Source organism: Lemur catta, chromosome 5 (assembly GCF_020740605.2).
Source record: "Lemur catta isolate mLemCat1 chromosome 5, mLemCat1.pri, whole genome shotgun sequence".
NCBI classification, from domain to species: Eukaryota; Metazoa; Chordata; class Mammalia; order Primates; family Lemuridae; genus Lemur; species Lemur catta.
The window spans coordinates 56,311,674-56,413,831 of NC_059132.1; the positions used below are offsets into that span (position 1 = coordinate 56,311,674).

Consider the following 102,158-nt stretch of genomic DNA (forward strand, 5'->3'; position numbering starts at 1 on the left):
AAAACATCGAATAAGAATATTAAAAAAGAAAATATTTTTGTACAGCTTTATAATGTGTTTGTGTTTTAAGCCAAGTGTTATCACAAGAGTCAAAAAGTTTTTAAAAATTCAGGTGTCGGGGGGAGAAGGGGGATGGGTGAAATCATACCTAATGGGTATAAGGTGATGGGTACACATAACTTTGTCTTAAGCAGTACAAAAGCAATCCCTGTAACCAAAACATATGTACCCCCGTAATATTCTGAAATAAAATTTTTAAAAAATTAAAGTTTATAAAGTAAAAAAGTTACAGTAGAAAAAAGTTTTTAATAAATTTAGTATAACCTGTGTACAGTGTTTATAAAATCTACTGTAGTGTATAGTAATTTAGGCCTTCACATTCATTCGCCACTCACTGACTCACCCAGAGCAACTTTCACTCCTGCAAACTTCACTTATAGTAAGTGTCCTATAAGGTGTATCATTTTTTATTTTTTATCCTGTATCTTTACCATACCTTTTCCATGTTTAGATATGTTTAAATGCACAAATACTTACCATTGTGTTATAATCGCCTACAGTATTCAGTACAGTAACATGCTGTACAGGTTTGTAGCCTAGGTCTACCATATAAGCCCTGTGTGTAGCAGGCTACCATCTAGGTTTCTGTAACCTATGTTGTACACCGTATGTTGTCTGCATGATGAAATTGCGTAACGATGCATTTCTCAGAATGTATCCTCATTGTTAAGTGACTCTGGTGTGTGTGTGTGTGTGTGTTTATACATATAAAAAAATGTGAGGAGATATATATGTAATTCAGAAAAAAAATTCTTTTTTTTTTTTTTTTGAGACAGAGTCTCGCTGTGTTGCCCAGGCTAGAGTGAGTGTCGTGGCGGCAGCCTAGCTCACAGCAACCTCAAACTCCTGGGCTTAAGCGATCCTCCTGCCTCAGCCTCCTGAGTAGCTGGGACTACAGGCATGTGCCACCATGCCCGGCTAATTTTTTCTATATATATTTTTAGTTGGCCAGATAATTTCTTTCTATTTTTAGTAGAGACGGGGTCTCGCTCTTGCTCAGGCTGGTCTCGAACTCCCAACCTCGAGCAATCCACCGGCCTCAGCCTCCCAGAGTGCTAGGATTACAGGCGTGAGCCACAGCGCCCGGCCCAGAAAAAAAAAATTTCTTGAATTAAAATGTGTTGTATTTACCCTGTTACCTGACTTTGATTTCCTTTATCAGGGACTTTTAATCTATTAAAGATTAAAGATCCAAGATATGTTGGATCTTCTTTGCATATCTTCAATATTTATCATTTCTCTCAAATTATTTCTCTTTCTACATTTCTTTTTGATTTAAAAAAAAATCTTATTTTCAACTTCCAGTTCTCTTTAGGCACTATCGTATTTTCTTACTCTTTTGTTCCTTCTATTTTAGTTCTCTTTCCTGAAGTCATTTTTTCTTTTATTTCTAATTCTTTCCCAAGTTCTGTTACTTCATTTCTGAGTTTTTCTTTCTCTGACTTATTTTGCTCTTTCATGTCTTATAATAGCAGTCCCCAACCTTTTTAGTACCAGGGACTGGTTTCACAGAAGACAATTTTTCCGTGGATGAGAGTGAGAGGGGGATGGTTTCAAAATGATTCTAGCTCATTACATTTGCAGCTGCTCCCCAGAACTAGCATCACCGCCTCAGCTCCACCTCAGATCATCAGACATTAAATTCTCATAAGGAATGTGCAACCTAGATCCCTCGCATACACAGTTTACAGTAAGGTTCTTACTCCTATGAGAATGTAACGCCGCTACTGATCTGACAGGAGGCAGAGCTCAAGCGGTGATGCGAGCTATGGGGAGTGGCTGTAAATACAGATGAAGCTTCCCCTTGCTGGCCCACTGCTCACCTCCTGCCATGCGGCCCAGTTCCTAACAGACCACAGACTTGTACTGATCTGCAGCCCAGGGGTTGGGGACCACAGTCTTATAACATTTTATTTATGTCTTTACAGTGACGCTGTGCAGGTGCAACATAAACAGTGGTATTCAAAGCAAAGTCCGTGTCTCCAGTAATCACAATATTTCACTCATTCCAAGCCGTTTTCATTTTTTTGTTCCTGTTTCTCCTGTCTCCCCACCCCAACTTGGAATACTTGTTTGTTTGAACATTAAAACTTTCTCATAGTTGATTTTAAAACCAAATTTGTAAGGATAAACCTTTCTAGCTACAGGCCACCATAATCTTTCCCTTATTTTGAATTCTTAAATAGATTTTCAAGTGCTTCATGAAAGTCTTTCCCCACCAGATCATTAGCTTCTTACGGGCAAAAGTTATGGCTTTTATTATCTTTCAGAGCAAAATAAAAAACGATTCTGGACATTGTTGGTACTCAGAAAGCAATACCCCAAAATGAAGGGCTCAGAAGTGTAAGTTTTTCTTTGACCTTCTCCTGCCCTCCTGTCTCTCCAATCCCCTTCTCCCCCAAGGCTAGCCATAGAAATTAGAATCCCTCTCCCCCAAGATGGGCCAAGGAAGCTGAAACCCTTTCCCCTAAAGCCAGCATGAAGCTTAAAAATATTACCCTAACTTTCCCTTTGCTTTTCTGTGTTAAAACTGGCCACAAAGAAATTGTCTGACCTACCTTGTTTAACTGTAGGTAATAAGACCTCCATTCCAGAGACGGTCATGCCCCACACCCAAGGGAAGGAAGGAAGGAAGGAATGCACACTTAGGCCAAGAGAATCTAGACAGGCAGGGCTTGCTGGGTTTCCTCACTTGGTCTATTAACATCAGATCACACCCCTTTTGTCCTATCATATTTCTACATGGCTGTCCATACTTTGTTGAACCTAAGCATAAAAATGGACAATTTGCCCTGTTATCTTTGGGTCTTCATTCTGAAGGCTTCTGTGTTACGTAAAACTATGATCAAATAAATTTGTATGCCTTTTCTCCTATTAATTTGCCTCTTGTCAGTGATTTTCAGCAAACCTTCAGAGGGTGAAGGTGAAGTTTTCCCTTGGTCCCAACAGCATCATCATTAATAAATATTTCCACAGTATTTGGCCCCTGTAGGTCCTCTTTCCACCGCTGTAGACACAAGCCTTCTGCTCCAGCAGAACCGTGCCTTTCTTCAAACCCACTGTCTCAACCACAGGGGTCTTTTCCTTTCTGTTACGCGAGGCCCGGGTCATAGCCCAGGGCTTTGGAGTGCTCATGATTCCCCATTCCTCTGAATTATATTTAGCGCCTCACATATTTATATTTTGATATACTTTCCTATACCCTTAAGTTGATTATAAGCCTCTCGGTGGTAGCAATATGTTAATATATGTCCCAGTTTAGTCTGACTTTTAATTCCTTATCTTCTAAGGGGACAGATGCGTCCTGTGTCGCCTGCTCAAGTACAGACGGTTACCCGGGACGAAAGCGGGCAGACGGCAACCAGCCCTGCCCGGGGCCGCCGCGGAAAAGGCTGCGCCGACCCTGGGACCTCTCGGAAATCCTGCCCATCCGCAGGTTCTCCCCGACAGCCCAGCTCCGACCCCACGGGCCATCTAGACAGGCCTTGGGCGTTAGACTTCATCAAAACCTTACAGGGAAAGAGGGACACTCTGGACCCAACAAGCCGCAAGCCAGTGACCCTCTGGGACGGGACGTGGCCGGGCCAGACCGGAGCCCGACGCCGCACCGCCCAGCGCTCCGTCCCCGGCGGTCCCTGCCTGGCTCCGCCCGGCGGCCGGCGTCGCTCCCACGGCGGCGTTTCCGCTTCCGGTGGCGGATTGTTGACGCCTGCGGCTGCTGCGGTGGCGACCGGGCCGTTGGGGAGGAGCCACAGGGGGAGGGAGACGGCGCAGTGACAGGTACCGCGGAGGGTGCTGCCGAGGCGACATGTCAGAGGGGCCCGAGAAAGCCCGAGGCCGCCCTCCCGGGCAGGACGACGGCGGAGGGGACCACGAGCCCGTCCCTCCCCTGAGGAGCCCTCCCGCCGCCCCGTGCCCCCGGGCCGGGCCCCAGGTTGAACCCCAGTCCCCGGGTCGGCCCCCAGCGTCCGGCCTCGCGACCGCCGCCGAGGAGTCGGAGCCGGGGCGCGAGCTGAGGAAGCGCGGGGAGGCGGCCCCCGGGCCTCGGGCGGAGCCGCAGGAGCCGCCGGGCTGCGAGGCGCCCGAGGCCGCGGCAGCGCGGGAGAGGCCGGCGCGGCTGAGCGCTCGCGAGTACTCCCGGCAGGTGCACGAGTGGCTGTGGCAGTCCTACTGCGGCTACCTCACCTGGCACAGCGGCCTGGCCGCCTTCCCCGCCTACTGCAGCCCCCACCCGCCCCCACCGACCTACCCCTCGGGCGGCGCTGCGGTTCCCCAGGCTGCGGCGCCGCCGCCCCCCCAGCTGGTCTATTACAACCCCTTCTACTTCCTGAGCGCCGGGGCCGCGGGGCCTGGCCCCGCGGCGGCCACGGGCATCACCACTCCTGCTCCCGTCGCTGGCCTGGGACCCCGGGCCCCTCACGTGCAAGGATCAGCCCGCACCACTCCCGTGACGAGGGTGGGATCCGCGGCCCCTTCGCGAACCCCGAGCGAGACCGGGCGGCAGGCAGGTGAGAAGCGCGAGGTAGGGCTTGGGCGGAGCATAAGGGTCTCCGGTGAACTGCTTGGGGGATAGAGTGGGCACGCTTTTGAAATCTGTAGTTGTCACTCTGGTTAGTGAGTCTCCGCCTGCATCAGCTATCGTTTGTCCAGGCCTTAAATTCCTAAAATGTACGGGGCAATACAGTTTCTTCTTCCTTTAGAACTTGGCACTCCGAATTGATTCCCGTACTCACGGGACTAGTTGTTTCCACATGGAAAGAAATGTTTGCTCTTCAAGCCATCCTCTTACCTTGATCTTCATCTCCACTCTCTGGAGAGAAAGATCCAAAGCTAAACTCCCAGATGGCAAATCCACTTTTGGAAGGGTTTGACTGGTAGTCTGGAAGTAATCCAGACATTGGCTGTTTAGGGACAGTGGGACTGAAGGGATATAAAAGATTTACATTGACTACAAATGGAGTCAGGAAGCTTTAATTGGGCCATGACTTACAGATCTTGTATATTATCTAGTTGTTTACTTCTGTATGGAAACTAAAATATTTTATTTAGTTACATCCTTTGGTTTACTGACTTTTTATTAGTTAAACTTTTTGTTTAATTTATTCAGCCACGGATATATGGGACGAAAACTAGCTGATGCCTGAGTATAATCCCAGTCAGAATTGATAATTAGTGGGTTTATTTTATAGAAAGCAAAGCAAACTAAAAGAATAGGGGAGAAATACAGGGATTTACTTTATAATAATTGTCTATACTTAACCTTGATTTTTACTAAAACATTTAATTTTATGTCATCTAGATGTGACCACCTGGATTCTCCTCATTAGAGTTTCTAGTGACATGTATTGGGTACCCTAATCAAATTTATCTGTGAAATCAATTTTAAGCATTAAGGTATTGAAAGCAAGCTTTAAGCAGTTCAGTAAATAGTGGAGTAGTGTTGCTGTGTTTAATAACATGTACTCTTGGTAGAATCAATATCAATGATTGCTGTAAGATTATAAATTATTTATTATCGAGTTGTACCTTGATTTTCCCCATTCATTACGTGGCTTGTATTGTAAGGTCTATGTGAAATGATTAGTTTTCCTAACTCCCCTTTCTTTTTTAACAGGCAGAGAGTATGTTATTCCATCCTTGGCCCACAGATTTATGGCAGAGATGGTGGATTTCTTTATTCTCTTCTTTATAAAAGCAACCATTGTCTTAAGTATTATGCACCTCAGTGGAATAAAGTAAGTTAAGGACATTTACAGAAATGTTTTAATTCTACTGCTTAGAGATCTTGTTTTGTTAAATTCTGATCATGCCTGCAAATGATTGTATGTACAATCAGTGTGCCACTGTCATGCTTTCTTTGTAAGAGCTTTGTCAGATTTATTGTTTTGTTGGTTTCAAGAAATAACTACAAAGGAGAAAAAGACTCTTAATAAATTATATAAGATGTGTGCTAATCTCACCTATCAAAAGCAGAGCCTATAAGTCTGGTTTGATTTTATTCAACAATTCTCTAGACCAGGAACTAATTTTCCTTTTACTATCTTGTAGAGTCCTTAAACACAAAGGCATAAAGAGCTTTTGATAGGTGAGTCATTAATAATCAACTAGAAGGCATTTCCAAATGGGATTGCTTATACTGTCAAGCAAGTCTCAAGTGAACTGCAAAGTGAGACATCGATTTGAATAATCCTTTCAGATTAATAATAATCCTAATAGCAGTCAGTTATCACTTCCTAAGCACTTTCTATATGCTAGGCATTGTGCTTACCTCTTTATATGGATTCTTATTTAATTCTTAATACCACCATGAGGTGGAGGTTAATACTTCCATTTTATAGGATTTGAAATTTGGGTTTATGGGAAGTTAAGCCCAGAACTTAAAAAGTTACAAAGATAGTAAGTGACAGAGTCAAGATACAAACTCATGTAGTCAAATTTCAGGGCTCTTGCCAGGAACCTGAGTGTTACTGTGATTCCTCCCTGCTCCTTCCACCCACCCTCTCTCTCACCACTGCTTCTCCCTAGTCCAGTAACTGTCATCTTTTGCTTGGATTATAGCAAAAGTCTTCTGCGTGGTAATTCAGTCTCTTTTCTCCTGTTTTATCTCAATCAAGTCTCTGATATAAAGCCAAAGTGATCCATAAATTCTGATTCTGCCCCTCTCCTGCCTTAAAACCCTTCAATCGTTTCTCATTGCCAACAGGATAAAGTCTGAATTTCATCATGTGGTTTAACAGATGCCCTTATTTCTTAATTACTGTAACTTCTCACACTTAATATTTGAGCCATACCAAACTGCTTTCAGCTTCCATTACATACTCTCTTGCTTTAAGGCTTTCTCTCCTGTTGTTCCCTTTCTCTGGAGCTTTCTTCCCCTTCTTAGTGTGGCTAACTTTTCTTCATCCTTCAGGTCCTAGTTTAAATGTCATTTCTGGGAAGCTTTTATCTGGTATATGTTTCCATAGTATCCTGTGGTTTCCTATCACAGTTCCCATCTTACTTTATTATTGCTACTTATTTATTGTTCTGTTTTCTTGCTAGGTTAGAATCTCCATGAAAGCAGAAACCATGTTGAATTCATTCACCATTATGTCCCCAGGGCTAGCACAATGCCTGCTTATGATAATGCTGCTTATTTGTTGAATTTGCTAATGAATGTTTTGTGAAATTAGATGGTTAGGAACCTAAAGATTAGTTTAGAATTTAAGTTATACTTTATGACTTACACTAATGAAAAAAAAAACTGTAACTGTTCTGATAACTAATTCTTTATAACCACAAACTATTATTTTGTGTAGGGATATATCTAAGTTTGCTATGCATTATATAATAGAAGAAATAGATGAAGACACATCAATGGAAGACTTGCAGAAAATGATGGTTGTGGCTCTTATATACAGATTATTAGTTTGTTTCTATGAGGTAAGCTACTGACTTAGCAAATATTAATTATTTAACAATTTAATTTTAGATTATCAGCCCAAGACCAAAAAGTAGTGGAAATTTATAATTATTCATGCATTTTTTACATATCTCTTTCTACTTTTCTATTTTTTCCAAATTTTCTTTAATAACAGATTAACTAAAAAAACAACTTTTGGAAGTGAGACATTTTATAATTTCTTTGTAATATTTTTCAGTCTTGGGAATTCAAATACAATTCCACTCATAAACAGATTGTGGTCCAAAAATATACTTGTAAGTTGGTTAAGGAACTTGAAATATATTTTTCCATAGAAACAACTTGCTGAAAAGTATAATAGGTCATAGAGAAATATTACAGTCGATGTTTGTGGTATTGAACATGTTAAAGACCTATAGAAACACATTAAACAGTTAATATTTGCGTATTCTATGTAATTCTTTCAACTTAAAATTTTAAAACATGAAATAATATGGTAGGACAACTTATCTTTAAAATTGGTGTAGTTGAGCTAGTAAATTGTTTTAAGTTATCCTTCTTTCCTTAGATAATTTGCATCTGGGGAGCAGGTGGAGCTACCCCAGGGAAGTTCCTCCTAGGACTTCGAGTTGTGACATGTGACACATCAGTACTTATTGCACCGAGTCGGGTTTTAGTGATTCCTTCCTCAAATGTTAGCATTACAACGTAAGTCCTTTTCTTAGCTTAATCTACTATATACTTATGAAAATAATATATTTTATGTATAGTAGTCACTGTAATTAGTAAGTTATAGCATTGGATACAGTGTTTTAGAATATTGGTATGTTTTTTTCTTCTTAATGGTATGTTATTAGACAGGCTTTCATTTATTAAGTTTACGATGGAAAGTTTGAGTATTTATTTCAGTTGTTATATGATTGTAGACCCCTGTTCAGTATACATTTTCAAGATGTTCATTTTATGAAATGTAAGTCATAATAATGAGAGGATGATTTGGGTATTAATGCTGTGTTGGTGTTCCATGCCCAGCTTTCTTATCCTCTAGATCTGTGGACATTGGTCCGTTATTAACCTGACTTGAGCCTCCATTTGGTAATACCTGTCATAATTCCATTTTGAACAGGTGGTAAGAGTTTTGACAGCTATGCATTCATGCATTCTGCTCTTGCTCTTGAGCAGTAGAGCTTGTATTACTTCCAGTGCTCATGGCTAGCTGTTGCTGGGGAAAGTCCAACTAGTGATAATGGAAGTTGTGGAGGTTGAATGGGTGGTAATCAGTTGAGCTAAACAAGATATTGGCTGGAATTGTTGCCAGAATGATTCAGAGCTAGGTTGTTATATCAAAAAATATGAACAAGTGACTCTAGAAGAAGCCTCGGTTTTGCTGCGAATTTTGTGGTTATAATCCTAGCTACTTCTTTTAATAAAAGAGTGGCTAATGTTTATTGAGCCTTTCTCATATACCATCACTGTTAATAACACTGCATATCTATTAACTAATTTAATCCTAACAACCTTATAAGATAGATACTGTTTATCCACTTTGTGCACATATGGAACACAACTAGTAATTAGAAGATGGATTTGCATTCAAACTGGTCTGGATTCTTAGCCCATACTCTCAGCCACTGCACTTTTCTGTGGCCTTTCAATGCACTAAAAGGCAGAAATCTAACATTATAGGATAATTTTCCATTCTGAGGAACTGCTGAAAGCTTTTTAAAGCTTTCCTTAATCACTGGATCCCACAAAGGAGAGAGCTGATAAAAGAACACACGGCAATTTAAAATGTTATTGCTTCATATAAGGTAGAAAATGGGAATACAGTAGGCATACTTAGCTTAGAAGATACTAGAAATTCACAGAAGTAATAAGTGACTATAGAAAAGTTAAGCAAGGGGGACAGTTTTTCCATTCTTCTGGCAAAATACTAGAAAATACTGTATAAACTCTTAGTTCATATTCTAAGACATGTTTATTACTACTTTTCATGTTCAAGTTCTAAGGTCTTTAACGTTGATGAAATCTTTAGAAATAGTCCAGGTGATTTGATCATGATACAGTGCTACTTGAAAGTAACTCAAATATCAGAGGTAAAAATTCTCTCAACTACACTTTGAATATGTGTTTTAAATACGTATTTTGAACTTGGTGGGATACCATTAATCTATATGTGGTTGATATACAACTTACCTGATATTTTTGCTTTAATTTTTTAGGTCCACTATACGAGCTTTGATCAAGAATTTTTCTATTGCTTCTTTTTTCCCTGCATTCATCACACTGCTGTTTTTTCAGCATAATCGAACAGCCTATGACATCGTAGCAGGAACCATTGTGGTAAAAAGAAATGGGGTCAGATGATGCTGAAAAAAGCCCTGAATTCCACACATTATGGAATAATGACAAGACTAAATTATGTATCAAGGCCATCAGTATCCCTGGGTTACATTAATTGATGATTTAGAAATTAAAGCAGTCACTGTAGTGTGATGCAGCTGACTATTCTGAAAGTATTGCTTTTACTTGAATGCCAAAGAACTTTTCCAGAAGAAAAACCTGTTAAATTCAAGTGTTAAAATTTTTAGATCAAAAAGAAGGCAAGTGGTTTTATAATCGACAATGGACAATATATACTTTCTTAAGATCTAAGGCATTAGAATTTGTTGAAAGCATTTTCAAGCTTTGAAATCTCCAAATGAAACTTTAAAAATTTACTTTGGTTTATCCCAAAAGGATGGAAAAATGTCCAGTTGTGTTTTGTAAACACCTACATAATTCATCTTTTAGTTTACACTTCCTGGGGAAATTGTCTTTGTTTTTGGAGGGGAGGAATTGGGGACACAAATTGGATAACTGAATTATCTCCCATCCCAGGAGGTAGTGAGTTAGCTGCAAGAGAAAGGGACAAGTGAGACAGGCCTAGCAGTTCCCTTACCTGAAGTTTTCCAATCTGTAACTTTACAACTATTCTTAATGATTAAACATGTATTTGGGGGCAGGTTTCTAATGATGAAAAAGTATTAAGTCATATTGCTATATTATCATTGACTCTTTTAAAGAAAAGGTAAGTTAGTGATTGCTTTTAATGGGGGGGGAAGTAAATTTTCACTGTAAATTTAAGTTATAATTCATGTGCAAGTGCTTTCAGCACCCTAAATCAAACTATAAATATGTGGAGAAAAATTACTTCCGTCACATTGTTGCATATTTACTGTAAAACAATATTCCCAGTATGTGTGCAGCATGAAGAAAGTATTAGTGCTTTTCAGTGTTCTGAATATAACTTCTATTTATATACAGCATATTCACATACTACTTTTTTATATACTTCCATAACTGTTGAAACATCAAGGAGTTAAATAAAAAATCTTAATATCTCATGATTAACTCTAAATACTAGTAGCTTGTGAAATACTAGCAATTTTCCCATTGTGGACTGTTCTCTCTAAAGAAGGGAAAGTACCATTTCCAGACATTATTCTAGGTTCTTTAAGCTCATTCTGGGCCTGTTAGGGATGAAGTTTTGGGGGAAATGTTAAGCAAAGTAATACTTTGTGTATTACCACCTTTATTCTTCTGTTGAAACAAAATATTCTTCTGTTGAACATTCTGGGTTTTATGTGTTTGTGTGTTTTTGTTAGATGTCCCAGTTATATGTGTTGAGATATACCTGCACTATTTATAGTTTAGGTTTTATTGGGTTCTAGGTATTTTCTCCATCTCTGATATTATTTTCAGAACAAACACTAAACTCTGTTGCAGTTCAAAATTAGATTGCTTAAGGGATCGATCTAGGCATTGTTCTTGATCTTAAATTTAATAGGAAACGCAAGACATCTATTATCACTGTATCAATTTTTAAAGTGGTTTTTCTTTGACATTTAAAACTGTGAAAATAGATAATCACATTTAATGTTTACAGAAACTTTAACAATGTTCTTATTAATACTTTTTAAATTATAAAATTTCATAAACCATGTTTTTCAAAATAATTTTATATTAAATCCAACTTCTCAGAAACCCTTTTAGTTAAGTATGTCAGTGTACTAAGCAGATCATTCACTTGTTTGTGCTGGGAAGATTTAGTATTATAGCCCCTTACAGTTTTTAAGAAAAAAGGAAAGAAAAATCTTTCATTTTTTAAATTAGACTAGAAATTAGAAGTGTTACATAAAGTTAGCACTTTAGTAGTATATGGACACTAACACTGGTGTACACTATTGCCACAACTTGGGGAATTCAAGTTGAAATGTCCTTCAGTCATGTAGTTCCGGAATACATCTTTGGTTTATAATTATTTCTGGTCAGATAATTCAATGGTTTGCCATCTAAGCTATATTCATGTATATAGTAAAACAAAAGCAAACAAGTGGTCCAGTTTAGTTTGTTATACTTAAAATATTACACATTTGCTATACATGAATCATTCAGATTAGTATCTATGTAGGTTCATTCAGATCCAACCATGGATTCAAGTTACATAGTCCTAATAGGATACATAGAAGTATTACTTTGTCTTTACAGCAAAACCCAAGTGTTTCTATTTATGAATTCCGTTTGGAAAAGAGATTTTGATTCCCAGAGTTGAAAAAAAAAAAAAAATGACAGAACAATGGGGGAAGAGGGAACTAGGCCTTAGTACCACATATTTTTCTCTTGGGGTGGCTGGGTGGAGTCTCCTTTTCAGAACTTTTTTCTATTTAGCATATTTCACTTATACTGATTTTCTGTATCTTAAGTATAATTTTCATGCTGAAGCTCTAGCCTGAAAAGGCAAAAGAAAGTTGTCTTTAGTGCAAACATTATTCATCACTTTAACAAGATAATACGGGAACAAAAATTAGGATTGAAGGGGAATAAGAATACTATTTCAGTGAGCATGCCCTAAGTTAAACTACAGCACTGGCAGTTAATTTAGGCATCCAGAAAAATCTCAGTACCCATCACCTATAAGCGTAGGGAATGGCCAGTTGCACCTTGAGGAAAGTCTGGCATACTAATGTTCAAGTTGCAGCCAGAAGCTAGGCCCTAGGTAGGTAAGTGTCAGTGATAGCAAACCCTGCTTTTAAACTACTTTTTGATTACAGAAATAAAACCAACACTTTTGGATAGTAAACCTTCACTTGTCAGTATCATAAAAAGTATTGCCCAACTGATACTTCTCTACTACTGGTTCAGTAGTTACTTGTTTCTAGCTAAATATTTACCTCCCGATTTCATGCAAGTATTTAGGATTGAAAAAAAAATGCATTATAGTTGAGGGCTACTTTTTCCAAATTACCAAATGAGTTAGTGTTTATTGTTTCAAGTGATAGTAAAAAGAAAGGATTTGTTCCCTTCGATGACGTGTTTATAAATATTTCCAGCAAAGGAAAGGTAGAAAGTTGAAAATTATACTATTTGTGAATAAAGGGTTTTTTGAGGTGGATAATGGTATTAATGTTTTCATTCTACACTTGTCCCTATTTAAACAGGCTGTTTCTTTGACGAATATGCTTACATAACAGTATTTCTAAAGATCCGTAATGAGTACCATTTCAATTACTTGCCGTTCTCCCCACCCCCAATACCAAAGGCCAAAGTCTTTATAACATGTGCTCGCCTGGGTAAAGTTCATTTCAAACTATGTGTGTATATATTTCCTTGTGGTTCATTACAGTAGGGTTTGACCTGCAAACTATCTGATGGCCCATGCATAAATAAAATTCAGCATTCTATTTTTAATAATTTGTAAGCCACCAATTTGTATTCTTTGTCTCAATAAATACTTAGTCACCTATGCATCTGTGTTTTATCTATTTCTTTAAGAAGGTTTGTTCTGGAATCTCCTGCTCAGACCCTGGTTCCAAATACAGCTTTTCCAGTTGGCTACAGCAGTAAACAAGGATACTTTCAGAAAAAGGTCTATGACAAATCATCCACTTTTAGGGATATGTTTATTTTATATTTATATTCATTCATTAAGTACACTCAAAAATTACCTGTGCATGAACTACGCTTAATTGTAAACTAAGCCAATCCTTTAAGAATTGTTAAGCATCACAACCACCACGCAAGATGTTAAGTCTCAGCTAGTAAATGACTGAACTGGGCAATTTAAACCCAGTTCTACCTTTAAAAGCCTTTCCTATTTATTCTAACCTTCATGAACAAGTCCAGAGGGGAAGGGCAGGACACAAAACAACAGGTTCTGCAAGAAGGGCACAGATAAAGGATAAACTTGAGTGTAGCTAAAATACAGCCTTGTGGACAATGTGCTATTAATGAGCCTAGTCACAAATTACACATTTTGGAACTAAAGTGGACTTTTTAAGGAAGTTTATGAAAATTGCCTCATATTACAGGGAAATGACAGTTCTGATTGACATGGTCATACAGCTGGTGTGTGTAGCTAGACCCAGTACCCCTATTTTCTCAATTTTAGTGTATCAAATTCACCAGTTTCCATTAAACACACAGACTGACCTTTATAAAATTTCCATTGAATTTCAAACTTTAAACAGGCCCAGAAAATGACATGCTAATAAAATTAAAGCAAACACAAGTTCCCTGGTTTAACAAGGAAGTCTATGGCCTGGTTACAAATTGTTAAAATTAATTCAACAATTTCAAATAATAAAATGCTAATTACGTGAATAAGCAATTTAGGATTCCCAACATAGTAATAAGCAGCTTAAAGACATTTTTTCAACTGAATTGTACTTTGTCTTAATGTGTCTTAATGCCTGGAATTGTAGTTACTCAAAACCAACTAGCACTTTCCTTAAAAGTGATATCCCTGGACCTCAGTGCATCAGAAATCTAGGTGCTTCTTTAATGGTGCAGATTTGTGGACCCTATCCAGACCCAGTGTGTGAATCTCTATCAGTGATGTCCTGGACCATATATTTGACACATCTCGCAAGATTAATGCTGACAATACATTCAGTAAGGACCACTGATCTGCTGGTCAACCAACCAAATTATGAAAACATACCTGATTATTCAATTAAACTTTCTGCACAACTTTCCTTCCTTCAAAAAGTTTTTTCCATTAAAAATAATTCCTTACTGGCCCACCATGAGAAGTGGACTTTTATTATTTTCTTTCCAACATCTGTTTCCCTTTCTTGCACAGACAGCCCTCAAATTTCAGTTGTGTGTGAAGCATAGTTATATACCATTACAAAGGAGCAGTTATAGTCCTGAGGAGTGGATAAACGGTGAGTCTATAGCCTGAAGCAGTGCAATAAGAAGATACCCTCTGCTGAGCCTGAGGAAGGACAGGTTTAAGGTTGGTATCCCAAGAAAGTAGATTGAAAAAATCCCAAATTCTGAATATAGTCCTATAGATTTCTCAGTTTTGGGGACAAAAAGATTCCATTTTTAACATAAGCCAGCTTAAGTATGGTTTTCAGTAACTTGTTTTTTAAAAAGAGTACTAAAGTAAACATTTCTAGCACATTTTTAGAGAGAAGTAGAGAAAGTAGCAAAGTTCCCAATCATATGCACCTAAGGGAATGGCTAAGAACTAACCTGCAAGGTAGTTAGGCATTAACTTCTCAGCAGTAAGACACAGATACTCGGTTACCTCTTCCAGCTTAACCACCACCATTTGCCTCCCAAACAGGTGTCAAATGTGTATTATTAATAAAGTAACTACTATAAATATAAATTTCTACCCCTAACCATTTGATGATGGCCTAAGATAACTCAGATAGAAAAAATATATATATATATCTTTTTATTGGAAGCATAAAAAAGCTCCTAAACATTTTAAAGATTTGAATTTAAACTTAAAACCAACCAGAAGATAAGTGAATTAAAAGCAAGCATAAAATACCTGTGCATTCAAACTGAAAAATAAAATTATCAAATGCTGCTCCAAGAGCTTTTTAATGAACCACAGGAAAAAAAAAAAAAGCAGTAAAATAATTCAGAAGAAATCACAGCTGACCATTGAACACCACAGACTTGAACTGCATGGGTAGCCCACTTACACGCACATTTTTTTCAACCAAACACGGATCGAAAACAGTATTCACAGAATACAAAACCTGCATACAAAGAGGGCTGACATTTTGCATACTCAAGTTCTGCACAGATTCTGGTATTGGCATACAGGGATGTCCTGGGAAGGATTCCTGGTGTATACACCAAGGGATACCTGTATACTAAAGGGCCACTGCAGTTTTTGTGAACTGCTTTAGGCATGCATCTCCAAGAACTTGGTCAATGAACACTGTCCTAGTCATCTACCAAGGAAGATACAAGTACAAACAGAAATGGCTGTGTGTGTTTATTTTCAACTTTTAAAAAAGGTATGTAAATATATGTGCAAATTAGACATGAGATCACTTAAATTTATTCCTTGGAATTTATCTTCTAATTGTCCACTGTTAACCCTTTATTTTAAAAAAGTCCCCTCCCATTAATACTGTGTACCTTCATAATGAGTTAAAACTAGAACAAAAAGTATGTCATAATTTTTTTATTGATGGCATTTATCCCATAGTTTAACATGTTAATTATACTGTAATAAACATGGCTTTAATATTAAACTTTTCCTTATTATCCAAAGTCACCACAGTCCATTTCAGTAAATATAAAAATATATGCTTAATACTTTGTACAATACTGGTTTTTGGTCCAAACAAAACTGGATCAGAAAAGCCAATAAATTCAACTTTAAGAATTCCCAATTTTTTTTTAAGATTTCTAAATGGATTTAGGCAACTTTGAATAATGGGATTTACATAATAAAATCTGAGACAAGACTAAACAACAAAAAAATTTCTAACATAAAATTCAAATTTCAAGTTCACAGATTTATGTTATGCCAAAAAAGTACAGAAACAAAATTGTATTTACACAAGTTTTATAATAAAATAATGAAAAAGGCAAGACAGGTGATAGAAGAATGAAAATATAGAAATAGCATATAATTATTAAATGGAGAATGAACTAGATCTAACAAGTCCTTAGCATGGACCATTCTTTAATCAGGCTTCCTCTATCAGAAAATTTTAGTGCACAATACACCCAACTCACTCATTTCACACATACACCAGCACAAACTTGGCATAGAAATCATTCATTTCAACATCCTCTAATCTATACAGAATTCTAATCTATACAGAATTCCTCAGATATAATTACAATTTCAATGCATTCCACAAATGCTTATCAACGCATATAGTGGTGCAGACAAAGAAGTTCTATACAAAGCCATTTGCCGTGCAGGCTCCATTCCTGGGTACAGCCAGACTATGTCAAATCAGTGAATAATCTGGTGGAACATAAAATATTTTTGCTGAAGAATCAGTCACCAGTCTAGCTATTATTTTTTTAAAAGAGGGTGGGTGAGGTGGGGACGGGGCTTCCATAAAGAAAGAGAAAGTAGGAAAATTCCAAAAACTAAAGAAGTCCTTAGGCAGATCTGACTTCAGAAAACCCCATCACATAGCACAATCCAGTATCTGAAAGCAGGGCACCAGCTGTTGTTAAAATCCTTGTGTATAACACCAATGTGACCTTTATTTCCTGCGTCTAACAGCAGTCTTAATCTTGCGACCAGAAACCGAAGTTCCAGAAGAAGAGAACATGTTTTTCCCATTTGACCTGTGAAAATAAAAACTTTATAATGTGACACGATGCCCAGAGCAAAATTTCAGAATCAAAACATTTAATATGACCAATAACAAAGGGGGGGAAAAAAGACACTGTTAAACACATTTGATGCTACACCTAGCACACACACTGTACTGCTATTTTTCTCAGCCTATAATGTCGTCCACCAAATTGTAATGTGGTAAATTGATGTTGGAAAACATATTTTATCAAAACTATATTGCATCTTGGTGACTTTTAAAAACAAAACACACATATGCACACACTCTTACCAATGTAAATTCTCCATTGCAACAAAAAGTTCGCTTACCCCAATGTAAACGCTGCTGGAGACTGGTTAAAAGGAAAGCCCCCCGAACCTGAAGGCTGGGCTGAGGCTGCAGGTGTGCTAGGATTTGCACCAAATGTGAACACTCCTGATGGATTATTGTTTGTGAAGTTGAAATTTGTTGTGCTGCTGCCAAATTGGAAAAACGAACCTACAATAGTTAAAGCAAAAGTACTTCGTTAGGGCAAAATGATAGTTTTTTAGTAATGACACTGACCTCTACATATAAAAACATGTAAATGGTTAAGATCCCTTATGGTCTCTTAATCTAAAGAAAAACAAAACTATTTTCTCCACTGACATACAACAGTACATACTTGACACCTCCAACAAATCACACAACTTACCTGTGATCAAGGAAAAAAGGACAGAGTAGATTCTTTGTTAAAGATAGCAGAATCAACATATTAAGCTCTATCTTCTTTGAAAAGTGCATTAAAATAACAGTAAGGGGATTTTTACAAAGATGGGGAAAGAGGAGACAACAGCAACAGAAGTTTCGAAGCCGGAAGGCTGACTGGAGCTGATACTACACTAGCAGCAGGGAAAGCACAGAAGCAATTCCATTTACACTAAACATACCCAAAAGATTTAGGTTCCAGGTACCTCTGGAAGTGAGAATGAAGGTGGGACTAAAAAAAGAAAAAGAAAGGAAGGATGGTAGAATATCTGTATCAGAAGTAGATACCAAGACCTATCCCTCCCCAACACCAAACAAGATGCTAACTCTCTTTCATCCCAGCAGAACAATAATTTAGTCTTTGGAGAAGTCTCTGGACTGGGGCACAACATGCATAGTGTTCTTGCCCCTTCAGGCAAGAACAGCATATTGAAAACAGGAATTAAGAGTAGGTTGATAAAATGAATACAGAGAGCTCTAGCCATCCTCCCTAACTTGGCTCACAGAACACTGGTAAGCAGAAGTTCTCTGATACCAAGCAGGAGATTGGAAGCATATTCTCTGGGGAATCTGACAGACTAAGAAGAAAGATCTAATAATGATACTAAACATCCTAATTTTCCCAAGTAAAATAAAGCTAGATAAACCTTCAATGAAATGTGACATCTGTAAGCCCTATCAATGTACAAAGGATTCAAGTGGTATTTAGGTAACCTATACTCATAAAACTATGACTAGATACCAAGGAGTATCAGACATTTGAAGATAGTATTTAGTAAGAAACACCATCTCTTGTCTGGCCGCTACCCGGGACATAGCTTCTGTTCCTAAGTCCCTATTAAATATTTCCTTCTAAGAGACAAATGAAGAAACACTGAGACCAAAACAATAATAGAGAAAAACAACTTGGAGAACACTAAGCAAGGAAACAAAACTTTCAAAAAAAAAAAAAAACCTCACCATTAATGTCCTCAAGAGATCAGTAAACACTACATCCATGAAAACCAGAGGAATAAAAAAAGGAAACATCCAGAAAACAAGAACACTTAGAAATTAAAGTCATAATGGTGGGAGTAAAATCTCAATAGAAGTAGTAGTATTAATAAAAAGACAAATCTCTTCAAAATACAAAAGGTAGAGAAAAGGAGAGAATAGAAGCTTAAAAAAAAAAAAAACCCAAAAGAATGAATGAATGAATGAGGGGCAAAATCTTCAAAGAAATAATTAAAGAAAATTCCCAAGAATTGAAGTTCACAAAAGAGCATGCTGCATTCTCTACACAATCAATAGATAAAAATGGACCCATACAGGCTGGGTGCCTATAATCCCAGCACTCTAGGAGGCCAAGGCGGGAGGATTGCTTGAGCTCAGGAGTTCAAGATCACCCTGAGCAAGAGTAAGACACCCTTCTCTACTAAAAATAGGAAAAATTAGCTGGGTGTGGTGGTGCGTGTGCCTGTAGTCCCAGATACTTGGGAGGCTGAGGCAGGAAGATTGCTTGAGCCCAGGAGTTTGAGATTGCTATGAGCTAGGCTGATGCCACAGCACTCTAGCCTGGGCAACAGAGAGAGACTCTGTCTCAAAAAAAAAAAAAAAAGAAAAGACCCACACTAAGGCATGCCCCTGATGTGTCAGAACAATGGAGTTAAAAGAAAGATTCTAACTAGATTTCAGAAAGGAGAAATAGGTCAAAAAGCAAAGATCAGGACAGACTTCACAAGCAATCCTAGAAACCAGGAAGTCTACAATGGAGAACTATCTTCAAAATTATGAAAATTATTTCTAATCTAAATCTATATTCAACCAAAATCTTATCAAACATAAGGACAGAGTAAAGATCCCTCCAGAAATGCACAGCCTCAAATTTTTCTTCCCCAAACCCTCAAGAAATCACTGAAGATGTGGCTGGCTCTATCAAAAACAAGGGAGTGATAAAGACATAACATGCAGGAAACAGAAGTTCCTGTAAGAAGCTAAAAGGAGTCTCCAAGATAATGGTAAAAAGAGTGTCCCCAAGAGCCAGTTAAACAGTAGGCCTAGAAAGCCTGGTGGGAGGAACAGGTGAAAAGATCCCATGAGAAAAGTTCGTCCAATGCCCATTTCCGCAGCACATATACCAAAATTCAAATGATATGGAGAAGATTAGCATGTCCCTGCATGAGGATGACATGCAAATTTGTGAAGCATTCTAAACTATAAAATACTGATGAAAGAAACTGAGGAGGACACAAACAAACGGAAAGAAATCCCATGCTCATGGATCAGAGGAGTCAATATTGTAAAAATGTCCACACTACCCAAAGGCAATTGTAGGGGCCAGGGAGGAAACTTACCCTTTGCCCTCTGAAGGTTCACTGAAAAAATCAACTCACAAAAGGTAGATTAATTGGAGAAAAGGCATACAAATTTATGAAATGTATATACACAGGAACCTTTGGAATGAAGACCCAATCTCCCAATGGAGTACAAAAGCTTATATACCATTTTGAGGTTACAGAGAGAATGCTGGCTCAGAGAGCATGGCCAAAAACAGGTTATGGGAGTAAATCAGGTTTTAGTGGTAAGACAGGTTATGGGCAGGAGGAGAAGACTTGGCTAGCAAAAGTGGTCTTGTTAGATGAAAACTCAGGGCTTCAACTGAGGGCTGCTCAGAGAGAATAGATGATAAACGTTTCTTTTCAGACTTTTTTAAAGATGTCAGACTCTCAGTTAATCTTTCCCAGATGTGGACAAGGGAAGGAAGGCCTGGCTGCATCAGTGCAGATTCTCTACAGAGCAAATTCCCCCACAAAAGGCAGCTTTGCAGGGCCACCTGTTTGCTAGCCCTTTGGCCATCATCTCAAAATATGTCAAAGAAATATATTCTGGGGTAAAAATACTTTGATTTCCTTCACAATCTACATACTCAATGCAATCCCTTTCAAAATACCAATGACGTTCTTCACAGAAACAGAAGAAACAATCCTAAAATTCATTGAGGACACAAAAGAGCCCAAATAGCCAAAGCAATCCTGAGCAAAAAGAACAAAGCTGAAGGCATCACATTATCTGACTTCAAAATGGCACTGGCATAAAAACAGACACACAGACCAATAGAATAAAATAAAGAACCCAGAAATAAATCCACATATTTACAACCAATTGATTTTCAACAAAGTGCCAAGAACATACACTGGGGAAAGGACATCTTCAATAAATGGTGCTGGGGAAATTTGATACTCATATGCTGAAGAATGAAACTAGATCTGTACATCTCGCCATATATAAAAATCAACTCAAAATGGATTGGAGACTTAAACATGAGACATGAGGCTATAAAACTAGAAGAAAATATAGGAGAAACACTCCAGGACACTGGTCTAGGGGCAAAGATTTTGTGGCTAAGACCTCAAAAACACAGGCAATGAAAACAAAAATAGACAAGTGGGACTATGTTAAACTAAAAAGCTTCTGCACAGCAAAGGAAACAATCGATGTAGTGAAGAACCTCTGTTGAACAGGAGAAAATATCTGCAAACTATTCATCCAACAAAGGACTAATATCCAGAATATACAACGAACTCAAACAACTCAACAGCAAAAACAAGATGAAAAACACCCACCACCCAAATAATGCCATTAAAAAGTGGGCAACAGAGCTAAAAAGACACTTCTCAAAAAAAGACACACAAATGGCCAATAAACACGTGAGAAAATGCTCAACACACTAATCATCAGGGAAACACATCAAAACCACAATGAGATATCATCTCACTCCGGTTAGAATGGCTATTATCAAGAGACCAAAAAAAAAAAGCTAACAAGGTAAAGGGAACTATTATACACTGTCGGTGTGGTGGCAATGCAAATTAGTACAGCCATTACGGAAAACAGTATGGACGTTTCTCAAACTAAAATCAACTACCGTATGATTTCAGCAATCCCACTACTGACTATTTAGCCAAAGGAAAGGAAAGGAAATCAATATTATCAAAGGGATACCTGCACCCCCATGCCTACTGCAGCACTACTAACAATAGCCAAAGGGAACCTGCACCCCCATGCCTACTGCAGCACTACTAACAATAGCCAAGATATAGACGCAACCTAAGTGTCCATCACTAGATAAATGGATTAAAAAATGTGGTGTAGGCCAGGCACGGTGGGTCATGCCTGTAATCCTAGCGCTCTGGGAGGCCGAGGCGGGTGGATCGCTCGAGGTCAGGAGTTCGAGACCAGCCTGAGCAAGAGCGAGACTCCATCTCTACTAAAAATAGAAAGAAATTATCTGGCCAACTAAAAATATATATAGAAAAAATTAGCCAGGCATGGTGGTGCATGCCTGTAGTCCCAGCTACTCGGGAGGCTGAGGCAGGAGGATCGTTTAAGCCCAGGAGGTTTGAGGTTGCTGTGAGCTAGGCTGACGCCACGGCACTCACTCTAGCCCGGGCAACAAAGCGAGACTCTGTCTCAAAAAAAAAAAAAATGTGGTGTATATATACACAATGGAATACCATTTGGCCATAAAAAAAAATTCACATAAAATCCTGTTGTTTTCAGCAATATAGTTTGAACTAGAGGTCACTATGTTAAGTGAAATAAGCCAAGCACAGAAAGACAAATATTGAATGTTCTCACACACATATGGGAGCTTTTTAAAAAATTTTTTTATCTCATGGAGTTAAAGAATAGAATGATGATTGCCAGAGGCTGGAAAGGGTGTGTGTACGGGTGGTGGTGGAAGGGTGAACAGAGGTTGGTTATTGGGCACCAAAATAGATAGAAGGAATAACTTCTAGTGCACAAGAGTGACTATAGTTAACAACATGTATTTCAAAATAGCTAGAAGATCTGAAATGTTCCCAACACAAAGAAATGATAAATGTTTGAGGTGATAGATATCCTAAGTACCCTGATTCGATCATTACACACTGTACTCACATAACAAAATATCACATGCACTCCATAAATATATACAAATATAATGTATCAACTGAAAATGTAAAGTTTTAATCTTTATCAAAAATGTTTTTTGATTATTACTAAAAGTATGCTTCTATTCCTAGTAAAATAAATGCTTTGTGTTTTCTGTGGGAATGAATTTCACTGGACTTTGACGTATGGCCTTTCTTGGTAGCTATGCTGCTACATCAGAGCCTACAACTTTCTAACATATTCTACCTTGTTACAGAAGAACTGAGGACCACAACTCTGAAATGCTGTTTTCCCAAGTTTTAGCAACAGTGTGACTACAATTTTTGGTGCCTTTTTAGCTTTTTCTCAATTCTTTAACTGGAAAGAACATTTCTGAAAGTTGACTTTTTTTTTTTTTAAGTTTATACAACTGATTGTTCTTTACCTTCTTTGCATAAAGTGGCACGTTTTAATCTGTGGTTGGATAAAAGTATTTTTCTTTAAGGAAAAAATCATTCAGATACTGAAAAACAGTTAATGTGTTTGAAAATTCTGAATAGAGACTTATAGAAATGATAAAACGGGAGTTAAGATTTTAACTAGTGACGGGTATAGAGAAAATGTTAACAAAGAGAAGGAATCATTGATGTCAGAGAAACAAATTCTGTGTAGGAAAGAAAGTCATAGTAAACCATATGGCTCAGCAATAACCAGTATCTGCATAATGAGAATACTGATCTAACCATACAGTGTCTCTACATTAGGAAGATAGAGGGAAATGGTACCTGTGTGAAAAAAATCTAAATGTTCTTAAATGTTTCCATTCAGTATTGGGGGGAGGGGGGCAGACAGGAATTCTGATTAAGATGGTTAATATGTATCATAAAACAGAGACATTTTGCTACCTCTATTAACTGACAAAGCACCAATATCCAGAATACATAAAGAACTCTTACAAACCCATAAGCAAAAGCCAAGCAACCAAACCAAAAACTGACCCAAAAAAGGTTAAAAAGAATTCACAAAAACAAAAGAAAGCAAGAAATAAAATAGAATCCAAATATGAGAACTCTCATACAATGGTGGTAGGATGTAAACTGGCACAATCCATAAGGAAAAGTTTTGTTACCTTCTAAAGTATAAGATATACAATCCTTTTAATTTGGCAATCCCACTCCAGGGTATATACACTAGAAAAACATGCAAATGTGCTCCAAGGTATATATATAAGAATGTGCAGAACAGCATTTCCTAATAGCTAAAATTAACTCAAACATCCATTAAAAGTAAACAGGTAAGTTGTGGTATATTCATACAATGATTTACTCTACAGCAATGACAATAAACAAGCTATATGCAATAACATGGATGAACCTTATAAACCTAACAGAGTGAAAGGGGCAAGAATCAAAAGATTGTATACAGTAAGATTCCATTTACAGAGACAAAAATCAGGGAAAATTATATTTCCTAGAAATGCATACGTCAGTAAACTTTAAATAAAACCAAGAGGTGATTACCATAAAAGACAAGACAGTGGTCATCATTAGAGTGGAAGAAAAATGAGAGGAATGCGATCAAAAGAGAGGGGCTACCAGGTGGCTGTTACAAGCATTTGCTTCAACATTATGCTGTTCATTTATGTTTTATGCCCTTTTCCACATTAGGTTATATTTCATAATTAGAAAAATATCAACTAGTACAATTTTGAGAAAATACAACATTTTAATATAGTATGATTAGTCATATTTAAAAGGTCATGGAAACTTTTGTTTGTACATGCAAGTGCAAAGGCTAGTATCATTATTAAATAGAAAGTATCATGGGACAACTCAGAGGGACTATCCAAGAAGAGAGTATTAGAACTGGGGTATAACTTCCTGAAGTTAATCCATTCATAAAAATCAGAAAATACAGTTCAAATCTAGCTTTATAGCCTCAAAATTCAGAGTTGAGGACAAATGAGAATGAGTGAATGCTACACCTAAGTCAAAGTGTAAGAAACACTTTAAAATATACTTTAATATCCTTAAAAAGTTATGATTGTGTGAAACTTGGGAATATTGTGTATAGGTAAATTAGACATATACCTCTCTAATCTGCCAAGTACAAGAGACAATAAGAAAAAAAGACATGGGCATGGTTTCAAGGTTCAAAGAAAATATTTTTAAGACACACAAAACCTAAGTACAGAGACAAACTACATCACCGTACACACTTACTGGAATTAGGAGCTGTTCCAGAGCCAAATGCAGACTGACTAGGTTGTTGGCCAAACACAGGGGGCTGGCTACTGCTTGACACTGTCCCAAAAGCAGGTGGTGCAGGCTGAGAACCAGCAGAAAATAATGCTGTTGAAGATGATATAGATCCAAAGCCTGGGGGATTAGACTGGCTGGCACCTTGACTTTGTCCAAATGTTGGGGTCTGGTTAGCACCAAATGCTGGACTGGCAGATGGTGCTGAAGGTCCAGTTCCAAATACAAAGGAGGATCCTGGAGGCCGAAGGAAATGCTTAAATCACCACAGTGGCTAAAGTGAGATTATCCTCAGGAAATTTCTGTAAGCCCACAAACAAATTTCAAGCTTCTTTTCACACTCTTACCTTGCTAACCAAATTCCATCAACGTAACTCTTAAATAATGATTAAAAATATAACTCTCTCTACCATATGAAACACACAGAATTCACATAAACAAAAACTTCAATTAACAACCACTCCCCACCTCCACAGCCAACAATTTTTGGTAAAGGGATATATCTAAGATAATCTCCACCAAAAATTTAATATGTACAGAAACTGCCTCATATTGTGTACATGTATATACTGTATACTAAAGACTGATATCTAATAAAACAACGTCCAGTGTCTGGTTACTTACAACTTAATATTTCAAAAACTTAAAAAAAATAAATATTACACTTTCTAAGATTAGAAAAATTGTTTCCAAGAGTTAAATATATTAAACGTGAACACAAAGTGTACATTATTCCACATAATGAATAATTAAAACCTCCCTGGTATATAGATGACCTAAAGGCATTCATGTAGTTTTGTGATAACCTGCTATATTATTCACTAAAAACTGACACACTTATAATTAAAGCCCATTTCATTACAACATATATATATATATTTTTTTTTCTTCCTTTTATATAAAAGAAACGTACCTGCAGAGCTAGATGTGGTTGTAGCTCCAAAACTGAAACTAGCGGTTGCAGTATTATTACTGCTGGCTCCTGGACCAAAGACAAATGGGGTGACAGCTGTACCTGTGCTGGATGTAGTTGCTGGTTTGCTATCTTGAGAAAATAGCAAAGACTGAGATGTGCTGGATTCAGCAGAGTTACCAAAGGCAGAGCTGCTCACAGGATTGCTGGCCTGTCCAAACACAAAGGCAGCCACAGGTGGATTGGAGGAAGAGGTGGAACTACCAAATATGCCACCGCCAGCAGAAGTGGCTGGTGTACTTGAACTGGAGGAATTATTGTTCAAGAAACTAAAACCTGGCTTTGCTGCACCTTGATCTGTAAGACAGAAATTAAGAAACAAATGCTTAAGAACAAATTGTCTCAAAAAGCTCTTTTTCCTACCCTACAATCAATTCACTAGAAAAAAGAATATTAACTTTTTTATATAGATTTATTCATTGAACAGACATCTGTTAATACTAAATTTTGACAAAGCCAAATATATCCATCTTTTCTTTTACAACTTACAGATTTCCTCTATTGCAGGAGGGCCTTCACCATTCAGGTTAATAAAAATAAAAATCCAAATTTATCTCTTAAATCCAAATTTAACGAGATACTGTCTGAATACCAAGTTCAGAAAGTGGAAGATAGCTATACTTTTATATATCTATATATTGATTTTACAACTTATGTTACAATATGTAGCAGAATCATAATTTCAGCATGTCTAAATGGATAGTCAATTTTCTCCAAAGCACATAGTACATTTTTTGTGACTGATCTGTAGAGTTCTACCTTTATGGTACACTAAATTCCCAAATACACGTACATTTGTTTCCTCTACTGTTATCGTCACTAGATTGTTTTAATTACTGTAACTTATAGTATAGTTTATTATTAGTAGGGCAAACCTGCCTGTGTGCCTGCCCTTCTCCCCAAAATTTCTTGCATATTTTTCCTTCCATCTGAAATGTATTTAATTAATTTATATATTTTAATTTCAGCACATTATAGGGGTACAAATGTTTAGGTTACATATATTATCTTTGCCCCACCCAAGTCAGAGCTTCAAGTGTGTCCATCCCCCAGACCGTGTGCACCATACCTATTAGGTGTGAATATACCCATACCCTGCACCCCACTCCTACCTGCCCACACCTGATGAATGTTACTACTGTATGTGCACATATGTGTTGATCAGTTAACACCAACTTGATGTTGAGTACATGTGGTGCTTGTTTTTCCATTCTTGTCACACTTCACTTAGTAGAATGGGCTCCAGCTCTACCCAGGATAATACAAGAGGTGCTAGATCACCATTGTTTTTTATGGCTGAGTAGAACCCCATGGTATACATATATCACATTTTATTAATCCACTCATGTACTGATGGGCAACCTGCGTTGTTTCCACATCTTTACAGTTGTGAATTGTGCTGCTATAAACATTCTAGTGCAGATGTCTTTTTTATGGATGTCTTTTTCCTTTGGGTACAGGCCCAGTAATAGGATTGCTGGATTAAATGGTAGTTCTACTTGTAGCTCTGTGAGGTATCTCCATATTATTTTCCACAGAGATTGTACCAGTTTGCAGTCCCGTGTGAATTTTGCAATTGCTTTAGCTTGTCAAGCTCCACAATAATTGCTCTAAGAACTTAAATTATAAGAAGGGACGGGAGATCTCTCACCCAGAAACAAGTACGCCTTTTATGTCTTTTAATTATTCAGCATGTTACAAGTTCTGTTGTTGTTATAAAATGCAAATTAAAAATGTTATTGGAACTAACCAATGGGCACACATGTGTACAGAAGAAAATAAAAGCCAATGGAAATCAAACAGAAGGGAAGGAGGGGTACAACCTACCTAACGGGTACAATGAACACTATGAACACCATTCAGGTGATGGGCACACTTATAGTCCGGACTCAAGCATTACAAAAGCTATCCATGTAGTGCTCACTTTGGCAGCACATATATTAAAATTGGAATGATATAGAGAAGATTAGCATGGCCCCTGTGCAAGAATGACACGCAAATTGGGGAAGCATCCAATATTTTAAAAAAATAAAAATTAAAAAACATTTGTGCTCCCTTAATATTTTGAAAAAAATTTTTTTTTAATTTTTAAAAAAAGAAAAAATTTAAAATGTTAGACAAACGAGATATGCCATTTTATTGCTGATTTGAAGGAAAGCTTTTGATTTTTATATGGTGATCCTAAATCCAGCCACCTAGCTGAACAGTTTTTTCCCCCACTATTCCAGTAATTTTTTGGTTCCATTACTATACACAAGCCAGGGCTGGTCACAGTGTGCTATAGGCATTAGTATGACTTACACAAAATGGAGCTCACTGGCTGGCTCACTTTCAAGTTGGCTAAGGTGAGGTTGGGTGAGAAGGTCTACCACAGTCTAGTGATTTCATGATCAAATTTGATTAGACCCTATCTCATTCTGTTCCTTTCCAAATGAGAGGTAATTTTAGTTTTGATTTTCTTTGTAGGATGTTTTTACATGTCCAAGTAAATATCTGATAGACAAAAAATGCTCATGGCTATTTGTCAAATTCCATACTTTTTCTTAGATTAATTTTGAGTGTTTCCAATTTATTATTCAGAAGTGTTCATAGGCATTCGACTTTTGATCCTTTGTATGTCTGAAATCAACTATATTTTGCCTTCAAGTTTAACAAATTTGGCTAGTAATAGAAATCTAGGTTCAAGACCATTTTCACTTGGAGGCACGGCTCTACTGTTTTTAGCATTTGTTGTTGCAAATTAGAAGTCTGATGCTAATCTGACACCTATTTGTATTCAGGGTTTTGGCTTTGGTGTCCTAAAATTTCACTGGTCTTTGTCAATGAGGGGATCATTCCATTTTTAAGACTGATGTCTTTATATCTATAAAATTTTCTTCAATCTGAGTTTTTGTTTTTGGTTAAAAAAAAAAAAGGAAAGAAAGAAAAAAAGAGAAAATTTTCTTCTGTCACTTCTTTGGTATTCCTCCATACTGTTCTCATCTTCTAAGCACTCCTATACAAAAGGAACTTGTGGATCTAGCTTGGATCAATCTCTTTGTACTTCTGCAATGTTTGGGGAAATTCCAGTTCATTAATCTGATTCTCAGCTATGTTATTCCTGCATCTCAGTACACAGAATAATTTTATTTCACCAACCATGTTTTTTAGCTTGTAAGGATGCTACTTCGTTTTTTTCTTTAGGATTTTAGCTTTCAAAATCACCTGTTTTCTCAGGGATTAATTATGTTTGTTGTCTGTGTTTCTTAAATGTCTGATCATAAGTTTGTATTTTAACTATTTGTACATAAAGTCTTCTACATAAAAATTACATTAGTTAGAAAACACTTCATGAGCTTAAGAATCCCTATTTTCTCAGGTAGTATACGCCAATCCTGATTATAAAAGCCCAAACAAAAGGGAGAAAGATATATATAATTGTGCACTATTCTAGGCTTTCCATTAGAGCTGTATTCCTCAAAATTATATCTGAAGATAACTTCATGAGAATCACAAGGGTTTACAGCAGTTAAAACTGAAAATCCTAGGCCACCTTCCCAAAGAGTTCTGTACTCTATCAGTTATGTTCTATGTTCAACTGTGTAAACATTCCTTGACTTGCTTCATTTGTTGGGATATCAAAGATATCTTATAAAAAAAACTTTAATACTTACCAGCTGTAGTATTAGTTTGAGACCCAAAAGCAAAAGTGGCCTTTGCTGGCTGTTCCGATTCCTTCTCAGATGGTTTTGCCACACTAAAACTAAACGTTGATTTTGAAGAACTCTCATCTTTGGTTTGCTCTGAATTCCCAAAGGAAAACATTGGTTGACACTTTGGCTCTTCGTTGTCAGCTTTCTTCCCAAAAACTAGAGAAGTAGAAGTGACAGGCTCTTGCTGTTTCTCTTCTGTCCTTCTCAAAACAAACATTGAGGCAGATGGCACAGAGGCAGGTTCCACATTGCCAAAAGTAAATCCTCCTTTGGTGGCAGGCATTTCTTCTTTTTTTGCTTCTGATGTCTTACATGTGAAAGGAGGCACTGAAACACTCTTGGTTTCTATGGTTCCAAAGCTGAAGCTGCTCTTGTTCTCAGAGGTCACTGTGGTGTTAGTAGCAGCAGGGGTGGTGTTAATAACACTTGTACCAAAGCTAAAGCTTGCAGATGAAGATTTAGGCAGTTCCTCTTTCTTTTCTTGCTGTCCAAGATTAGACACCCCAAATTGAAATGGAGTTAAAGAAACTGGGCTGCTTAAACCAGAAGAAAGTCCAAACTTAAAATTATTATCATTCTTACTGTCTTTTTTAACTTCTTCAGGTTTAGAATCAGATGAAACTCCAAATTTAAAATCTCCTACTGGTTTAGAAAATTTAAAGCCTTCACTCATGGTGCTTACAGATCCAGAATCTGATGACATACCTATTTTTAATCCTCCCTGATCTCCAAATTTAAAGTTTCCAGTGTTTGTTAAAGTCTGAGAAGGTCCAGAAGAGGATGATGGGATACCAAATTTGAAGGATGAAGCTGGTGGGTTTGAAAATGAGGAAGATGTGCCAAAGCCTGCAAAAATATGACACCACATAGACACTGAATTAATATACTCATCCTCTCAAATAAAATGTAAACCTTGAAAGCCAAAGTGACATAGGAATAACTTTGAAAAGGCCTACTTTGGAGAGTATTACCAGTGGCAGTAAACATGAACCATGTTGACCAACATACAATATGAGAATTACCACTATACCAACATGCCACTTTTCATTTATTGACAGGCAGAGATCAAAAAAGTCTCATAAAGTTTGTACTGGCCGGTGGATTGTTTTGAGCTCAGGAGTTCGAGATCAACCTGAGCAAGAGCGAGACCTTGTCTCTACTAAAAACAGAAAGAAAATACATGAACAACTAAAAATATATATAGAAAAAATTAGCCGGGCATGCAAGCACATGCCTGTAGTCTCAGCTACTCGGGAGACTGAGGCAGGAGGATTGCTTGAGCCCAGGAGTTTGAGGTTGCTGTGAGCTAGGCTGACGCCACGGCACTCTAGCCTGGGCAACAGAGTGAGACACTGTCTCAAAAAAAAAGTTTGTACTGGCGATGAAACTGGAAATAATAGGCATTATACATTGCAGGTGGACATGTAAATTAGCACAAAACTTGTAGGAGGGCAATTTGTTAATTTTTACCAAAAATTACAAACACATATGCCCTCTGACTCAGCAATTCTACAGCTGGGACTTTGTTTTAAAGATAAACTTAGAGGCCTGCAAAATGCCATATACAATTCAGGCAACTGTAAACGACAAAGAAGAACAAAGATATCGCCAAGATAATACATGATAAAATCAAGAGGGCAGAAAGGGAGTGTAGCATACAATCTTTTCTAATAGGGCAAAAGGAAATAAGAATACATAGAATAAAGAGTGTTTTATTAGGATGGGCATAAAAAAACTGAAAGATTTACAAGAGGCTGGGTGTGGTGGTTCATGCCTGTCATCCCAGCAGTTTGGGAGGCCAAGGCGAGAGGGTCACTTGAGGCCAGGAGTTTGAGACTAGCCTGGGCAATGTAGTGAAACCTCATCCCTACAAAGAATTAAAAAAATTAGCCGGATGTGGTGGCATGCGCCTATAGTCCTAGCTACTTGGAGGCTGAGGCAAGAGATCACTTGAGCCCCAGGAGTTCGAGGCTCCAGTGAGCTAAGATCATGCCCCTGCACTCCAGCCTGGGCAACAAAGCAAGATTATGTTTCAAAAAACAAGAACACCAAAAGATTTACAATGAATTAGCCATAGCTATTATGTTTGGAGGGGGGAAGCTGGAATACAGAAAAGAGACAGACTTTTCACTGTGAATCTTGTTCTTGATTTTTAAATCTTGTAAATAAATGTACTATTAACTCAAGCATTTAAAAATAATTTAGCATCAAAAAATAAGAATTACATGAGTTGAAGCAAAATTTATAAAATTAAACAGTATTATACTGACAATATCAAACTCTTGGTTTCATGTTTCTGTGCAGCTGAAGAAACTAGTAAAATGAAGTGCTTACTGATCAGCTCAAAACAAGAATCATTTAAAGGTGGTAAGATACTTATGCATTAATCTACTTACCCATAAGTAAATAGACAAATGATACCCAAGATTTACAAGCCCATCCTCAGATTTCCCCCTTAAATGATTACCCACTCCACGTTCTTTCCCTGAGAGGCTTAGTTGAAAAATTACATCGCAATCTCAGAAAGATGTGGCTATCCATATGGTCTAAAATACATTAAATGATATTAGACAGAAAGCTAAAATTAAAGGTGCCAAAGACAAGAATTAACAAGTTATCACCTCTGCCTCAAAGGGATCTACTGGACAGAGAACAGTATTAGAAAGGGACCATGAATTAACAGCTACAGAACGAGATAAAATGGACTGGAAAGCAGTACCTTCTAAAACACATGAATGCAATGTTTTTCAAACTGCCAGTTGTATCCCATTTGTCACTCAATTAATTTAGCGGGCTGCAGCAACCAGTTATTTTTCTTTTAAAATGAAATAAAATAGAAAATACCAGGGTACCTCACACACATCACAGCTAAGTATTAGTTTGTAAAACTTTTATTTCAATCATACAGATGAGTACACTGTGCGTGTGATGGTTCACAAAATAAAAGGCTTATTTCTGATTTTTGGTTTGCAGTCAAAAAAGTCTGAAAGCTACTAGAGTCCAAGGCAAATTACAAAGTAGATAAAGCTTGGTATTCTTTTATAATCCCCACACATTTCTACCTTGTAGGCTCACTTTCTTACAGATTAAAATCTTTCTCACCTCTCCCTGACAGGTCCTTCAGATCTAAAATCTCTTCTCCTTCCCAGCTTTTACCAAAATTTTGACTGAAATGTGTAAGTGATTAAAATGATTCATACAGGGCCGGGCGTAGTGGCTCACGCCTGTAATCCTAGCACTCTGGAAGGCCGAGGCGGGTGGATTGTTTGAGCTCAGGAGTTCGAGACCAGCCTGAGCAAGAGCGAGACCCCGTCTCTACTAAAAAAATAGAAAGAAATTATCTAGACAACTAAAATATATATACAGAAAAAAATCAGCCGGAAATGGTGGCGCATGCCTGTAGTCCCAGCTACTCGGGAAGCTGAGGCAGAAGGATCGCCTGAGCCCAGGAGTTTGAGGTTGCTGTGAGCTAGGCTGACGCCACGGCATTCTAGCCTGGGCAACAGAGCAAGACTCTGTCTCAAAAAATAATAATAATGATAATAATTCATACAGGGATATAAAAATTTGAAAAATTTGGCCTCCAGATAGTTCAGCATTAATTACTTTGAGAAGTTCTTCCTGGATATTTACATACTAAAATATTAAAAGAGTTCTTTTTCTGAGACGTATTCTGAGAAACCAAAGTTCAAGCCAGGATTAATTATAATAGGTTTCAGAGGTATAAATTCCCAGTCAAATAAGAGTCAGTAAATTCATATAGGGTGTTAACAGTTTAAAACAAAAAACCAAAAACTTTGAGACTCAATAACACAAGAAATTTCTTTACTCAGCTGTAGAAAAGATATCTCACTGTTGACAACTAATTCAAGTTTACAACAATGCAGAAATAGATATAACTAAAAGATCTCAGGACAGTATTTCATTTTATATGAATTTTCAATAGAAAATGAATAACTTAAACATTAAAGCTGTTTGCAAGTACTTCATTTTAAAATGGCCTTACAAAGAGGCCCTTTACCATTGCCTTACCTTTAAACTCAGATTTTGTGCCTGGCTTTGCACTTTCACATGCTGCACATTTGGTGGAGTCTGGTTTATTCTGCACTAGGCACACTCCACAGTCCCAGCTTCCCTCAAGTTTCTTGAACTTGTCCAATCCTAAACAGCCTCCAGAAGACAGAGAGACAGGTACAGTGCTGCTACTTGAAGTAGGTACTGAAGTTCCTAGAAAACTGCCACTTAAAGTAGGTACTGAACTTCCTAAAAAACAATGGGGAAACACATGAAAATTTTAATTTACATGCCAGGATTTTAATGACACCACAAAGTTTAAATGCTCAATTTCTAGTAACATTTCCTATTAAGACAAAATGCCAAAAATATGAACAGTAGATTGTTAAAAACAGGACAAACCTCTCAGATTTCTTTTAATCTTATAAATGAGCAGCTCACACTAACCTTGCTCAGAGGTGAGCTCCCCTTAACCCCAAGTTTGAAATTCTAGGTTTTTTTTATAAATCATACTCACAAATTAGGAGCTAAAAGACTAAACTGTCCTCAACAATCTTTGTCAAATTTCTTCAAACAGCCCAACATTCTAAGACATAAGATGTAAAATTGTAGGCAATATCTTAACATATGAAATACATAGCCATGGACCACATTAATTTCAAGATTTCAAAGCCTAGGTCTCTCTGCCTTTGAAACAATCATCTTTGCACAGAAGGAAGTGTTCTATCATTTACTTTGCAATTCAACTTGACACCTACTATGCTCACGCTTCTTTTATATGCTAGCCATTTAGCAGGCATTTATTATTAAGCACCATAACATACTTGGCTTCTGGAGACACTAAAGATGAACAAAATGTTGCTTATCTTCTAAGGTGCTCATGGTGTAAAAGGGGATAAAAAAAACAAAAGCATAGAAGCACCATCACCAAGTGATAAATGATCTAAAACAAATGTGCGAAGAAGGAAGAAATGACTAAAAGGCGGAAGGATACACAGAGGTGACAAATCTTTAAGCAGAATTGGCATGTTTGTGGGAGAAGTTGCATGGGGATAGTGTTGCAAGGGGAACCATTCATTCTGGTATTCCTACTTCTCTGAATGGTCTCCAACTATTGTCACTTTGCCCATAGTTAACCTGAACAATCGCTGCATTTTATAGGTATGTTCTCTTCTATCTTACCAATAAAATTGCTCCCTGGGGTTCAATCTTTGGTCCATTGCCCTTCTCACAAGCTCATCTACTCTGATAGTTTTAAACACCAACAAAACATTTCCTAATCTGATCTGCAACCCACATTCTGAGCTTCATCACTATAGTCTCTTAGTTGATGACTCCACTGTCCACTTGGTTATTACCTTAGCTGGATGGTTCCTGCTCCCTTATATGTTTCTCAAATTTATTCCAATCTTGTTCTGATTCTTCCATTACTATTCTAGTTTAAGCCCTCCTTCATCTCTTACATGAATAATAGCCTTCTTATTGAGACCACTGACTGGTCTTATTCCTTTGAAATCCATCCTCCTCAGAGGCAACCAGTGCCATGTAGTTTTGTTGTAGTTCTCGGGCTGTTCCTTTAAAAGATTAACTGTTCAAAGGTTTTATTTCTGCCACTCCCTTTAAGCTAGTGACTTCTGTTTTAGGCCATCTTTTCTATTCACTCAACTCACTCACCTCTACTCCCAAGACTTCAAATATCAAAACTATGAACTAATGATTGGTATCTCTAGCCCAGAGGGTCCGTATCAGTATATCCAAAGACCTCACATAGTTATCTGAATGTCAACTTCAGCAGCTTGAAATCAACTGCTTTTACATTATTCCCCATCCCCCATTCCCTATTTAATTCCATTAGTACATATCACCAGTATCTATCACCTATATATATTATTGCTATAACTTTCTAACTAGTCCTCTGGTCTCCAAATTTTGTTGCCTTCAAATCTGTTCATCATTTAAAGAATACAGTTCTTTAATACACAGATGAGCTTCCTTTGTTCATGTGTAACAAATTACTTCCCAACTCAAAGTTTTATTTCTCTTCCACCAACTCAAAATTAATTTTGGTTTCCTACATACATCAAGGGCCTTTGTTTTTTACGTAGAACACAGAAAAAGAAAAAATTCAAACCTAACTCCATTTTTCTGGCTAAGTTACAATTTTTTCATTAATGACTCAGTAATTTACTATCATTGCAACATCTCTGGCAGACAACAAAAGGTACTGTCATTAATATTCAGCTACAGCTTTTCATTAAGGACTACTGTCTAATCCTTAAAGAAGCCATCCCTGGTAATAACCACTAGCTATCCTCATTTCTACTTAGAGAGGAGACAAAGATTGTATTCTCTACAAATGTTTGAGAAACATTGCCCCACTTTAAGATCTTTCTACATCTTTATTAGCCAACTTTGAAAATGATCATGAAGAAGTTTCTGAGAAAACCGCACAGAAAGGTCAGCACATATACTGGACTGGTTAACACACAACCCATCCAAATTGAACATGGGGATCTAGCCCCAAGCAAGTCATTTTAACCACAAGATAGTTTAGAAAAATTAATGTGTATGAGGAAATGCTCATCCTGAAACATTTAAAATACTGCAGGTGTTCTGAACTGTTTTGCAAAGAATAAATTACAATGTTGTACTACAGTACTTAGCAAAATTATTCCATAAAGCCAATAAACATACCTGGTTTCTCAGACATACAGGACACACATTTATTGTCTTCTGCATTATTAAAAACACAGCATACTGGACACTCCCAAGAGCCCATGGGCCTTTTGAATTTATCTCCAAATCCTAAGGTATTGGCGGTCACAGTGCAGCTGGAGGATGAAGCAGTCACAGTCTCAGCACTTTCTGAAACCACTGTCATTGCAAGGACTCGCTTCACACCAGTTCCAGGTTTCGGTGTTTCACAGGCTACACATTTTATCACTTCAGGTTTATTTTGCACTAAACAGGTATCACAATCCCAAATTCCTACTGCTGGTTTAAATTTGTCTCCAAAGCTTGTCCCTGATGTAGAAAGAGTTGCTTTGCCACTTTTACTTGGTATCCCAACTCCGGTCTGTTTAGCAGTATCTCTTGGTGGCAATTTTGCTGCCTGACAGGCTATGCACTTGTTGTCTGTAACTTTGTTCTGGAGTAGACATGTATCGCACTGCCATGATGATCCAGCTTTTAAACTTTCTCCAAACCCAATTCCACTAGAAGAAAAGCTACTTATTGCTGGTCTCGTATAAACTACTGGGCTTGTCGTGGTAGGCTGAGCAGCAAGAGAATCTACCTTCGGTGATGTGAAACCTGTAACAGGAACGGGAGAGTGCAACAACAACAACAACAAAAAATTAGAGAAGCTTTCTAAATCAAAGCATTAACTGGAATATTATTACTGGGAGAAGACATATTTACCTTATTGCACAGTTACTACAATCCAAGATGGACAACCTTAAGAGTTGTTATTCACCTAAGCAACCACATTTATTAATCACATAATTAATAAGTGACACTTAGACCAGTTAAAATTCTACAAAGGATATTTTTATTTACAGGATAGCATCTTCTCCTTCTAGGAATTTCTAGTTTGACGCTTTCATTTGTACTAATTTACTGATACATACTATTGTCATCCACATTTTGCCATGTTCTGCCTTCCTGCAAATACAGTATACTCATAGCTTTCCTTCCTCATCTGTCTCTTCTTTCAGTGTTCCCTTGGCTATGCCAAATGACTTCAGTTGAATTTTGTTCAGTCATAATCCACTGTTGTGGTATCTGCTACCTTTAATAAAACCAGATGAGTTATGCAGGCATAATTATTTGACAAATGTCCCTCCAAAGTACAACTGGGTGGCAAGGATTAGTTTTAATTATACTAAACTCATATAGGCTTTAAAATGGTAATGGTTCAATGACAAATCCCAACAAAAATGTGCCAAATCCTCTGGTAAGGCCTACAAATATAAAAATGATTAAGACCTAATCTATCCTCATGGACCAAGAGCTCGTGCAACTCAAATACATGCTTACACAAAATTACTGAACAGTTATTCAAACAAAACTGCCTCAGATATCTCTTCAATATAATCTCAGAGAGTCTTTCAAATTCCAAGTATACCATTTTGGTAAACACTGAAGGTGTTTAATTTAGACAAGGTGTTCACACAAAACCATGGCATGGGGCTGGGGGCCAGAGGTCTTTGTGCTACCCAAACTGTTGTCATTGAATTGTTCACTTAAGCTACACTTTATTCATGGGAATGACTTTCTAATCCTTTGCTTAGAACCAGTTAACTTTTATTTTACAAACACTGACACCATCAGTGATCTGTTTCTCCAGCCTTTACCACCAAAGGAAAAGAAAATTAGAAAGGAAGAAAATATAGAGGGTTGTTGTAGGTTTCCTAGTGGTACCAATAAGTAATCCAGCCTAAAGCTACTTTAGAAAGGGCAAAATGATCCCAAATACTTCAGTTATTCCCAGTGGTCAACAATATACTATTTTGCTAATGATTAATTTAAATCACTAAGGTTGGCAAAATTTTAACAGTAACCATCTCAAGGCACCACAGATCTCCTTCCAACTTTTCATATTTTCCTAATTTTGCTCAAATGACGATTCCCCATAAATTTTTCCTATTTAAAAAGCCAAAAAAGGACAAGGGCAAGTTAGTATCATGAGTGCAAAATGTAACCCTAAATATATAAGATAAACTGTACACACTTGATGCTTGCTAACTACCTGGTTAATTCTAGTACACGATTCCGGAGTTCTGCCATAACTGCACAAAACTGTCCAAAATACTGGATTCCTGTAGGTAGTAAACTCATCTATAAAATCAGAGATCTGGGCCAGAAAAACCCAATCCTTCTCATTTCTGTTGTAAAAGCCAACCTTATTTTGAAAAACCTATCCCATTTAAATGAACACATCTGCTGAGTAAGTTTAAATTCTTTCTGAGCTATTAGATTATCTTATAAATGGTTTTATTTTCTTACACTACACAGCAAATGAAGTTGTGAACACTCTTTGATTTCAAACCAAAAATTTAATCCTATTTGAGAGCTTCTATTTATCCTCTTCAAATGGTTACCTAATAGCTTGCAAATCTTTCGTTTCAAGTGAGTACTGTCCTATATATATAGGTTACAACTCAGCAAATGCTTTCCACCTGGCCTTGTTCCATATATACCAAACTGGGCAATACTTTGAGATGAAAAGGAGTTCAGAGCTCTCAGAGAAAGACATGCCTAGATAGTCTTGATTTAATCTTGATACCATATTGTCCCATCTCTATTGACAGGCAATTCATTTTCTCCTTCTATACTTGCCTCTTAGAGATTTCATTTTATTACAGAGTCCTTAAATTCCAAAGAAATAAGTAAGGTTTTCCAAGATATTTCCCACAAAAGGATTACACCTGACTACATCTATGTTCAAAAGTCGATCTCCGATCAAACTAGTCATAATTTTTTAAAGCCTAAAGTATAACACAAATGACATTAAAATGAGATCATGAGTTTGTATTAAATAATTAAGATTTTTTATTCTCAAAAGTAGCTGTTTTCTTACCAGGGCTTTTCAGAACATCTAGAACACTTCCTTCTTTCAGGGTTTTTGCAGGTCTAAAAGGGTCCACATAATTTTCATCTGATGTCTTCTTACAGCTTGTACTATTCACTGTAGTGATATCTTGAGCTGTAATTTTTTTAATTGTAAAAGATATTATGCCGAGAAAAAGCACTGGACTCTAAATTAAATGCATTAAAAAAATATTTCAAAGTCAACTCTTTTCCCATACTATACCACCCCACCCACATATACACAAAAAGGCAAAAAATACAAACTATAACTGCCACCCAGTGAATTTACTAATTATCAAGAAAATCAAACTGAAACACTGGAGAAAATATGGCAACTGAGGCAAACCCATCCACTGCATGAAATATGTATTTGATTACACAAAAATTTATAATACTGATCAAGAAAACCTTAAAAGTAATTTTCAACTGAGCAGTTATTTCATTTCTAGAAATTCATACTAACTGAACATGTCTCCAGTTATTATATTGAGACCCATATTACAACATGCTCTATAAGGGTCTGGTTATACAAATTATAGAATAGTGACATCATGAAATGCCTACAAAGCCAAAGAAGTCATTCTTAAAAGCAGTCATAGGTAAAAGCAGGTTGGAAAGTTCAGAAGATTTAGAATGTTTACATCTAAAGATTAATAATGGCTGCTAGTGGCTAGGTGAGTGATTTTTATCGTTTTTACATTTTATGCTTTCCAAACTTATATCCTTATATTTAAAAGAAGAGATCTCAATTTTGAGTGTGATAATGGCTTTATGGTTATATGTTTAAGGAGAGGTCTGATGAAATAACATGTTTGGGATTGTTTCAAAACAACCTTATGTGTGTGTTTCTATGTAGGGGAGTGGGGAGGGAAGAAACAAAGGAGACAAGAAGAAATAAGTTGGTAATAAAATAGTGAATGTTGTAGCTGGTAAAGAGTATATGGAATTCAGTCTACTAGTCTCCTTTTAAGAATGCTTGAAGATAAGTAACCAGGTTTTTCTTTTAAAATGTTTGCCAATTTAAAAAATAGTGGGTAAAGTAGTTTCAAAAAATCTACTTATCTCTACCTCACACTACAAACAAAAATTACTTCAAAATGAATCAATGACCTCAATAATAACAAAAACCATAAAACTCTTAGAAGAAAACCTAGGGGGTATAGCTTCATGATCATGGATTTGGCAATGTATTCTTACATATGACACCAAAAGAACAAGCAGCATAAGAAAAAACTGGACTTCATCAAAATTAAAAACCTTTGTACATCTAAGGACATTATCAAGAAAGGGAAAAGAAAGTCTACACAAAATGGGAGGAAATATGTGCAAATCATTTATCTGATAAGGGTCTAGTATCCAGACCACATATATAAAGAACTCTTACCACTCAGTAACAAAAAGACAAACCGATTTAATGGGCAAAGTACTTCAATATACATTTCTCTCTAAGAAGATACATAAACAGTGAACAAGCACATGAAAAAATGTTCAACATCATTTGTGTTAGGAAAATGCAAGTCAAAAACACAATAAAGTATTACTTTACACCCACTAGAATGGCCATAGGTGGGGAGTGGAAGGGAAAAAAAAATAGAATGGCTATAATCCAAAAAAAGGGAAAAAATAAGTGTCGGTGACGTTGTGGGTAAAACTGGAACACCTGTACACTGCTAGTGAGAACGTGAAACATTGCAACTACTTTGAAAAAGTTGAGTGATTCCTCAAAAAGTTAAAACAGAGAACTACCACTTGACCCATCAATTCCCTTCCAAGATATATGTCCCAAAGCATTGAAACCAGTACTCAAATAGATATACATGTATATGTTCAAAGCCACCCATTCACAATAGTCAAAAGGCGGAAATAGCCCAAATGTCTATCAATGAATGAATTATTGTATATTTATACAATGAAATATTATTTAGCCATAAAAGGAATGAAGTATTGATACATACTCTCAAAGTGGAAGGACTCTGAAACCATTATAAGTGAAAACAACCCAGACATAGAAAGTCACATTGTATCATTCCACTTATATGAAATATCCAGAATAAGTCAATCCATAGAGACAGAACACAAGTTGCCAGTAGCTAGGGGAAAGGTAGAATGGGGAGCAACTTAATGGACAGGGGGTTTCCTTTTGCAGGGTGATAAAAATGTTTTGAAACTAGATAAAAGCAGTGGTTACACAACACTGTGAATGTACTAAAAGCCACTGAATCACTCCCTTTAAAATGGCCGTGTCATGTCAACTTCATCTCAATAACAAAAATATCATCTCTGCCCAAAATACACCCATAATACCTAAAACTGTGTCAAAACAAAGAAAATTCACACTTTGATCACTTTATCATATTCTATCTTCCTTTATAATCAAAAATTGAATTGCTTTTAGTAATTTAAGGTAAATTTTGGCCATGGTGTGGTGGCTCACATCTGTAATCCTAGCACTCTAAGAGGCCAAGGTGGGAGAAGCACTTGAGCTCAGGAGTTCGAGACCAACCTGAGCAAGAGCAAGACCCCGTTCTCTACAAAAATAGAAAAATTAGCCGGGTGTGGTGACACACACCTGTACTCCCAGCTACTCAGGAGGCTGAGGCAGGAGGATCGCTGGAGCCCAGGAGTTTGAGGTTGCTGTGAGCTAGGCTGATACCACAGCACTCTAGTCCAGGCAACAACAACCACCAAAAAAAGGTAAATTTTTAGGACTCCTTGAAGTATACACAAAGAAATGGAAAAAGAAAATAATGGAAAAACTAGTTCCTGTCACAAAGTCACAATTAATCATGACTTTTACATTTTTGATTAGCTTTTTTAAATGATGTAAGTGGTGAGAACCAGAGGCATCAAAATGAGAATAACTCTATATATGTTGCTCATAATCAACTCCTTAAAAATCTGGTTAATTTCCTGAGATGAAATGATACAAAGCTGTTATAACAAATTGTTACTCATTCTGTTACCACTAGAGTAAAGCACTAGTTAAAAAGTAGGAAGGATTTTAATGCCTTTCCTCATAACAAGTCATGAAACTGGTAATCTGAAGAGGCTTATTCCTCTTGAACCCATAACATTAAAGAAAAAACTTTTTTGGTACGAAGTATACCTGCAAAATCCTAGCCCTCTGGGAGGCCGAGGCAGGAGGATCACTCAAGGTCAGGAGTTCAAGCCCAGCCTGAGCAAGAGCGAAACCCCTTCTTTACTAAAAATAGAAAGAAATCAGCTAGACAACTAAGAATATATAGAAAAAATTAGCCGGGCATGGTGGCACATGGCTGTAGTCCCAGCTACTCAGGAGGCTGAGGCAGGAGGATCACTGGAGCCCAAGAGTTTGAGGATGCTGTGAGCTAGGCTGACGCCACACAGCCTGGGCAACAAAGCAAGACACTGTCTCAAAAAAAAAAAAAAGATACAAGCAGTGTACCTGAAATTGCTTGTTACTTTCTGTTACACGAGGCTATTTTACCCAATAAAAAAACAGGATTGCAAACATACTGGTCAAATTCTTACTATCTTCCAGATTATCCAAAGCCAAAACACCTCTCTAGCTTCTATGTCTGACTCTTTGTGGTTTTTTTTTTAATCTATCTTTTGAGGGAGGATCCAAAACTCAGCAGATACTTGAAGAAACACTTTTGGATAGAGCAATAGCTCCCAACCATGTCTCTGCCTATAACACTCCACTCCCACCCACCACACTCAACATACCACTGTCACTATGCTCACACCCATTTCACTCCCATATAAAAAATCACACAATGTCTCCCTACTATAGTCAAGATGCAATTCATTGGCATGGCACTCAATAATTTTTAGAATTTAAAGCTATCTCTCTAACTTCAAGACAAATTATTTGGGCCGGGCACGGTGGCTCATGCCTGTAATCCTAGCACTCTGGGAGGCCGAGGCGGGTGGATTGCTCGAGGTCAGGAGTTCAAGACCAGTCTGAGCAAGAGCGAGACCCCGTCTCTACTAAAAATAGAAAGAAATTATCTGGCCAACTAAAATATATATAGAAAAAATTAGCCGGGCATGGTGGCGCATGCCTGTCGTCCCAGCTACTTGGGAGGCTGAGGCAGTAGGATCGCTTAAGCCCAGGAGTTTGAGGTTGCTGTGAGCTAGGCTGACGCCATGGCACTCACTCTAGCTCGGGCAACAAAGCGAGACTCTGTCTCCAAAAAAAAAAAAAAAAACAAGACAAATTATTTGGAATTCTCAAGTCTGTCGTGCTTTTTTTCTTGTTCCTATACCCTTGCACTTGATAATCCACTACAATTATAATACAGACAATCTTTAAATTTCTTAAAATGAGACTTCATTTATAACAAACTTGTCACCTTATTTTGACTAAACCAAGAGAACAGACAGATAAACTACGATAGATAGATATCCCTCTCAAAACCAAATTTTAACACTTACATAAGGAGCTAGTACCACCGAAGATAACTTATAAAAAATATTGTATAAATATTAAGCTTAAGGTTGATGGTAGCTCCTGCTTGCCTTTCAGGCTAATTTCATTCAAATGAAGGCATTTGTAAGAATTACCAAACGTGACAGAGACTCTGAAATACTAACCTAACGTATGCAACTTTTTACATAAAAATGTGTGAGAACTTTTCACTTACCTGAACTACTTATCATTGGTTCTAAAGTACTACTGGAGCCAGAAAGTTCTGCTGTTTTAGCAACAGGCACACTAAAAGTAAATCCAATCTGTAAAGAGAAAAGGTATACTTTAAGTGTCAATTTGGTTTTAAACAAATATCAAATACGGAGCTTATTTTTATTCCAAGTCAAAATATGTACTAAATTTCACCTATTTTAAGATATTTAGTTTATATTTTACAATCTCTGAAATTGAGATTCTTCTTATATTGAATGTTACTGTCATAGTTTAAGCGAAAACATTTTTAATTTCTTAGGCATTTTTTTCTTTCAAATCAGTACATAAAATGGGGTGTTCCTAATGCCTAGTTCTGGGCTTCTGAATGTCATTTTTTAATAAAAAGTACAAGACTGTGGGGGCAACTGATGGATTTCAGACATGTGGCAGGGAAATTATATCTGATCTACAACATTTAGTTGTGCCAGAAAGTAAGGGTATAGTTAAAAACAGAAGGTGGTGTGTCAAAATGATAAATATGCCAAATGTGGAGCAACTTGAACATTAAACTTATATATTATTCTTACCCAAAATATTACTTCATTTTTTTTTCTTTTTCTTTCTTTTTTTTTTTTTGATGCAGTGGCATCATCATAGCTCAGTGGACTTTCGAACTCCTAGGCTCAAGTGATCTTGCCTCAGCCTCCCAAAGTGCTAGGATTATAGGTGTGAGCCACCATACCCAGCGCAAAATGTTTAATTCTTGATCATGAAGAAACAAATACATATTGTGGGACATAAAAACAGCCCAGAACTTTTCCAGATTAAAGACAAATCAAAAGGCATGTTTTAACGAAATGCAATATAATTTAGTTTGATTATGTCCTTGTCTTTAACTGGATCTAGGACCACCAGAAAGAAAACAGCAATTAAAGGACAGTCTGGGGATGAAAGGGAAATCTGAATATGGATTATGTTGTTGTTATTACATAATGTTTAATTTCTTGGGTATGATAACTGTACTGCAGAGATGCAAAGGAATGTCCTTTTCCTTAGGGGATATACAGACAAGCATTAAGGAAATCAAGATGCCTGCATTTTAACTTTCAAATGGTATGGGAGAAAATACATCTGCATATATGTATATACATGTAGTGAAGAATATACAATTTTCAGAAGTTTTCTAAACACTGAATATTTTTTAAGTTGGAAGAAAAAGAATAATGTTTCTTAACACCAGTGCCATCTTAGATTTGATAAAAACACAGCATGGCTTTGAAATTAATAAATAAGAACTATTCTTTGCTTACTACTTACAGATGATGGAGGTAGTACATCTGCCTCAGTAGATTTTACAATTGGAGATGAAAATCTAAACATGGGACTGCCAGTGCTACTTGGAGAGGTCATCTGTACCTGTTTTTCCAAATTATTAAGAAATGACACAAAAAGAGCTACTTAGAAAAAAAAAACTGGCAATACAATATACCTTAAGCAAATTAATTATCCCAAAGAAGCTAAAAATATTTTTTCCTTTCAGATTTAAAAATAACTTTAACTTCTGAAAAACAGTGAACTATAAGTGCTATAAAATCCAGCTTCCTTTTACAAAAAGAGCATACACAATCTTGGAGGTGGATATTTGCCTACAGGAGAAACATACCATCTATAAGAATATATTCAGAAAAAGTGCAAGCCAAGAAGAAATCATAAAAATTTCAGGAGCAGATTAAAGATGTTAAGTCTACTTTAGAAGTAAAAACATAAGTCCTTTCTTGCCCAAAAAGTATCTTTTTGGAAACACTGTTCGGAAACAAATTTACAATAATCTCATTCTCTAATGCATTGCATAAGAGTTGAAGAACACTCCCTTATAAAGTATCCAAGATACTTGTACATTCTTTTCAAAAAGCAAAACACCACTCCCATTTCTCTCTGCTTGCTACGAGCTATTAATTTCCATAATGAAAATTAATCACTGCTCAGAGTATAGTATTAGATTTTTAAAAATAAGGAAGAATGAACAAAATTCACCTCTATTTATACAATGTTTTTTTTACCTTGTTTGTTAATGATTGAGACAGACTGATGGGTGATGGAGAGGAAGTTGTGATCACAGGGGAACTAAAATTGAAGGTAGGCAGTGAAGAACTGGTGATCGGTAGAGATATTTTCGGTAATACGGGTACTTCCATTTCCTAAAACATATATTTTATAATGATATATTTCATCATTCATGTCATTCTTTTATCTCTACTTACTTTCATGTAGAATCAAAGTCATAGGTAAATTTAGAATAGGAAGAAGGTGGCACCATGTAGCATTAACATTGTGGACTCTTGAATCAGGAAAACTAAATAAGATTTGAATCACAGCTGTGCCACTAGCCACGTAACTTTAAGAACCTAACTTCCCTCAGCACCAATTCGTAAAAATGAAAAAAAAAAAAAAAAATAGTAATCCTTACTCTATACCATAGTTGTAGTATTAATATGAAACAAAGTTATATACAATAGGGACCCCTTATCCACAGTTCCAATTTCCACAGTTTCAGTTACCTGCAGTAATCAATCATGATACAAAAATATTACATACAATAAGATACTGGGGTAGGGAGGGAGGGAATTGGGGAGGAAGAGACTACATTTACATAACTTACATTAGAGTATATTGTTATAGTTGTTCTATTTTATTATTGTTGTTAATCTCTTACTGTGCCTATCTTATAAATTAAACTTTATCATATGTATGTATGTAAAAACATCATAGATATAGGGCTCGGTACTATCCAGGGTTTCAGACAATCCCTAGGGGTCTTGAAACACATCCCCAAGGATAAGGAGAAACTACTATATGGTCTCGGTATGTAAAACAAGCATTTAACAACTGCCAGTACTGAGAAGTCTGGGGAACCACCCTGGTTTTTAACCCAACAGAGCAAAGAGCACCCCAAGTCTCCAATGGCCCAGATTAAATGCGAACAAAAAGAGTTCCACTTCTGCTAATGGTAGAGTAGCTTATATCTAACAAATACTCTAACAGATATTATAAATCCTGGAAAAAATTTAAGAAACAACCATCTGAGAACACTGGAGAGCAATCAAAATCAAGAAGAAACTGGATAGGAGAGGACACATTGAAGATGGGAAGGGCACTGGGTGAGCCTCCTGTTCTCTTCATGAGTTGGTGCCACTGAAAACTGCAAACCTGTTGAAGAATCAGCTAGAAAGTTACGGGAGATACAGGAATGAAGAATCACAGAAGGGGAGCCCCAAAGTCTGCATATAAACCACCAAAATCGGCCGGGCGCGGTGGCTCATGCCTGTAATCCTAGCACTCTGGGAGGCCGAGGCGGGTGGATTGCTAGAGGTCAGGAGTTCAAGACCAGCCTGAGCAAGAGCGAGACCCTGTCTCTACTAAAAATAGAAAGAAATTATATGGCCAACTAAAAATCTATATAGAAAAAATCAGCCAGGCATAGTGGCGCATGCCTGTAGTCCCAGCTACTCGGGAGGCTGAGGCAGTAGGATCGCTTAAACCGAGGAGTCTGAGGTTGCTGTGAGCTAGGCTGACGCCACGGCACTCATTCTAGCCTGAGCAACAAAGCGAGACTCTGTCTCAAAAAAAAAAAAAAAAAAACCCCAAATCTCTGGTAGATCTGAAACTACACAGGTGTCAAGCAGAAATCAAACAGCCAAATAAGACTAGAGTTTCAGCTGCTCCATAGAGGAGACTGAATCTGACTTCAGATAAGTTCACTACTAGCTAAAAGTACCTAAATACTTCAAATGGATGTAGTTTATTGTACATAAAGCACACCTGAATAAAGCTGATCCAAAAACCAAAGGCAAAATAAAGACCCTTTCAAATAAAATAAAAAGACTCTATTGCCACAAAACCGGCTCTACAAGTTCTTCAGGCTGAAGGGAAATGATACCAAATGGAAACTTGGATTTCAGAAAGAAATGGAGAGTGTGAGAGCAAACATAAAAACATTTTTCTCTTAATTTCTTTAAAACACATACAACTATACGAAGCAAAAAGTGAATTTATAGCCTAGCTAGATATAATACAAATAAGCATAGCATAAAATGCCAGGGAGGTAGAGTAGGAAATCTAACTACACAGTTGCAATCCTCTTAAATTTTACAGAAGTGGCACAAATTTTACAGGAAATAACATAGTCTGTAAAAAGTTAAGGACAGATATCATAATCTCATGAGGCACCACTAAATAACACAAATAATGCAAAGGTGTAGAGCTAAAAAGCCAACAAATAAGCCGGGCATGGTGGCTCATGCCTGTCTGTAATCCTAGCACTCTGGGAGGCTGAGGCAGGAGGATCGCTTGAGGTCAGGAGTTCGAGACCACCCTCAGCAAGAGCAAGACCCCATCTCTACTAAAAATAGAAAGAAATTAGCCGGGCAACTAAAAATAGAAAAAATTAGCAGGCCGTGATGTTGTGTGCCTGTAGTCCCAGCTACTCGGGAGGCTGAGGCAGGAGGATCGCTGGAGCCCAGGAGTTTGAGGTTGCTATGAGCTACGCTGATGCCACGGCACTCTAGCCCAGGCAACAGAGCAAGACTCTGTCTCAAAAAAATAAAAAATAAAAAGCCAACAAATAAATTAAAATGGAATTCTAATAAATATTCAGTTAGTCTCCAAAAAAGGCAGTTTTGAAAGGAACAAGAGAGAAACAAAAAGACAAATGCAAGAAATAGAAAATAATGGATAAAAGGAAGCCCTCTAACCATACGAATAATTACATTAACTATCAATGGATTAAGCATTCCAATTAAAAGATAGACAGTGGATAAAAAAGAATCAACTATATGCTATTTATATGAGATTTACTTTAAATATAAACACAGATAAACTAAAAAGATATACCCTCCAAATAGTAAGCACAAGTCTTGTTCTAGTAAGAATATAGTGGCTATATTAATACCAGATGATAGATTTCAAGACAAAGAGTATTTTCAAAGTTTTTTAAAAAGGACATTTAGTAATATTAAAAGAGAAATTCATTATGGAGCCACAGAACAACTGTAAGGTGTATACTCTCAAGAGGACCTCAAAATACATGAAACAAAAACTGATATAATTAAGGGGGGAAGAAAAATTCACCAAATAAAAGTTGGCAATTTTAACCCTCAACTCTCAATAGTTTAACAGACTAACTATACCTGACCCTCCCCTAAAAAAGAACAAAAATCTAATAAATACTATCAGTTACATTATTAATTGACTTCTATAGAACACTATGCCCAACAAGTGCAGAATATGTATTCTTCAAGAATTACCAAGCAGACCATATGCTAAGCTGTAAGTCAAGTCTCAGTACATTTCAAAACATTAATATCATGATCTCAGTATTTCTCTAATCACAATGAAACTAAAGTAGAAATCACTAACCACCCTCCCCCCAAATATATGAAGATTAAAAACATTTCTAAATCATCCATGGGTCAAATATAAAATCAAAAGGGAAATTAGAAAACAAAATAAAAGCACAGCCATAAATCTTTTAGAAGCAAAACAGGAGAGTATCTTTGTAGCCTGGGGATAGACAACAGTTTCTTATGACACAAAGAATGGTAAAAATAATAATAAAAAAGATAAATCCAGACTTCCCAAAATTTAGAACATCTACTGATAAAGACATTGTTAAGAAAATGAATAGCAAACCAAATTTGTTTGTTAAGACACATAACTGACAAACTACTTGGGTCTAGAATTTATAAAGACCTCCTAAAACTCAATAAGGCAATTCAATTTTTAAACAGGCAAAAAATTTGAACATACACTTCACAAAAGAAGATACACAAATGGCCAATAAGCACATAAAAAAGAACACAATATTATTATAATAGTTATCAGGAAAATGCAAACTAAAATTACAATGAGATGCTATCATATACAAACAAGAATGACTAATATGAAAAAGATGATAATTATTGGTAAGCATGCAGAGCAACTAAAATGCTCTCATACATTGTTGGTAGGAGTGTAAAATGGCAAAAACATTGGAAAATAGTTTAGCAGTTTCTTAAAAAGTTAACACACTTAGGATACAACCTAGCACCTTCTCTTATAGGTATTTACCCCCCAGAGAAACAAGCATGTTTATAAAAAGACTTGTACAAGAATGTTCATAGCAGCTTTACTCACAATGGCCAGCGACAAAATAATATATACTGAATAGCTGTATTCATATGAAGTTGGAGAACAAGCAAAACCAATATACAGTGGAAAAAATAAGAACAGTGATTGCCTCTGGGGTAGGAGGTGATGGGAATTGAGGAGTGAAATTTCTGGGAATGTCCAATCTCCATAGGAGTTTGGATTACACAGGTGTAAGCATTTGTCAAATTCATTAAATGGTACACCTAAGAATTTTATCTTTCATATACGTAAATTTCTGCTAAATTAAAAAATAATAAATATTTAATTCTAGTTCATTCTATGTATGCTGAAGTATTTGGGGATAAAGTGTATTGATGCCTTCAACTTACTCTGAAATGCACTAAAAAAAGATAGGTGTTTTTTGATAAAGCACATATAATATTAGAATCCACGTGCTACTATGTGTATCCACTGCACAGTTCTTTTAACATTTCACATGTTTGAAACTTGTCACAATGAATTTGGGATGAGAGGGAGCAAACAAAAGATGCATCCGGTTATTTCTGTAGGGAAGTCTCTTTCTTCTCCAACCTCTAGCCTAGAAGCCTAAAAACATCAGCTATATAATCTGCTATCTCATGCCAGCTCCTTAAGCCTCATATTTGGCCACACTGTTTCTTTGTATTATTGCCCTTGAACCAATTCTATAACTTGATTCCTGTTCCCTAAAATGTGGACTTAGTAGATCATAGGCAGATCCCACTAATCTAGGAGAAAAAAATCCATGAATTCTGCTAACTCCATGCTTACAGACACCTCAAGTTGAACACACCAATTATCAAATATTTGACAACTCACTCCACAATACCTTTGTAATACATTTATGTAGGTTATCTCTCAAAAGAAGTGGATACTATTGTTGTATATGAGGAAACAGAGGCAGAGAAATATATGGCTTAATACCGTAATGCTATTATGAAGTAGACATCCTACAGACACCAGCTCAATACATTTATTCCTATTCCTATTTTACAGATAAACTGAGCAGGTACAAAGAGGTTAATCTGCTCAAGGTCAAGCTAGTACGTAGCAAGACTATATATGACAATAGCAAGCAAGTAAATTTCTCTAATCGCAGTCTTATTATATGCTGCATACCTGCTCTGTATCAATGAGCTTTTTAATTATTAAAAAAACACACTTGGATTGGTACCACAGTAGAGGCAAAATGCCAATACATTTGGTGACTATAATCCTCATGTCTTTTGAAATCTAAGATAAGGTGAAACGTAAAACACTCTTACAAAATGGGTTCTACTACCCTAAATTTAGTGAATCAAAATACATCAATTCCTGCTAAGTAGCAATAGTATATGGAATTATTATAATCTGTTTACATTCCATCAAAAATAAATCTCCTCCATTTGACCTTTCCCAAACACCCATTAAAATACCCACAAAAAAATGAATCTTTAATCTTGTACCAAAAATTCCCACTAACTATAACTCAACAAGGAAACACTAGTTGTCTGAACATACTTGACATAAAAAACAAAAAAGCAGCATTGGACTCAAAGTAACTATACGAGTGTGTATCCAAACCAAATCTATTCTATATAGATAAACACAAAGTAGGCAGAAAATGTGGGACCGCCATCCCATCAGTACCACTTTCCTCAGAAATGTGGAGACTAACTTAACTCCAGGGTAGAACAGAGCCAGGGATTGAAGAGTCTGGGTGAAGCATCCTGGGATATGAAATTGGCAGTTGGCAGTTGCCAGAATGATGAGAGGGGGCTCAAAGAAGGGAGAAGGTGATAAAGACATGGGGTCGGGTAAGCTTTTCATAAAGGTCCTCAGTATACTGGACAGAAAGAGCAAAAGTAAAGCAATACTTCAGTAAAACCAAAAAACTGTTCAGTACAGCAAAGTCACACTAAACATTTATCTACAAGAAAGCTAAAATTAAGCTACAGATATCAACCTGAGCTTCAGCTTAAGATCTTAGAAATTTTATCTTTAAAAAACTGAAACTGAAAGAAATTAACAAAATCTATACAATCTGTCACTAGCAAACATCAAGCCAAGCTAATGCTTTCCTCATACAGAGATTAAAAAAAAACATTACAAACGTGAGGCCACAAATTTTATCATGAAATATGGAAGCCTGTTTAAAAAAATTAACTCATGCTATATTAATCAAATACTAAATTTGCTATTTACACAAGATAACCTGTTTATTAAATGTAATTAATAAAGTCTACATAATGAGTTTATGACAAAAAAAATTGGTTTGCTACAAAAACTACAAAATTTTATATAGTGTATATGTGATCGACAGCGTTAAACACTGATGATTTCTTTCAAGACAGTAGTATGCACCAATATATTCCCCTCCCTTCACAACACTCCAGCAAAGCAACAAGCAGAACCTAAGGGAAAGACGGAGTCTCCAGACAAGTGAGCCAAGTCTCCTAGCATAATCCCAAATATCATGACAAGGCAGGCCATATAACAGAATATACAAACTGCCAAAGAAGTCATGATTCTGGAGAGCCAGAGGCACAACTACAGAACTGCTAAGTAGAAAAAGGAAAGACAAAAAATGAGAAAGAGGCTGGGCGCGGTGGCTCACGCCTATAATCTCAACACTTTGGGATTTACAGGAGTAATCCTAGAGATCAGGAGTTTGAGACCAGCCTGGGCAACACAGCGAGACCCACCTCTACAAAAAATAAAAAAATAGCCAGGTGAGGTGTAGTGATGCACACCTGTAGTCCCAGTTAGTCAAGAGGCTGATCTGGGAAGATCACTTGAGCCCAGGTTACAGTAAGCTATGATTGTGCCACTGCACTCCAGCCTGGGTGTCAGACCCAAGACCCTGTCAAGAGAGGGGAAGGGGAAGGGGAAGGGGAAGGGGAAGGGGAAGGGGAAGGGGAAGGAGGAGGAGGAGGAGGAGGAGGAGGAGGAGGAGGAGGAGGAGGAGGAGGAGGAGGAGGAGGAGGAGGAGGAGGAGGAGGAGGAGGAGAAGGAGAAGGAGAAGGAGAAGGAGAAGGAGAAGGAGAAGGAGAAGGAGAAGGAGAAGGAGAAGGAGAAGGAGAAGGAGAAGGAGAAGGAGAAGGAGAAGGAGAAGGAGAAGGAGAAGGAGAAAGAGAAGGGAAGGGAAGGGAAGGGAAGGGAAGGGAAGGGAAGGGAAGGGAAGGGAAGGGAAGGGAAGGGAAGGGAAGGGAAGGGAAGGGAAGGGAAGAGAAGAGAAGAGAAGAGAAGAGAAGAGAAGAGAAGAGAAGAGAAGAGAAGAGAAGAGAAGAGAAGAGAAGAGAAAGGGAGGGAGGGAAGGAAGGAAGGAAGGAAGGAAGGAAGGAAGGAAGGAAGGAAGGAAGGAAGGAAGGAAGGAAGGAAAGAAAGGGAAGAAGGAAGGAAACCAAAGAAAGGAAGAAAGAAAGTCCTCCCATTCTAAGCCTGCAAAACAAAATACCAATAGACATGAAGAAAACTAATCCTAAGACATCCAACAACTTCACTCAAAACATGACAAGTCAATAGAAACAGAAGACCATGTTTAAAAACCTAAAATTATACTCCTAAAACACTCCTGAGAAAAGTCACAGGTGAAATTTTAATTATAAAAATGACAAATGAAAGCACACATCTATCATGTTGGCAAAAATTCAAAAAAACATCATCAAATACTAGGTAAAGATAAAGTAGACCTACCTACTATCATGTGGTGGAGTGTTAAACTGCAAAACTACCTTGAAGAGCAATATGAAACATTTAATACATTTATCTGAAGATGCAGATCATCTCCTATAATCCAATAATTACAGTCCTGGAAACACCCTAGAGGAAATATTGCACATTTGCAGAGGGAGAGAAAGTAACCTAAATGTATCCTGATGGTAGAATGGATTGTGGTAAATCTTTAAACTGGATAAATATATAAGCAATGAAATTAAATAACCTACAGTTACCTTTCATAACACAAATCACCAAAAAAAGGAGAAAAGGGTAAGTGAGAAGAATACATGCGGTATTGATTCAACTTATGAACTTGTCTATGTAAGTTTTATAAACAGGCAAAACTATACACTAATACTGAGAGTCAAATAATTTCAATTGCAATTCCTTTATTTGAAGAATTATGGGTAGTTTTCCTTGTGATATCCACAATATTTAAGGTATTAGGTTAAGTTTTCAGCACACACTTTTGAAGGGACTGTTTCAACGACAGAATAATTTTGTTCTGTGTCTCCTCAAACCCCCCCTTACCCAGTGGTCTCTCCCCACCACCACCATCTCAAAGCTTTTAATAAACCTCAAGAGTATTAAGTACACAGCCTTACCTCCTCCTCTGGAGGTTTAGAAGCAACAAAGCGTGTTCTTTCTCGTCTCATCTTGCCACCTCCACCACCTACTCCAGAAGATAAACCATTGGCTGCAGGCAAACTGAAATTTGGGTATGAAAAGCCACTAGCAAATAAAAGAAAATTTAAAGAAGTGATTTATTATTCTGGTCCATAATTTGTTAACTAAATACTTAAAAAACAGAACTGCTAACAAGAAAATAAATGTACAGCTGAATGTGATTTTAAAAACTAACCAATTTTTTTTTTTTGGTGTCAAATTTTTCTTTAATCTTAATCTTCAAAAAAGTATACGTAGATCATACATGGACCTAAAAAATTAAATATAAAGAAGTTTCGTGGTATGTGAAATATTACCTTTCTTGTTGTTCTCTATTTTGTCCAGGGGTCATATTTTTTTCATATCCCATCTGGAAAAAACACACACACACACACACTTACATGCCTGCTTATCTGTTTTATTTTTTTTTTAAATAATGCCCTTTTTCCCATGAATCTTAATATTTTGAATCAGGAATTTGATTTTTTTTTAATCAATGAATCCTGAAATTTAAAGTTATACCCAACCTTCTGAATGGTAACCAAGAGTTACAATGTGATTACACATACAAAATGTTACCAAGCACAACTGTCCTTTTAACAAAATGATAGTATACAGGCAACACACTTACTAACCACAAAATTATTATTATTACTTTTTTTTTTTTTTTTTGGAAATAGGGTGGAGGAAGGAAGGGAAGAGGAACAAAATTACTTTTACTTCTCCCTCTTTTTGGCCTATTAATTGTGCAAGCAAATTTACAAGGATATTCGTTTTGAAATGATTCTCTGCCACTTAAAAGTGCATCTACTGACAGGAATCAAAGCTCCTTGGAGAAATGGCTGATTACAGGGCTGTGGCAGGAAATGCACAAGATGAGCCTGAATTATTTTATAACATTAAAAAGCAATGGAGTTTTCAAAAAATGAGAAGACATTAAAAAGACACAGGAGCCAGTTCAAAGGCAAAACATGGAATAATCAGAGCATCAAAATAAATAATGCTAATAAAGGATTGTATCTATTAGGTGTAAACATTCAAGTTGACATAAAAAATTAAATACACAAGGAAGGGAAAATTCTTCCTTACAGTAGAGAAAGCCAACTAAGAAATGTAGAAGAAACAGGAGAAAACGAAAACTGCCATGTAGCAATCTATGGATTCAGGCAAAAATCAATAATGCTAATACCAGCGGGTGAAAAGGTTTATAGTTTCAAAGTTATCTCCCTCAAGATACTTATAAATTACAAAAGGTAAAACAGTAACTTTACAGTGGAGAATCCCCACAGACACCACTTTAACTAATGACCACAGTGCCAGCAATGGGACAAACTGATAGCATGTGTCTTCTGAACACTGAGAACAGCTCAGCATCCATTCCATGGTTGGTTATTACCATCAAAAGTGCATAACTGGAATCTAATCAAAAGCAGACATCACATAACCCCAAATTGCAGGACATCTTACACAATAACTGGCTTGTATTCTTCAAAATTATCAGTGTTGTGAAATACAGAACAGAAAGAACTGTTCTAGACTAAAGGAGATGTAGACATGACTCAATGCAAGACATATCTTGTAATTTTTTCTACTGGGACAACTGGCAACATGTATATAAAATCTGTAGATTACAGTGTTGTGTCAAGGTTAAGTTCCTGGTTTTGATCATTGTTACATATTATATAAGGGAATTCCTTATTTGTGAGAAACAGAAAAAGATAAAGCAAATGTGAAATGTGAAGATCTTGAAACATTTCTTGCAAATCTGTAAGTCCAAAATTATGTTTAAAATATTCAGGGCCAGGCATGGTGGCTCATGCCTATAATTCTAGCACTTTGGGAGGCCGAGGCAGGAGGACTGCTTGAGGTCAAGAGTTCAAGACCAGCGTAAGAAGAGTAAGAACCAGTCTCTACAAAAAAAGAATAGAAAAATTCTGCTGGGCATGGTGACACGTGCCTATAGTCTCAGCTACTCAGGAGGCTGAGACAGAGGATCACTTGAGGTCAGGAGTTTGAGGTTGCAGTGAGCTATGATGATACCCTAGGCACTCTAGCCAGGACGACAAAGTGAGACTGTCTCAAAAAATAAAAAATAAATAAAATATTTAAATAACACTTAATGTTAATTAAAAAGTAAGAAGAGGTCAGGCACAGTGGCTCATGCCTGTAATCTCACCACTTTGGGAGGCCATGGTGGGAAGAACACTTGAGGCCAAGAGTTCAAGACCAGTGAGATCTCAACATAGTGAGATCCTGTCTCTACAATAAAGTTTTTAAAATTAAAAATAGAAAGCATGGAGAGAGATAAAGCAAATATGACAAAATGTTAATAACTGGTGAGTGAAGGTAATGGAATATATGGGTCATCATTGTACTATTCTTTCAGCATTAAGTTTTAAGCTTTTTAAGAAAGTGGGCTGTTAAAAATGAAATCAAATATAAGCAAAGGTAAAAACAGTAAGATACTATGTAAACACAATAAACACTTTAAATAACACAAGAAAAGAGATAAACCTAGATTATGGGACATTGTATAAGATAACTGGCCTGGGCTCTGCACAGGCCTACATGTCCAGCAATTCCACTTCTAGATATTGACTCAAGAGAAAGGAAAACGTATGTCCACAAAAAATTACTGGTAAACAAATGTTCATAGCAGTATTATTTATTATAGACAAAAAGCAAGAACAACCCAAATGTCCCTCAACTGATGAACAGATAGATAAAATCTGATCTATACATACAATGAAACATTCTTCAGCCATAGTAAGGAAAGGAATGAAGTACTGACACATGCTACAACATGGATGAACCTTGAAAACACTGTGCTAAGTGACTACTAATGGGTACGAGATTTTTTGGGGGGGTGGGAGAGATGGTGATGAAAATGTTCTAAAACTCACTATTGTGACAGCTAAACAGCTGAACCACTGTGGATATGCTAAAACCACAGAACTGAAAATTTTAATTAGGAGAATTCTATGGTATGTGAATTATTTCAAAAAACAAACCAACGTGGCCAAGGTGAGGGTTTGATGTCTGGAAAAATAAAAGCAAAAGCAATATCTGAATGTTGTTTCGACCCTGGTTACAACAGCAGCTATAAAAAACATGGACTAGATTTTAGATAATGTTAAGGAATTAATATTAATTTTCTTAGCTGGAATAATATAGGAGAAGGTACTTAGGGAATGCATGCCAAAGTACTCAGGGGTCAAAAGATATGTCTGAAATTTACATTCAGATAATTCAACAACACAAATGAGAAATACAGGTAAAGCAAATCTGGCAAAATTATTTAATCTAGACAATGAGTATATGCTAGTATTTACTAGTAAACATGAACTTAGGATTTGATCAAGGTGACAAACATTTTAAAAGCGTAACAATTCATAATCATCATTAATTCACAAACTATGCATTACCTAGTTGCTACAATACAATGGTAGAGTACTTATATTATTTATTCTTAATCATTCTAATCAATAAAGACTGGTGAAAATATACATATACTCACACTGTACTTTTTATCCATTCTTTGATTAGTCTTCTTTAATTCACCAGATGGGGTCAAAGATGGTTTAAAATAAATATTTCGATTTGTTGCTATGGAAACCGGCTTTGGGGTCATGAGTCTCTGAACAGGCGGATACTGAGAATCCACCTGATAGGTAAACAGAAATCAAAGACATTTATTTTCATATAAATCAAGAGGAAAAACTGGTAATAGAACCAAGGGTATGTATCTATTTATATGCATGAACACATAAAAATACCCATATACATATGTATAATTCTAAAATGGCTGCACAGACTATATTTTATTTCAGACTTGACTTTTCACATACATGCACATACATGTATACACACAAAATGGAACTATATTTAAATAGCTCCATAAATCTAAGTTTTACAGGGTGAATTTTACATACATGAAGTAAAATTGATTTTTGTCACATTTTCCCCAAATTACAGTCTATATTTTTTGTAGCTGCAAATAGGGTATTTTTAAACTAGCTATAGAAATATTTTAATTCCTTAAGAATGTGAGCAAATCCATCTGCAAGTTGATCTCCCCCCTTGTTATTTAAAAACCAAACCAAAATCTTATAAAGATTAATTGGTAAATCACTGTAAGACCTTCAGATTCTGAAATGAACTGGTTTTATTATCTAAGTAATAAAGGGTTTTTGTTAATATTCCTTTACGACACGGAAACATACTAAATATAAATACCCTGTTAGTGTAAACCACTATAAAGGCAAAAGCTTCTACTCTGTCCAAAGAATGTAATGCTATGAACAGAGTCCTTTTACTAAGCAGCAGCTGTGAACAACACTGGTTTCCAGGGCAAAGCCTCTGTACAGTTACTACCTCTTCCTTAAATCCTCCTCGCAAGTGTGACCGATACCTCAATGAGACAGTCTATTTTGTAGACTGTTCTGATTACATCTGTGAAACATGAACTACAATATTGTATTGCATTCTGGCTTCTTATTTCCTAGCACCCATTAATAAACTTTTATGGATACTAGACTCAACGATTTACAGTAAAGTTTTTACTGATGAGAATTTATATTGTGGAATAATTTTTAAAATTTACTTTTTTTTTTTTCTTTTTGAGGGAGTATTTTGTTTTTGCCCTGTCTAGAGAATAGTAGCGTCATCATAGCTCACTGCAGCCTTGAACTCCCGGGCTCAAGTTATCCTCTTGCCTCACCCTCCCGAGTAACTGGGACTACAGGCACACACCATGCCCAGCTAACTTTGTTTAATTTTTGTAGAGACAGAGGCTGCGTTGCTCAGGCTGGTCTCAAATTCCAACCTCAAGCTTCCTAAAGTGCTAGGACTGCAGGCGTGAGCCACCATACCCAGTCAAAATTTACTTATTTTTAAAAAATCTGATGTAAATGGGGATTAGAGAAACGCTAACAGTTTACATTAATCCTATCAGTAACTAACAGTGGATTCCCTCTTGCCTGATTTCAAATGTCTAGGTAATTGTGAAAATTGAGAAGCAACACTCTTCTAAGACAAAATTCAATTTTAGCTTTCTTCTCCACATCAGAATTTCAGCAAAATTATAATTTAGCAATATCTCACATATAATCCCCATAATTAATTCATGGGATTATGATAATTTTAATAATTACTTTTGAGGAACTTGTGTTGTAATCAATGCTTTCATAAGTAAGGATCTGGGAATCAACCAGCCACAAACTAACAAAAAACATAACCTTTTAACCCAAACTAGCAAGAATTGTATTTTCTCCCCATAGTAACCTCCAAAGCTAATTTTTACCAAACATAATACACTAAAAGGTATCAAGACAGTAATCTATATATTTTTTATTAGCTCTGTTATCATGGAACAAGATTTTGGCTGCCTGATGAGACACGCCAAATTCAAATTCTACTACACACAATAGATCTGACATGTTGTTTAAGGAGGAAATTTACAAAGATGACTACATCCAATGAAGGCTTTAGTACACTGAACTTCTAATTACTAAATATTTAACCTTTGCTCACTCCTATTTTTATTTATCAAAAGGTAGGAGTAAGCCATAAAGACTGTCGAGATCTTGAAGAAGAAAATGCCAAATAACTAAAAAATACTGAATGAGCATCATATATAGCATTGTCCTAAAGCCCTCAGAAAAGGCTACAATGTCCAAGTAAAAGAATCTTATTTTTCAAACATGTATCCTTAATGACTATCAACTAAATCTAATTTGTGTACTTGCAAACTTTAAATATAACAAAATTGCTGACACTTTAAATAACTAAATGCTATAGAAGTCTTACCTTTTCTCTTTTGGCATGAAAGTCTATGATATCTACCCCACTCCTATCAAAAGGCTGAAAAAATAAAATACCATTAGAATAAATGGGAAATTCTAAAACTTTTATTCTTTAAAAAGATTTAAAAGTCAACTTACAGAATTCAGAGGAGAAGAAACAGATGGAATTCTTTTTGCATCCTGTTAAAGTTGAAATAATAATAAAATTAGTATTTTCCACTAATGTCAAATTTTGTTACACTCCTGTATTTAATTGTGATTTTAAAAATTTACCGCTAGAGGGCTTGACATCTTCTCTAAAGACTGCAATATTCTCCGAGCTGTTGAACTGGTCACACCGTAAGATTGTGCATTGAGTTGCTTAGCTTTCATCTGTCTTCTGACTGGTGCCTATAAAGTAAACCCTATATTATTTGTTGCAACACAAAATATGAAACACATATTTCATGCAATGAAAATATTTACAAAATAGAATGGATGTCCAAAGTGAAACAGGATTAATGTGTTAATAGCAACTTATCTCTGGGTGGTGTCCTTAAGAGTAAATTCAAATTTTTTTCTTTATACCTTTATTGAAAATCCAATTCTCTACTTTAGAAATTACTTTTACAATCCGAAGAGTGACATAACATAGTATGAACCTAAAGTAAGATCTGCCAGTTATGTCACATGAGGGACATGGGGTGATTGATGAAAAGTTCTAGCCATTTTCTTGGATCCATTTTTCTCTAATATTTGAATCAAAGAACATTAAATTAATGAGAACTGAATTAAGATATCTGTTGTCCTGGCTATTAAATAACATTGAATTATACTAAACTCCAAGATGGCTATACAAGGAGAGTACAGACTCTGTTGCAATTGAAATTTAACATTTTAATACTAATTACTTATTTCTAAGAAGATAACATAAAAAAGATTTTTAAATGCTCAGGCTATTTCTTAATAAACGACTTTTCAACTTTCTGAAAACTGGCATTACGAAAAAACCTTTTAAAGAATAGACAAGTACCCTTCAATACACAAGCAATGTTTACAAAATCCAATAAAAACACTTCCTTTTCTCAAGAATGCATTACAACATTGCAATAACCAAGTGGCTACCACAAAACCAAGTAATTTGGCAATGATTAAGAAAAACAGTATCACAACTAGAACACAACCCAATTTTTATAAACAGCTTATATATCTGAAAAATTGAACCATAACAATTACCTTAAATGTTTCTCTATCAGATACCAATATTTTAGAGTAGCTGCAATATTCCAATTCAGTTTTATTAAGAACTTGGTGCCCATTAAGGATTGTTATCCGGCTAGAGGCTTTGGTTAAACATGAGGAAACACTAAAATATCCTCCAGGAGTATATGACAGTCTGTCTAGTCACTGGAGTCTACTGGCCTGTCAGAGCCTCAGTTCATTAATCAATAAAATGGAATTGAATTAGAAAATCTTTACTATGTCTCCCAGCTCTAAAACTCTAGAAAAGCAAATAAATGATCCCAAATGTCAATTATAAATATTTGGAAGCCTATGTTGAGAAGGATTCTAACAGTATTCAGGACTCAGCATTAAAAGTATAATATTCAATATTAGCAATAGAGGAGGAAGGAACAGGAACATACTCTAATTGGACTATTCTATGAATCACAGGCTTACATTATTTTAACTTCTACTAACATACTGAACTTTAACTTTTAAAAAAAATTTTAAGGCCGGGCGCGGTGGCTCACGCCTGTAATCCTAGCACTCTGGGAGGCCGAGACGGGTGGATCGCTCGAGGTCAGGAGTTCGAGACCAGCCTGAACGAGAGTGAGACCCCGTCTCTACCAAAAATAGAAAGAAATGATTTGGACAGCTAAAAAATCTGTATAGAAAAAATTAGCCGGGCATGGTGGCACATGCCTGTAGTCCCAGCTACTCGGGAGGCTGAGGCAGTAGGATCACTTAAGCCCAGGAGTTTGAGGTTGCTGTGAGCTAGGCTGATGCCATGGCACTCACTCTAGCCCGGGCAACAAAGCAAGACTCTGTCTCAAAAAAATAAAAATAAAAAAATAAAAAAAATTTTAAGACTAATATAGGCCGGGCATGGTGCCTCACACCTGTAATCCTAGCACTCTGGGAGACCAGGCAGGAGGAATGCTTAGAGCTCAGGAGTTTGAGACCAGCCTGAGCAAGAGCAAAACCCTGTCTCTACTTAAAAAATAGAAAAATTAGCCAGGTGCAGTGACAGAAACCTGTAGTCCCAGGTACTCAGAAGGCTGAGGCAGGAGGATGGCTTGAGCCCGGAGCTCGAGGCTACAGTGAGCTATGATAAGCCACTGCACTCTAGCCTGGGCCACAGAGTGAGGCCTCATCTCAAAAAAAAAAAAAAAACAAGTGTAATACAATTCAGCTTAAGCTTTTGAAGAAAGCTCCTTGTGTTAATTATAAAATCTGGTTAATACATTCTCTTATAACAAAATACTATCCTTCATAAACACTCAGAAAGAAGTCTCATGATTACCATTAATTAATTATATGTGGAAGAATCCTTTAATCAGGAAAGCAACTAACTACTCTAATGACAAAAATCTTCAAAATGTGCTTGTCATGGATTGCCATCTTAACAAAACTTCCCTCTCCAAAAGCCTACATACATATTCTCTCCCATCTTTAAAATGTCAAAATCTGTGATGTAACATAAAACTACCACAGCAACATACAAACAGAATAGAATGTTTATGGACCGCAAGAAAATAGCAAGACAAAACACAGAATGACACAATTTACCTTAAATTGATACTTTTTTTAAGTTACAAACAATTTCCAGTTGTTTGCTAATATATGTATGTAAATACAACTGATCTTGTACATTGACCTTGTATCTTGTGACCTTGTTAAGCTCACGTATTAGTTCTGGCAGGTTTTTTCTTATAGTTTCTTAAGGTTTTCTGTGTAGATAAGCATGTTGTCTATAAGTAAGAATAATTTTATTTCTACTCTTCCAATTTGTATGTCCTATGTTTGTTTTTCATGCCTACTGCACTGGCTAGGACCTGCAGTACAATGTTGAATAGTAACAGTGATAACAGACATCCCTGCTCTCCTTCCCGATCTTGGGGGAACAGTACTCAGTCTTTCACTATTAAGTATGATGCTAGATGATGATTTTTTTCTTTTTTTTTTGTAGAAGTGCTTTCCTAGGTTGAGGAGGTTCTCATCTATCCCTAGGTTTGCTGAAAATTTTTATCACAAATGAATGTTGGATTTTGTCAAATGTTTTATATATCTATGGAGATGTTCCTATAGTTTTTGCTCTTTGGTTTGTTCACATGGTAGATTACATTAATTTTCAAATGTTGAGTCAACCTTGCATTCCCAGAATAAACCCACTTGATCATGATGTAGTTTCCTTTTTACATATGTCAGATTCCATTTACAAATATTTCGTCGAGATTTGTCTCTGTAAGTCATGAGAAACAGTAGTCTGTAGCTTTCTTGTAACGTTTTTGTCTGATTTTGGTATAAGAGTAATGTTGGCCTCATAAAAATGTAATGAGAATTATTCCCTCATCTTCTACTATATAGAAGAGCTGCTGCAGAATTGGTATTTTTTTTTATTAAATGTTTGGTAGAATTCACCAAGGAAGCTATCTGACCCCGAAAGTTTCTCTGCTGATAGGTATTTTAATTATGAATTCAATTTATTGAATAGATAATAATTCTTAGAAATAAATTTCACAATATATGTGTAAGGTCTGTACATTGAACACCAAAAAACACTGAAGAAATTTAAAAAAAACAAAACACCTAAATGGAGAGATGTATCATGCTCATGGCTCAGAAGACTGAATGGTTAAGATATTTATTTTCCCCAAATTGATGTTTAGACTCAAACGCAATCCCAACCAAAATCCCAGCAGACTTGCTGGGTGCCATAGCTCATGCTGGTAATCCCAGCACTTTGGGAGGCCAGGAGTTTGAGACCAGCCTGGGCAACACAGTGAGACCCTGTCTCTACTAAAATAAAATAAAAAATTAAATTAATAAAATAAATAAAAGAAAAATTAGCTGGGCATGGTGGCACACACACATAGGTCCTGGCTACGGGGGAGGCTGAAGTGGGAGGATCCCTTGGGCCCAGGAGTTTGGAGTTGGAGTGAGCTATGATCACGCCACCACACTCCAGCCTGGGTGACATGGTAAAACCAAGGATGCAGAACTGGAACTCTCACATTAGTGGTGAGAATGCAAACTGGTACTAGCCACTCTGGAAAATGGTTTGGCAGTTATTAAGTAACTATGCATGTATATATGTATTTATTTTTAGAGATAAGATTTCGCATTGTCACCCAGGTTGGAGTGCAGTGGCACAATCATAGCTCACTGTATCCTCGAACTTCCAGGCTCAAGCAATCCTCCTGCCTCAGCCTCCCCAAAGCACTGGGATTACAAGTACGAGCCACCTCATCCAGCCAGTTTACTATATATGTACTTAACTACATGACCCAGCAATCCAATACCTAGGTATATACCCAAGAGAGATGAAAATGAAATGTTTACACAAAATGTTCATAGCACCGTTATTCACAATTGCCAAAAACTGGAAACAACCCAGTATCTTATTACTGATGAATGATAAACTGTATTTCAGCCATATTACTCAGCAAAAAAAAACAAGAGCTAACTATTAATGTATACAAAAGCAGATGGATCTCAAATGCATTATGTTAAGTGGAATAAGCCAGACTCAAAAAGGCTACACACTATATGAATAAATTTATATGACATTCTGAAAAAGCCAAAACTACAGGGAAAGAAAAGAGTCCAGTGGTTTCCAGAGGGTGGTGGTGGGAGGAAGGGCTGACTACAGAGATAGATGCACAAGGTAATGTTTTAGGGTGATGAAAATGTTTGTTCAATATTTTGATTGCAGAAGTGGTTATACACCCACAAATGTGCTTACACACACACACAAATCTAATAAACAAAATGTTCACTTAGGTCTATAATAAAGTTCACATACCCTAATTGAAAAAATGAAATCCACAGCTCCATCTTCTTACTAAGTTTAAATTTAACGTCTATTTTATGAGTGCCAAATAACTTTTTGTCTAGTTAAAGTTAAAAAAAAAAGTCATCAACTCTTGTCCTATTCAAGCCTACCTGATAAGGTGTATTTCGTAGTTTAGACTGTCTTACAGCAGCTGCCGCCCCACCATATGTTGTTTTTCCAGGATAAAAAGGAGAATCTCCAAGTTGACTGGTTTTAAGGATTGAAGAATTCCCAAGTGACTGCACAGAAACACAATGATAAATTGTAAGCAATAAATACTCAAAACTAATGTGATTAAATCCAATCTGGTTGGTACTCACAGGGGAAAGTGTTCCAAAGGCAGACAAGTTGAATGCTGGTTTTTTCGAGCTGGTGGCAGTGTGCTGTGAGAGTGAATGAGAACGTTCAGCTTCTGGGGACCACAGAGGTGGCAATGAAGTATTCTTTGAAACAGCTATATCTGAAACAAAAATATGCAATGCATAGTAACAGCACCAATTATAAGACGCTACATTTTTATAAATAGAAAAAAATTATAAGTCAGAAAAAATTTCATCCCATGAAACTTAATTTTACTACTAAAATTATGTGCTACCAAATGCCAAGATTACCTTTATCAGAAGCTCTTGAAGAAAAACCACTGGTAGTTGAGATGTTGTCATCATCATGCTGAGAGGTAGAATCTTTAATTTCTTTTACAAGAGAAAATCCAGAACTGCCAATTGGGAATGCCGCGGATGTGGATGGCTGACAGTGTAATACAGGGGGTTCCAACATGGAGAAATTTAGATGGCTCCGATGAAGAGAAGGCCTTGTTAACACATCTGGATAATTTGAAGCAGTACTAGTTGTTGATGGTTCTTAAAAGAAAAGTATTAATAGTATGAATATACAACTTAGAGCAATACACTATCACAATAAAATGGTTTTTACTTTAAGAAAACACACTAAAGTGTATGATTTGGCTTCAATTCAAATCACTGAGGCCTCCTCTGATAAGCACAATTTAAGATACACTTTGGCCAAAGTTTCAACTAATTTTCCTAATTTAGTCTCAAAATGTAGTTCAGTAATCACATACAACTTCTAAAAGTGTACGATTCTTGATTTTCCTTGACTAGATGTTATTATAAGACATGCTCATAAAAAATTATTAAAGCAGCCATAGAAGAAAGCCATAAAACAATAGGCAAAAGTCCGTCCCACCAGGAATAACCACTGATAAACTTGTATATCCTCCCAGATATAAATACATTTTCCCCTAAACACATAATCATGTTATGTATCCTGCTCTGTGATTTGTTTTTTCATTTACCAATTTTGTTTCTACATTCAGAGCATTCTTTTTCAATACCACACTGCACCGGGCATAGTGGCACGCACCTATAGTCCCAACTACTCAGGAGGCTGAGGCAGGAGGATGGCTTGAGCCAATCAATGAGTTCAAGGCTGTAGCGCGCCATGATCGTGCCTGTAAGTGGCCACTGCACTCCAGCCTGGGCAACATAGCGAGACCCTGTCTCTCAAAAAAAAAAAAACAAAAAAAAACTACTTTTGTATTTTATCATACCATCATATGCTTTATTAATAAAGAGTTATTTATTCAATTGTTTTCCCAATACCTCATCAAACATACATGCACTTATATCTGCATATGTTTAACAGGATTCTTTGGGATAAATCCATGGTTCTCTTTAAATATGTATAAGAATCATGAGGAGAAACTATTAAACATGCCTGAGCCACCCACAAAAAATATGATTCAGTATGTCTTAAGCTGGGCCCTTAAATTATTAGCCTGAGCAGTCTCAGGCATCCTAAATATCAACAGCATAAAAAATTGTATGTGGAATTACTTCATCTGGATCAGACCACATACTCATCTTAGCTTATGACAGATATTAAACTACGATTCAAAGGACTTCCTGACAACTTATATGCCAGATAATAATGTACATTTCCCCATAATCTCCAACACTGGGTATTGACCTTTTTTGATTTTCATCAATCTAATATGTCAAATGGCACTGTTTTTATTTGTATTTATTTAAATAAGAGGGCTTTTGAGCATCCTTCCCTATATTTGTTGGCCATTTATATTTCTTCTTCTGTTAACTGTATATTAACGTAATCTCTTGTACTTAATAAGAGCTAATTTTTTTTGATCAGTAAGATCAATGTGACACGACGATAGTTGAAATACAACTATTTTTTCCCAGGTGGTTAAACTCATTCACTTTTTGATGTCTTTTGTAATACAGAAAATAATTTATACCTTGTTTAGAGTCTTTTGCCATTTCAAGATTATACAACTTTTTTCTTTTTTTACCGATTATTGGTACTACTGCTTTTATTTCAATAAAAGTTTAATCTTGGGGCAGGGGTGGTGGCTCACACCTGTAATCCTAGCACTCTGGGAGGCCGAGGCGGGAGGATTGCTCAAGGTCAGGAGTTCAAGACCAGCCTGAGCAAGAACAAGACCCCGTCTCTACTAAAAAATAGAAAGAAATTAACCAGACAACTAAAAATATATATAGAAAAAATTAGCCAGGCATGGTGGCGCATACCTGTAGTCCCAGCTACTTGGGAGGCTGAGGCAGGAGGATTGCTTGAGCCCAGGAGTCTGATGTTGCTGTGAGCTAGGCTCATGCCACAGCACTCTAACCCAGGCAACAAAAAAAAAAAAAAGTTTAATCTTGACTTGATCTGGAATCAGTTATGATGTAGGAGTGAAAGAAGGATTCAGCTTTATTGTTTTCCAAATGGTTAGCCTGTTTATAATCTAAAATAATTTCTTAAATAAGCCATTCTTTCCTCTCTGATTGAGAAGCCACTGTTACCACATACTAAATCCTAAGAGGCTTTACCCTTCCTTCCTCTAATGATGTATCTTTATATTTCTGTGCCAGTACCATATTTTAAACACTGTAGCTTTAGAACACATTTAATACCTGTTAAAGTTACTCAACCCTACTTTCTCCTTATTATTCTTTTTCAGAATTTCTCTATTCATCTGCAGGGTTATTTTCAAGATCTTAAGTATCATATGTCAAGTTCCCAAAAGAGGCTTCCAGTTAGGATGAAATAGCTGGGATCAAACAAGCTCTTCTGTAAACTATAAAACTGGAGAAAAAATATGAACCAAATGCTTTCAGACAGTAGGAAACAGCACCCAAAAACCTCACAAGGTAAGCCCTATGATTACGCAGTTCTCTGTCCAGGAACATTTTCAGACAACAGAGACCTGGAACCCAAGCAAAACACAGCAGGCAGAAAACAGAATGAAGAACACTGGACAGTGAGGAACTGCCCAGAGAGTAGCCCCTAGAAAATTCACATGGACATGACCAGTGAGTGGATGAGCTGTATATACACAGAGCAAGACCACCTAAGGCTTATCAAATAGCTTCAATGGAGCTGAGAAAACAAAGATGTCAGATAGTGAGCAGTGCTAAGAAAAACAACAGTGTTGAGGACTTTGAAGTTCCAGGGCTGCCACAACTTAGAGATCCCATTAACACTGGCATTCAGCTGGCATACCAAAAAGCTTCCCCTTAGGAGTAAAGACTATGTCCTAGAACAAGGCCTACTCTAGATCTCTCCTAAAAAGCCACAGAAGAGACAGATTAGTCATACCACATGAGGAGGCTTAGGAAACACCTTGGAATTTCCACAAACACACATTAACCCAGCATAAAACTGTTATCTACAAAAGTTCAAAATAATCATTAACTGAACTGTCTACTAAAACAAGAATCAAAACTCTTTAGAGGAAGATAACAGAATCCAGTGTCTCTACACATTATTATCCAAATGCAAACATTTAATCAAAAACTCACTTGATAAACATAAAAAAGAAAAATGTGATCCACAGTAGGGTAGAAAAATACTCAATAGAACCTTTAACCCAAGAAAGTAGACAAAAACCTTTAATTATTTAGTATAACAGGGCTATAAAAGTAGCTACTAAATGTGTTAAGAGTTCCTAAAAGACATATTAAAATTATTTTGATTGGGATTACACTGAATTTAAGATTTTAAAAAGAAATTGATGTCATTTCCAACATTGTTTTCCTACCCACCCTTCCTTTTTGTTCATGTCTCCTTTATGTCCCTCAGAAGAACTTAAGATTTCTTCTAGAGTGCCATACACTTCTTGTTAAGTATATTTCTGTGTTTTTACTGTTTGATATTGTAAATGGGATCCTTTCCTCCTTCACATTTTCTAACTAGCTACTGCTTAAATAAGAGAGTGGGATTTTTAAATATTAACTTTGTGATCAATTTATAGAATTCTCTTATTTGAACATTCTCTTATTACATTCTTAATATCTACTATAGTGACAATGGGCTTCTATCTTATTCCTAACTTTAATGGGAATGCTTCTAATGTTTCACTGTTAAATATGATACTGACCTTTGGTTTGAAAGACTGACATGTTAAGGAAGGATTAGTTTCCAAATTCCACATAGAAGTAAATAACAGATTTTAAATTTTAACAAATGCCTATTTAGTATCTACTAAAAAGAAAAAAATTATAGGATCATTTTACCTATTACCATGCTAAATTTTATTAAATGCTGAATGATTCCTTACATTCCCTGATTAACACTCTCCTCAGCATTTTGTAATATGCTGCCATACTGTATTTGCTACTCTAATTTTCTTCTGTGTGCTTTGTAAAACTTTGTCTTTAAAAGAAATTTACAGCTTAAGCAATACAAAACAATTCTGGATTATTTAGTTTCAAAGTACTATTAAATGAAAAGCAAGGTGCAGATAAAAATACTGGACAAACCAGGACTAGAAGGAAACTAACCATAATAAAAGCCATACGAAAAAAAGAGTTATGATCATACTGAATGTAAAAGCCTGAAAGCTTTTCCTCTAAGATCGCAAGGCAAGGCTTCCCACTTTTCCCACTTCTATTCCACATAGTATTGTTAAGTTATAGCTAAAGCAATAAAAGAAATAAAAGCCATCTAAACTGGAAGGGAAACAGTAAAATTATCTGTTCACAGATGATATAATTTTATACATAGATAACACTAAAGATCCCACAGAAAACCTATTAGAACAAATAAATTCAGTAAAGTACCAGGACATGGAAATCAACACACAAAAACTCGTTCTGTTTGTATGCACTAATAATGAAGAATCTGAAAAGTAAATTAAAAAACAAATCCATTAACAATACCATAAATAAAAAAAAACCTTTTAGAAATTAACCAAGGAGGTAAAAGATGTGCACAATAAAAATTACAAAACAATGCTAAAAGAAATTAAAGAACACAAATAAATGGAAAGATATCCCATGTTCATGGACTGGAAGACAATATTGTCAGGATGTCAATGTTATCCAAAGCAACCTATAGAGTCATACAATCCCTATCAAAATCCCAAAGACATTTTTTGCAGAAATAGAAACATCAGCCTGGATAGAGCTGGAGCTTATTCTACTAAGTATCACAAGAATGGAAAAACAAGCATCATATGTACTCTCCATCAAATTGGTATTAACTGACTTAACTGACCAACACTTAAGTGCACATATAGTAGTAACATTCATCAGGTGTCAAGCAGGTGGGAGGGAGTAGGAGGGCATAGGTATATTCACACCTAATTGGTGCAGTACACACCGTCTCGGAGATGGAAGTTTGAAGCTCTGACTCAGGTGGGGCAAAGGCAATATACATAACCTAAACATTTGTACCCCCGTAATATGCTACAATAAAAAAAATTAAAAATTAAAAAAAAAGAAATAGAAATACCAATATTAAAATTCTTATCAAATCTCAAGGGACCCCAAATAGCCAAAATAATCTTTAAAAATAATAACAAAGTTGGAGGTCTCACACCCTTGATTTCAAATTTATTGCAAAACTACAGTGATCAAAACAATGTGGCACTGGCATACAGACAACATAGACCATGGAAGAGAACAGAAAGCCCAGAAATAAACCCCCATATATGTTCAAATGATCATCAACAAAGACGTCAAGACCACTCAATGAAAAAAGGATGGTCTCTTCAACAAATGATTTTGGAAAACTGGATACCCACATGGAAAAGAATGAAGTTGGACCCTTATCTTGAACCATATACAAAAATTAACTCAAAATGGATTAAAGACCAAAATTTAACACCCAAAACATAAACTCCCAAGAAGAAAACAGACCATCATAACATTGAATTTGACAATGATTTCTTCACTAAAAGAATAGGCAACAGAAGCAAAAATAGATAAATGGGACTATATCAAATGTACAAACTTTTGTGCATCAAAGGACACAACCAAGAGAATGAAAAGGCAACCTATAAAATGAGAGAAAATATCTGCAAACCATGTAACTGATTAAAGGGTTAATATCCAGAATATATAAAGAACTCTTACCCCCAGTTAAAATGGCTTTTATCAAAAAGACAAGCAATAATGGATATTAGTAACAGTGTGTAGAAAGGGGAAACCTTATAAACTATTGATGGGAATATAAATTATTAATAGTACACAGCTGCTATGAAGAACAACATGGAAGTTCCTCAAGAAACTAAAAACAGAACTACCATATGATCCAACAATCCCACTGCTGGGTATATATCCAAAAGAAAGGAAATCTGTATATTAAAGACATAACTGCACTGCCATGCTTACTGCAGTATTATTCGCATCAGCCAAAATATGGCATCAATTTACATGTCCAAAAATGGGTGAATGGATAAAAAACAATGTGGCACACATATACAATAGAATATTATTCATCCACAAAAAAGAATAAAATCCTGTCATTTGCAACAACATGGATGCAACTGAAGGACATTATGTTAAGTGAAATAAGACAGGCACAAGAAGACAAATATCACATATTCTCACTTATACACAGGAGTTAAAAAAAACTGAACTCATAAAGAGTAGAATGATGGTTACCAGAGACTGGCAAAGGTAGTGGGGAGGGGAGGCAATAAACAAGGGATGTTAATGGGTACAAAAATACAGCTAGATTTGAATGTTCTGACTCGAGGGGGATGGAGGGTGGGGGAGGGGATGCGGGTATAACTAACTACGTGATGAGTGCAATGCATACTGTCTGGGGAATGGACACGCTTGAAGTTCTGACTCAGGGGGATGGGCAGGACATGGGCAATATATATAACCTGAACTTCTGTACCCCCATAATAAGCTGAAATAAAAAAAAAAAAAAACACAAAAATACAGTTAGATGAGGGGATTGTGGGAAAGGAAAGAAGGAAGGGAGGGAAAAGGGAAAAGAAAAAGGAAAAGGAAAAGCAAATACAGCTAGATAGAAGGAATAAGATCTAATGTTTAGTAGCACAGTTAACAGGATGACTACATTTAACAATAATTTACTGTATATTTCAAATTAACTAAAAAAGTAGAATTGGAATGTTCCCAACACAAAGAAATAACAAATGCTTGAGGCGATGGACATCTGAATTACCCTGATTTGATTATTACACATTATACACTTGATGCAAAATATCACCTGTACCTTATAAATATATGTACCACTATTATGCATCCATAATAACTGAAAAAAAAATTTTTTTTGGAGACAGTCTCGCTCTGTTGCCCAGGCTAGAGTGCAGTGGCATTAGCCTACTCACAGCAACTTCAAACTCCTGGGGTTAAGCAATTTTTCTGCCTCAGCCTCCCAAGTAGCTGGGACTACAGGCATGCACCACCATGTCCAGCTAATTTTTTCTATATATTTTTAGTTGTCCAGATAATTTCTTTCTATTTTTTAGTAGAGACGGGGTGTCTCACTCTTGCTCAGGCTGGTCTGGAACTCCTGACCTCAAGCGATCCTCCTGCTTCGGCCTCACAGAGTGCTAGGACTACAGGCGTGAGCCATCACACCCAGTCTGAAAATTTTTAAAGTAAATAAAAAATAAAAGGTAAATCTAAGCAAAAAAGAATAAGAACTCCTACAACTCAACAGCTCATTAAAAAATGAGCAAAGAAACTACATAGGCATTTCTCCACAGATGATGTATAAATGGCCAACGAGCATATAAAAAGATGTTCAACATCACTAATGAGAGAAATACAAATTTAATCCAGAATGAGATATCATCTCATACCCATTAGGATAGCTACTATCAGAAAAAGAGAAATTGGCAGGGCACGGTGGCTCACCCCTGTAATCCCAGCACTCTGGGAGGACAAGGCAGGAGGATCGCTTGAGGTCGGGAGTTCGAGACCAGCCTGAGCAAGAGCGAGACCCCCGTCTCTACTAAAAACAGAAAAACTTAGCCAGATGACTAAAAATAGAAAAACTTAACCAGGTGTGGTGGCACATTCCTGTAGTCCCAGCTACTGGGAAGGATGAGGCAGGAGAATCACTTGATTCCAGGAGTTTGAAGTTGCTGTGAGCTAGCCTGATGGCACGGCACTCTAGTCCGGGTGACAGAGCAAGACTCTGTCTCAAAAAACAAAAAACAATGTATATATCTTAATTTTAAATTAATTAAAATTGATTTTTTATTGCTAAAAAATACTAAGGATCATTTGTACCTTCAGTGAGTCATGCTCTTTTAGCTGGTGGAGGGTCTTTCCCTCCCTGTGGATGGCTGCTGACTGATCAGAGTGGTAGCTGCTGAAGGTTAGGGAGGTTGTGGCAATTTCTTAAAATAAGACAACTTGAAATGAAGTTTGCCACATCAATTGACTCCTCCGTTCACAAAAGATTTCTCTGTAGCATGTGATGCTGTTTGACAGCATTTTACCAACAGAACTTTCAAAACCGGAGTCAATCCTCTCAAACCCGCCACTGTTGCATCAGAACTAAGTTTATGTAATATCGTAAATCCTTTGTTGTCATTTCAACAATGTTCACAGCATCTTCACCAGGGGGAGATCCCATCCATCTTGAGAAACTACCTGTTTTGCTCATCCTTAAGAAACAACTCCTCATTCATTCAAGTTTGATCATGAGTTTGCAGCAATTCAGTCACAACTTCAGGCTCCACTTCCAATTCTAGTTCTCTTGTCATTCTACCACATCTACAGTGACTTCTTCCACTGAAGCTTTGAACCTCTGAAAGTCATCCATAAGGATTGGAATCAACTTCCTCCAAACTCTTGTTCATGTTGATAATTTAGACTTCCTCCCATAAATCATGAATGTTTTTAATGGCATATAGAATGGTGAATCCTTTCCAAAAGGTTTTCAATTTACTTTACCAAGATCCATCAGAGGACTCACTAACAGCTATAGCCTAAAGAAATGTATTTCTTAAACAGTAAGACTTGAAAGTCAAAATTCTGTAGTCATAGGCTACAGAATGGATACTCTGTTAGCAGGCATGAAAACAACATTAATCTCCTGGTACTTCTCCATTAGAGTTCTGGGATAACCAGGTACATTGTCAATGAGCAATAATACTCTGAAAGGAAATCTTTTTTTCCTGAGCAGTAGGTCTCAAAAGCAGGCTTAAAATATTCAGTAAATCATGCTATAAACAGATGTTTTGTCATACTGGCTTTGTTGTTCCATTTATAGAGCAAAGGCAAAGTAGATGTAGCATAACTCATAAGGAAGTCAGGATTTTTGAAATGGTAAATTCAGCACTGGCTTCAACTTAAAGTCACTAGTTGCATTAAGCCCTAAAGAGAGTTAGCCTATCCTTTGAAGCCAGGCATTGACTTCTAGCTATCAAAGTCCTACGTGGCATCTTCTTCTAACAGAAGGGTGTTTCATCTGAAAACGTGTTCCTTAGCACAGCCGCCTATATCAATGATCTTAGCTAGATCTTCTGGATAATTTGCTGTAGCTTCTCTACATCAGCACTTACTGCTTCACCTCGTACTTCATGTTACGGAGACGGCTTCTTTCCTTAAACCTCTTAAACCAACCTCTGCCAGCTTCCAACTTTTCTCCTCCAGCTTCCTCACCACTCTGAGCCTTCATCGAATTGAAATGAGTGAGGGCCTTGCTCTGGATTAGGCTTTGGCTTAAGGGAATGCTGTCTGGTTTGATCTTCTATCCAGATCACTAAGTTTCTCCATATCAGCAATGAGGCTGTTTTGCTTTATCATCATTTGTGTGTTCACTGGAGTTAGCACCTTTAATTTCTTTTAAGAACTTTCCTGGCCTGGCGCGGTGGCTCACGCCTGTAATCCTAACACTCTGGGAGGCCGAGGCCGGTGGATCGCTTGAGGTCAGGAGTTCGAGACCAGCCTGAGCAAGAGCAAGACCCCGTCTCTACTAAAAATAGAAAGAAATTATCTAGCCAACTAAAATATATATAGAAAAAAATTAGCTGGGCATGGTGGCGCATGTCTGTAGTCCCAGCTACTCGGGAGGCTGAGGCAGTAGGATCGCTTGAGCCCAGGAGTTTAAGGTTGCTGTGAGCTAGGCTGACACCACGGCACTCACTCTAGCCTGGGCAACAAAGTGAGACTCTGTCTCAAAAGAAAAAAAAAAAGAACTTTCCCTTTGCATTCACAACTTGGCTGTTTGGTGCAAGAGGCCTAGCTTTACGCCTATATCAGTTTTTGACATGCTTTTCTCACTAAGCTTAATCATTCATAGCTTTTAGGTTTTCTTCTGTTTTTTGGTTGTTTTCTTTTTTGAGGCAGAGCTTGCTTCTGTTGCATGGGCTAGAGTGCCAGGGCGTCAGCCTAGCTCACAGCAACCTCAAACTCCTGGGCTCAAGCAATCCTCCTGAGTAGCTGGGACTACAGGCACGCACCACCATGCTTAGCTAGTTTTTTCTATTTTTAGGAGAGATAGGGTCTTGCTCTTGCTCAGTCTGGTCTCAAACTCCTGAGCTCAGGTAAACCTCCGGCCTCGTCCTCCCAGAGCACTGGGATTACAGGTGTGAGCCACCTCGCCCAGGCCCATTCATAGCTTTTGATTTAGAATGAGAGACCCCATGACTCTGGCTTTCACTTGAACACTTAGAGAGCATTGTAGGGTTATTAATTGGCCTAATTTCAATATTGTTGTGTTTTGGAAAATAGGGAGAGGGAAAGAGAAGGCGAATGGCCAGTCAGTGGAGCAGTCAGAACATACACAACATTTATTAAGTTCACCATCTTATATGGACATGGTTCATGGCACCCCAAAACAATTACAGTAGTAACCTCAAAGATCACCAATCACCATGACAGATAAAATGAAAAAGTTTGAAATACTGCAAGAATTACCAAAATGTAACAGAGACACAAAGTGAGCACATGGTGTTAGAAAAATGGCACCAATCAATTTGCTTGACACAGGGTTGCCTCAAACCTTCAAAATTTGTAAAAAACAAAAAAAAGAAAGAAAAGAAAAGAAAAGAAAAGAAAAGAAAAGAAAAGAAAAGAGAAAAGAAAAGAAAAGAAAAGAAAAGAAAAGAAAAGAAAAGAAAAGAAAAGAAAAGAAAAGAAAAGAAAAAGAAAAAGAAAAGGAAAAAAAGCAGTTATCCGCAAAGTGCAATAAAACAACATATGCCTCTATTTGTAAAAAAAATGTTTTTGAGGCAAGGTCTCACTCGGTTCCCCAGGCCTAGAGTGCAGTGGCATCATAACTCACTGCCCCAGGGAGACTTCTCTTTCCTTTGTGAAGGGCAGGATACCCTGGAATGGGTTCCCCCAGTGCTTATTAAATTTTAATTTTATTTTAAAAAATTTTTAATTTATAAAAAAAAATTTTATTCTAAAAATTATAAAAATACTAAAAAAAAACAAAACAAAAACAAAAACAGCACACTGCAACCTCAAATGCCTAGGTTCAATCAATCCTCCTGCCTCAGTCTCCCAAGCAGCAGGGACTATACAAGTGCACCACCACACTGGCTAGTTTTTTAAATTTTTGTAGAGACAAGGTCTCACTATTGCCCAAGGTGGTCTCAAACTCCGGGCCCCAAGTGATCCTCCCATCTTGGGCTCCCAAAGTGCTAGGATTATAGCTGTGAGCCACTGTGCCTGGTCTGTATTCTTAAAATTAGTATTTAGTAAACTCCAGATACTGTGAGTGCCCAAGATGTCAAATAAAAATTTTATTTGTAAACAATATTCAAGAGTGTCGTATCTAAAGTTTTTTTAGCTTTCCAGAATACAACACTACTTCAACAGTAAATACACAGTTTATGCACCACATTAAGGACATTCCAGTCAACTACAGACCACATATATACAACAGCGGTCTCATAAGGTTAAGCTGAAAAATTCCTACCACCTAGTGACATCACAGCCTTCATAAGATCTTAACACAAGGCATTACTCATGTGTCTGTGATAACGCTGGTATAAATAAACCTCCTGTGCTGCCAGTTGGGTAAAAGTAGTACACATATAATTATGTATGGTACATAATACTATACTTGATAATGATAATAAATGACTATGTTACTAGTTTATGTATTTTTTATGCATTTATTGTTATTTTAGAGTGTATTCCCTCTACTTATAAAAAAGTTAACTATAAAACAGGCTCAGGCAGGTCCTTCAGGACATATTCCAGAAGAAGGCAGTGTTATCATAGGAGATGGCAGCTCTATGCATTTTACTGCCCCTAAAGACCTTCCAGTGAAATAAGATGTGGAGGAAGCAACTTCTCGGGTCCCTCCCTCGGGACCCATGAACCTTGCCTTGGCCCTTCTCTTGGGACCCGTTAAAAATAAAAAATAAAAAAAATAAAAATAAAAAAAAGATGTGGAGGAAGAAGACAGTTGATATAGATGATCCTGACCCTGCATAGGTCTAGGTTAATGTGTGTGCCTGGGTGTTAGTCTTTAGCAAAAAAGTTTTGAAATTTAAAAAAAAAAAAAGTAAAATAGAAAAAAGCTTATGGAATAAGGACATAAAGAAAATATTTTTGTACAACTGTGTGTTTTAAGTGTTAATACAAAAGAGTAAAAAAGTTAAGTTTATAAAGTAAAAAGGTCAGGGTAAGCCAAGGTTAATTATAGAAGAAAAATTTTAGATAAATTCAGTGCAGCCTAAGTATACAATGTGTATAAAACCTACAGTAGTAGACAGTAATGTCTTAGGCCTTCACATTCATTCACTACTCATTCACTGACCTACCCAGAGCAACTCCTAGTCCCATAAGCTTCATCATGGTAAGTGTCCTATACAAGTGAACCATATTTTATCTTTTGTATGGTATCTTTACTGTACCTTTTTATATTTCTATATACAAATACATAGTACAGTTGCCTACAATATTCAGTAAAATAACATTTACTACAGGTTTTTAGTCTAGGAGCAATAGGCTAAAGCCTAGGTGTGAGTAGGCTATCCATCTAGATTTGTGTACATACACTCTGTACAATGTCAAAAATTGCCTAACAACATATTTCTTAGAATATATCCCCTTAGTTAAGCAAGGTATGACTATCTGTAAGTTTTTTTGAGAACGCACTGTCAAATTTAGTGTAATGTTTCACAGAGGAAACATAAACTGTGATTTGATATTAATATATCTAGCAAAATCTGTATTAATCTTAGTGGGGAATTGAAGTCACACACAATGTTGACTATAAGGGAAGTATCTAGGACTCACAAAGTTTAAGAGAGGTGCAGGATTCAGATCTAAGACAAGAATGAGAGGGAAAAATGCTATCAAGTTTTTGAAGTAGATATCAAAAAGCTGCCCACAATTTGCTTCTACATGAGGGGAGTAGGGATGAAAAGGTGGGCAAGTAAGTGTGGGAACAGAGAAAACAAGATCAACCATTAAGTTGACTGTTGAAGCTGGGTGATGGCTACACATGGGGGTTCACTGTACTATCCTCCTTACTTCAGTAGCTGGAAATTTTCCATAATAATTTTATAAGACAGTATACACGTAACAGAAAAGCTACCTTATAAATTTAATAATATGATGAATAAAATCTGAGTTCAAATTAATCTTGGCAAACCGATGAAATCAATCCACTGTTTTCATGAAAATACAAACATACAAATAAAATTTCACAGCTGTAGAAGGAGAAACTCTCCATGTATCTCAAACCTAAACTAAATTCTTCAAGTTAGTTAATTCTTACAAGTATGTTCATTACAATGGAAAAGATGGTTTCAGTCACTGTGTATATAGTGGTGCTCCCTAGAAGTCTCTAACCAAAAGAAAGAGAAAAACTGGGGCCCCATTTGGTGGCCAGAAAAGAAAATGACATGAAAGCACTCAGTTTAGAGATCTACCAGATAAAGCCTCAAGACAATTGCTGGTAATATACTTAAAAGAACCCTGGGCCAGGATTTCTATAATCCCCGAGTTTAGGGAGGGAAGCTGAGGCAGAAGGATCGCTTGAGCCCAGGAGTTTGAGGTTGCTGTGAGCTAGGCTGACGCCACGGCACTCTGGCCTGGGCAACAGAGTGAGACAGTGTCTCAAAAACTAACTAACTAAATAAATAAATAAACAAACAAACCAGTCTTTCAGGGCCATTTCATTTTCACTACAGACAAATCAGGCAGGAAAATATTATTAAGTATGTCAAAATTAACAGGGCATACATCAACATTATTTATTTAGGACAAGATTTAACAGAAAAAACTGTATATATGTCAAAACATGTATTGAAAGAAAAAATATACATTGAAAGAAATCTATACTGAAAGATATATTGGGCTTCATCAAAATTAAAAACTTTTGTGCTTCAAAGGACACCATCAAGCAAGTAAAAAGACAACTCACAGAATGGAAGAAAATATTTGCAAATCCTATACCGATAAGGGACTTGTATCCAGAATACATAAAGCTCTGTCACAACTCAACAATAAAAAGACAACCCAATCAAAAATAAAAAAAGAGGAGTTTGATTATATTAAGTGATGCATCCAAAGAATGGATAAACAAGCATCACATGTACTCACCAGAAAATTGGTTTCCCTGACCATCACCTAAATGCACATCGGGGAAGGGTTCCAATTAGATACCAGATTGAGATGGAGGGTGGGGGGAGGGGGTTGGGTGTATGCCTACATGATGAGTGCGTTGCGCACCATCTGGGGAATGGTCATGCTTGAGGGTGCAGACTCAGGGAGGTGGTGGGTAGGGGGAGGGGATGGAGGTATGACTACATGGTGAGCGCCAGGCGAACTGTCTGGTGAATGGACACGCTTGAGGCTCTGACTCGGGGGGATGGGCAGGACACGGACATTGTATATAACCTGAACTTATGTACCCCCATGATAAGCTGAAAGAAAAAAAAAAAAAAAAAGAGGAGTTTGAATAGCCATTTTTCCAAAGATATACAAATGGCCAATAAGCGCATTAAAAGATGCTCAACGTCATTAGTCATCAGGGAAACACAAATCCAAACCAAAGTGAGATACCGCCACAACCACTAGGATGGCTATAATCAAAATAAATTGAACTTAAGTATTGGTGAGGATATAAAGAAACTGGAACTTTCATACACTATTGGTAAGAAAGATGGTGTACTCCCTTTGAGAAACAGTTTGGCAATTCCTCAAAATGTTAAACACAGAATTACCATATGACCTAGCAATTTTACTCTACACAAAAACTTATGCACCATATTCAGAGCAGCATTATCCATAATATCCTAAAAGTGAAAACAACCCAAAAATCGATCAACTGATGAATGGATTTTTAAAAATAGGCCAGGTGCAGTGGCTCACGCCTGTAATCCTAGCACTCTGGGAGGCCGAGGCAGGTGGATTGCTCAAGGTCAGGAGTTCGAGACCAGCCTCAGCAAGAGTGAGACCCCGTCTCTACTAAAAAACAGAAAGAAATTATCTGGCCAACTAAAATATATATACAGAAAAAAAAAAAAATTAGCCGGGCATGGTGGCACATGCCTGTAGTCCCAGCTACTCAGGAGGCTAAGGCAGTAGGATCACTTAAGCCCAGGAGTTTGAGGTTGCTGTGAGCTAGGCTGATGCCACGGCACTCACTCTAGCCCAGGCAACACAGCGAGACTTTGTCTCAAAAAAAAAAAAAAAAAGTAGTTTATCCAGACAATGGAATATGTCCAGGGGGAAAAAAATGAAGTTCTGATACAAATATGGATGAACCTTAAAACCACTGTACTAAGTTAAAGTCAGTCACAAAGATCACATATTCTGTGATCTCATTTACATGAAATCTCCAGAATAAGCAAATCCACTGAGATAGAAATTAGATTAATGACTCCCAGGAGTTGGGAGAGGGGTAGAGGAAGTAACTACTAATGGATATGATATTTCTTTGTTGGATGATGAAAATGTCCCAAAATCAGCGGTGATGACTGCAGAACTCCTGTGAATATACTAAAAACCACTCAACTGTACACTTTAAATAGGTGACTTTTGTAGCATGTAAAATGTATCTCAATAAAGCCATAAAAATATATAAAGTGAATTGAGAGAATAACATCCCCAAATATACTATATTCACAGGTTATACTGAATCCATTAAATACTTGCAAACCCCACCAAGATGCTGTAAATTTGTAAAGTATACCAAAAAAGTTTAAGTCTTTAAAATGCAGGGTCACTTAACTGCAAGATTAATGGTCAGACCCAATTAAGCCTGCTGAGGATAAGAGGCAACTGCAGTTATATTATACTCAAATTGTTGTGACAGGCACTACCATAGTTTCACTTAATACTTACATAGTGCTAATACCTTAGTGCCAGGACCTATTCTAAGGGCTTCACAATTACTCTTTTTCAAACAACTTATGAAGATACAAAGGAGAAAATATATTAATTACCTTGCCAAAAGCCACACAACCAATATTGGCAGTATGAAAACTGAAACCCAGGAAATAGAGTTTATACTCTGACATCAGAGTTTATACTCTTAAGCGATACGCAGTTACCAACCTTCCTTAGTAAACAAAAAGCTAATATATAAAATATATCCAATTTGAAGGTGATTATCACCCTCCTACACAGTTTATGTACCACCCAATTAGATTTATCATAACCAGGTAATATATTAAAATTAAGGCATGAAAACCTATCATTCATGACAAAATATCCACATTCTATTTACCTTCTCTATTACTGACTGCTGGCTCAGGAGTGATTCTCCCATCATTAATATTAGAGCTCTCCTCATCAGCATACGTCAAATGGTCATCTTCTCTATTCTCTGGCCAGTGTGGAACCTCGCTTGTGTCTCTTGAGCAGCTGCATACATCTTCATTCTTGTTGAAGTATCTCTGTAGCCACCCTGGCACAATATTCTTAACAGATTCTGTAACCCTGCTAAGAATGCCCTATTGGGAGAAAAACATGTAAGACAGTTTTAGAAATTTATCTTTTTAAATAACTACTTAGAGAAAGTCAGCTAAGCAAGACACTGTTCCCAACAAAATTTGTTTAAATTCAGTTACAGGACATGCTTGAAGCTCTGACTCAGGTGGGGCAAAGGCAATAATATATAACCTAAACATGTGTACCCCCATAATATGCTGAAATAAAAATAAACTAATCGAACATAAATAAAGAAATGATCTAAGAATCTTTTTTGATGGTGAAATTTCACTGCAGCAAATGTTGCCTGAAAAATCTGAGAAATCAATTTTATGATGGTAACTTTTAAAGGGAGAAAAGAAAAGTAATGTGGTATAACAACCACTAGTATTAATAGCAGTTATTGTAGTTTGGCTATGTGCCAGGCACTGTTTTAAGCAATTTATACATATTATTCAATTTAATCTTCACAATAACTTTATGAAGTTGGAATTAATATTCCCATTTTATGGATGAAGACAGACAATGAAGTTAATTAAGTAACTTACCCAAGGTAAAAACATGACTATTACAGTGCATCTAGGATAGAGTAAAAGCATGAGCTTTGGGACTGCTAGGACCTAGGGTGAAATTTGAGTACCTCTCTGTACTTTGATTTACTCTGGGTAAAATAAGAAAAATACCACCTCCTATTATCATCTTTAGGAATTATAATGAAAAATCAAATGAAATAATGTGAAATTACATCTCAATTTACAAGATATAACAAAACACATAACACGTACTGATAACTTTATTACTAACAAGGCAAAAAGCTAGCAAAAACAAATTGAGGTAAGGTAATCAATTTTAAGCAACGATTTCTTTCACAAATCAGCATTAGTACGGTTTCAGAGAAAAAGTCAAGAGAAAAAACCACTTAGCAGGTACAAAAAATAAAGTCAAGACAGAATATATAAATCTACCTTGAAAGGAAACCCAAGACACAGAGGCCTTAAAAATCCCATCAACAGAAAAGATGTGGAAGACATCTCTGATATAGGCACTTGAATAGTAAATTCCTTGTTGTCTGAAAATATGTAGTAACAACTGCGAAGTATGTAATTATTTTTCCACACATTCTCCAAACAAATTTTCAACATGTCTACAAGGTAAATTCTCTATCAAACATATGAAGCCAGCCAGGCACGGTGGCTCACGCCTGTAATCCTAGCACTCTGGGAGGCCGAGACGGGAGGATCGCTCGAGGTCAGGAGTTCGAGACCAGCCTGAGCAAGAGCGAGACCCCGTCTCTATTAAAAATGGAAAGAAATTATCCAGACAACTAAAAGTACATATAGAAAAAATTACCCAGGCATGGTGGCACATGCCTGTAGTCCCAGCTACTGAGGAGGCAGAGGCAGAAGGACTGCTTGAGCCCAGGAGTTTGAGGTTGTTGTGAGCTAAGCTGACGTCATGGCACTCTAGCCTGGGCAACAGAGTGAGACTCTGTCTCAAAAAAAAAAAAAAAAAAATATGAAGCCAACAGTTCTAGAATACTCATTACTGAAAAACACAAATTCACTGTTCCCCTTTTCTATGCTAATGTTACACAGTATTAGTTATCTTGGGGGAAAAAAGATTATATACCTACATCCAAGATTTAATATTTATAAAAACATGCATCATACTAGTTACTTGCTCCCTTTCTATATTTCAAAAGACTTAAAAGTGCTTACAAGACCTAATACAGTTTAAGACAGACTTTAAAACAAAAAGACATACCTGATACAGGTTATAGGCTAAAGAACCATAAGAATTTAATATAGAAAGAAAGTTTCTCATGGACTTCCTCTAAGGTGTTTAACTACTAAAATATCAGAGAATCTTGAGATCCCTACCCATCTAAGGCAAGTACGGAACAACTTAAAAGTGATACCACAATTAACCAAATGTCATTTATGTGGCAGTCTGAGATATCTTGGAGAAGAATCAGAAAACTGAACAGTCAAAATGGATATACTAAAGCTCATTCACTAAAGTGCATGAACTTTACTTTCAGACCTTGTCTTTTCTAAACTAAAATTCAATCAATGTATCTAGTCTCAGCCCAGAGCAGCTTAATACAGGAAAATTACATTGAGACAGAGGCACAGTGAATGGCAGGAAGAGTAAAAAGAAATGCAGATTATAAAACTGACCTGAAACCATTTTGAAAGAACATCCCTGCACTTCAGTACCAAATATACCTTTGTGGGTTAAATGACCCTATGTCATCAAGAAAATGTTAAATTAAGCTCAATATACTCTAGTACTAGTGGTTCTCAAAGTGTGATCCCATTAGCAGTAATATCAGCATCACCCCAGGTCCTATTCCAGTCCTACTAAAAGATAAACTCCACAGGAGGGGCCCACCTGTTTTATCAAGCCCTCCCAAGTAATCCTGATGTACCCTAAAGTTTGGGAACCACCACTATAGTTAATGAGTTTAGGAAATCAGATACATTTCAGGAAATTAAGATCATTTTAGAGTAAAAGTCCCTCTAAAACAGGTAAACAAAATTGTGCAAAGGCTTAGGCTTCAGTTGTCTAGAAAACATACACATGTGGAGCACTAGTCAGACAATAATTAAGATAAGGCCAGACATGGTGGCTCATGCCTATAATCCTAGCACTCTGGGAGGCCGAGGCAGGAAGATCGCTTGAGGCCACAAGTTCGAGACCAGCCTGAGCAACAGCGAGACTGGTCTCTACAAAAAATAGAAAAATTAGCTGGGCATGGTGGTACATGCCTGTAGGGGAGGCTGAGGCAGGAGGATGGCTTGAGCCCAGGAACTGGAGGTTGCAGTGAGCTACAATGACACCACTGCAGTCTAGCCAGGGTGACAGAGTGAAACTCTGTCTCAAAAAAAAAAAAGATATGATGAAAATTTTCTAAAATGAATCAGAAAACAAATCTTACAGTGACCATTTTGGACTATGCTGAATACAGTGCTGCTCGCAGAACTGTTTTCCCAGTGTTTCCCAAACTTTAGCAATGATTTTTTTACCTGTACTATTGTTTAATGCTTTTGTTTAAACCCCCTTACCTTTCTTAAAACTTAGCTTCTTCCTACACCTATACACATACACACACACAAATCTGTATTAAAAAAAAATTCATAGATTTGATGCTGTGATGGTCTCCACATGTACTTCTCAGCCTATTTTTGATAGCTTGTATCTATGGACTGCACTATCAACTGGCTTCTGGTTAGGATGGCCCGTGAAAGATACTAAAAGATACTAGAAATTAGGGAATGGGAGAAAAGGGAGGTCTTTTCTTCTGTCTTCCCTGCTTAAATGCTCCATCTCCAAAATTATCATTCCAGCCAGGTGACCCCTCCTTCACTCCAACTACATTATTTCTTCATTTTATTCCTCCAGTCCTAGGGATGGTAGCGGCCCTTGCTTCCCCCTGGACATCTTGCTACCCTGTATTTATTCCCTTTGAGCCACCAGCATCACTCTAAGTAGACCCTTTCTTTAAGATACTTCGGTTGAGCCATCTGCAGTAAACTCTTTCTTCCTAGGATTCTAACTGATATAGGAGTGCTAGTTGTTAATTTTTTTTCTATGTATCAGATTCACCTTTATCAACAATGAACAGGCTGGGTGCAAGGGCTCATGTCTGTTAACCTAGCACTCTGGGAGGCCGAGGCAGGAGGATCGCTTGAGCTCAGGAGTTCAAGATCAGCCTGAGCAGGAGACTCCTTTCTCTACTAAAAATAGAAAAAATTAGCTGGGCATGGTGCTGCGCACCTGTAGTCCCAGCAACTCAGGAGGCTGAGGCAGGAGGATCACTTGAGCCCAGGAGTTTGAGGTTGCTGTGAGCTAGGCTGACGCCACGGCACTCTAGCCCAGCAACAGAGTGAGACTGTCATTCATTCATTCATACATAAACAAATAAATAAATTTTTTTTTAAAAAGAAAAAACGAACAGGTGTACCAACCATACTTGAGGAAGCACCCATATTACTCAACAAGCTACATCCAACCTTTATCTCTATAAAGCAATATATAAATGGACCAGAAAAGGTGCTTTATCCTGGTGAATATTTTAGAATCTGCACTAACTCTCGGAGGTAAAGGCAGACATCACTATTCTTCATTAAATCAATACTTATTGATTGCATACTACATGTCAGGCATTAAACACTGGGACACAGCAGTGAACAAGTTCCTGCCCTCTTGGAGCTCATATTCTAGGTTAGGGAGACAGACAAATAACCAGGTAAACATAATATGTAACATAAACATAATATGGTGATTTAGTGCTACCGACAAAAATAGAGCTGGGAAGCAAAAGGGGAGAGGTACCCCATTATATAAGTAAAGACTTAAAAAGTGAAGAACAGGCCATACAAATTTCTACTGGAGAAGTTATTACATACTGAGGGACAAAAAGGTACAAAGACCCAAATATAGCAGTGCCCTTGGAACATTCGGTCCAAGCTTCTGGTAAACTTAACAACTAATGCAAAACCAAAATCTTAAATTAACTTTAAACCATTCAAAATTACCCTTGATTCTTGTGTGCATGCCCATGTGTGAGAATCTGCATGGTCTGTTCTGCAGTTTATATAATGTATCCAGTAACTATAGAAGGACTAAAACAGTATAGCCCTCAGGCAAGCAGTACTGGTGTCATCTATAAGCTCCTTAGAAAGGCAAGTATGTTTTAACAAGCTCTTAAGGTGATTCTTATGCAAATTAGTGTTTGAGAACTACTGTACTGTTATTTCAATTAAGGCCTTGGTAAACATAAAGCAAAATATAAATTTAAAATATAAGGTAAAGTTTTACCTTAAAGCCCACCTATTTGAGTGATTATCTCATTATCTATCAAACACAACATGCCATTATATCAGTTTTTATAAACATCAACTTTGTCATATTGACTCTGAAAATCCATCATAAACATAAAAGCCTACCTTTGAGTCAATTTTATTTCCACTGTTATGAAGACTCACACAGCGTATATATTTGTTTAGGGTAAACAGCCAATACCAGACATTAGAATTTTTTAAAAATTGCTAGGAAGGCAGGGTACAAGCACTGTGGCTCAGGCCTATAATCCCAGCACTTTAGGAGGTTGGGGCAAGAGGATTGCTTGAGGCCAGGAATGGGCAACACAGAGGAACCCTGTCTCTACAAAAAATAAAAATAACTAGCCAGGTGTGGTGGCCTGTACCTGCAGTCCCAGCTACTTGGCAGGCTGAGGTGGGAGGAGGGCTTGAAGCCCAGAAATTGGAGGTTGCAGTGAGCTATGATGACCCCACTGCCCTCCCAAGTCTGGGCAACAGAACGAGACCCTGTCTCTAAAAAAATAAATAAACAAAACCACTAGGGAAAAGAAATCTGATTACGCACAGCATTGAGTAGGAAACTATCAAGAGGTAAAGAATCTTGCCTAGCAAACAGATATGGAGAAGTATCTCCCCAACTGGCAATTTTTTATAAGAGTGTAAAGTACCAAAGACAGACTTCAGCCACTATTGGAAAACTGAGAAAGAGTGAAAGGAGTTAGATAAGAGGGGAAATGGTTTTCTTATGGGAAGAAAAGGTTTCTTTGACCTTACTACCAAACAAGGTCCAATATAAGCCATCTATCTTTTCAGGAGTACTTGAGTGAAGAGTTCTTCAGGTCTTTACAGGAATGGGGCATATCAGCTTCCTATATGGACCTGAAAGAATACTTTATGATTTAAAAAAAAAAAGCAAAACAAAAAACCAGAGTGGGAGACTGAAGTTCTCTGAATAAAGGGACACTGAAGAGTGAATACTCAAGCCCTACTTTACCCAACCAATTTCCTCCCTACTTTCAGAGGCTTCAGCAGTAAGCGTAACTGCCACAACTGTAATTTTACAGAAGTTTTCCTGCAGAAAACTGTCTCTGACCCTTCAAATCTTGAGACAGTCACTCCCTTATATGTACCAACAGTGCCCTGTACTTCCTACATGAGGGCAATTTGTCAAACAGGATGGGATTTACAATCTGTCCATGGCCTCTACCAGAGCATCAGTTCTGTGAGAGTAGGCACCAGGTCTACATAGTACATAGGTTAGTTGGTGCATGGGTTTAATTTATCTACAGCTGCACTGCTCAAATAACATCTTATTGCCTCATGATTATTCCAAAGCAAGATACTTGGGAGGTGAGGCAGGAGGATCACTTGAGTCCAGGAGTTTGAATATAGCCCAGGCTAGATTCAAACTCCTGGGCAACATAAGGAGACCTTGTCTCTAAGAAAATAAAGAAGTGTTCTGGGACAAGTTTCTAAAAGGAGCATCAGTAATTCCAGTTAATACATTCATTTGATTTAACAGTTTTACCTTAAGCAATTATCATTTTTATTGCCCCACTAATAAATATCCCTTCCCCAAAAAACAACCTATGAAGCTATTCAAGAACAAAGGGAAACCAAACCATCCTCTGGAAGGATAAACACCACAAAGCCAGCTAAATGAAAAGAAACAAAAAGGTAGCCAAAGAAAGCAAAATTAATGAAGGGTTTAGAAAAATCAACAACAAAAAACAGCATTAAAATCTTTAAAATATTCCGGATGGCCCTAAAGCAAAGTCTACACTAGATAATCATAAATAAGAAATTTAAATTCAAGGATTAAAGGAGTGAATTTTTAAACTTGAACTAGCTAAATCCATCAGGTTTTCTCTCTCGGAGAACTAAGGGTTCTTCATTTGGCAAAATATGACAAAAATGCCACTGAGATTTAGACTAGTTTAAAATCCCATTTAGGGACCAGAAGCAAATTCAATTTAATACTACACACATATCAAGAACATTCATCCAAATCCAGTCCTTGGCAGAAAAAAGCAAAAGAAAATGAACATTCAATGTGTAAAGCACTATGAATATATTAGCTTTTCAAATTATATTTAACCTGAGTTCAAGGATTAATGAAAGAAGGCTAGGGTGGGAGTAAGGGGGAGGGTATTCTACAACACTAACCCAGAACTCATTTGTAATTAAAAAGATATTCTTTTCCCATAAATCTATTCACCAAATAATCAGAGATTCCTTTTCAATATGGCCAAATCCTTATTATTCCTATATATCCTTTCTTTTTCACATGCAAAGCTCTTTTCCTATTAGTTTTCTTGACTTCAGTTCTGTTCAACTCCCTTTTCTTCACATTATGCTGTATTAAATAGTATTCAGATTATAGAAATCTCCTTTCTCAAATAATTTCACTAGATCTTTAACCATAAATATCAAATATAGTCCATCAGTTTTAAGGTGCTAGGATCCTATTCTCCCACAATACACTGCTGTTTTGATTTGTATCTGCTCTTTTGGCTGCCTGTATTGTGCCGAGGCCAGTCACTACCTCTTAGTTTTCTTCCAGGGTTCTGTGCACACCCTCCTTACCCATTTAACTTTCATGTCACTAGGCCATCCTTTACAAACTTTCTTGAAAGTCTTATTTCACATAGTTTCCCAAATCAGTTTTCTTCCTTGCTCCCTCCAACCCCAAATGAAAAACAAGGGCTAAGAACCCTAAGACTCCACTTGAGACTTTAAAAACTACCTACCTCAAAAAACATCTTAAACACTAAATATTGTCTGGGCAATAGCGAGACCCCGTCTGTACAAAAAATAAAAAATTAGCTGGGCATGGTGGCACACGCCTGTAGTCTCAGCTACTCAGGAGGCTGAGGCAGGACAGGAGGATCACTTAAGCCCAGGAGGTAGAGGTTGCAGTGAGCTATGATGACACGAACGCCCTCCCTGCCTCAAAAAAAGAAAACACTAAATGATAAAAACATATGCAATTCTAATGTTTCCGTTCTTTCCAGTTTTTAAATATATCCACTTTACATTACTTATTTTAATAAAGCTTCTCTATTATAACTTTAACACTCAGTTATGTCCATCAGGGAAAAAAGTAATGAAGTACTCAATTCCTAAGGCTACACTGAATCTAGTTTCAATAATCCGAATTTAACCTCCAAATCTGAGGATTACTTGTCTTTTATAACCAGAAGCCAAGCTTACCCTATACACCCAGTCCAAGTCCTCCAGTTAAAATATTTTCCTAAAGAACTAAAAACCTACAATTGGCTACACATTTTAACCTCCTTCAAAACATTTTGCCACAAATACGGTAAAGAGAAACATGACCTGGCTTCCCATTTATTTCTAGTTATGCATTCTACAGAGGTGGTATTAACAGATAATTAACAGTAATTAAACAAGAACAAGGCAAGGAGTCCCTAAAAGACATTTCAAACTAGCAAGAGTAGACTCAATAAAAGCCCACAGCACTTAAACCCACTAAAAGTTACCTATAAAATATTGTCACACTTTTCCTCACATAATATGTTTGAAAACTCAGGGTGTTTCTTAAATCCCAATATGAAAAAGATAAGCAAAATCAAGCAAATTCACAAATGAACTGAAATAGCTATATAAAACAAACGCATCCCATCACCCTGTTTCTAACAATAAACTGTATCTGACGACAAGACTTTAAACCAAGCTTCCCTACACAGAAGAATCTTTTAAAAATATATTATAGCCATGACCATAAGCTAAGTAGCTACAAGTAATTTTTTTTTGAAAATACAAGATTATAATCTTTGCAATAATATTATGCACCTAATGAAAATGGTTTTAACTAGTGATATCTGACCAAAGTTTTCATTTTACTTCAAACTAAGATACCTGCCTCATCAGGGAACTTTCCAGAAAATGGAGACACTACCTGGCCTTTTTTGTCATTTATTTTATAAGAAAAATTGGCAAGTAAATTGGTAAAAGACTACACAAAAGCCTCTCATCACAAATGAAAAATCTACTTTGCATTAAATAATTTAATACTTGGATTTTTTTCCTATATACTTAAATGACTGGCATTTCTATGAGGAAAATACTAAGTACTTAAAAAGGTAGTAATAGTTTGAGGTTTGGCCTCACTGTTTAGTAAACAAAGACCTTAAAAATGTGAGCCTATGAAGGATTGCACTTAGGTACCTAAAGGGAAAAAAAAAAAATTCTACTAAAGGGCAGCAAAATTCAGAGACAATTTAAACAAATTAAATCAAAAGGTTCTATCTAATTACAATTTCAAATGAGTTACTATATATGCCAGGTCCTATTCTAAAAGCTTTACTTATATTATCTCATTTAACTCTCACAACAATTTTCACTTTACAGAGGAGTAAATTAAGCAAAATCTATATAACTTGTCCAAGTCAGGGCAGAACAGGGATTCAAACACAGTCTGACTGCCATACTTTTTTTTCCTATCAACTATTTCCATTTCTATTCCCACTGACAGTATTAAACATCTAGGATAAAGCAAATAAAGACAAAACTACTTAGTGACTTCTAGAATGAGTTAAATATTCAATCTCTAAATATTCCTCCTTTTCAAAACTGAGAACACTAGCCATCAGATACTAGCTAGGATACACTTACTTGGGACAAAGTATCATACAGAAGCTACCAAACAGATAAAAGCATACTATCATGTAATCCAGGTTTCAGCAAACCATGGTCTATGGGCCAAATTCAGCCCTTGGCCTGTTTTTATACATGCCAAGAATGGTTTTTACATTTGTTAAACGGTTGTAAAAGCAAAACAACGAAGAATTTGCCACAGCAGAGCCTAAAAATTTACTATATGGCCCTTTAGAGAATAAATTACTGACCCCTGATCTAAGCTATTTGCATGGCGGTTTCCTCCCCACTTTTTTAAATAGCAAAATGCAGAAACTTGAGTTGTAAGATACAAACTGTATCTAGGAGGATTAAAGGTAGATTCCCTTAGCTCCAAACCAGAAGACAAATGTCTGAAGCACACCCCAGCCCCCTCCAAAAAAAGCGAAGGGTGCAAAAGTAAGTGGCTCCATCTCACCAGGAGGTGGCAGTAGGTTCTCCCAGAGACAAGGCCTGGTTTGCCCATGAGCTCAAGTTTTTTGTGGTGGCTATTAAGAAAAGCAAGCAGCTTGACCTCTCCACAGAGCTGACTTTCCCGACCTGATAATCTGCACAAAAATGAAACGAGAAAGGAAGACAAGAACTAACCACATTCTCCTTGGTGATCTGTTCACTCCCAACTAGAAAAATAACACCATTTCCTAAATGCATCTGAGCTAAAAGGTAAGGGGTTGGGGAGAAAGCAAGTGAAATGATCAACCTACATTATTCATGGCTTTTCTTCATTTTTGCTTCTACAATTCTTAAGTTACTACCCTTCAGCTAGTTGAGCAAAACAATGGATTTCTGTCTTCACAAATTCAAGAAAGATGACATTTTAAAGATCAGAAGTTAAAAAGTGAAAATGCTAAACTTTAGGCATTCCCCAATAAAGCTAAACCAGAAATCAAAACAGGAAATTACAAGTCAACTGAATACATGCAGAAGTCACAGGTACTGGGTGACTGCATTAGCTAGTTGGCCTGACAGGCATTGGCAAACATCCATTAACTATCAGTGCCAGACCGCTCATTCTTATTCCAATCTTCTACTAAACCACCAAAAGCTTCATTTCTGCCTGGAAACCCTTGGACACTTAATCAAATAACATTAGTATAAAACATGCCATGTCATGAAGCTCCTTGCTTCATGATGACTCAGCAGCTGCTGCAAAACATGCAGTTGACAGCTTAGGATAGCACACAGCAGCAAGCAGGTAGCCCATAGGTCCACCAAAGTTCTAATGATGGCTAACGAAAGTCTTTAAAATTTTAAAAAAAAAAACACAACAACAAAAAAAAAACAATAAACAGAAGAGTATTCTTTTGTATATATACCTGAATACTTTTCTGGGTAGTTTCTGCCAATATTAAATAACACCTACAGTATTGATCAAGAAACCCCTAAACACCTTTAATCCCAATTCAAAAGCTAAAATGTATTTTTTTTTAATTAAATGGCTGGGGTAAGAAGCCAAAAGCATTTTAGATAGGAGGCAATGATAAATTATCAAGACCTAAAACAAAACTATACAGCCTAAAGTCATATCAGCTCTAAGACAACTTGGATCATAGGTGTTATGCTGTTAAAGCATCATCTCCCCAAAATTAGATTTCTAAGCACATTTAAAAATAAGCTGTGAATATAACTTTTGCCACTGGAATATATTAAATCTCTTCTAACCTCTGTCCATACCATCCACTAATCTGTATTTAAAACATTTCATTTTTCTATGTGTAATACACGAAGATCTAAGAAAGTACTCAAAGAAATTTATTCTCAGGAGAAACAGAAAGCATCTATGTCTAACTTTCATTCTACAAAAGGATTAAGTTAAATGGCAAAGCTTGTGACCTGAATTCTAATCTTAAATTAGTCTGCACATACCCCTGTTCCTCACAAAGAAATATGAAAACCAAGCACTTTTAGTACATAACTGGGGAACACTAGTGGAAGCAACAGTAATGCCAACCCTTCTAACCATTAGTACAAAACTACTTAATACATAAGTAGTATGTATTTTTGTCATTCAAATATTTTCCTCAGATCTTTACTTTTAAAAATCTGTTGATAATGATACAATTTAGTAACACCACCAAATAACATGCTAAAGTGTTCAATCTTTATCATTCAGAATAATCTAGGAAGTCTAGCTTTGAAGTACGCAACAAGTTAATCAGTCCCTTTTACTATACTTTTTTTTTTTTTAACAAGTTTAAGACATACTTCCCACCTTAGTAACATTGAGAAGTTTTCTTAGGGGCTTTATTAAAATAGGGTTTTAACATTTTCTTAATCCAAACAAGCAACATTTAAAAAATGGAATTTTCTCAGAATCAAATGTCCATTTACAGTTAGGATAAACCCCTGTTTGTAACTTTAAACACCCACGAGTACGTACGGTGGCTAAATTATAAGACCACCAACATTCCTGGAGTGTCAAAAGTACCTAAACTTCTAGAATATGCCCCCTAATGTTAAAATATTTTGTGTATGAGATCAGAGCAGGAGTCCCGGTCAACTGTGGAGAACAGCCAATTCCAACCTCCAAAATAAAGCGGGGAGGGCAGGAAGGGGGGGGGAGAAAAGTTACGCAGCAGAGAAAAGACGTAAGGGTGGAGAGGGACTTTCAAAATGCCCCAGTGCCACGGTAACTATAACCCGGTTAAGAAAATCTAAGCCAATGCTCTCAGATCAGGGAGGGACATGAGCAGGGAAGACCGAAAATTAATTAATAGACTGCGACTAAGTTATTCCACTTTCCGAGTAACAGCGCCCCCCCAACTCCCCGTGTGCCCCAGAGGCAGATTCCTCCCGGCAGCCCCCCTACACACACACACACACACACACACACACACACTGAAATCGGGCACAGCTTTCTCCTCCGAGAGGACGTGAGTAATACCGTCAAATTCCCAATCCCCGCCAAAAGAAAGAAAAAAAAAAAAAGAAACGCACGCATTGTGGGCCTAGAATTTATTTTCCCGCCCTGCGCCCGTCCGGGAAAGCCCCTGGCCCCGAGGGTTGGGGAGAGGCGGCCTAAAGCACACGTGTGCGCCGCAAGGCTGGGCCCGTCTCAGCCCACTTCCCGTCGCCACCCCCAACGGCCTGAGCTCCCGCCGCCTCCTTCGGGCCTTCCCCCCAGGCCCTCCAGTCGCCTCCACGTGGGGCGCCGGGGCCTCACACCGCCCGTTTCCTCCTGCCGAGTTCCCAACCCGCTGGGCCACCACGGCGTCGGGGTCCCGTACCTGGTGCTGTTGTCGCCCCTGCTGGTAAGGCTTAATTGGCCCCTGGTGGCAACGCCGCGTCCGGATCTTGCCGCCACCGCCCCCTCCGATTCCTCCGGCTCCCGAGGCCATGGCGGAGCCTCCGCTGCTTCCCGCTCCGGGGCGCGTAAGGGGGCGGGCAAGGGGGCGGGAGAGGCAGAGGCGGAGGCCTTAGAGCGCCCCCCCCGGCGCCCGGCCCCGGCCCAAGAGTCTGCCCGCGGTGCCCACCCAGTGGGACACAGGCACACCAGGAACCGCGAGGTTGAAAGCAGGAGCCGAGAGAGGGTGCGGCGGGGAAGCGGGTGGCGGCGGCAGAGGCCGAGGAGCTGGCCCCGGTCAGGCAGCCTCCTGCGGACCCCCGCCTCTGTGTATGTCACGGTCTCTATGGAGATCCGCAGAGGACAGTACGAACAGCTCCGGGCGCTGCTGAGGCCTAACTCGACCGCCGGCTGCTGGGGGTTCTTCCGTCGCCCTAGCCGTAGCTGCCGCAGTTGAAGCCGCTGGCGCCGCCCGCCTCCCCCCCTCCCCTCCCCTCTGCGCACAGCGCCCGCCCCGCCGCCGTTGGCGTAGTCCCCGCAGTCGCCGGCGCTCTTGCGCCTATTGCCGCGGCCAAGGCCGCCGCCGCCGTCGCGAGCCAGAACTCGTCACTCGTCGGCGCCCGACGCGCTTGCATCATCACGCTGCGACTGGCTGATAGGCGAGGAGGAAGGAAGGGCCGGTCGAGCCCGCGCTCTCGGCCGCGCGCCACGCTAGGAAACGTAGTTCGGCGCTAGAACGCGCATTCTTGGAAACGAGGACGGGCGGGGAAGGGGCTCTAACGAGCGTCGCAGAGACACAAAGCCACAGGGTCCTACTGCTGCCTTTGGCTGTACATCTAGACTCTGAGAACTACTTAACATAAAAACAGTAACCTCTTCCACTCCACTTCTCCCGGTCGGTTGGTTGAGTGGGCAGAAAATAAACAGATAATAAAATTAAAGATACGAGTTAGTAATGCACAAATGTAGAAAAAAACCCTGGGGTTGAAAAAAAACAATGTCCATAACCGTTCGAATTAAAAAAATGTATATACCTTCATTAACAGTTCATTAATCATATAAGGGCTTTGTTGTCAAACACACAAGACTGGAATTCTGGCTCCACCACTCTACCTGTTTGACCTTGGATGAGTCAAAACCTTCTGAGTCTTACCTTCCTCCTCTATAAAATGGGAACTTTAAAACCCACCTTATAAAGCTGTAATGAGGAGCATGTGATCAACTATGCAGAGTACTTTATATTTCCTGGTATACAAGAAATGCATGAAATGATTACAATGATAACCTATGAAGTCAGCACACATTAGAGATAAGTGATATATTCCTAGTAATAAAAGTATACATATCTTTGCTTCAAATAGAAGGCATTATATTTAGGAAAGCGGGTAAGTGAGCTAGACTCAAAGACTGAATTCACAAAGTGCAGATTCTAGGAGCTGAGAGTTAGAAAGTTCTTGGTCCAGCCCTCCCATTCAACCGACCAGACAAAAGGTCCAGAGAAATATGGTAAACAAAATGAATCTGTTTTCTCTTCTGCTCTCTTGTTGTGGCTTCATGCCTCCTTCCACCACTAACTTTTCACTAGATTCTCCAGGTAAGCCTGCTCTTCCCCCTGAAGTGCCATATCCTTCGTAAATAAGAATTGTTTGTCTCAGGTGCCCTCTTCCTCCTACATGGAAAGGAAATCCTATTCTTTCAAAATTCCTAGCTAGGTATTTGAGAGGCAGAGTTAAGTAATTATTGATAAGCTAACTCCCAGAGAAGATCTATACATGAATCTTTAATTTGGCTACATATATAGGAGATTAAACTCTAGCCACATCCTATCTTTCCTCTTCACTCTGTCAGACTCAAAATTTCCAGCAAAGGACAGAGGACTGGCTGGGACTCAAAGCCCATCCCTTTCTTAAAGGCTGTTATTTGGCCTAATGCGACAGCTTTTACAGCAAGCTTTGAAAGGAAGAGACGTGCAAAAGAATTGGGGCAAACTTAGACAAAACTTCAGAATACTTGGGAGGATTTGAGGAGATATCCCTCAAATCCACATCCCTCTTAGCCTTGCTCTCAATTGTTTACTTCATTTCATAATTATTTCTTTGAAGTAAAACAATATTTGAGGGAGCTGTAATACATTAGTCCCACATTCATGTGACTGAGTCATTGGAAGACATACCAGGCTTGAGAGCAGAGGAGGAATAAAAGACAGGAGGAGGCCGGGGCACAGTGGCTCACGTCTGAAATTCCAGCATTTGGGAGGCCAAGATGGGAGGATCACTTGAGCCCAGGAGTTCAAGACCAGCCTGGGCAATACAGCCAGACCCCATCACACAAAAAATGGTGCGGTGGCTCACACCTGTAATTCTAGCACTTTAGGAGGCCAAGGCCAGGAATTTAAGACCAGACTGAGCAACAGCAAGACCTCATCTCTACAAAAAAAAATAGAAAAATTAGCTGGGTATAGTAGTGCATGCCTGTACTCCCAGCACTAGGAAGGCTGTGAGTCAGGAGAATCGCTTGAGCCCAGGAGTTTGAGGTTGCAGTGAGCGATAGTGATGCCATTGTACTGCAACCCAGGTGACAGAGCGAGACTCTGTCTAAAAAAAAAAAAAAAAAAAACAGGAGGAAATCTACATTCAACCTGGACCCCAGTTTTTCAGCCAAAACAAATGGTATATTGGGAGACATCGCAATTCTTGAAAAACCTATTACTACAATGGTCCTTTTCCAAGAAACTTCTTTATGTTTTTCCCATATAATATAGTAACTATCTGCCAATTATAAAACAGCAAATGGAGAGCCTGTTGACCCTTCTCTAATAGAAAAGGAATAGCCACTAATATGAAATACAATTTAGTCTAAGCTCAGCCTGGACTGAAAAATAGCCCTGATACATTCTTCAAAAGCTAAGACAATTCTGGCCAAAGGAATATTTAAAGATGACAATTACAGGAAATTAGGATGTTGTATGTAGTTATTTTATTAGGAAGTGTTACATAATTACATAGTTATTTTACCCTACCCAAATGAGGTGTCTGTTATGATGTCTATTAAACCAAATTATTATAGTCATGCACCACATAACAATGTTTTGGTCAATGACAGACCACATGTACAATGGTGGTCCCATGAAATTAAAAAGGAACTGAAAAATCCCTATCACCTATCGCCTGGTGACATTACTGTCATTGTAAGGTATTTAGCATAATGCATTACTCATGTGTCTCTGATGATGCTGGTGTAAACAAGCCCACTGCGTTGCTAGTCATTTACAAGTCTAGCACATTCAATTATGTACAGTATGTAATACTTGATGATAAATGACTATGTTACTGGCTTATGTAGTTACTATGTTTTTTATCATTATTTTAGAGTATACTCCTTCTACTTATTTAAAAAAAAAATTAACTGTAAAACAGCCTCAGCCCAGTCCTTCAGGAGGTATTGCACAAGAAGGCACTGTTATAGGAGATGATAGTTCCATGTATGTTATTGCCCCTGAAGATCTTCCAGTGGAGCAAGATGTGGAGGTAGAAGACAGTGATATTGATGATCCTGACCCTGTGTAGGTCTAGGCTAATGTGTGTGTCTGTGTCTTAATTTTTAACAAAAAAGTCTTAAAAGTAAAAAAAGTAATAATAAAAATACGTTTATAAAATTATAGAATAAGGATATAAAAAAGAAAATATTTTGGTATAGTGGTACAGTGTGTGTCTTTTATCTAAGCTAAGTGTTCTAAAACAGTTAAAAATTAAGTTTATAGGTCGGGCATGGTGGCTCATGCCTGTAATCCTAGCACTCTGGGAGGCCGAGGCGGGCGGGCCAAGGCCTGAGGCCGGCGGATTGTTTGAGCTCAGGAGTTCGAAACCAGCCTGAGCAAGAGCGAGACCCCGTCTCTACTAAAAATAGAAAGAAATTATATGGACAGCTAAAAATATATACAGAAAAAATTAGCCAGGCATGGTGGCGCATGCCTGTAGTCCCAGCTACTCGGGAGGCTGAGGCAGGAGGATTGCTTGAGTCCAGGAGTTTGAGGTTGCTGTGAGCTAGGATGATGCCACGGCACTCACTCTAGCCCGGGCAACAGAGTGAGACTCTGTCTCAAAAAAAAAAAAAAAATTAAGTTTATAAAGTAAAAATGCCACAGTGAGCTAAGGTTAATTTATTATTAAGGAAAGAATTTTTAGAATAAATTTAGTGTAGCCTATGTGTACAGTATTTATAGAATCTACAGTAGTGTACAGTAATTCACTCACTGACTCACCCAGAGCAACTTCTAGTCCTGCAAGCTCCAATCATGGTAAGTGCCCAATACAGATGTACCATGTTTTATCTTTTATGCAGTATTTTTCCTGTACCTTTTCTCTGTTTAGATACACAAATACTTTCTATTGTGTTTCAATTGCCTGCAGTATTCAGTACAGTAACATGTTGTGCAGGTTTGTAGCCTAGGAGCAATAGGCTAGACCATATACCCTAGGTGCATAGTATGCTATACCATCTAGGTTTGTGTACGTACACTCTGATGTTCACACAGTGACAAAATTGCCTTTCTGAGAATGTATTCCCATTATTACATGATGCATGACTGTATTTTATTGAGAGTAGTTTTAGATAGATCTCCATGGTCTTCCACACACATTTTCATGTGATAATTATTATCATGCATTTTCTGAGATAGAAAAATAATATAAAAGTAGAGGTTTTTTTTTTAAATTTCACTCTGGCCAGGTGCAGTGGCTCATGCCTGTAGCACTTTGGGAGGCCAAGATGGGAGGACCACTTGAGGCCAGGAGTTCAAGATCAGCCTGGGCAACATAGTGATACCCATCTCTACAAAAAAATATATATATAAAATTAGCTGGGCATGGTATCATGCACCTGTAGTCCCAGCTACTCAGGAGGCCGAGGCAGGAGGATCACCTGAGCCCAGGAGTTAAAGGTTGCAGTGAGTGATGATGACACCAGTGTACTGTAGCCTGGGCAACAGAGTGAGACCCTGTCTCAAAAATAATAATAATTCATTCTATTATACATAATGTCAACTGGAGAAACTCAAAGCACAATAGCAGGGTTGGGATTCCAGAAAGTTATTGGGTTTTGTTTTGTTTTTTGCCTGTTTGTATTTTGGGGAAGAAGGGCCATGACGATGGGAAGATATTTAAAGAAGTAAATCATTTTACCATCATTAACTTATTGTGTTCTCTGTCTTTTGAGAATAAAGTAATATTTAAGACTAAGCGAATTAATTTGATCAAATTTTGATTAACTATGTATTATCACTTAATTCCAACATGCCATTTAAGAGTGTTTCTTATTCCTGACTGCGTATATCAATGTATATAGCTCTGATATACATGAGTTGATGTATATTTCATCATAGTATAAGGCATACTTTAAATTCAATCAATCTTGAATGGAAATTCAGTATTATTAGATGAAATAATGACCAAATTCAGGAAGCCCAATCTCATTCTAACATTTAAGACAGTTAATGAATCATCAACTGGAATTAATTCATTAAAAAACATTTATTGAGAACCTGCTATGTGTCAGTTTCTAGTCTTGACATTTAGTATGTCAGTGCACAAAACTGTAAAACAATCTCTGTCCACAGAGTACACTTTACCATTTTACTGAATTCTCTTAATGTTTACTGTATTATGATCTATTACCCACTTGCACTTAACACTAATAATTCACCTAAAACATTCTACGTTCCAAATTCTAAACATTTGCTATTGAATCCATCCCATGCAAGAAATGTATTGGCTTGGTTTAATTTCGTTTTTTCTAATATAATTCATCCATTACATTATAAAACTGGACTTATCATTCAGGTTGCAAGCTGGGTAAAACTATAATGTTTGCAAACCTCAATTTGGTAACACTAAGTACCAAGCTTCTTTATTTTTAAACGCATTTGTAGAAAATGCTTGAATTTATCAGATCCTAAGTTATTAAGGCTTTTCTCTTCAAAAGCATTCTACTAATTAACACCTAAACAACTCTATTGTACACATCACCCCACCATTACCACCAGGGAAGCACAAAGTACCCAGTTTAAACAGTGGCTTTTTGGCCACTCGCTACTCTGACCACCAGCCGCAGCAGCAGCACCCCCTGGCAGCTTGTTAGACTAAAGCACCTCTGCCCATCCCAGGTTATGTGAATCGTATGCACACTACATCTGAGAAGCACTGTTTTAAAAATTAACCATGCCACCAGAATTTATTAAGCATATCTGAAATGTTAAGAGTCTGAAACTGAATATTCCTTTTAAAATATAGTTAAGCATAGATATTTCAAGAACACCATGCTAATTTTCAAATATCCCTTACTTGTACAAATTTTCTTTTTAGAATTCATGAGAAACAAACACATGAATTAAAGTAAACCATAGCCCAAGAAGCTATGACTGAGAAATTCTGAAACAAAAACAAAAACAGAGTACTTCCTTAAAATTGCTATGACTTTTCTGAGTAGTCACAAAATCATTTTTAAGGTCAAAAAGCAAAAACGCACTCTAGGAGAGAATATTCTTGGGACTGGATTAGCATCTAATATCTAGAATGCTAGACGAGAAGTCAGGCAACTTGGAATAAAATCTATAGACTTCACTTTCCTAAACTGTAAGGGCAACTTTCTGCTTGACAAATCATAAAAACAATTAAATAGATTACCTACTTCTAGTAAGTTGAGCTTTTAAATAGGTGCTATGAAGCTAAGACAATATTTAGATACAGTATTTTCTCCAAACATTATTTCTGGAAAAGCTCAATTTGATAACAATAATGGATCTTTTAGTGTAAAAATCCCCTGAAGCTGTTCATCAAAAGTATTCTTTCCACAATACACCTAGAGCAATTCTTGACTCCTACAACAGGGAAGACCTAAAAAGTTATGAAATACAAAAACTGAAAAATCATGCTTTAAAGGCTTACATGTATCACCCCTTGTATAAGCCAAATATAAACACATTTGCTCATATGAACACATGCATCAAGGCAAGATAATGAGGTAACCAAAGTT

General features: G+C 37.2%; 2 protein-coding genes and 2 non-coding genes across 4 annotated transcripts; 3 read left to right on the forward strand and 1 right to left on the reverse strand.

The window, feature by feature from the left end:
- Positions 1-3,752: 3,752 nt before the first annotated feature.
- FAM8A1 (family with sequence similarity 8 member A1) lies at positions 3,753-13,247 on the forward strand. The gene is made up of 5 exons (XM_045551845.1): positions 3,753-4,568; positions 5,675-5,795; positions 7,359-7,482; positions 8,031-8,170; positions 9,685-13,247. Exons 1-5 carry the CDS (start codon positions 3,869-3,871, stop codon positions 9,827-9,829), a joined length of 1,230 nt encoding a protein of 409 aa, XP_045407801.1. The 5' UTR covers positions 3,753-3,868; the 3' UTR covers positions 9,830-13,247.
- A 2,676-nt stretch (positions 13,248-15,923) lies between these two features.
- Positions 15,924-95,660, reverse strand: NUP153 (nucleoporin 153). Its single transcript, XM_045551846.1, has 22 exons — positions 95,074-95,660; positions 82,159-82,384; positions 65,817-66,065; positions 65,526-65,665; positions 65,316-65,444; positions 60,441-60,557; positions 60,306-60,347; positions 60,172-60,225; positions 57,881-58,027; positions 54,681-54,733; positions 54,303-54,429; positions 45,894-46,031; positions 45,151-45,249; positions 43,856-43,943; positions 39,217-39,342; positions 36,330-36,947; positions 33,654-33,884; positions 29,583-30,467; positions 25,870-26,226; positions 24,921-25,193; positions 17,388-17,556; positions 15,924-17,068 (listed from the first exon to the last, which is right to left on the reverse strand). Exons 1-22 carry the CDS (start codon positions 95,182-95,184, stop codon positions 16,984-16,986), a joined length of 4,464 nt encoding a protein of 1,487 aa, XP_045407802.1. The 5' UTR covers positions 95,185-95,660; the 3' UTR covers positions 15,924-16,983.
- LOC123639016 lies at positions 19,898-20,003 on the forward strand. The gene has a single exon (XR_006735586.1). It is a non-coding gene; the product is annotated as a U6 spliceosomal RNA (small nuclear RNA).
- Positions 27,846-27,952, forward strand: LOC123638973. The gene has a single exon (XR_006735543.1). It is a non-coding gene; the product is annotated as a U6 spliceosomal RNA (small nuclear RNA).
- Positions 95,661-102,158: the final 6,498 nt, after the last annotated feature.

What these genes read in the sequence shown, in the direction of transcription:
- FAM8A1 (XM_045551845.1), top strand. Translation starts at nt 3,869, where the DNA reads ATGTCAGAGGGGCCCGAGAAAGCCCGAGGCCGCCCTCCCGGGCAGGAC. An exon ending in CGAGACCGGGCGGCAGGCAG is followed by an intron (nt 4,569 to 5,674) that starts GTGAGAAGCGCG and finishes CTTTTTTAACAG; the next exon opens with GCAGAGAGTATGTTATTCCA. An exon ending in TCAAATGTTAGCATTACAAC is followed by an intron (nt 8,171 to 9,684) that starts GTAAGTCCTTTT and finishes TTAATTTTTTAG; the next exon opens with GTCCACTATACGAGCTTTGA.
- NUP153 (XM_045551846.1), bottom strand. Translation starts at nt 95,184, where the DNA reads ATGGCCTCGGGAGCCGGAGGAATCGGAGGGGGCGGTGGCGGCAAGATC. An exon ending in AATAGAGAACAACAAGAAAG is followed by an intron (nt 54,430 to 54,680) that starts GTAATATTTCAC and finishes TTTATTTGCTAG; the next exon opens with TGGCTTTTCATACCCAAATT. An exon ending in TGGAACAGCTCCTAATTCCA is followed by an intron (nt 17,557 to 24,920) that starts GTAAGTGTGTAC and finishes TAACTATTGTAG; the next exon opens with GTTCGTTTTTCCAATTTGGC.